At 41.6% G+C, this 144,179-nt stretch overlaps 2 protein-coding genes across 2 annotated transcripts; both read right to left on the reverse strand.

The window, feature by feature from the left end:
* Nucleotides 1-6,161: 6,161 nt before the first annotated feature.
* On the reverse strand, nt 6,162-14,632 carry ADAMTS1 (ADAM metallopeptidase with thrombospondin type 1 motif 1). Its single transcript, XM_054808735.1, has 9 exons — nt 13,512-14,632; nt 12,767-13,113; nt 12,192-12,324; nt 11,601-11,768; nt 11,002-11,288; nt 10,570-10,756; nt 10,292-10,467; nt 9,235-9,410; nt 6,162-8,861 (listed from the first exon to the last, which is right to left on the reverse strand). Exons 1-9 carry the CDS (start codon nt 14,032-14,034, stop codon nt 8,120-8,122), a joined length of 2,739 nt encoding a protein of 912 aa, XP_054664710.1. The 5' UTR covers nt 14,035-14,632; the 3' UTR covers nt 6,162-8,119.
* Nucleotides 14,633-45,412: 30,780 nt separating this feature from the next.
* Nucleotides 45,413-90,370, reverse strand: ADAMTS5 (ADAM metallopeptidase with thrombospondin type 1 motif 5). The gene is made up of 8 exons (XM_054841118.1): nt 88,875-90,370; nt 77,260-77,392; nt 63,160-63,327; nt 56,794-57,077; nt 54,928-55,111; nt 54,312-54,487; nt 53,281-53,456; nt 45,413-49,766 (listed from the first exon to the last, which is right to left on the reverse strand). The coding sequence occupies exons 1-8, from the start codon at nt 89,820-89,822 to the stop codon at nt 49,193-49,195; spliced, it is 2,643 nt and encodes an 880-aa protein (XP_054697093.1). The 5' UTR covers nt 89,823-90,370; the 3' UTR covers nt 45,413-49,192.
* Nucleotides 90,371-144,179: the final 53,809 nt, after the last annotated feature.

Consider the following 144,179-nt stretch of genomic DNA (forward strand, 5'->3'; position numbering starts at 1 on the left):
CTTTCCCCTTTCCTTTCCTTTCCCCTTTCCTTTCCTTTCCTTTCCTTTCCTTTCCTTTCCTTTCCTTTCCTTTCCTTTCCTTTCCTTTCCCCTTTCCTTTCCCCTTTCCTTTCCCCTTTCCTTTCCCCTTTCCTTTCCCTTTTCCTTTCCCCTTTCCTTTCCCCTTTCCTTTCCTTTCCTTTCCTTTCCTTTCCTTTCCTTTCCTTTCCTTTCCTTTCCTTTCCTTTCCTTTCCTTTCCTTTCTTTTCCTTTCCTTTCCCCTTTCCTTTCCTTTCCTTTCCCCTTTCCTTTCCCCTTTCCTTTCCCCTTTCCTTTCCCCTTTCCTTTCCCCTTTCCTTTCCCCTTTCCTTTCCCCTTTCCTTTCCCCTTTCCTTTCCCCTTTCCTTTCCCCTTTCCTTTCCCCTTTCCTTTCCTTTCCTTTCCTTTCCTTTCCTTTCCTTTCCCCTTTCCTTTCCTTTCCTTTCCTTTCCTTTCCTTTCCTTTCCTTTCCTTTCCTTTCCTTTCCTTTCTTCCCTTCCCTTCCCTTCCCTTTCCCTTCCCTTCCCTTCCCTTCCCTTCCCTTCCCTTCCCTTCCCTTCCCTTCCCTTCCCTTCCCTTCCCTTCCCTTTCCCTCACCCCTCACCCCTCACCCCTCACCCCTCACCCCTCACCCCTCACCCCTTTCCTCACCTTTCCCATCCTGTCCTGTCCCATCCTGTTTTATCTCTATGAAAACCTTCTAATCAAAGTTTGGCCTCTGGAGCTAATTCACCGTGTAATTAAGATTCAGATTCAACAACAGAAGGCACGCTTTTCCTTTTGTCTCTCTCAGGTTTAACCGGTGCTGTCCCAAACCATGACGGGTTGAGCGTGCGCTGAAGTGCCCCGTTGAATCAGAGCTGTGCCCACCAGACAGCTTTCTTTTATGAAAGTAGCTACAGACAAGGCCGGTTTTGTGATTCGGTTTAAAGAGTACTTTATGGTTTTGCTGCTTAAGTTAATTATTCAAAGCTCTTGGTAGGCAAGAGTGGATCATATGCTTGAGAAACATAAGAAGTACAGACTTTAGTAGGATGTGGTCAATATCTGTGCAGCTTTGAAATAATTTCTAAAATACCTGATGCCCTGGTGATGTCAGCTTTAGCCACTGCCCATCCGCCAGACATTGCAGAATGACCCACTTTTTTGTGCCTAGCTGTGCCTTCAGCGTGTGTCTTTGAGCATCCCGCTTTCGTGATATCGCAGCATCCATTATTTTTGCCAGTCTGGCTTTCAGAACATTTCAGTAAACAGAATAAGAAAACCAGAAGTGAATTGTTTTAAAGCTTCATAATTTTTGATGGTATTTCTTTTCAACTAGAATAAAAAAATTAGAAAAGATTCCCCATTAACATGTGTTGCTTGACAGAGAAATTTTTAATCCAAATAATTGAATTTCAGTTGTTTTCTTATCCCTAATTTCATCTCCAGTTTTGCACATGAAAATCTTAGGAAGTGGCAGTATAAATTTAAACTGTTTGGGAGAAGACGGGCATATTGTCTTAGTTATACTGAAAAATATATCGGTGCACAATTAAAATGGCCACTGCTTTTAGCTTGCCTGATTATAATCTCTACCATATGACTTCCCTCTTTCCTTAGCTCCAATTGTTCCCACTATCTTGGAACAACCAGCTCCTTTTTGTGCTTGTAGGAAAATATATTATAGTTGAGTGCAACTATAATATATTTTGGAGAAAATACTAATTTTCAAATGGAATATTTGGGACGAATCTTGAACTGGTAGAAACTCAAATTAGTTTTGTAGCATTCTTACACCAAAGTACAGTATATTAAGGATGACAGATTTTGCACTGATTCAACTTAGACTTGGGATCCCTAAATTTAAATATTGTCCAGGCATCTGGGATCTCATTAGCTTATGGTCACAGGCTGCAGTACGACAAAGGACCGTCCTTTATCACATCGAAGCTATCAAGCACACGTGGCCACCTTAGAGGCAAAGGTGTCGTACGACACTGCACTTCTATTGCCCAACATTAAATCTCTTTTGCACGAGACCTTCTTACACTGTCGGGTGCCGTAAACTAGACCTGCGAGTCCAACCAACGCTACTTTCATCTCCAGCAGTAACGAGGCTGCCCCAGGCTTCAGGAGCACAGGCGCTGATTGAAACACCGCGTTCATCGCACAGCTCGTTGTGAACCCGGTAACTGTGGTTTGCCTTCCCTTCTGTCGATATGGGCTGGTTTGTGTTTTGAGGGGGGATATCAAGCACGAATGCATGCTTGTAGCTGCTGTTTTACTAGGACAGCATCAGGGTTTGGCGCTGGCATGGAAGAGCTATCGAGCGGGCACTGCTAGGAGAGGTGGCAATACCCTGGTCTGTTCCTTTTCTGCCTCCACATGTTATAACAGTGCGCTCCGCTTATGCAAAACGGGGCAAAATGCAAATGTTTATGCAAAATGAGGGGTATTGCTGAATGCTTACCTACACTCTTGTTGTAGCCTAGACATGTCCTAGGGATTCGCCTCTGTATTCAAGGGGTGTGAGGGCGAGCAATCGGTTTGCTCTATTTGCTAGGGAAAACTTTTTACCTGATTATACCCTTTTTGCCTTGAGGACTAAGCAGTCGTGACCATATCACACAGGATTTGATCTTCGCGCCAAATGGTGGTTGGTAGGCATGTTTGCAATTGCACGGGATGAAAAGCTTTCCCAGGCGTATGAGGCCCAGAATAACGTTGGGCTGTTGAAGCAAAGATGTGCGAGCAATTTCATAGCCAGCTGATGAGCAGAAGCCAGACATTACGGTGGGAGTGTTTGCCGAAGAGTCTGGGCTATTCTTCTGAAGCTGCCTTTCTGAATTTCTTAAGGAGTATTTTCTTCTCCATTCCCTCACCTAGCTAGTGGGTTGAGATATTTTGTGTAAAATTTCCCCCCCACACCCAGACCGTATCACCTATTTGTCCTACAGCATTCAACAAATCACATCATTAGTTTGTGATGTGGCAATGATAAAAGCAGACGTCTCGGTTGTTTTTCTGTACAAAGTGTGCCAGACTTCTACTGAAACACATACAGTGCTCGGAGTCGTTGATTTGAATGAAAGCTGCTGTGGAACTACAAACGAAGGCATCCATTTGCCATATTACGAGATATATGGGAGATGCATTTCAGAAGGTGAAATGCCAGCTTTGCTAGTACCTTGCAAATCAGTGTTGTTCTTATACATAACTCTGGGGCCTTTATTCTCTAACTCAATGTCCTGACATTAAAATTACAGCTCCGAACATACTCAGGCAATTGATGGCTCTGAAATGCAGGTATCAGCTGCTAAAGTGTATAGCAGCTCTAGACAATTTCAGGATTTTTCCATCCCAGATGTATAGAACTATTTCTTTACTCTGAAAGCTCACAGAACCAACTTCTATAATAGCAACCAACCTTTCTCTGCTCTGAAACCACATGTATTACAATCAGTGGCAAAATAGTTATTCGGGCAACACCAACATATCTTGTTTTTACAACAACAATTGGACTAAAGAGAGGGGAATGCAGCAGCTTAAGAACCCTATCAAATACTGTAGTTTGGGGGTTTTTTTTCCCCCTATTTACTGTTAATACAATTTCAAGCAGTAAATCATATTATTTATGATTTTACCAGTGCCACAGAAAAACAGCTACTCCAAATTTCCTAGTGCCACCATTTGCAGTGCTTACCCAGCATAGATGCCGCAACTGTACCTCTAATCAGCCTAAAAGGTAGCTCTCCAGCATAACTATTTTCCTCTTCGAACTCCCAGTTATTTTCTAACTTAGACGGTGAAGTTTGAAGACTGGGTTCTGGAGATCTACCCCTCAGACTGGACTTCTGTCGCAGGGCCAGTCTCTTTAAGGCCACTGAAAGGCTGGAAAGAGTTTTTCCTCAGTCTCCTAATGCCTGAAATGGCAAAGAATGACTCACTATGTTGCTTTCATTTGCCCCACTCTGCCAACAGAGAGAATTTTTAGCCTTACCAGGAACTGGAAGATCACTCAGCCTTGAAAGCAATGAAACCAAGGCTGATTAAGGAAGACATATTTCATTCATTTAGACACCTGCCTCTCCTCACACCTCTGAAAGCCCACGCCACTCAGCCAAACCTATTTATCTTATAACACCAAAATGTTAAAAAAAAAACAAAAAAGAGAGGCTACTATAGCATCTGGCTTCTCTCAACCTGGGAGGAAGCTGGATAAATTTGGCTCCAAACTGGAGTGAGGTTGTCCTCAGCTGAAATGCTGGGCACTGGAAACCTCCCACCCAACCTGTCAACCTGGACAGCTGAGACAACCTGGCTGAAAACAACAATCTTCGTCTAGGGTCTGAGGCCCCTTTGGGTGTCAGTGGAACCGGTGGCCCTGGCCCAAGGAGAGGGTGCCTGGGCTGGCAGAAAGCGATAGCTCTTGCACTCACCCCAACACGAGCTCCCGAGAGCGCGCCTTATGAGTCAGTGTGTTGCGTTTCCTGCTCACGGTACAAATGTGCACACAAAAAGCACTTAGCTATCCAGCCCTTTGTAATAAAAGCTATAAATTGCCAGGCTCCTGGTGCAGGGAATGTGTGTAATTGTGATCTTGATTGCTACACCGCTAAACTGTGCTCCACTGGTTTTGTTTGATTTCCCCTTGCTGGGTCACCCCGAGCAGCAGCCTTTCTTGTAACTAAAGGGCGCTTTGGGAGGGAGCAGTTCTTTGATTGCCTTGCTTAATTAATACATTATTTGGAGCACAGTCTTTATCGCCCAGCCCTATTCAAAATAGGATATAACTTCATGAACCATATTACTGTATAACAGATGCGACTGCTGAGAATTCATGATCTAGTCAAAGAAAAATATGTAGTCAGTAAACTATGACTTGGAAATGCAGTCGTGGTCAACTGCGCTACAAATATGGGTAACGTGTTGACCTCCTGCTGCTATGTTTATGCTCTAAAGAAATTAATGCCGCCATAGAAAATAGGCTGCCATTATATCATAACTTTTTATTAGTTCATCACTCATTTTATTATGCAGTCATTTGCAAGAGTGTAAAAAAAAAAAGTTGTTATTGCCATTTCTTGTAAAATACCAAATGTGTTTGATTTCCCTCACCACCCCCCGACTCCTCGCATAGCTCTAGTTAACCACGGGGCTGAATGATCTAATCTAGGTAACACAGGCTGAAGCATTTTGGAAATGCAGAACACTTCAGCACCTTTTGCTAAAAAAGGGGGAAATTCGCTGCATTCGATTGGATCCAAACTCCCTTCAGCATGAAAGGTGGTGCCTGTGAAACATCATTTTTCTCTCCCAGGAGCCTCCTTAAGCTCTACTGCAAGAAGTGAGAGTGTGTCAGCACCTTGAGCTTGCTTTAATTGATACGGGTAGGTCTGGGAGAAGTTGTTTCTTCCGCAGGGCTTTCTTTGCCTTGCCTTGAATATTTCTTCCAGGCTGATGAGAGCAAATTTGGGCAACCACCATCACCCAGAAGTCAGGGGATCTCACCAGTTCTGTAGATATGGCAGGGCTTTGCAGTTTCAGGACTGTAGCTCCTTGGGCCCTTAAACGGAGAGCGTTTCAGGCAACACCAACCGACAGCTACGTGTTAGGATATGAAGTCTACAAGGAGAAGGAGCAACAGCAGAAAATGAAAATAAAAATGGACTTTTTTCTCTGGAAAATGTGTATCTTCCTCATTTTAACCTGCTGTAGTAAAATATACATGTGTATATATACACATATACACAATTAAATAAAGTATTATTTGTTGTATTTATAAATACTTTCAAGTATTTATAAAACCAGAAAGTGATTGGCTCCCTTCTAAATGGTGCTAGAAGTAAAATGTTCCCCAGTATTTTTGCATGTCAAAGACAAAGTAATGCTCAATGAAGTGTGACGTGATGAGAATTTTTCTATGTGCTTTAGAGGGGCCAGGATTTTATCCGTGGAATAAAGTAGGAACTATTTCTGCAAGACAGAGTCCAAACATTGGCAAAGGAAGTTTTAATAGATTTTTACATGACACAAAGCCAAAAGTATTCACAAATGACTGATGTCTCAAATTCCATGGCAAAAATCCTACCGAGTTCAACAGAAGATTTTCCCTCGACTGCAGTGGTCATGAGATCAGAAATGAGGGAGTAAAAAATCCGTTTCTTGATGCTTAGTATGTATTTTAATATTAAAAAACGTGTTACCAACAGCATTAGAACAGCTCATTCATACAGCACTTCTAATTAGAAAAGCATGATCAGGAGGCCCTCCAGAAATTTGTGAGGAAAACCTCTGACTACCAGTTAATGGTTTTGAATTTTGACTGCTTCTTTCCCAGTAGGGCAAGGTTAAGTGGAGCAGGTAAAACTGCTACTTTTGTACATATTTTGTTGGTTATAAACACCACTGACAGCAATACTCCCTCTATAAGCAGTTATTAAAACCAGTGGCATCAGTCTAGTTGCACTCCATTTTTTTAAAAAGATGAAACAACAGTACTGAGCACCCTGTTAGTGGTTAAGTAATAAAATACAAAATTACCCCTTTTAACGTGGTATATGACATTGTGGGTAGAGTTTTCCAACCCCCTTCACTAACACAGTCAATTAGTAGCCTAAGCTACCAGTCATTTTGAAAAATGTTGTTCAGCTTTTTTTTAACATTGCCTTAGATTCCAAGCTCTTTCCGCTCAATGGACTAGTTTTACTCCAGTGAAATAAAGACGCTCCATTTCCAAAATTTATAGGGTTCATTTATTACCTCTAGTTACATATTATACTGTATAAATACTCTATTCTTGTTATATGTCCTTTTAAAAAAGTGATAACTTAGAAGATCACATTAGACAAGAAGTATAAAAATAAATACGCTCATTATATGCATTTATTACAAATTATAACCCTTCCCAGAAGGCAAAGAAATATAAAATACTTATAAAGTATATAAAATCTATAGCAATATATTTTACTATATACATATGGAAAGCCATATTCTCTCATTGTCTATGGACTGGCACAAACTTTAATTATGTGAATGTTGGCGTATTGCTGTGGATGGACCAGCTATCCTTCAGCTTTGTCTTCCCGCCTTACCAGTGATTTGAGCACAACAAACCCATCAGAGGCCACACAGGAGAGGTTCCCATTCATAGCGGGATTTCTTTGATTTTTTTTTTTTTTTAACCCAAATGCAAATAATTTCCATCAGCTGGGATAAGGTAAAAGATCTGAATGTGAAAGCATGACTCAAATGCTCACAAATGCCATCAGTCTGGCTGACAGGATGGTAAGACCAAGCTCGAATGAGAAAAGCCCGTGGAAGGTATGCAGAAGGCACAAAGAGCAACTACTCAGAGACGCTACCTGCTCCATGAAGATTTCCACTTCTTCTAGCCTCTGGATTACGTATGTCACCACAATGGCATTGGAGTGGATGAGAGAAACGGACAGGCACATTGGGATGACATAAAGGTACTTTAAAAGAATTACATTCTAGTTATTTGTGGAGTTGACTGACTGTTCTTGATATTTCTTACTCTTTACAGGTAGAGAATATGGCTTTATTTTTATATAAAACTATTCTCTGAAACAATAGCAGCCATGAATGAAATAGTTAAAGCTCCTTTTCCAATCCTTTTTTTTTGCCTTTCGTGAGGTAGGTAAGCCCTGACCAATTATGTTAAGCTATCTTTTCCACTCCCCTTTCCCTCCCCTTCCTACACATGGGGACTTGATCAGTACCAGAATAGAATCCAGAAGAAGGGAGAAATAACCGAACCCCAAAACATTTGCTTAAATGTGTTTTGGCCACTACTCATGTTTTGTTTAATTTGTAACAGACTTTAAAAAGGCAATTATAATGCCCTCAGGCCTTATCTGCTGAAGACGAGTGAGTGACATGGGTCTGCTATCCTACCAAATTTTCAGTTGGCGGGGTATTTTTAAGATGCAACACCGACTAAAGCTATTTGCACTGTCCCACCTCAATGGATCCTCACTATGAATTTTGTATGCAAAAACACATGCGCTGCCTCTAGCCCTTTTTTTTTTTTCAGTGCATTGTTCTGAAGGAAAAAAATAAAATAATAAAAAAAAATAGCTTTCCCAACTTATACTATTTAACTGCAGTCCATGACATTGCAGAAGTCTATTAAGTGTTTCGGCTTCTTGGAAGGCTCACAGCTTTCTTGTGGCAGCACGCTGCCGTCGTAAGAAATACATTTCAACAATCTCTTCTTGAAACCTTTCCCACACGTCTTAGAGCAGGGTGACCAGTCCCCCAGCTGCCACTGCGGGCAGGGCACGTCGGCGCAGGGACGGACGTCGCTGGGCTTCAGCTCCCGGGCACAGTCGGCAGCCGGCCGCCCCTGGGGGTCCCGGCACTCCACTGCCCGCCGCTGCCAGCCCGAGCCGCACGACTTGGAGCACTCGCCCCACTCCTCTATGACCCACTCGGAGGAGATGATCTCCCTGATGGCATTGAAAGACTCTTTCTTTCTACTGGGCACCTTCTCCGACCCAGGCTGAGCAGGCTTCTTCACGAAATAGGTGAACTTGATCTTGGGCTGCGGCAGGTCCCCCACCGTGAGGACCTGGATGGTCAGAGGCTCCTTCAGAGGGCTGAAACTGCGGATCCTCTCTAGGGCGGCAGAGGAGCCGCTGTACCTCAGCACGCTGCCCTTGTAGGTGATGTCCTGCTCCAGCGTCGACAGGGTGTAATCGCCGTTGAGGACGTAGGTGCCATCTGCAGCTTTGATGGCGAGGAAGCTCCCGTCGTGTCTCGCGCCTCTGTGGTTTCGTTGCTTCACCTCAATGTTCGTCGCCCCGGCTGGAATGGTGACAACATCATGGTAGCCAGGTCTGCCCAAGAGAGAAAAAGAAAGACTGAGTCCTCTGCTCTTTCCTGTGAAAGGGAAGAAGGTGCCTGGCACAAGATTGAAATTGATCTGAAGCCAAAGAGTTAAGCTCATGAGCTGCCGACCTAATCAAATTAATGGATTAAGGGATTTGCAGTCACATCCCACATTATTGCTACAGCAGAAGTGTGCCCATGTGCAAGGTGCTTTCTTTTGCTGGGATCTCACTGTAAGTTATCTTCAGTCAGATGACTCGGACAGATCAAATCTCAGTTCCAACGATAAACTGGGGCAACATCTCACCAACTTGGAAACCCAAAGCTTACACCCACAAAACATTCACCAAAACAAAATAACAACAGCAGTCATATACTCACTTTGCTCTAACAAGTGTGCCAGACACTTTCTTGCAGGTGGATCCATTGCCACCGCAGATACCACATTTGTCAAACTTCTTACTGGATCCTATCATACGGTCGCAGCCAGCCTTTACGCACTGTCCCTGGACACAGACGGAGGTGGAATCGGGGCTACACGGGGTACCATCCACAACCTTCGCAGGAAACAAGCAGTAGGTGTTTGATTAGAAGATGCACATTGCTTTGTAATTGCATAATACAGACATATATAAAATGCAAAATATGGACAGGTGGAAGACCTGCAGCACCCGTATTTTCAGGGCTTTTGAAACTAAAAACCAAAGCAGCCCATAGATAGTTGAAGTATGTAGTGCTACTTCATGTCACTTGCAAAAACGATGCCATAGTGACAGGAGAAAACAGCCAATTTCAGTTTTTATTAACACCCCCTCTGCCCCCAAAAAAACCCTATTTTACTGATTTCATATAAAGAAAGAACATTGTTTTCTAACGTCACTAGAAAGTAGTCATGTCCTTGAAGTACAGGACCAAAATTGCTTTTAATGGTGTCCAATGTATCCTTTATTTCTATGAGTACTGCTCTACAAACAACATTTGTGTCATTGCCCTGGTAGTTACTGGCTCTCAACATCTTACGACAGTGAGTTCAAGTAGCTATGCAAGATGAACATTTCTCTTTTTGTTTATTTTAAGCTGTCAGCGTATTAGTAACCAGTATGAGAAAGCACCAATGTTTTGGCAAAGAATACCCCCAGTTTTCCAAACATGTCTCAGTGTAATCAAATTGGTGGAAAGAGAGGAAAGGAAACTAGGGTGGAGTGGGTAGAAGAGGCGTTACATGTGAAATAACTGGAAGGACTGTGCCAGAATATTTAAAGTATGCTTGCACTAATCAAGCTGTACGTGTAGGAAGAGGAGAAGTAAGAATCTAGCTTCAATACAAGAAAGATAGTTTCAGATTTCTACGCTCCTTGACTCTTGAACTTCACAGAAAGAGTTAGAGCAAATACAAATCCTATTCATGATTAGATGAAGAGGTATAGTTTTGAAATACCTTTGGCTGTAGAACAAAGAAGTATCCTGTTCCTTTTGCTCGGCAGACCAGCTTACATCTGTCTTTTGGAGAAACACCGGCAAACTTGGGTGTCCACTCCACTGCAGGTCCACTTCCAAAGGGAGACTTGGAAAACTCATTGTGCTTTTCACATTGTTCCTCCCTAAAGGTTTTGCCTGCAGGCAAAGGACAGACAGATGGACATTAGATCACCTTCTGTACATGCTCTTCCTCCACAGGATACCCTTCCTCTGCCTTAAAAATGAGGAAAAGATTACCATCATTGTCTGGACAGTCCTCGATGTTACACGATCTGTATTGCACCCGCTTCCCTTCACAGTATTTCCCCCCGTTCCTGGGGACAGGGTTGTCGCACTCCCTGAAGGAGTACTGCACTCCACCGCCGCAGGTCCGGGAGCACTCTCCCCATGCCCCCCAGGACCCCCAGCTCCCATGCACTGGCGTCTGGAATGAGAAGCAAAAGTAGAACGAAAAAGTTAATACAGTAAAAGCGAAACCAAACCAAACCACAAAACCCACAGTCGTGCTCATTTTTACCTAAGCCACTTGTAAAAAAAAAAAAAAAGCTCTAAGCTTTATTAGCTGCTTCCATTTATTCATACCCTTTTAACTGATTACTCCCACTGAAGTGATCTGTGCTACTCTGCAACCCAAGATATATTCTGATTTTTTTTTTTTTTAATACTTACATCATAATGCTTCTTCTCAGTTTTATTCACACACTTGCCATTCATGCACCACTTCCCTTCCCCGCAACTGGTGCCGTCTGCCCAAGGGAAGTGTTTGGTTTGGCACACGAGCAGTCCTCCAGAAGTGCCAGTACACCACAGCGTCGTACACGTACTGGCTGCATCGGGGCAGTGTTTGGACTCATCTCCGAATGTAAACTGGCACTGTCTGTTGGCATCGTACAACGTGCCAGGCAAGTCAGAAGGAAGCTGGATTGGTTTGTGGGGCTTGTCCAACAAACACTCACCTGAAAAGGAAATAAAAAGGGGAAAGAAAAAAAAAAAAGCAGACGGTGCTGTCAGTGAGTTTGATTTCAACAGGGAAAAACATATTTCCATCTATGGAACTGCATTTCTTTTGTAACCTAAGTCTTTGTGCCACCATTTTTGTAAAAATAAGGGTCTCCTAAATTCACTGGCAGCACGTAAAAGGTTAACGCTGTACTGTAGCAGAAAGCACTCCGTTAAGAAAAAGGAAAAAGAAAGAAAGAAAAAAAAAAGCGAAGCAGTAAAGCACAAGAGCTTAAATGCCACATGAATGGAAAGCTTAATACTCTTACCATGACCGTTATCCAAAAATGTTGTAATCATGTAGGCACTACATGGAGACCACGGCTGGCTGCGGTCCAGATTGGAAAGCATAGATGCCATCATGTGGAAGTCCCGGCTTACTCCATTAATACCAGCACACTGCTTTGCATCGTCATGAGGCATGTTAAACACGTGGCCTTAGAAAAAAAAAAAAAAAGAAAAGGAAAGTCTGTGATTTTAGGAAGTCTGTCCTATGCATTACCAATACTATTTTAAAAACTACTATAGAGCTGCTCCCAGCCTGGCCTTTATATAATAATCTGAATACTGCCAAATTTTAAGCAGATGACACTGTATCTTCACTCCCCTCGCATGCTTTTTTTCTCCGATCAGTCAAATACAGAGCTCTTACAGACAATGCTGTGCAGACTGGATTTGCTTTCCACGGTTCAACCCTGCTACAAGGCAAAGCTTTGCCTCCTCCCGACTGTGTCGGGGAGCGCAGGGTGCTCCGTGCCCTGCGGGGCGAGCCTGCACTGCGGGCTGGGCAGCTCTTTGCTTTACGGCATGGAGCTGGCTTCAATTAATCACGTGAAATTGCCTTTCAAAGTTTCAAGTACCTAGTTCGTGGGCTGTTGTAAAGGCAGCCTGTAAACCGTCGTCTTCTATGATAGAGCAACTGCGGTTTAGATCACAAACCGTTCCCACATCAGCCATCCCAAGAGTATCACATGTCTTGGCACCGCAGAGGTCCTGTAAAAAAAGGCAGTTTCATTATTAATCAGATCAGAGACTTAACCTTGGCAAGAAACATCCAGCCCTGGCAGTTTGCCTTTACTTATGGAAAGAGCATAAATATTCAGCACTTCACTGGGTATGATGGCAAAAATCTGTCTTTGGAACATACACAAAGGTTACACGTAGAAATAAAATGCATAATTTCCATACTAAATCTGCTAAAAATATACGAGGCAGAAATACGTTGCACGTACTGTGAGTTTCACCTGAGATGGCGCAAACAGTAAAATAAACGACTAAATAAAAAGCGGTTCCTTTCATTTTTAGCCTACTTTGCTGAAGCTGTGATGACACAAGACTGCCTCTGAACGCTTTTTCGGAGATCTCCTGGCAGAGGAGGCCTCCGGGGGTAGGAAGCAATGGGTGTGGGGATGGATTTGACCTCAGTGTACCTCACCTGCCTGGTGAAGAGGATTGCCGTGTCGTAGTGCTCCGCGTGTCGGTCACTGGGCGGGTTGTGCTGCTTCTGCCAGCTGCAGAAGTTTCTCAAAGTCAGGGCTGCGTTGGAAGAGATATCGGGTCCCTTCCGCTCCTCGTAAATGACCATGATTTTCACCACCACGAGGCTGATGGAGTTGCGGATGCTGGGGTGCTTGTACAGCTTGGCCGCCACGGAGAGCAGCGTCAGGAGATAGTGCTTCAGCCCGCTGCCATGGAACTCAGCCATGGACTGGTCAGCTACCAGCATGGTCTCCACGTAGCGGGGGCTAGACACAAACCTTTTCTTCCTTCTGCTTCTCATTTCTGCATTAAAAAAAAAAAGAGAGGGAGGGAAAGTGCAGGTGAGCACAAGAGAAATGCCGCTGGAAGAGACCACCGCAAGGAACTCAAAACCCACGGACACTCAACGTTTGCACCTAATGGATGTACCCCACGGCCCCGCGCCCAGCTCCCGCCCCCAAAACTTTGGCAGCCGCGTCTGAATAACCACGCTAGACAGCCGCCGGGCGGAGGGCTGATACCCGCACCCAGGTGGGAGCACCCCCCACCGCCCCTCGGGGTGGGGATGAGGGGGAAGCACCGGCAGGGCACCGCCTTCAGCCCCGTCGGGGCGGGGGCGCAGGCGGGCGCAGGGCGAGGCAGATCACCCCTCTCCTCCCCTCCCCGTCCCCGCGGAGGGCGGCGCGGCGCCCCCACGGTACCTGCGTGCCCGGTGGGCTCGGGCTCTGGCCCCGCCGCCTCCGCCCCCGCCTCGGCCACGGCGCAGCGGGCAGCGGGGGCGGCCCGGTGGGTCCCGCGGAGGCGGAGAAGGTGGGCGCCGCGGCTGTGCGCGGTGCCGGGGGCCGGCTGAATGAGATACTGGCGGCCCCGGAGGGAGAAGGCGCCGCGCATCCCCGCGCAGAGGCTGAGGGCGGCGGCGGAGCTGGGGTCCCGGTTGACGGTGCCGGAGTAGAAGCAGCGGGAGAGGTCGTCCTCCGGCAGCGGCGGCGGCCCGCCCAGGTACTGCAGGGTGAAGTCCGGGGCCAGGAAGCTGCTGTCGGGCTCCAGCTCCAGCGTCAGGCGCTCCCCGAAGGCCTCCAGGCGGAAGCGCTCCCGGCCGCCAGCAGCGCCCAGGCGCCGCGGCACCACCAGCGCCTGCCGCTCGGCGGGGCGCTCGGCGCTGCACAGCCCCAGCAGCGCCGCCAGCACCAGCACCGGCACCGGCAGGCGCCCCCCGGTCCTCATCGCGGCCGCCGAACTCGGGGCGGGGGAGGCTTGCTGCTGCGGCCGCTGGCTTGACGGAGCCCTTTTTATTTATTTGCTTTTTTATATATATATATATATATGATTTTTTTGCTTTCAAGTATTGGGGGTCTTTTAGTTTCTTTCTGCTGGCGGAGGGGTAGGAAGGGCCGGGCGGGTGCCGGGTCCCGCGGTCACTGCAGAAACGGCGTCGGTTTCCCCATGGCCGGGGCGCGGCGGCAGGGAGCGAGGGTTTGCGAGGGGAGCAGCCGTTCCCCCCGTCTGTCTCTCCGTCCGTCTGTCCTCTTTCTCTCGCTGCCGTTTCTCCTTCCCGCCGCCTCCTCAGCTCTCCCCAGCAGCAGCGGTCGGGGAGGAAGCTCCGGCGACTCTTCGCTCACCCCTCCGGCAGCCCCGGGACGGTCCCGCCTGCACTTCCACGGCTCCGCGGAGCGGCGGGAGGCGAGCGCGGAGAAGCCTCCCGTCCCTGCAGAGCAGAAAACAGTGAACGCCACCCCCAGCCCTCCGCGCCGGGCTGGCCGGGCCCCCTTTGCTGTGGTCTGGGCGCCTCCGCCGTGCGGAGTGAGTGCGGCAGCCGGGCCGGCCGCTGCCGCCCTTTATGGGGTTTGCCCGGGCCGCCCCCACCCCCGGCGCGGCCCGCCGCCCCCCGCCGCGCCGCCCCTCGGCCGCAGGCCGTTGAGCTCACTGCGTGCGTAACGCTGCCACGGGCGGCCCCCCGCCCCCCCCCCCCCACCGCCCCCGACGGGGCGGGACGGGGCGCGGCGCGGCGGGCAGAGCCCGGGGTCGGCCCTTGGCTGCCGGGCGGGGGGCGGGCTGCGTCCTGCCGCGGCGCGGCCCCTTCCCCCGCCCCCGCAGCTCCCCCTCCCTGGGGCCCGCCCAACGGCAGGGGTGTCCTTCCCCCCTGCCTCGGCCCCCGGGAGCAGCCGGGCTCGACCCAGGGTCTGTGCGGGGCGGGGGGGAGGTGCGCCGCCGCCCCCGCCGTCACCCCGCGCTCAGTTCCCCTCCGCTCCGCTTCCCGGGGGCGCACGTCGCTCCTTGAAGCGCCCGGACGGGCTGCGGGGCGGCCGCCGGCCCCCACCCCGCCGCCCGGGGGCTTGGGTCTCCGCCCGGGGGATGGGGAGCGGCAGGTGGACGGCCCGGAGCTCCTTGGGCGTAGGGAGGCAGATCCCTGCTCGCGTTCGTGGCTTTTCCTTTCTTTTATTTCTTTTATTTTTTTTTTTTTTTTAAAGGCAATTCTTGCCCTTTCAAGGCCCTAATAGCTACAGTGAGCTGTGCACCTGTACCTCTGGGAAGTGGTTCCTTTTAAATCACTCAAGCAGAGACATTTACGTAGGTGCAGCCAGTATTTTCCTTTGAAGCCATAACCAACGACAGTGGTACGGCTAATCCACTTAATTCTTTATATGCAACACGCGTGCGATCTGCGCAGCCCGAGTAACGTTGCTTTGTCCTTGCTGAGACCTTTTTGGAGGATGAGGGCAAAGAAGTGGTGAGCAAATGTGCAAATGAAAACAGAAGCAGTGTACCTGTTGGTGATAACTCCTGGGCTTCCAAATTAAACAAAGATGCTTCGGTGTCAGTCAACACTGCATTTTACACAAGCGTAAAAGTCAGAGACTGAAAACACAAGTAGCAGAATATATCAACCTTGTGATGACGCCGTTGTGACAAAGCAAACATTACTAAAATTTTATGTAGCCATTGTTCTCTTAGGATGGAGTGTCCCATTTACACCACTAAATCTAAACCAAAGGATTTTCTTCCTAATTTAAACCATGTCAGATAAACTTGGAGCCACGCTTCTGTGTCAATCGCACAGTCTGATTGCCTGCTAAGTTCCAATAGTGCATTTATTTCCCATAGTGTTCTATAAATCATACAAGTTTAGAAATGCACATTTTTTTTAAATTGTGCAGAAAACATCTGAAAAGATGAACTCAATTTTCCAGTTACTTCCACAAAAGTGCTGTTGTCCCACGTAGTGATGAGCAAAATCAGAACTGGGCCTCAGATGAGGGATTTTCCTTGGGATACAGCAGGAAACGCTGAACTTTTTGAGCAGAGTCTTGGCTTTGAGAGGCTGCGACTGCCGCCCATTAATGCGTCAGGAGCGGAAATATCCATTCAGTTACAACAGAGGCCTAATTTTTCACTCCGAGTCGGATGATGTGTGCCAATCTCTACCCTTATCTTTGAGATCTGGCAATGTGTACCCAACTCTGTCATGCTTTTCCTAGGACCGAAAATTCACAACAAAGGTCCAGTTCATTCATGCTGTTAATTTTGAGTATGATACATATCTAGCAGTTGTATGTATTTTGAATATTTAGGGTATTACAAGTCTAAAAGTCTAGGAATATGGCGTATAAAACACAGAAGTGAAAGGAAAGTATTTTTATAATTTATTTTTGAACTTAATGTTAATTCAAAATAGTTATGCTTGCAAAGATAGTAATTAAAAATACGAAAACCTCCTAGCCTGTCAGTGTAATCAGCGTAATGCGTAGATCAGGAGGGACCAGAGCTAAGCCACTTTGGTGTCCACCAAGGACATCCACCCAGACGCCTGATGCACCTTTGTGGTAGTATTTTGCTGTTATTTTTTGCTGTTAAAAAAAAAAAAAAAAATCTCTGATTTGAAAAGGTCCTGACGACCTTAAGACAGTTTTTTCGGTCTGAAAAGCCTTCCCGATGTTCCACCAGGTGGCACTCGCCCATAAAAAATTTTTCTCGAAGTATTTCATGATTCATCTCCCAGGTTTCAAACTGTGCTCTGGTGTAAGGGCTTATATTTTAGTACTGTTCTTAACAAGTCCGTGATTAAGACGAAAGTTTTCCTGGCCTTTACATAATATCGAAGAAAGTGTTTTAGTAAAGAACTCATCAATTGCCTTGCTTTCCCCTCATTGCTAGCTGTGCTGTAGGCACTTAAATGCTTTGCACGCTGTGAACACGAATGAGGTTGTGGAGGACTATTTACAAAAGGTTTGCTTCCAAACAAATGTGCGGTGCTGCCACACGCCACGTGTATAGTCTTACAAGTGCTTAAATCTGTTTCTGTGAATAACCCCGTTATTCAATACTGGAAGGCATGTGCATGCGTACTTGCAGCCCGTATCCCATCTGCTCCATATGAACTCCAAGCATATTTTGTGTAAATCAAGATTTAGAAAGCTAAACATACTGAACTTCTGCAGAATTTCACTTAGTGGGATTAAAAAAAACCCTAGACAAGGCATAAAACTTGTCTTTATAATACATGTTTAGTGCTGCTTGAGAAAAAAAAAAAGAGATACAAAGAAATTGTTAGCCACCAGATGGAGCTAATAGATCATCGTATTTTAGTACAGTGCAAGAATAGGTTTTTATGGTTTAGACCCAAGTGTTATTAGTATCTGAGCAGAATTAACAATGGTGAAGCTTTAATTTCTTTGCCAATGTCTGTGTAAATTTCTGTTTCCAAAATTAAAAAAAACCCCAAACCCACACTAGTTCAGCCTATTTGTTTCAATGCTGCAGAATGATAGCTTTCTTCAAAACCTGTTATAATTTAGAATTAAAACAGCAGATGGCACATTATGCCCACTGAATAAAGGATTAAAGACCTAATGCTGCTAAAAAAAAAAAATCCTCAGAAGAACACTTCCAATAACCTTAAGCCTTTTTTTTTGGTAAGAAATTCATCTGATTTTGTAGAACACTTTTCCCATTGCTGCTTGTGACTATGGAAAGGTTTGCCCGTAACCAACACATCTATTGTAAGCACTCTCTTATGAGTTGTTGAGCAGCTTGAGTGGTTTGGCTTAGTGCAGAGGAAGGGAATCTGTTGTCATTCAGGGTGAACGACTGTACCCAACAAGATTGATTATGGAGATTTTTCCTCTATGACATCTTTTGTGATATGCATGATTAGCTGATTATTTTTTCCATTTATGTATTGATTTTGATGTCATTAACAGTTGGTTTTTGTTAAGTGGGATAACAGGGGTAAGAGAGAAAACCCAATTTTGCCTGTTTTGATAATCAGTAGTAATGGGAAAAAGCAAAACAATATCCATCATCACTTTAAAGAGAAGTCTACTTTTTTTTTTTGAGGACAATCATGTGATATAACGTGATTATCTGTTTCACTGTAATTTCTGCTTTTACATGAGCTAATTATCAAAGTTGCTGAAAAAAAAAAAGTGCAAAAAATTTCAGACCCACCAAATTTTATCCCTAGGTAGCCTATATTGGCCTGTAGGCACTCAAAATGAAGCACTACCAATTCTTTGTGCTTTCTATTAGTAAACTTTTACCAAAATTGGATTCAATGGGAACTTGGCCTACCTCTGGCTGCGTGAGTCAGACATTTTACTATTCAATGCATTGGACTTTGAGGTTCAGGATTTAGATTAGTTCAAGTTATAAAGGTAAGGGCAGCCAGGAAGCTTGATTTAGTTTAAAGTCAACATTTGTAGAAACAAGAATCCATTTATTTGGTGCCGGTCCTTATTTAGATCACAAGGACATTTTCTGTAGATATTTTGTACTGACTAACGTAACACTACTCCTATCATTTTAATACAATTACAGGCATTATAATTGACAGTATAATTTCTCTCTTTATCTTTTTTTTTATTGGGCACAGGTAGGAGCATATGTAATCCAGGTCACCTTACGTGTTTCCTAAAGACCGTGTTATCAGCTGTCAAACTATCTTTCACCTGAATTTTTCTTGTGGCTTCTTCATAGAAGTTTTTACATCTGGTTTATCTGTTTGCTCCTGAAATAAGCATGGTGAAAAATATGTTGAGTTTTGTCCATGATAAAATGTTTTCAGCCATTTTATCATTGGGCAGGAGTGGAGGGAAATGAAAAACAGGGAGGGCAAAAGTCAGTTACAGAGCGTAGGGACTGCAGCGGTGGGTCTTAACATTTCCTTACTGTTCGTCAGGCAGCTGTAAGATCCCCCTAGTCACCTGTGGCGCTCGGTGTCCTCCTTGTATTATAGCCATGAGTCATAGTCTTCTCCTGACACTAATAGCAGGTCAGATCCAGCAATGAAGATGGTGATGTGGGTCATGCTGGGACTGGTGAGAAGCACCTTTCCTTCCGTAGCTGCGTGTGTCCAAAGGAGGAGGCAGTGCATGAACTGGATCAGCTCTGTGGGGAACAGCAGGGCTTGGTCTTGACCAGGAGTTGGCCACCTTTGTAACCACGTGTATAACTGTCTACTGTAGTATCTCTATCTGATCCAAGACATCAAAGGCTGTTAGCACCTCCTGGCTCTTTGTTGATTGATGTGCTTGTTGGAACCTGTGAGCTAATACATTTGAAATTATATGTTCTAAAAGCAGTGGAGGCAAAGCTGTGCATATATTTAACACTAGTATTTTCTGGCTAGATCAACACCTGGGGATGGCCTAGCATTTAGTTCTATGTTAACCTCTCCGCCCAGCTATTATCACAGCAAAAGTCTGTTATCACAGCACAGTAAGTCTGAAGAGGGAGGTTTGCATAAGAGTGTGAATTCAGACCTGATGTATCACACGTAAATCCACAGCCAAGTGGTTTGAAAGACTATTGAGGTCTGACATGTGTATCTCACTTTCTGATGGTAGAAGTATTCCTACTGAAGAATTTGTGTCACCATCTAAATTGCTTGTGAACAGCTGACCTAAATCCAAATTTTCATGGTCAAAACAACTGCTAGTGTCAAATGTACAAAAAATCTCCCTGGAAAGAAGGGATCAAATAAAAGCAATCAAGCAACACAAAACGTTGCATTATAGTATGTCTGCAAAAGTGTTTCAGAAGTTAAATATAACTGTAATGTTGGCTGCAAAGTCCCTCGGCAACTGGCAAGGAGCACATTCATGCATATCCTGAGCTCCATGACATTTTGATATTTTTATCACACCACGATTTCAACAGATACCACATATTCTCCGTGTACTTTGGACAGAGGATTTCACAAGTATTGAAAGAAGTGTTACAGTTTCCATGAAAGTCTTCATAATGAAAACTCATCACTCTACCTATTAATAATTTTTTACCTTTGAGACATCTGTGTAATGTAGGAGAGAATTACCATCACTTAGCAGATGTGGGCATCGGCCATACTGATTCCAAAAAGATTTCTATCTTGCTAGATAGTGCTCTGTTTCTTGCTCTCCTGATCTACCTGGACATGTGCTGGTCCTTCTTTGTGACCAGAGCCTATATAATGCTGATATTCCTTATAAAAAGCGTCAAGAAATTTGAACATAAACAACAAACATTTTCTTTAGAGTTAAATTTCAAGCTGGGCGGTTCCCTCACCCTACTTCTAGCACAACCACTCAAACAATGGTGTCAGCTCGGCAGAGGATGTGATGTGTCGCAGCAAGTGGTGGGAACAGGCAGATCAGCTTGGCAAGCAGGGGAAGGGCAGGAAACCCTCTGAGCAGATTTTGCTGTCCTGCCATTACTGGGTCTATTAGCTTGTTGCAATACTGCTTCCAGACTGAAACTGCCACATACACATCATATTGTACTGAACTCAACCTCCATGAGGACGTACTAATATGAGGATCCAGTTTACTAACCTTTTCTTCTTCACATTCTCCCTGTATCATTTTAACAGCCTAATTTACATGCTTTACCTTATCCATATTTTTGTTTCATCCCCTCTTACCCCACCCTTCCTCCCTGTTATGTTGGATAATCAAGAGTTGGCAGTAAGTGTATTTAACAAATGGCAAACAACATTAAGGAAAGTGATTAACCACTCTCCACTCCCCAAACAATTTATATACGTGTTTAGACTCATCTAATCCCTGCTTTGCTAAAAGCTGGATTAATGGGGTTTCCTCTTCATTTGCAGGGATGGGGCTGGCCCTCTTGATCTGCAGTTCTTGGGGCTCCTTTGGGTCTCAGATTGTTGACTTGTTCTGAGACGGTTCCTCCTTTCCTTCCTCTCTCTTTCCAAAAAGCCTCACATTTCCTATGTGTGTCTGAAGATGGCTGCTGCTGGATAAATGGCCTTTGCTGTAGCATTCGTGTGAAGACTTTTTGCCTGGCATAGTTTTTTCCCCTCTTGAATAACCATGACACCTAGGGAAGAAAGTTAGACTCTGTCTAACTGTGGTTATAAATTCGTGTATGGGGGGGTTGGTGTGTTGTCTGCTCTCTATTATAGTCCAACACACCACTTGAGATTACCTAAAAACACAGTTTAAAGTACAGGCTTGTATTCATTATCAGGTTCTTGAACACCTATGATAGAGATATTACACTAATCACAATAATCAAGGCAGTGTTCAAAACAATTTTTCCCCTTTTTCTTTAGACATGGGTCTTGCCTTTCTACACCTTGTGAAATGTTTTTCTGCACTTACTATAATGAAAGGGAATTCCCCAGACAGCAGTCCCAGGGGTATTTGGTATCCTTTATAAAAGTTAGATATCTTGCATTTTAACATCCAAATATCTTAGATCACTACCACCTGTGCTGATACTAAATAATGCCCAACTTGTGTCACATTGGTGTCTGACAGATAGTTAAAGTGCTGTTCGGTACAGCCAAGGGTAGATTTTGCTATATGAGCAGGCCAGAAGCCCTCTGCCACCTTTTACAAAGAGTGAAAAAAGAAGAAGAATTTTAGTTGTTTCAAATATGTGAACCACCCCTGTGGTCTTCAGTATGCTGAGGACATGGTCCTTGAATTAATTGAGGCACTGACCATGCTTTCTTTGCCTTCCGATAAGTCCTGTCTCTGTGGTCTGACATCTGGATTGCTAAAACCAGAATATCTGTAGACTGTGTGGGACCAGAAGATGCTACTCTTTCTCTCAGTGCTGGCACAGAGATGGATGTTATGGGAAGTCTTAACCTTTTTTACATGTATTTTAGTACCTACTCCTACATGTTTTCCATCTTAAATTCTGTTTTGATTTTACGTAAGAGCCTATATTGGTTGAGCAGCCACTAACTTCCATGAGACTTGCATCACAAATGGAAAATGACATGGATAGTCTCCTCAGCTTACTGTCAGGGTTCTCTTTCTGAAGTCTGAGGCTTCAAACCAACATGCAACAGTAGCCATTTGAGAAGTAAATGGGGAAATGCCTTTATTACTCAAAAAATAGAGTGAAACCTTGGGGAACAAAGGGTACAGACTCGAGCAACAGTTACCCATTTCTGCATCCAGCAGTTGAATAACATGCCTCAACAGCTCTGAGCTTCCCTCTTATAAAGAGAGGGCTTTTGATATGTCAATGCAACTTTTTTAAGGCCAAAAGAGTTGATAGTTCCAGTGTTTTAACTGAGCTCGGCACTACCTTCAAGCAGTTGTAATGGAGATCGTCTGTTAGCTTCTATCTTGCTGCCAAGCTGGACTTGTATCACAAGTGGAGAAAGTGCTAGCCAGCCAAGTGTGAAATACTCTTGCCTGCATCTCTTTTATTCAGAACTGAGGGAAATAACATGTAAGCGAGTAAAAAATCTCAGCAATACATACCTTAAGAGAGAGAACCTTAAAAGGCAGCTTCACTTAACAGCAAATTTGGGGATTTGCATCAGGATCTTTATTTAGATGCTTTAATCCAGGCATTCATCAATTTATCCCGTGAGCTGAGCAACTATTTCAGAAATGCTGCAAGAGATTATAATGCAAAGTCATGGTTTTAAGTGCAGTTGTATTTGTTTTTCTTTAATACTTTTGTATACCAAAATAGGGTAAGATGTCTCTGTGGCTTTTGGGAGACCTAGCTGGCTACGTGCTCCTTTTCAGATGAGGAACAAATCATCTAAGCTTAAGTCCAACAAAAGCCACAAATACATAAAAATCAGTTACTGAATCCAGTAGCTGGGTCAACTCTATTTTTTAAAAGCTTGTTGGCTTTCAGGAGCCCTCATTAATTACATCCTAAGCATTGTATTTTTGACTCCCTCATTATGCTTACATGGCTCTCAGATGAGCAATTCACAGTCATTAAGGAGTCCTCAAAAGCCTCTAGCAAGTCTTATTGTTATTTGACAGGTAGAAAACTGAGGTACAAAGAGATTCAACAATTTATTAGCAATAGGACAAAATACCTTTGTTACATCAGTGCAATTCATAGACATTTGCAGAGCTTCTAGCTCTGCCGTAACTTGTTTCAGCTATTTTGGGACAGAGCTCATGATGTTGCTTAATCTGTTCCTGATTTTTGACATTTTTATCCATATTTTGAACAGGACATGGGATGGCTACCTCTTATTTTTTTCTGCTTTAAATCCCCCTTGTTTTCTAATATTAGACTGGAACTTCAGGTTGCTGCTTTGCGCTTCTTCAATGTAAGGGAAAAAGTAAATGAGAGTTTGCTCTCAGGTACAAGGGTACGTAAGTCAGTAAGACTTGTTTAGGTGTCTTGGGATAGAACAGACACCTAAAAGGTCTCCCGCAGTTCTGGATATATAGAATCATAGAATCACAGAATGGTTTGGGTTGGAAGGTACCTTAAAGATCATCTAGTTGCAACCCCCCTGCCATGGGCAGGGATACCCTCCACTAGACCAGGTTGCCCAAAGCCCCATCCAACCTGGCCTTGAACGCTTCCAGGGAGGGGGCAGCCACAACCTCTCTGGGCAACCTGTTCCAGTGCCTCACCACCCTCACAGTGAAGAATTTCTTCTTTATACCTAATCTAAATCTACCCTCCTTCAGATTAAAGCCATTACCCCTTGTCCTGTCACTCCATGCCCTTGTAACCAGTCCCTCTCCAGCTTTCCTGTAGACCCGCTTCAGGTACTGGAAGGCTGCTATAAGGTGTCCCCGGAGCCTTCTTTTCTCCAGGCTGAGTAATCCCAACTCTCTCAGCCTGTCTTCATAGGAGAGGTGCTCCAGCCCTCTGATCATCTTCATGGCCCTCCTCTGGATTCACTCCAACAGCTCCGTGTCCTTTTTGTACTGGGGCCCCCAGAGCTGGACGCAGTACTCCAGGTGGGGTCTCACAAGAGCGGAGTAGAGGGGCAGAATCACCTCCCTCGACCTGCTGGTCACACCTCTTTTGATGCAGCCCAGGACACGGTTGGCTTTCTGGGATGCAAGTACACATTGCGGGTCATGTTGAACTTCTCGTCCACCAACACCCCCAAGTCCTTCTCTTCAGGGCTGCTCTCAATCCATTCTCCACCTAGCCTATATTTATGTCAATGTTGACACATTGTTTTAATCACAAGGTCAGCTGAGCTGGAGGCAAGGCTTCATCATAGATTTTAGCTGACATATTGCGATGCTTAATATCTCAATTTTATTGATAAAATGAGTAAAATAAAAGCTTGTAAAACTAGTCTTAGGCAAAGAACTACAGGGTATTGTGATGGGTTGACCCTGGCTGGCTGCCAGCTGCCCACCCAGCTGCTCCTTCATTCCTCCTCTGCAGAATAAGATAGAAAAGCTTGTGGATTGAGATAAAGGCAGGGACTTAACAGTTATTGTCATGAACAAACCAGACGACTTGGGAAAAATTAATTTAATTTATTGCCAATTAAAATAGAGTAGGATGATGAGAAACAAAGACAAAATCTAACCCCCTCTTTCCCTGTACTTTTTTCCCCTAGGCTTAACATCACTCTTTAATTCCCGACTCCTCTGCCTCCCTCTCAGGCAGCGCAGGAGGGTTGGGAATGGAGGGTTGTGGTAAATCCATGACAGTTCTTCTTTGCTGCTCCTTCCTCCTCAGGTATTGTCCCTGCTCCAGTGTGGGACCTCTCCATGGGCTGCAGTCCTTCGGAGCAAACCTGCTCCAGCATGGTCTCTCCATGGGCCGAAGGGGTTCCCTGCTGGGCACCTGGAGCACCTCCTCCCTTCCTCCCCCTCTCCCCTCAGGGCTCGCAGGGCTGTTTCTCACACTTTTCCCCTCAGCCCTGGCTGCCGGGCAGTGCTTTGCCCTTTCTTACCCAGGCTTTCCCCGAGGCGCCGCCATGGTGGCTGCGGGGCCCAGCCGTGCCCTGCGGTGGGTGGGTTGGAGCCGGCTGGAACCGGCTGTGTCCGGCACCGGGCAGCCCCGGCCCCTCCTCACAGAGGCCCCTGCAGCCCTGGGCACCTGCATCCAGTACAGGTAGTCAGATTAAAAACTCTGGAGAAAGGCGATATAGAAGGATATCTTGTAGTTTTCACTAACTCATTGTCTTTTTGCCTGACTTCACTGTCACTGTCACCTGCTGCCCTTCCCCTTTGCCTTTTCCCTCTGCCAAGTCCCCTTCTAGCCCGGGGCGCAAGGGAGGGGCAGCAGGAGCAGGGAGAAGGATCACTGCAATGGTGTCACGTTTGCCGCTGTCGCAGAGACTAATATCCTCAGCTTTTCTCGTCTGTCTATTCACAGTGTAAGACTTTCCTGAGCCATGCAAAAATCTAATACCAGGCTCTCTTTTCAGGAATTAAATGCTTGACAAAATAGATCAAACCATTTTCACTAGGCTTGGATTAATGATTTCCCCTTTTTGGCTGTCCCTTGCTGAGCCCTCCTCTGCTCCTCTCTGAGGAGGGCAGGCAGGGTGAGGCGGCCTCTTGCTGCCCCTCTGCTTCCCTCCATGCAGATGCACCAGTGGCTTTCCGCCATCAAGGGGCTGGATCAGACCGGTAGCCATCAGCAGGAAGAGTGTGAGCACAGGGGCAGCGTGGGCCTTCCTTTGCTGCTCCTTCCACTTTTTGGAAGGTTTTCAATGTCTGTCATAGTTCACTGCAGGGCTGTGCTCGCTATCTCCCCAGCTGATCTGGAGCAGCTCATGTGAGCCACTCCTCTGGCATATAACCTTGCTTGCACAACTCCTTATTAAGACTATTAATACACTTTGCCCACGTGAACAACCCTTGTTGCAGCAGTGTAACACGTAGCTCAATCACATAATGTTAACAAAGAGAACTGGAGCAGACACGTAGATCCCAATCCTGGAAAAATTTATAGTTAGGCTTAACTTCTAGCATCTTGCTAACCCATCGAGTGTTCGCAGGATTGAAAACCTAATAAAATGTTGGCTAAAATATACTGTTTACAAATGATATTAAGAGGAAGCATGTGCAGTGGCTTATACAAGAAATAAAGTTTTTAAAACAAAACACCCTTCTATCCATCCTCTGTGTCAGTTTGTATCATAGACACTGTAAGAGAGCGTGGCAAGAACTAAACAGACACTAGTAAACCAATACCCAGATTTGTATTTTCACTCATTATCAGTAGGTCTTTTGGAAAAACATCATTCCTGCTTAAGACCAAACATCAAAAAGCCAGTCAAAAAACCTTTCTTCTTTAACTTCTGTTTAGCATCGCAAATTTTCTCCTCTTGGCTTTAATATGCAAACCCTTATGCAGAGCCTTTGCTGGCGTCGTGTAGATAGGCTTTTTGATTTCCAGTGGGTATAAAGCTAAGCATGTGAACACGTTTACAAGAGAGGCTTGGGACCCATGCTGATGTGCTGCCTTCGCTATGCCACCAACGTTTTTTGCATAGGGTGGCATGAGATATGTTATTGTTTTGAGTGATAACTAAGATTGGGAATGATGGGAGGTTCATGAAACCTTTTCACTCAGTCTTATTTCCGTAAGTGTCATGGGGAAGTCACAGCATATTTGACTGAATGGTTCAGATTGCCAAATGCATGCTTGAAACTTAAAAGCTCTACTTAAGGCAAAAGCAGAGGTTTGGGTATATGATTAAGTTGATCAAGAGAAAAAATCACAGGTTTTGCAATGTCTTGAGTCTTCTAGGAATATGTGGGCCTAAGAAGAGAAGGATGGGGTAAAGTAAGCACAGGGAAAGCTTTTACCATTATTATTGTATCTACCAATTAATCTTAGTATTTCGACTCATTTTCTCATTGTTGAGTTCCACCTTCTGTTTATTTAGAGGATTATAAGTTTTAATTCAAAATGCATTTAAATATGTGATTAAAATATTGCAGACAGAAAAATGCATAACAGTTTCACATGGAATAATTTTTTTTAGCAGAATAATTAATTTTATTACCTGCACAAAATCAGCCATCATTTCTGATCGTAAGCCAGGCATAACTGGAAGGCAGGCATCATACACCCTTACCCGCTGGCAATGCCCTCTTCTGTTGTGAAAGAGACCTGAGTCTGATGCCTAGTTTGGCCGCCGGCTCCCTAGGATCCATGGGGAGTACAGCTGAGGCAACCCCAAATTCTTTGGGTTGCAGTCGCCTCTGCCTGCCTCAGCTGCACGCTGAAGCCTGGGCGGAGGGACATCTGTATGTCCCTTGCAAAATGCAAGTGGGTGAAGAGGCGCGAGAGTGTCTTCCAGCTGCTTGTGGCCGATCCAGGCTGTTTTGGGCTTGGTAGAGCTGCTGGCCTAAGTCATGTGGCCACCGATGGGCTGCTCTTCAGTGGTGTGTTGGCAAGAGCGGGGTGGCGCTGGGCTGGTCCAGGGCAGCCCAGGATAATCCCCTGGGAGTTAATGAGGGACATGGACCGGAGGACACTTTCTGGGCTACAGAGGCTAACATCCCAAGGGGAAGCATGGCCTGGTTGCATATTACGTAGCTTCAAAGCCATAAATGAAAGCAGTCGGGGAAACCCCTTCCCTGAGACCTCCAAGGTCCCGTAGGAGGGCTCCTCTGAGCCTGCGCTTGGTCTTACACTTACAAAGTAGAACAGCACAATTCCTAATCAGCTGAAAAGAAGAAAATCAGTGCTATTCTGTGCTGCTTCTCTTAACATTTTCTTTCTTGAATATTTAAAAATCTCACAGGTTGTTGCTCAATAACATTTATGAACTGGGCGTAGTATAAAAACCCAGGCTACAGTGCAAATATGCACAGTGGTCACATGTAACACACCTTTTTAAAACCAAAGCATCATCAGGTGTTTAGCAAACAGAAAGGTAAAAAAATTCTCCTTTATAAAACCATACATTCGTATAATTCTGGTGATGCCAACTGAGCTGTCATTGCTTTATATGGTAAATACATGAGCTAAAATAGGTTCTGCAAAGAAATTGCTAGTAAGACAAAAAAGTGAAACCAAATTTAACTGTGAGAGCCCTGCCAGCTTTATTAATGTGGATTTCAAAGCTCTCCAAGAAAAATGTTCTCTTTTTACCTTTTCAAAAGAATTCAAACTCAAACATAGTTCGGAAACAAGCTGAAAAACTATAAACACTCAAGCTATGACATAAGATACTAAAAGCTCAGAACCTGTAAAGAAGTGACAACATTAACTTGTGCTGTTTGTTTCAGGGAGGGCAGAAAAGCGAAAGTCAATTAAGGTGAGGACATCCGATGCTAAAACTGCCAGCATTTGTTGTTTTATGTTAATCTCTGTAGCCCAAATCCCACAGTATTTTTCACATATCGGCAGACAGCTGCGCTTGAACAGAGGCCTATTCACTTCATGTCATTTGAGCATCTCTTTTGCATTTGAGGGCTTTGATCTGCGTGGCTGGAAGTCTCTTCTTAGCTTCTGTCTACAGCAGCGTCCTGGCACACACCCATCGCTTTCTTAGCACAGTGCAATTCTCCTTGACTACTGCAACTCTACAAAGAACTATGGAAATATGTTGTGTGTTATTTTAACTCCCATTAGGTCATTTGATTGTACAGTTATGATGTGAGAAGTACCAAAAACTTTAGCTGTGAGCAATACATGTGGTGGTTGTCTACAAGCCAGACATTTAATTATTAGTGCCAATGAAAAGAGACCAGTTTATTGATGTTGGAGACCGCAGCGTCCATAGCCTATGTGGCCTCTCACGGGCACGGTTTCATGATAAGGCCTGCTGTAGATGCACGTGGGTAGACCTGCTTTCCAACAGGAGTGATGGAGACACAGGACACAACGGCTGTAAAACTGAACTTGATGAATTTCTGAACTGACTTACACATATCTATCTCCTACCACAGCAGAGGAAGGGATACACCGATGAAGTACGTACCTTCCAGACTCATGTCCCTAAAATGCTACAAACCATACATGCATAAACTCCCAGCTTGGGCTTGTTTCAACATCCAAACAAGTTTGCGAGCAGTGTTTGATTATCCAAGAGCAAGGGAATGCAAACCTTCTGACACCTCCAAAAAGCCTCCAACAAGCATTTGGACTAGGAAACGGTGCCTGGGGAACATTTCCACACAGAGATAAGTTTAATTGCAGACATCAGCATTTTGTTGGGGAGGCTGCCTTGTCCAAAATTTTGCTGTGTGTGCGTGTATGTCATTTCAACCCTAACAGCTAGCAAAAAAGGATCAGCTGGTGCTCTAGACTCCAAGGCCAAATGCTGTAAATATCTACAATAAATGCCGTTCCACACATGAGTAATTCCTTTGGCTCTGTCTGTGCTGTCTCTAGGACAATGAGTCAGGGTGCACGGTACAAACCTTGACCTGCTCTTTGTGGGCTTACATTGCTGGCAAGGGGATATCTACAGCCCAGCTACCTCCAAGCCCGGTACGCACCCTATCGCACGTGAAATTAAGCTTTGCTGTGGGAAGTAGCTTGCTTGTCCTGGGGCAGAATGCGATAAGGGGTAGAAAGACCTGCTATCTCATTAACGGAAAAGGAAACCTTGCTGAAAGCATAACCTACTTCACTACACTGAATTTGTTCTTGCCTAGGATGAAACCAGTTGACCGCCGACCTTTTCAAAGGGGCATTGTCAGCTAATCCTATTTTAGACCATCTGTGGAAAAGGCAGGGGTTTATGGCTAGATTTTGTTGTTAGTTACCATGTACCAGGTACCATGGGTGCAGTATTTCTTGTACACTTTTAATTCCGTAGCATCAATCTAGGTGTTAAGTTGGATTTTTGGATGCTTGGGGTTTTTTTGTTTTTGACATACGATCTGTTTTTAGACCTAGCAAGGAATACGGAATGAAGAGAGAATATAAACAATTAATTTAAAGCGTTTACTGTTGGTCTTATGTTAGGAGTCAGAAGAAAGAAATTTGGTGATATAGGGTGTGACTGGGATACATAGATAATTATCTTATAAAATAGCATGAGCATTGGCCAAAGTTGGAAAAAACCCAGTGTTTCTAAATAGGAAAATATTTTGCTGCTGGGGATTTGGGGATTTGTGAGCTAAGAAAGGGCTGGGGGGTTTCTTTATGCAGCATGGAAACACTCCCAGCAATTCATCCTCACACTGAGTTTGTCATCTGACTACTGCCACTCAGCTGTGTACGGTCTTCACTTAACTGTGGCGATGGGGACGGCTGGAAGCATTTTGATGCTGGGAGAAAGATGCATACTTTTTTAAAAAAAATCCCCTGAAAAATAATAATAAAAAAAAGCAGCAGACACGAGCTGTTACATAGGTGTCTGCTGCCTATCAAGGTAATTTGCAGTTATCGTGAACTGAACAGCGTAAGCAAAGGGTGAAATTTGATTTATGTTACGAGGGTGCACGTACACACCTGCACCATAGGAGTGCCCTAAAGGAGCTTGTAGAAACTGCAGTATCTGTCCTGTTTCAAAGAGCTGCTGTGGGCAAGGCTCCTACGACCCATTTTCCCTTCAATTCCAAAAGTTGGTACAAGATCGAGACAGGCACTTTCCACCCCCAGCAGCTCCATGACAGCCTCGTGCCAAGCAGGAGAGGCCTACGTGTGCATTTTCTCACCCAGCTGTCGAGGATCAGTCTGCCCCTGGGGTGTAATTACACCTGCTGTCACCGGTTGTACCACCTTGTCTTCCTTTCACGGATTCTGCCAGGTTGGTCCCACAGTGGCAAATAGTGTCCCCGCTCCCGCACCCCGACTAGCACATCCTGAAGCCAGCGCAGCCCCCTCCATCTCTGCCCATTTGTTCTTTAGAGAGCTCATACACATTAGAAAGCAAAATCTTACACAGAGCTGTAACCTAGGATAAACCCCCCAAATTCTCTAGAAACAAGTTTAGAGAACGAGTAACACATGGCTTCCTAGCCACATGAATGACGGCAAATGTGTAATGGATTTGATTAAGCTGCTCTGTAGTATTAGGACCACCCAAAAGATGGCACTAAACAACCTTAAGTCACACACATATACACACACACACACACTTGAAATTTACTATAATAGTCAAAGATACAGTTCACTAGCTTAATTCTGTAGTTTTGTGTGCAAAAGTAACAGTTACCTTAGAGAATTCTATGTCAGACCAACAGGAAAATTGAGGACAGACGCTTTTATAGAAGCAGATAAACTTTGTACTGTAAATATTACTTTTCTAGACCCACATGAAAGCATGCATATTTTTGTAAACATGACAATGTGACATTTGGTGAGCAGCGCAAATGTGTTAAAATTACTCGGAAGTTACGCGCTGCACTTAAAATATCTATTTCTTCAGGAGCTACTGATGCCATTGCCGTATATTGACCTTTGTAAATCTGTGGTTATTGGGCCAGAAGTGCTTTTATTTATGTGACTGCAATGTGGCGTCATTCCACCAATGCCCACAGAGCTGCCTGGAATGACAAGTGTTAGCAAGGGGAAGCTCTGGCCTGTAGTGACTACCTTTTTTAATAAGTAGGGGTGTTTATTTTTAAATTTGCTTAGTTGGTCTGTGATGGGAAGAATAAAACATGTTCTTACTAGTCACCTTCCATTTTATGATGGGCTAGTTGAAGGGGGAAAAAAATCCCCTTTGTATTTATAACCTGTGAAAACTCAGTCATGGGATCTAATTTAGAATAAACCCTAAAGATGAGAGCATGCAGAAAAAGTGCTGGAGGAGGAATCCTCACATCCTGTAGGAGTAATTTTTTACTATGACTTGAGTTTCATGATTTTAATCAAATCCCACATGTTAATAATAAACAACACAAATGAAAGAACACCACCTTTGCTTAGCGCAGAAATCATTTGGGTACCAGAAGGACGTGAGACACCTGATGCTTTCCACAAATATTTGATTCCCCTGTATTATGAGGCTTCTCTTTTGAATGTGGTTGCCTGTTAATCTACAGTTAAAGTAGAAGGATAAAAAGAAACTTCCTAGGAACTGGGCGAGATGTAGTGGGAATCGAGCAGTGTAAAGTCTGCCTGGATACAAAAACTTCCTTCAGCACGTTGTCCAAAACTTGTCCCTTCGAGGAGTCAGGTACTTTGCTCACTTCTGCCTTTCCTACTGCCGCAGCCAGCATGGGTGCATATGGGGTGCTGAGCTCTCTCTAGCTCTAGGCACTCATGAAATTAAAGGCGTTTAAATCAACTGTATCGGCTCAGAGAAGGGAGTCAAGGTTTTACATTTGGGGAGTTGTTTTTATTTGTTTATTTTTTTTTGGCAGCTCAGGTAAGGCATTTGGCTCATATAATAACTTGGTTATAATATGGCTATATTGTAACCACTATCTGGTTATAATTGAAAAAAGAAACTTGGATGTCGATGTTTTCTTCGGGGAATGAGCTGGAGCATATTCAAGAGAATTTAGCGGCACCTGTGGAAAAAACTGTGCGCAGACATGGAAGCACCAGCTGGCTTGATTACATTTATTCACCATGGATAAAGAAGCCAAAAAAGAAGAGACAACGGAAGTACACACACAATGAATGGGCGAGGAGCTGGGTTCTCTTTATGCTTGTAGCACAGCAGCGAGATCTACTCACTGAGAGATTCAGCACGAAGCATAGCATTCAAAGCACCATATATTTCACATTTACATTTTGGATCTCATTGTCACAGCTTGTTGAAGTTAAAGGCTTACCAATATTAGATGTGTAACAGGGATACTATATTGTAATAGTCAGTACTAATATACAATTCAATAATTAACTTTAAAAGCTCTGTAGTAATATACAATTTTAATACTGTATATCAAGGCTAAGTGAAACAAATACTTTCACATCTCTCCAAGGCCTTCATAATTTGATTTTAAACAACTTCATATTAGTAAAAAATTCTGCAAATAAGTCTTAGCAGAAAAATTAGATCACTCCACAGGAATATATTTGGGGTGGTGGGAGGGGAGCAAAGCATTTTTATGACAATCATTGCAATATGTATAACCTTCGCATTCTGAGGGTTTTGAATTCACTGCAATTATTTTCTGTACAAAGGGGATGTGTAGTTTCTTACACAAGCTTAAAGATAACTTTGCAATGAAGTATAAGAGCTGGAGGATGTAAGGGGAGGGATGATAGGGAGGGAGAGAGTCTGAACTGGAACATTACTAATTTTCACAATGGTAGCTCAGTGAAAAAAAATGCTGCAGAACAAACCTGCCTTCATCCAGTCAATTTTTGGAAAGAATTATAGCCATTTGGAACTGAGTTTTTACTTGAAAATTCTTTGGAAACAGGATACTGCTCCCAAGCACTTTCAGCCCTTTTGAGACCTGGAATGAGATTCATCTCACTCAGCTTCAGACATCTGCACTGTAGCTGTCTACATCTGAACCCCGTGTCCCTTTGTCACTGGAAAGAAATACACATTTGTAATGTGCGATTCATCTAAGCTATTATGGACGTCTTCTGTAGGGTGAAATGAATCGCATGTGTGAAGTGCCCATTTTCTCTCTGTTGAATCTCAAAGGCACCTATAAAGGCTGTTTCAGATACAGATTTGAAAGCCCATGAGAGGAAACCCCTCCCCAGTGTCAAAACTTACTTTTAAAAAAATTTTTGAAAGACTATGAAACAGTTACTACAGTTTTATGTGTTTAGACTTAAAAAAAAAAATAATAAGAGGAAGAGTGTAATGCACTCTTGGCAGACAACATGCCACTGGAATAATTTATGACAACAGTGTTTGTCTTCATGGACCAACTTACATAGAAGTCAACCACTGTACCATAAAGCAGTCTGTAGAGCTGTCTGAGGCCAGGGGTGGATCTGGTCAAAGGGGGAAGCCATCTCCACATCTAATAACCTCCATGCTCTCTAACCCCTTTCTAGTCAATGGAGAGAAACAAGAGCCTGTGGGGCACGGCTCATCTTAAGGTCAGTGGCCAAAAATGGTACAAGTCTTGTACCTTTCAAGTGCCTACTTTTCTCTATCAATTAGCAAAGGTGCCTGGGGTGACTAATTAAGGGCACTTCAAGAGTTCCTGTAGGCAGGACCAGAGCTCCTGTCTGCAGTGGGGAACTGCTTCCATGGATGCAGCTGCAAGAGGGGACTTGAATGAAAAAAATAACTGAGAACGTCAACCTGATGCTGAAAGCAGCTGTAAAAAATCCTGGTAAAAGAGGAACAGTTGTTTTATATCGCTATTTTGGAGCCTAGAAGCCCACAGTACGTTCCTGGCTGTGCTTCTGCTCACTGTGTGACTTAAAACAGGATAATTATGACTTTTATGTCTTCCAGTTGCTTCAGCTGGGAAACAGGGGTAAGGATATCTTCTAGTGCCTCTTTGTTTGTCACCACTTCATTTGACCTGTGTAAGCATAGGCAAATTTTGAAATCTTGCAGCTCGACTTCACTGTTAGGGGAAACTTGGGGATATTTGATTAGGATTGTGTTTCAAATGGCGACACTTTCTTTTAGCTAGCTTAGTCCTGGATCAAGCCAACATAACTTGTTTGGGAGAAAATCCAAGCAATGAATTAATCAGTGAATCCTTGGAGATACAAACTTCATTTTGTTTTGCGCATCATATGTATACACTTTGCCTTTTCTTCTCATTTCTTTTCATTCTCCTGTTGCTGCAGTGCATGCTGGCTCAAGTTTGGGAACTGGAGACAAAAGCAGGGAGCAGACATCCCTGTTGACGTACAGCCTTCCTCCTTTTTTGGAACTACTCCCCAGAGAAGGCTCGTGTAACTCCACCATTAGCCACACAACTCACTTGCACACTAAGAACTTGCGTAAGGAGGCCACTTGATGACTCCTGCCATTAAGCTAACCAGGGGGAAGGGATTTTTAACTACTCTGAAGTCCTATTGCAATGGTTCTCTATGTTTATTGTGTAAAAGAAGCTAAAATGCCTAACAGCTACATAATACGTCACTTGCACAGAGGCAGTGAAATCATTTTAAAGGCAAAAATCTCAGTAAGGTAGGTACTTTGTTGGGAGAAAAAGGGGCTTAATCAGTGAGAACTGCATTAACACAGACTACTAGGCAATACGGTCCCATTGCTGAGCTTGGAAGCAAAACCATAGTAATATCGACATCACAATTTTGGATTTGGCCTGTGTCTCTGCTGTTACTTTTCCCTCCCCTCTATTTTTCATAATTCCAGGCTTGTGTACTGTATGTGCTTTTGGGTGCTTACACTGTCCACACCATGTTTCTGCAATTTGTTTGCAAAATATCTTGTAGGCTGAAGCTACTGTGGTGGAAATTATTAATGATCACAATGTGCGCAGTGCCTAATTGCTACTGGAACTCGAGCCTTATCTTCTCACACGCAGCCAAAAATCTCAAAGTGACTCGTATCACGATGGTTGTGTTGCATTTTAATAAAACTTCCAAATTCACTCTATAAGAACATTTTTTTCATCTCATCGTTATCACGATTCTTGATTCATTCCATTTTTTGACATTCTTGTACCTTTGTATTCATTCACTATACAGGGACTTGAAAGAACAGCACAATTAAACTGTTTGCTCAAGTGGTCTGTTACAATGTTTTCTCATAATAAGAGAGAATGAAATCATCCAACTATCTGCTGGAAAATGTACTAATTATTTTCTGAGTGGGTAAAAGGTCACAGCCAACAGGGCAAGGGAAAGACAAGCAAGCTCCACATAACTGTGCATTGGAATTTTGCCTAGGGAGGGAAAATAATATTTATAAATACAGTCCATAAAAATAATTGTAAAGCTTTTCTGAAAGCTTTACCATGTTGTCGAACAGGAAATTTAAGAATTATTTTGTGTCAAGACCAGAAGGGCCTGCTCATAGAAGCAGAGTTTTGGTACTAGCAAAGAATTGGAACATTTTATTTGCAAATTCATAACGCAAACTTTGATCATCATGCCGGAAATACACCAGACTTAAGAAATCTTGCCACTGACCTCTATGGTAGAATAAAACCAAGAGAGAAGGGGAAATAACTCACCAATTCTTTAATTACTATTATGCCAAGACTTTAAGAGAGTTTGAATCCCAAATGTGCATTCTAAGAAAAGAAAACATTTTCTTTCTTTGAACAGTCCGGGGGGGTGGCTGGCTTTTTCTCCTTGCCCCTCCCCAAGATTTTTTTTTCCCTTGCATGTACGTGTAAAAATACAAAGTAATTTGTAAGAAGTTCACTTAATTCCTCACTCTCGGCTCACATTTGTTACAGATTTGTTTGGCTTCCCGTTTGCCAGAAGGGAAGGGAAGAGTGTGCTCCAGCCAGGGAATGCTGCTGTCCACTGAAAAATGTGTTTGGATGGAGGAGCTCTTTTTCATGGACGGATTGTGGCTTTTGGCAGCAGAGGTGGCAGGAAGAAGTTGCCATAACTACTATACCATTAAAAAAAAAAAAGGCTTTAAGTAAAGAGACATTTTTAAAATTATACTTTTATTAACGATCCTGGTAGAATCAATCAGTTCAATATGATGGGTGACAGGATACTGAATGTGGTCTCTTGGGTGTACGCTAAGGATATGCTTTTAGGGCTATATTCAGGCATTGGCTTGTAAGGTACATAGGGGAGGAAAATACGTAGACAGCCAGAGACCCGAACATAATCTGCCTTGCGTGGGATTGCAGGGCTTGGCTAGAAACACACTATGGTGTTAAATAGCAGACTAAAAAAATAATAATGTATGTTTTTCAAAAACTTTAAGGATGGGATTTACAAATTCACTGAAATGATTTAGAAACATGAGTTACCTTTTAAGTCAACACTAAGGACTCTGCCTTAAGTGTAGACATAATTTAATATTTATCTATATTCAAGTGACAGATACTACTCAGATAGAAAGCCCAGATATAGTTGTTTAACACTGAATATTACTGGAGTAGACCCAGGGATGGTTTATACTGGGTGAAATCCAGCCGAAGGTTTTTCATCCTCAACATTACACCACACATTATTGTCACTGGCAAATTGCTTTGGCACTTTTTTTGTGTGCTGTTGGAATCAGAAAACATTTCATACTGCTGAAATAACCTCTGTCTGTTGCTGTATGGATACCAACGTAGTTTTTGTGGTCCTCTAGCTACTTTCCTGCCGTGCTTTGAGACATGTCCCAAATGACCAAGCTATTTATTTACTCACGGGACCTTTACTGAAGTAGTCGGGTAAATTGGACTCATAACCCTGCTTAAACACTGGTTTCCAGGCAGGCTTTATCCCTTCATTCTTCCAAATTTCTGGGGTCAGCACCTACGAGACTGTCCCTCCACAAACCTTTGCAACCCATGGTCATGGTGCACCTTCAGCTGGGACCCTTACTCTGGTCCCACGGAGAGGAGAAGTGCTCCCACGTTCCCGTTTTCTTCAGCCAGCGCCTTTCTCTTGTGTCACGACACCAAGAGCCCCTGTGGTATTTGTTACACAAGCTTAAGTCTAAATCCCTTGTCTGCAAGGTGCATTTCCTATGGTACACCTTACTGGCCTGAGCACGTATGTCAAAGAAACTGTCTAGTCTACCGACTAACCCTTTGCTTTAAAAGCAAGTGTTACATTAGGAACTGCATTAGGAATGATTGATTCACTTCCACCCCTTTGTGAGTTGTAATGTATATCACAGCTACAATTGCTTCCATGCACAAGTAGGAACCTCCTGGCATATCTAATTAAATAAATCAACTAAGACTTTATTTCAAGCTTTAAAAAGGCTTAAAATGATAAGCCCATCTGGGCTGCAGTTTTCAGGATTTTTAGTAACAATACCCACAATATTCACAATTCTCAATATCCAATATCCACATAAATAATTGGGATATGAAGTCTTCAGCTACTACTTCTAATGGAAATCCCTATTTATCCTTACGGAATCAAAAATTTTTGCTCCATACATTTATTTGATAAGTTTAATCTTGTATGAAATTATCCTAAAGTCTCCAAGCTCCCGTCTTAATTACTTCTTGTCCCTCACTGTATCTAAATGAAAAGTAAAGCATTTTTTCGTCGATTGCTACTCCATTCTCTTATTTTAGCTGTTCTGCTTTATATGTTTAAGTGTACCCCGATATATGGATTTCTACAAGGTCTAAATTAACTCCCCAAGTTTTCCAAAGTTTTTGGGTGCTGCCTGGTTATGGCTTACATCCAAATTCAACACAGAAGAGCTACTGCTCATAGATACTATTCCTTCTTGGAGCTTCCCCCCCCCCCTTTTTTTTTTTGGTAGTTGTAAATGAGATAAGAGACATAACTACATCCCCTAATCTTTTTTGCCAATGTATTCCCCCCCCCCCCCAATCTACTAGGTCTTTAACATCCTTTTTGACATATTTCTGGAAAGCTGACTAGCTCTGAAAACAAACCAGGTGATGATTTAAATCAACATTACGAATGTGGCCAAGGGAGATGGCTCCTGGGGTAGAAGGTGGAGGCTCTGGGGAAGAGGAGATCCTGGAAAGGCCTTCAGCAGGCTGAGGCAGGCAGAGACCTTTGGGAGGCAAAGTTGTTCCACAGTTCCCTCACAAATTGTCTTAGGTTCTGGCTCTGGCTCTTAAGAAACTATTTTGGGGGAAAAAAAAAGCCAAAAATATGCAATGAACTCACCCCAAAATAATAATTATTCTGATGGAGAGGGAAACAAAACATCCTTTGGTTCTTTCTCCTCTCCTCTGAAGGAAAAGTTCTTCATATATAATACCTATCCAATCCTTCAGTTCACCATTTCGTTTCAACCCGAGGAAGGGCTGGCATTCTGATGGCGATTTCCTGCCTACATGAAGAGGCCGAGGTTTGCACAGCGAAGCCCCGCGACTTCCCTTCTCCCTTTGAAGTGGAGCTGAAGAGCATTACGGCGTGCCTGAACGGCCAAGAGCCTGACTGTGTCTTTTGGCATTCGAATGCCAGACTGGTTGGTAATTTCCCCTTAAATCCTTTCATAGCTCAAATTCCTGTCGAAAGAACCTCTATCTCTGTAGCTGCTGGTTTACCGTACGGAGCCTGTCTCCGCCATCTGCGGCCGCTCTGCCATTCGGTTTGCCCCTCAGAAGCAATGCCATTTCACGTGCTTTCATTCAGTCGTGCGCAGCATATACTTACGATGAAATATTATATTTAAAATGAAATATTGGCCAAAACCCCTCTGGATGGCTGTCAGATCTTAGCATGCCACATAAATATCAGTGTGAAAACATTCCTCCCAGGCCACACAGAATGCATCTAACGCTGTTTTTTCTGGACAAAACCAGCCCTAGTACAGCGAGGTCCTTCAGCAAAGGACCACTTCCAGTGGGCAGGGCCCTGTCTTAAACTGACCACTTTAAAGTGCTCTGAAAGTTTCCAGTATAATTTTCGTTACCCTTTAGTTACAGACCACCTTTACTAGGTAACTAAGCTTGTTTGCCAACCCGTTGGGTAGCTGCCATCTAAGCAATTGCCTTGGTGGCCTGCTGCCAGCTTTCAACTATTTCAAGATGTGGGTTATCTGATGCTCTCAGGCACCACAGGACAGTAGCGATGCTCACTGCGCCGCTGCCGTCCTGCTTACCAAGCAGATGTTTCTCAGTGGTACCTTCATGGCTCTATGGCTGCATGGGCTCGGTTTCCAGCGGGCCTCTCTGCTGGAGTGCCAGTCGAGGGCAATTTGAGCATTTTTTTCTGCAAGGTCTCAGTGCCTCCAGAGCAAAAAAATGTAAAATCCATTTTGAATGCACTCTCTCAAAATAACACCACAAATGTGCAAGGGAAGGGGAAAAGGCAACTAGCAGAGCTGGTGCTATAAAAAGAATTAATTTCTGATGCACACCTGTGCGAAGCACTCAGATGAGCTAGAGATAGGCATGTCCTTACACATACGCAGGATCTGAAAGTTCAGCTGGCTTCACCCCTTGAGACAGTCTGAGAGTCAATGACTCTCATGCCGGGCTCGCCCCCCGGCCCTCCTCTTCTCCTGGCAGCAGTCACGACTCACCGGGAAGCATTGCTACAAACATGAGTCTAGCAGAAGTCAGGCTTATGCAGTTCGAGACGTGCAGGAGGTTTTGGCTTTAATTCTACAGATTCGGGTCCTTTAGGTAAAGTCTTACAGAAGCAGAGCAATAGATGGAAGAAATAAAATAAAGACCCACCAGTGAACCAAATTACAGGTAGGCAAAAAAAATGCTTACAAGCTTCCTGTGGCAAAATGCATTAAAACTGATAAAGATTACAGAATGCAACACATCTGCAATTACATCTGCAACAACATTGCCTTCTGAAGCACCCCTCTCTCCCCCATACCTAAATGCACATGCATTCTCCAGAATTTCATCCGACTATCCTGTCTTACTTACTTGTTTAGTGACACTCAGAGCAGTGAGACTATGGTGGCAATGGCCACAATGGCCGTTTGAATAAGCTCATCCTTGGGTTGCACATGATTGCTACACCAAAGCATTCTTGAGCAGCCGCTTGTCCATGCCCTTTCACTTAGACATACTTTCCCAGAATAATCAAGGAAAAACAAAGAGATCGCCCCCCTGGTCCTGCAAGCATGGAAAATAATATTTTTTCCTTGGCTTTTGTTAAATTATTTTTCCCACACACTTTCTCTTCAACCCTCTCTTTGGGTCAGCTTAGAATGCTGAGTGGTCTAAGTATGATGAATTTATTACTTTAGACTTCGCAGAGCACAGCATAAGGAAAGTGAGGTAACGGTCTAAGCAATGTGGAAAGACGTGAACATTTTCTAGTTTAATTATTGGATATATTCTGAGCTTTCCAAAACTTTGTGGGTTTTTTTTAAAGGATCAATTTGGCTAGAGGATTGAAATTGAATCGCATCCATCTTGCATCCCCACCTAAAAATGAGATTTGGGTCTACAAGTTCAGAGTCTTGAGAATAGAAGTCTCTCTCCTCACATGTAATTATGTATAGTTTCTGAAGAGGTGAAATGTCACATTATGAAGAGATGGAAAATACATTAAGAGAGAATGAGTTCATCTTCCTGATACAGAACAGTCCCTGCACAGTAATGGGATTATGACAGCGTTGGACATTTGAGAAAGTCTATACTGCTGTCTCTGCTCTATCTGATTTGTGTATGAATGGATTTCCGTTCCCAGTAACGGCGCTCTCTGAGCTACTGCAAACTTTAAAATGGGAAATAAAAATGGAATTTTGTGAAGATAGGACCTGCCATAATCACTCAGTGACACTGCAGCTTGCTATGCAGACAAAAAAATACAGAGGAGGTACTGAAGTGTCTCTGAGGTGGTCACACCTCTGGAGTTCTCTAAGAGACACAAGATACCTACAAGTAGAGGACAAAGCTGTAGCATAGTTTGCATGTCTGCTAGTTCTACCTGCAGGTGGGCAGGAGGAGACAAGGGGCGAGTGGAGGTTTTGCTCTGCCCCAGCATCCTGGCTGAGGACAGATGCAGGGAGGGATGAAAACCCGTTAGTCAATTTTTACTGACGGGCGTAGCAGATGACTCATCTCCCTAAACCCTTTAGGCAGGTAAATGGTCAAGCTGCCTTCTAGCACAGGTTTTGCACTGCACCCTTCACTCATGTTGACCACTGTATTCTTTCTGCTGGGCAGCGACCAGCCTTATAACCATCTAGTGTAAAAGTATAAGCAAGATTTTCTGAAACATCTTTATATAGACTATGTAATAGTAATATTACAAATATGCAATATTGTGCATATTTATATACAGACATATACCGTACCAAGCAGTGGCAAGACAGCTCACTTGTAATGTGGCTCAAGGAGATTTATATGTAGTGTAATAGACTATTAGATAAATTTTCTGAAGACTTTGGGCTTCTCTTTAGGTACTGGCAGCTCTGTAAAGCTTCTCTGCCATTGTTTGAACAACCTAGGAAGAAAAGCAATTCCTAGGCATATATAAATTGTTTCTGTAAATAAGAATAATTTTCATTTACAATTTGTAAAACAAAATGGAGGAAAACCTCCACATTAAGAAAAAAGGTAAAATCTAAAATTCATAAAAATGCCAGCAATCAATAGATTAGACATGCACACGGGGTAAGATTCAGACAGGATGAATTTGCTTTCACTTTTGGAAAGAAAGCATTGTTTTCGGGAACAATAAAAACTCCAGCTTAGTGTTGTGGAATGAGAAAGGATAAGCAAGAAATCAGCATGAAAATTGAATTATAATGCATAATAATACGGTTCTATTAGAAAAGTAAATCTTGGTAATACCGCATCTGAAGAGCCAGACTTGAACGGGAGCAGTATACAACTCTGTCTAACCAGCCTGATCCTCTATAATTACTGCTCTTATCTTTCCTTTGACACACGCTGTACCACCACTTCTGTGCACACCGTACGCTGCCGTTGCCCCTTCTGGCAGGCTTTTACGACTCTTAAGATTTGTTTATATTGCTAATTATGAATCTCACTCTGAATATCTTAATCCACTAATTCTTCAGGACATTACTTTTGGACAGGTCCCATGGATTTCATGGGGGCTTTGGGGAGCTCAGGAGATCGCTGGTATACACCACCTCTCCGAGCTGCAGCAAATAGGAACTTTGGGGCTCTGGAAGGGCACCAAAAGCCCCTTTCTGCGCTGCCCGGTTACATTTCATGACTCACAAAGCCACTTTGACACAACTCCACCCCACCACAACTAAAGTGATTTACACATAGAAAGAATATTTATGCCTTACTGTAGGGATCAGCTCGATCTCCTTCTGCTTGTCTGTCTCTAGTGGGGCACAAATGGCAAACAGCAGCCCACAAATATACCATATAGAACAAATATTTTGGACCTATGATACAGTTTATATTTATTACTTTTACTGAAATCACAGAATCAAATGTTTTTAGATTACAACTGGTAAATTATACATATGTAATAGTTTACAAAACAAAATATTGGCCTTCAATGTGTCATAGTACAGTGTAGACCTTGTACAATTCAGTTCAAATGAATTTATAATTTGCATAACATATTATTTATGATGTAAACTGGCTGACATAGTAGTGCTCTAAAAATGTTAACTCTCTTTGATTAGACACATACTAGGATGAAAAAAAAGTTTTGCGACACATCTCGGTTTTTCAAGGGGTACTGGTATTTCAGCCAAGTTATCTGCAATGCACAAAGAATATGCTGACAACCATGGAGTGTATAAAGAGGCACATGAAATAAACTAAGCAAAACCAAACGTTGTGCTTTCCCTTTAGTCTTCCCCACAGTACCTCTCTTGTTTTATCTTATCTGATGTTAGGCAGATGACCTGGCAATAGAAATTAAATGGATTTATTGCTATACAGGAGTATACACTGTCTCCAACTTACTTGAATTCAGTACATTATTTCCTGTATCCAATGGTATTTTAACAATGCATATATGCTTGACTGTCAGTGAGTGTGTTTCATATGATAAAGTATCTGAAAGTTTCACAGTTCATATGATAAATTGTGTAAACCAGTTCCTATAAAAGACAAATTATGCTGTCACTTAAAGTGGTATAAGTCTGAAGCAGCTCCTGCAAAGCCAAATGATGTAATGAAGTTACTCTGAATTTACACAGATAGAACTAAAACCAGTGTAGCTATTTTGCCCTCTGAGTGGGAGTAATGGAGACCCAAATACTCATTTGTGTACATACATATGTGTTTATATATACACAAGTATACACATACACGCACAAAACCCATGCATTTGCATTTAGCCACGGTTAAGTTCTACATGTGCCCACGTATGTGTTTCAACACGGCCTATGCAACGCTGATGTATGTGGAAATGATTTTAGTGTCCTTACAGTGACCGTGAATCTCTAGAGACAACTTTCAGGGCAAACCACACCATGAGTTTTGTTTTCGACAGTGTGCGGAGCAGCAAGACAGTATCAAGAAGTTTGGTATGGTGCATCTGGGGAGAAGTTCTTACACCACTCACCTGGAAGACTTGGGGCGTTTCAAATTTTGTACGCTATCACTGAAAACTTGCACTTGTAATAACATCTTCTAAACCCCGAAGCTACATTTTGTGGTGCCAGCTGAGGACCTAATAATTTCTCTTATGTTAAGTGTCATTACCGGTACACACAATAAACCAGAAAGATCTGCATTTGCAACGTTATTCAAAACAAGAATATTGAACTAGCTTTACTATACAAGCTAGTATCAGTGTACCCACAGTAAAAAACCCTCTTCAAAATGTTACCAATGACAAGTATGAATGCAATGATGCGCTCTGGCAACTCTATAAATTACTTTATTAAAAAAAAAAAAAAAAAGAAACAAACCTCTCCAAACGGGCAACTTTTTTTCTGAAAATTGCAACCCATGCTCACAGAATCTAATTTTGGCTCTTGCCATAGGCTCCGTCTTCCTCAGTGACAAAGAGCAGCACAGCGTCCATTAGCACGAGGAGGAATTCACCTAAATGTGTTGCTGAAAACCTGCAATTACTGGGGTTTCACCCTTACAAATCCCATTTAAAGCCTGCCCTAAAGACCACCAAAGTCAAGGCTCATAGTCATTCCCTGGCATTTTGGAGTGGGTCTTAAGCGAGGAAGCATCGCCCACTGGCCATCACAAATTAATCTAAAGCCCGGTGGCTGGCTCTGGGTCCTCGGGAGCGCCCGGATGGCAGCAGACACCGGGCAGACAGGCCGAGCTGGAATTTAACCTGCGTGAATGTGGGCACCGGTAAGCAAGGTAACTGTCAACAGTTTGAAATAGGTTATTTGCAGTCTGTAGTACTGCCCTTACGGTGAAGTGGCTACAGAAGTCATCTGTGCTGTCAAAGAAACTGACTGTAGAAAAGCTGTAGGTTTGTTTGCATTTTTTCCCTTACGCCGGACCCAATACAAGTTCCCTTGAGTTCAGCAGTAGTTGGACTGGATGAAAAGTGGAAGCACACAGATACTGTTATTTTCAGGGAAACACTGGGAATGCATGCTTTGCTGGCTTTTTTGCCTCTAACTTTGCCTGATGTGGTGCAAAGAGCTAGAACACAATGAAGTAAAACATTGCAAAGCCTTCCAAATAGGACTTTTGATTTTTTATAGCCATATATACATACTAATATATGTATATAAATGGTAGAAAGACTGAAAAAGTAGTTTTAATGGTTCAGTCTTCATAAACTGAGTCATACATTTTCAGCTATATTTTCAAAGAGGCACACGAGCTTCTCTGTAGTGTTTTCACTTAAACATAAGAAGCTGCAGGAGAGAAGACTCACTTGCCACCCTGACAACCCAGAGAAACTTCATTCACATGCAGAGGACTCTCACTCGCTACAAGCCTGAACTTGCTCCCATTGAAGCAAAGGGCAAGACTCCTACCAGCCTCGGTGGTAAATCACTGAGGCACGCAGCGTGCATTGCACGCGCCTGTGCAAAGCAAGTCTGTTGTCCGACTTCTTTAGGAGCTGGCAGGGCTTTTTATTTTTTTGGTCCACAGACCTTTGTGACTTGCTAGTCGAGAGATTTTAGAAGTGAAGTGTAACAAGGAGCTTTGAGCATGAGGTGTCACAAAATTAAAGGTCGACAACTTCTCTAAGAAAAAGATGGTAGCAGAAAAAGAATATACATCTATACAGTGTGCACACATGTATACACATATACTCCTGTTTCATGCAGAAAGCTTTCTAAATAAAAACATACAAAAAAATAACCAGTGCCATACATTATGTAAACTCACAAGGCGTACTTTCAAAACAAATTTGAAGCATAAATTAAAAGAGAGCGAGAAAGAGAGAGACAGAGACGATAGCAAAACATATTAAATATAGAATTTGCACAATTGGTATTTCTGTTAAATAAGAATAAATAAATTCATTACATCCATTCACATACCAGTTGTAAAAACAATAAATTATTTTATTTTTTTCAGTGCTGTGTTGCTTTTTTTTTTTTTACAATTGTGATTAATCCACAAGACTATTCCCTCTCCCCCTTGCGATAAAACTGTTTCCACAGGAAGGCAGCTAAATTTAATTTCTTGTATACAGTCAGACCAAAGATGATAGGCTTCTTCCTAGTGAGAATGTCTTATTTGAGAAGCAGATGCTCTAAAACCCACCGATGCTGAGGGGTCCAACTCCACCTAAGGGCACTGGAGATGTGTCCCAAATAGTCAGCAGTGAATTTAACACTGAGGATTGTTTCTGTCTATGCAAAGAGCAATACTCAGGGTTTCTATCCCCTAGATGCATTTTATGTTTGGCAACACTCGGTAGTAATGTAAACAATGACACGACAGTGTGAGTGGCAAGGCATTTAGTTGAGAACAGAAGTTGAAATGACAAAGTCACATACCTTGCACCAATGTTTCATCCACCAGTTACATGAAATAGCTACGACTGACAAAAGCAAGGTTTGGAATTGGAGTCTGTTTACAAAGAACAGCTAAAAAGCAAGTGTTAACTAGAGCAGGCTGACCTAGTTTATCTTACACTTTTAGGGTTGCATCCTTGGTCTGTCCCCTTTGCCCTCTCACCAGACAAAGGCAGCTGCTTTTTGCTCATGCTAATTTGCTTCATTACTACGCCGGTGAAAAGGGAAAAAATCACTATAGTGGTTTGTTCTCATATTTCTTTCTTTTTTTATAAATAAACTTTTTCATGAAAAAAGATACTCTTGATCTAAGGAAGCTTTAAATTTTTACCCGCGTATGGTATTACTCTTCTGGAGCCTGAATAGCATCCAAAAGCTGTACTCATCCTGTTGTACATATAATAAATTATCACTATGATGCAAACACAAATACTTGCACATTCTGTCTCTGTTATGATAAAACACAGGAAAAACAAATGCCACTTAATACAGCAGCTGTATGCTGAGACAAATGTTAAGTCTACACTGAGACACATTAAATCTCCTTAGTTTTCCTCTCATGATGGTTTCTATTTGTTATGAACTTTTTTGAGAGGTTCTAGAAGATGTGTAATACATATATAAGTATAAAAATTAGATTACTTGAAAGGAAAATAAGACACTTCAAAGCGATCTTATGTTAATAGGTACAGAAGGCATAAATCTTAATTTTCCAGAACTCTGCAAATATTCAGAGCCTTGATCTTGGTTCTTAGGGTGGGATCAGAGATTAAGTGGGGAATTTTCCTCAAGATCCACAGTTTTGCATGGGACTACTCCTAATGAGGTGGCCACACCATTCTTGAAAGCGGAGGATGACTAGTAACATTCTTTGGTAATTCACTTTGACAGAGGAGGAGGCCCTGCCCCTATTACTGTTTATTTAGAACCGGGTACAAAAATAGATCCTTTTCCAGGTTTCATACTTGTAGATGTAGCAATTCTATGCTGTTTTGAAATCATCACATGCTTTCTTAGAGTTCATACAAACATGCCACGGTTGCAAAAACATGTTTGTGTCAGCCTGGAGCAAGACCTGCCGTTCTTGCTACACATAACAACAAGTTTTCTCAACTGATTTCATGATTGGGATTTTCAGAAGAGCCCGGGGTATTTTGGTGCTCGGGTACCACTGACTTACAGCTGTGAGGCTTGTCTGAAAATCCTCCTGCAGCCTTGTACTCTCCTGTGTGGATGAATGAAGGAATAAAAGGCAGATGGGATTCTATTTTCATGAGCATATTATAACCATTTCTTTCGGTACCTGTTTTTCTAGGGCTTAATTCAAAGCCTGCTGATATAAAAGGAAGCCATTTTAATGGGGTTACTGTCAGGCCTCCACCCGTTACCTGCAGAAGGTGAAATGCCCATCCCCGGTCACAGAACTTCTACCAGACAATAAGGGGATTCAGAAGTTGCTGCCAATGAAAATTATTACCAGCTACTGCCTGTACTGTGGAAACAGTCTTATTGATATTGGGCAAGTCCTCCACATCCTGATGTGGATTGACTTGCTAGTGACCCCTCTTCCTCCCAAACGTGGTAGATATACAAAACGTGAATGCCTTCTATAGCTTTAAAAAAACCCAAACACACACACACAAAACAATCGAAAAAGACAAATAGTTACAAACTTTTGCTGGTAAGATGAATACCAGAGTTAGACATGATGGACAAAACAGTGATAAAATATTAACTGCTTGCTGTGTTTTTTGACCTTTATAGCCTCTTCAAAAGGTGTAGGTATATTACACATTGTTAGATTCAAGGTGGAAGCCATAGAGAAAACAACAGAGAAAGCAGTTGAACACAGCCTCAGAATATCTGAGTTAGAAGACACTTGATTATCTTACCTGTAATTTTTGGTTCTCTAACGACTTTCTACAAAATACAGTATGCCTTTGTTTTATGGAAGGAAGAAGCTAGCAGCTATTGTTCATCGACAACAAGGACCCCAAGCTGTGACACAGCTGGAACTAGTGGAAGGTTTACAAGGAAAGTGTACACAAATTCCTTCTAGCAGCCAAATCCTCCTTCTGTGCGTGTCTGACATACACATGGTGAGGACTCGCTAATGGTGCTGGTATTGAGCAATGCACATGTGGGGATCCCTGCTCTGCAAGCTGCTGCAATGCTCCTGAGAATTTCTGGGTGGAAACACAGTATTTGTCATAGAATAATGATCTGCTGTCAGGAAATTCCTAGCGTGAAAACGTTTCCTTTTGTCAAAACCAAAAGATATTACTTTTTAAAACCAGCAGCAAGCTCGTCATTTTCCAGTAAAACATCTGCAGCCCTTTCTGAAGAACGGACCGAGTCCACAAGGGCTGCAGATATACTTTGGTCAATCACTTTGCTTATGCAGTTTGTCTTTTGATTTTTTAATAGAACCAAGTGATATAAAGTGACGTACCAAATGAAAGATATTTACAAAACAGTATAAAATAAGCTACTGTGGTATCATGGGTACACGTGATGTTTTCTAAGGACATACTGTATTAGAGGTAGGTGAAAAAGGGGAGATGATTCTGTAACCTTCAAATATCCCAGGATCCTCCATTCACTAGTTTTTCTTCTTTTGCATTATTTTATTTTATATTTTTGCAGACACAGAGGGCTTATAACAACTTTAATGCTTTGTTTTTTTGACATATTATGATCACCCTACTATTATTTAAAGCAGTGCACATCTTCATTTGGTCCAAATAGGCAGATTCTGCCCATAATTTGAGACTGTATGCAAGTACATTGAAGCCTTTGCTTCTCTCTGTCTGGGCAGACCTAATACCAGTATGTCAACAATGGCTTAATCAAACCTCTTTTAAAGAAGATCGCAACCACAGGTTAACACTTTTTCAACAAGCACTGTTTAAATGCTGACGGTCTCTGAGAGAGAAGACATCCCTTAGCTAATTTTCCATGCCCGTCTTTGCACTGGACAGTCCTGGTGTGCCACCCTGTGTCGCATGTTCGAGAACAAGAAAGCCACGGCCCCGTAACCCAGCGGGGTTGTGTGAGCTGTGGAGTTACTTTGCTGCTGCCGCCGCCACTGCTGGTGACAGAGTTAGTCATTTGCCCTTGCTTCTTTGGCACGAAGAAACTATAGCGGACGTCCACTGGTTGAGTTGGATCAGTCGCAAGGATCTGTACAATAAGAACCTCTTTTGTGGCAGAGTGTCCCATTGCGTGCAAGAAATCATCTTTGTGACTCCAGCCGCTGTAGTTCATGACAGTCCCGTTGATGTCAATGATTGTTTCTGAAGTGGAGATCATATATTTTCCATTGACAAGGTACTCACCGTTTTTCTTTTTCAGGGCTAGGTAGGCAGTGAATCTGCTCTGGTCCTTAGGCTTGAACTGCCGAACTTTGATGTGGGTCGCCCCTTCTGGGATTTTCACTACATCGGTGTAGCCCTTGCTGAATGAAGGCAAAAAAAAGAGCATTCAGTAGCTAGCCCGAAATAAGCCTCAAGTCTTGCTGCAACAGTGCCTAATGAAGTCACTGGCATGACACATCTTGCTTCATTTTAGTTCAGGCCCTGAATCCATCTGGCATGAGGCTCATCTAAGATTAATTTAAGCAGGTTCCACTGTTTGTCTATTGTATTGTTCTTTATATGCTTGAAGAAATTTCTACTGCGCTTATTTCAAATTGCTTAATCTTTAGCTTTAGTAACGATTTTACGTGAGTCAGATACAAGAGGAATGAACAATAACAGATAGCTTATATATTTCAGCAAAGGGTGGGAGATATGAAATACAATGCACGCTTTGCCTGCCAAGGAAAGATAATGAGATATGCATTGGTTACAGCTGTTTCTTGCTGTCTTTGCTATAATGATGATTAAGGAAAGCATGAGCAGAGTAACAGCTGGGTAGAGGTACCTTGGGAACATTTAAAAATACTCTTGATCACTGAGAAAAAATTTGTTTACTTTGAAATTCATAAAGCCGAAGATTAATCGTCAAGTGTCTAATATGAGGTGTGCCCAAATGTTTAATTTGTACCATCACAGAGTTCTGTCTGTTGCTACTTACGAAGTATCTTGACTCAGATTTAGAAAAAGATATTTAACTCTTCTACCAAAAGTGCCAAGCGTTCAAAACCTGCAATTGTGCTGGAACTTATCCCTATCTCAAGTATGTTATTTATTTTAACTTTACTGATACATAGAAAAAAATCTAAAGACTATACATAGCTATAAGCTACCAGCTGGACTTTGGAGACGTGTATTTTGATTTCTAAACCTGTGACAAAACCATTATGCAAGTACCTCATATCTGAAAAATTTAGTGCTGAAACTTCCAGAAAAAAAGGAATGAAAAAATATATTAAAAATATATAAAAGCGAAAGGGTCTCCTTTGGGATTGTTTAAAGAGCAGACTGCTAATTTCAAGAATTTTTGGCTGCATGAGCAGAGACTGCACAGACTACAGATTAAACACTTGTACTATTCCACTGCTATTTCCAGCAGTTACGAGACAACGACTAAAACTCTATTGATTTAGCACCTCCGTAAAGCTGAAGGAATATGGTGCAAAAAACAGGTTGGGGGAGACTCTGCTCTACAGCACTGCATAAATATTTTTACATAACGGTTGCCAAAATAACTCTGTTAAAACATGTTATTAAAGTTACAAAATCATTTGTTCAAAAACTAAAAGCAATGCTGCAGAATTCAAGTTGTTTGCACAAAGAACTGTAACACTCCACGTGCACAAAGAAATCACATGCAGCCTTAATCCTCCTCTTTCCTAACTTCTGACAACTTGGCTTTACAGCCTTTTAAAAATTTCTTAGGAACCATGTTTTCCAGAAGATTATGTTTTGACTACTTTAAAAGAAAAAAGTACAAACAAATGTTGTTATGGCAATTGTCTGCAATGGGAAGTACTAGTTTCTCCTTGTACGTTTAATAGCTTCCCTGTATGTTTAATGTACAGTTTGGTTTATAATGGACAGCAACACAGGAGCTGCTATTTTTCAGTGGAGAAAAGATAATTTTACTACAGCCACCGCCCTTTCACATGTAAAACCAGACAATTAAGATTTCACTATTTTAATGAGAGGTTTATTTTAAAGTCAATTACTCGCATAAAGGAATTGTGTCAAACAGTATTTCCACTAAAAAAAAATCCTTGTCACTCCAAAATTCAATCAAAATCAAGTTGGAACATACTTGTTACTTACAAGTTGACTATTTCTTTCTAAATGGCGCAACTTTTTGAATGCATGGAGGTTGAATTAATATTTTACTCTCTGACCAGTCTCATTTCAGTTAAAGGCATGATTTGAGGAGTAAGATGGTAACTTCATAGGAATAATTATAATAGAATCTCTCCATTTTCAAGCGTATCTATGCTACAAATCTGGCCTCACTGAAATTCATGGAGTCCCTTTAACATTTTTGCTGGAGCCTGGATTCCAGCACAAGGATCATCACTGAATCATATGAAGTATATCTCACGCTGTCTTCTTCATTCAGACATCCCAGACATTTCAATATTTACAAACTGGAAAAGATTTGGTTTCTATAATTACTAATTTGGATGGAAAGTAATTCTTTTTGGCAGAGGTGTTTTGGCCTCTTTAGGTAAATAATCATTGGTTTACCAGGAAGAAGATTAGTTATGTTTATTTTTAGGTTAAATTCACTCTTAAAGTCATTTTTGACTGCTATTAATCAGTATATTGAAAATGTATAGAAATAAAAGGTCATTTCAGGAGTCAGATTTCAACTTCTGGTAGCTTTCAATATGCTATGTAAGAATTTGGAAGATATAAAACAAAATCAAGTTTATGTGCATTTTAAAGATGGTACACTAATGCGGTCACAGACACTGAGCAGAAATTGTAAACTGAAAGTTTCTAAGAGTAGATCACTACAGCAGTCCTTTAAGACGTTGGAATCTATATAAATGATAATTAAAAATCCTCATTTTTTTATGAATCTTAAGAATTGAAGAGGGAGGAAAACAAGAGTTCAGAGAGAAGGCAGACTTACTTGACGTTGGTATCTCAGTACAAAGCTTACTGCTGCCCTCAACACGGTCAGGGAAAACCATGGGGCAGTTCCTTTTATTTTACTTGTATTAAGTTTTGTTACAGTTAAAAGCTGAACTCTGACAGAAAAATGTCTTATGGATAACTGCTATAAATATTTTGACTTTAAAATAATCCATCTGGAGATCGATATTATGCCAATGGACATGAAGGGATATAGCAAATGCCATGTTTAAGCCCACGTTTACTTCTGACATCTCATCTAGTCATCTAAGCTGCACGTATAGTCAGCAGCGTGAAAAGGTATTTTTAGGGTATAATCCCCCTCAGCTATTAAGGAAGACTTTTACAGATGTGCTCTAATGCTGTCTGCTTCTCTCCACCAACTACACAAGGAATCCGTGTCACTAAATCAGGTGGGATGTCCTCATTGTCATTCAAAGGCAGCTGAGATGAAACACGTTCTCAGCGTCTACTTGCTAACCCAGCATCCTCTGGGAAACACAGTTTCGGATACATCCAGGTTATTGTGACCCCAACAACTTTCTGATTCACTCCTCTCTTACCTTTTCTCTCTCCTCTAGAAACCACAAGCCGTCTGACCAGCAAGAGTAGCAGATAGAGCAAGATGCTACGCCTTATTCTTGGCAAACTTCCTATTACTGGGTGCTCACCTGTATCACCGGCACTTTGTATCAGAAACGGACTGGGTACAGTGTTTTGCCAGTTCATTATTTGCCAGTTTCAGGGTATTGTTAAGAGGCCAGCTGTAACCATCTGGAAAGTGCCATAAAGGGCAGGCAATGTACTTTTTTCCTCAGTCTTCATATGAAAGTAAATTGTGTTTAGAGACAGAAAGCAAGCAAGCAGATAGCAGAGTTACTATTTGCAGAACAAGATACATTTACTAATACTGAAGATCAATACCTCTTTTTGGTAAAGGTTCCCATGACTTTTGTGCAGCTGGAATTGTCTCCTCCACACACCCCACATTTGTCATACTGGAGCTTTGAACCGATGATCCCATCACAACCAGTTCGGATGCATTTTCCCCTGACGCAGACTGAATTACTGTACGGTCGACATTCAGTACCATCAGTTACCTAGGCAATCAAATGACTGTTAGTTAAAACTACCATGTAAAAAAGATTTGCTTTTGTGAATCTGACTGGCAAAACCCAGCTACTTATTTATGTCACCCACACAGAACAGAGTGCCTACCCTGACAGCCCAGACTGAGTTTCTCTGACGTTCCCAGCACAAAAGCAGATGAAGTTTAGCAAAGGGCTGAAAGCAATGACAGATAACTCCACCATAAGACACTAGAATGACCCTGGCTTTAAGGAGGATCTCACAGCTTACTATTAATAACAATAACAGTACTTGTAGATAACCTTGCATTTGAGCTATCTGCATCTAATTGTTACCTTCATAACATTTAGAGGCAGAAAACTGCAAGTGTAAGCATAGGAGACATTTCCGTTCGAATTGCATCTGATCTAACGACCTGACTGCAAGTCACATCTATACTAATTGGCTAATTATTCTATATTAATTGGCTCCATAACAGTTACTCTGGACCCCCTTAATATAATTCAGGGTAAAACACATTCTTTTACTCACAGTACTCTTTCTCCTCCAGAAAACCCCAGAATGACACATGACTCTCCAGGAAGAAAGCCCTTTATCCACTACCGAAAAGAAACTAGTACGGAGCGCACTAAGAGGCCCATACTTGTCATGAATGCACGTACTGAGATGTGGAAAAACTTAACTCATTTTTAGAGGCCAATTCTGGTCCTAGTGTATAACCAGTAGATCAAACCACTAAATTGAATTACACAATTAAATCTTTTAATCGTACGATTAACTTCTTTTCCCTTGCTGTAGGGAAAGATTTCTAAGATACAGGACATTTCTAAACTGGAGCATGAAATCATGACTGGAGATGCCATTACCTTCTGAGAAAATACCACGTAATAGCCTGTTCCTTTGGCTCGGCAGGTGAGCTTGCAAACGTCTCCGGGAAGTACTCCAGCATACTTGGGTACCCATTCAACAAATGTCTTGACACCCTTTGCATCAGACTGATAGCCATTTCTTGCTTCACACTGCTCTTGTCGAAAAGATTTAGCTGTAGAATTATTCACATTATTAGTGACTATTTCAGACCATGCTACCATGCTGTAAATATCATTATGCCCATCTATTATTCCAATTTCTTTCTAACATAATTTTAAAGATACACCATTTCACATCTTTACTTAGAACTGGCTTTCAAATCCTTCAACTGTTTTAGCTTGGAAATCTTCCCATGACATAAAAAGCATTAAAGCACTACATTTTGCATTGTGGTTCATTTTCCAGGACTGAAATTTCTTTTCACTCAAGCGTCCTTTCTGTATGTGGTCAGGGTAGGGGAAGAATTACGCTATTGTATTAATAATGATGAATGTCTTGCCTTGGTAAATACATTTTGGAGGAACCACAATGGACCTTTGTTGTTTCCTTTCACACTAGATGTTCAATATTTGCTATCTATGAACACAGAGGCTGGAGCATGAAGGCACTTACCATTTGCTGGGCAGGGTGCGACGTTGCAGGAGCGGTAGATGGCCCTCTTGCCGGTGCAGTACCGGCCGTTGTTTCTAGGAGCTGGGTTATTGCAATGACGATAAGCAAACTGAACTCCACCGCCACAGGTACGAGAGCACTGTCCCCAAGGTCCCCAGGACCCCCAGTTACCATGGCTTGAAGCCTGAAATATGTGGAATAGTGGGAGGTAAGGACATCATCCACATGTGAATAAAGGTGCTATATCTCAAAGACACTGCTAATGTTTTCCTCAATTGAAGGTGATTTCTTGGTCATTTTAATCAGGGATAAAAGGCCTTAGCAGCCTCTTCATAGAATGACAGAATCACAGAATGGTTTGGGTTGGAACCCAAGGGACTTCAAAGATCATCTAGTTCCAACCCCCCTGCCATGGGCAGGGACACCCTCCACTAGACCAGGTTGCCCAAAGCCCCATCCAACCTGGCCTTGAACACATCCACAGCTTCTCTGGGTAACCTGTTCCAGTGCCTCATCACCCTCACAGTAAAGAATTTCTTCCTAATATCTAATCTAAATCTGCCCTCCTTCAGCTTAAAGCCATTACCCCTTGTTCTATCACTCCATGCCCTTGTAACCAGTCCCTCTCCAGCTTTCCTTTAGTTCGCCAGTTCCAGGCACTGGAAGGCTGTAAGCTCTCCCCAGAGCCTTCTCTCCTCCAGGCTGAACAAGCTCAACCCTCTCAGCCTGTCTCTCATGAGACCCCACCTGGACTACTGCATCCAGCTCTTAACAAGTCCCTCTACTGGGGACTTTCTCCCAGCAGAGTTAATTTCTGTCTTTTATCTGCACATTGATGACATCTCATTTGGCACTGTGCATGCAAAGGCAATACTAGGCCTTGCTCTGTGCGACCAGCTTCAGCCTGTTTCATGGAAGACACACATGCACCAGAAATAGTGTCCATAGTCTCATGTGCTGCTCATTTTTTTTTACTATTCTCACCAATAGGCTACCTTATTCTAGCTCCAGGGGATTCAGCTGCCAGGATACATTCATAAGGCTAATCTATGATTAATTAAATGCAATTATTGTGATTCTTAATTAGTGACAAGTGATGTCAGCAACTCTCCTAATTTGGCTCCCTAAGAAGAGTATTGCGACAACTTACCAGTGTTGCATGAAGAACTATATAATTCTATGAAAAAGGGTGTTACAAGGGCTGTAGCTTTATTTGAATGACTCTTATAGTTTGTAAATATCTTCACAAAGCTCTACAAGTCCGTGCCTCTCCTGTGGCTATAAGAGAAGGGGTGGTGCTACTGTTTACCCAGTAAATTTAGAAGTATCTGAACTGTGCAGTTGACAGCTCTCAAGAGCGCAGGGACTCTTCAGATGTATAAAGCTGACAGAGGAGAAACTGTCACTGGAGGTATGAACTTTTTGGCTCCAGACATTATGTTCTGGATGAACTTCATTGATCTTTCTCTTCACTAGAGTTAGGGTCCTGGGACCTTTTGGATAAGGGCTGTAAAATCAATTTACAGATTTATCTTGCAGTCCATTGCCAAGAAGTCAGGAAGCTATGAATGGGTCCTTGACAATCTGTCCATACGTCCTGAGATCTGACTTACTAAATGGGCACATCTGAAGGGATGCTCCCAGTTTTTCAGGAATGAAGGCTTTCATATTTCAAGAAGAAAACATGCTTCCTGAAGCTCAGCAGCATTTTTACTATATCCCTCACCAGTAACACTCCAATTACATGCTAAAACATAAGGCAGCTTTCAATTTGACTTCCATAAAGTCCCTTTCTCTCCCACACAAATCAGCGCCTTTGAGGATCACGCCTTCTGGAATTCCCTAGAGTCACAGCTGGTAACTTACTGAGTAGTATTTCTTCTTGGTTTTGTCAACACATTTTCCCTGGAGGCAGATCCTCCCTTTTCCACATGGTGTTCCCTCCACAGCAGGAAGCTTCTTAGTCAGACAAACCATCTGACCTTGGCGCACAACTGCACACCAGAGGCGAGAGCACACATCCATACCGGGGCACACTGTGTATTCGGGCCCAAACGCCAGTTTGCACTGACGAATGGCATCGTAGGTTTGTCCCGGTAGCTCCTCAGGGCCCATGATCTGCTTTCTCGGTTGGTCCAGTAAACAGTTACCTAAAAGAGCACACCAATCTGTTACTACTCATTTCCTCGTTTTCTCTGCAGTGCTGCAAACCTGTCAGTCAAGTTAGGCAGACCGATAATGACAGTGAATCTCATTCAAAGGATGCTGACATGAACAGAAAGGCTCTCTGAGGTGTCATCAGCTTTTGAACAAGGTCATACTACTGTAACTGTGTTCTCACTGAGCAGCACACCAGGTGTTGAGCTGTCTGTTTCCAGTCTGAGGGTGTAAATGAGTTTTACTCAGGTCCCTTTAACCTTTCGTCCTGGTTTCCTTCATTTGAATTCACTCTGAACACATTCCACTCTATTTATCAATTTGTGTTTTAAGGAATGATCAAGACTCATGGCAAAGTATGCAAAGTTGTCATTTGAATTTTGAGATAGAATCTTAGAAATGGCAAAGCCTCTAAAGGGATGCCAGAAAAATCACAAAAACCAGACTTATAGCCAATGAGGCACTTAAAAGAAAAAAAAAAAACCCACAACCCAAAAAAACTCCCCAACAGATCAAAGGAAATGTATAAGCTGCATATCAAAACTAATGTTGGCGATAAATCTGGACTGGGCTTTCCTTGTAAGGAATGATACTTGGCTGCTGCTGCTTCTGGAATTAGTTTGAAGAGGGCTATCCATTTTATACAAAAATACATAAATAACAGAAAGAATAGAAAAAAATAGCATAAAGAATTGAATACATGTTTTGAGATATATTACAGAGGTCAAGATTTCTCTGGCACACTCTAAAAATGAGAATTCACATTTAGGTCCTAGAAGATCTACTGATAGCTTTTTTTCTACTATCGAAAAACTTACTCGTTGACATGCAGAACTATTTATTCAGTGTAACCTCTTTTACACTTCATGAAAGGGATATGTGGTCTGGGCAAGCTTCATTTATCCTTGGCCAAAATAACTCACCACAATTTACCTCACTTTGGAACCTACACCAGTGTTCTTCAGTTGGATCATGGGTGAAAAAAGGCTATCTATAAAATCCTCACTATTTACACAAAAATGGGATAGAATGTCAAGCGATGGCAATGAATTTAAACAAACCAAATACCTCATCTTGCAATGGCTTGTGTTTTCCCTCTAGAACACACAGTTACTGCAACTGTTCTTTTCCTCCTCTAAAGACTAAGGCCAATTAGCGAAATCAGCCAAGAATTCTTTCTGCATCACCACTTACTACCCAAAAACTCTCTGTCTTGTGAAACTTGTTCCATCTGTCCTTTGCTGACCCTGATTTACCCTAGCCTTATCTTTAATCTGGATTACGCTGACTTTTTTAATGAAGACAAGGTGTGCCAATGCTAACCGATGAACTGAGTGCCATAAGATAAAGATAATTAAAAGTACTCTAGCATTCAAAGCCTGTTGTGGTGTAAAATATTAAAGTCATGGTGAAGAGTGAGGAAGCACAGATTTTTTTTTTCTGGGGTTTCTGAAAAGGATATAATTGGCAAAAGTTGCTGTCAAAAATACACTCTGTAAAAGCAAAGAATAGCAGAAGTCCTACTTCATATACCTTGTGATGAGGCAGGAAGCTAGTACAGTGTTAGGGCAGTGATGGGAAGGCACTAGCATGTCAACATTTAGTGGTATACACTACTATTATATATATACCGCAGTGTTTATCCAACTCCCAAGTGCAACCGTTATTCAGTATTTTAAAACATTGCAATAACACATAATTTTGCCATGACAGACACTGCTGCACATCACTGAGTTCTACCATGACTGACATGAGAAAAAAGAAAAAAAAAAGTCACATCCTTGCATACACGTGATTTGTCAATCACTTTAGCTAACACCAGTTTGACTATCTTTCACATGTGAATAACAAACAGGTTCCACAAGCTTACATGGCAAATATGGCTTTTTTTCCCCTTCAGAATACAGAGGAATGAGATCCAAAGTTCTCCTCAACTGATATTGCTCTGAGGAAACATGTATAATGTCTATAAATCCAGGTGTGACAGCTGTCTCACACAATAAATTCAGCACTGAAGATAGGAAAGGTCCCTAAGGCTTCCCCACAGGAAAAAAATTAAATCTCTACATTTATAGATGTTGAGCTGGGTTGCAATGAAGTGTGGGTGTTTTCACCACAAGCTGGTCCAACCTCCTACTTGTAATGGTTGGAAAAGACCGAGTTAAGAAGTTGGACAATGGTTTGCCCTGGTTCCCCTGGTTGAGAGGGCAGAGAGGGCTTCAATACACTACATTACATTGCAATATATAGAGCATGTATATACTGCTATTCCCATTTTTGTCCTGAGTACCAAAGGACATTTGTGTGCCCTGGCATAAAGTACCATTGTTGTCTGAAGACAGTGTTAACTGAGCCATCTCATTATCTCTCCTCAATGTTATGTGCAATATATCTTGGGAAAAAAAAGCAGAATAAGATCTCTGCAGGAAGCAGATAACCAGGATATAAATTAATTAAAGTAGAAATAGTCCTTCTTTCAGGTTGCACAGAGCACGGAGCACTCTGACTAAACATAATAAATGGCACGCAATCATGCCACAGCCTAGTGGTTGGCATGACAATAAAGGCAATTAGTACCTTAGGAAAGGGTTGGCTAAAAGCAGATGGAAACAAATGGCACTGTCTTCTGGACACTTACTGAGCCTTTTCTTCCTAAATGTCAAACTGCTGTCTGGGGTCATCTCATGAGTGTAAAACAAATGGTGATATGATGACGATGATGTTTATAGTTCTCAGAGTGGGCCTCAGGAGACAGGGAATCAGCACCTTGATCCTCCCCAGACCTCCTGGTTGACCTTGGACAAGACATTTATATTGGGATTTATTTAGCTGACTTTATCTGTATGTAATGCTGGTGTCTGCAATTCAGTCAGCTGTCAGATGTTTCACTACTCAGGCAAACGAGTTTATGGTGTAATTCAGCACCACTAATGCAACTCATGAGATCAGTCAAACCATTGATGCCATTGATTACACTCCTCTGCGCTACGATGGGAACTTAAATACTCAGTTTAGGAGTAGCTACCTACATAGTAAATACCCACATTTTATAAGATGAGTTCGCTCCCCAACATCGCTTTCCAAATTTAGAAAATAGGAACACCAGTACTTGATAAAGTGATGTTAAGGAATTACAGACTCAAGACTCTGATGCTTGTGGTTACAGCAGTACAGAGTGAACATTAAATCTATATGGGAAACTTACTTAAAGCTTTAATAAGACATTGACTGTTCTTTTGTAGTAGAATACTGTTCACAGATCCAAACTTCTGGACTTCATTCACATTTCATTATGCTGAGCCGTAAGGAGCAGCAGATGAAGTGCTTTATTTATTTCCCCACACCAATGCTGCCATGCCCTGTTTTTCACAAAGCACAATTCATAAGCTCATGCCCGTTCAGAACAAAAGTCTAGTGCAAACTGCTTATGCTGCCTATCAGAGAATGGAAGAGTCTCCTCTTGTTCAGTGTTTCCCCACATAAGCGTCCTGTGACTCTGCAAAATCTCGTCACAAACATCCTAAAAGAAAGCCTGGCATATGAATATTTTTATTCTTTCATTCCAGCTGCTATCTTCTGCTTTCCTCATCTACATTTCCTGCAGCACTGCTCAAATTTACACCTGAATGGTTACGGTTTTTCTCCTCTGCCTAGCAGCACTTGAGAGAGAGAATTCTTGAGAGAGAGAGGATTTTCTTTTTTCTATGGAAAGACTGCAGAGGAGCACCTTCTTGAAAACAAAAAGGGAGGGAAAACACTGCAACTACATAACAGTACATCTGCCCCAGCTAAGGAAAAAAAATGAGCAACCCAAAAGGCAGACACATGCTTTTTCTGAAGGAAGCACGGAAATATGGCACGTTTGTACTGTTTTATTATCAGCCCAAAGCAGTGTCATGCTCTACTATGACCCTGTGGTTTCTGGTGCACTCACTGTACATTACAAATGGGAATTAGGGAGTTATTGATTTATTCACTGGCTAGAAGAAACTAAAACCAGAAGAAGTTCCCTTCCTAAAATAATGCATGTCCTTTCAGTACAATAATTTGAAGAAACTGCAATTTAAATCATTGACTTTCATTTTTACTTCATAGATAGTGTTTATGTTATGACAAATCTTTGATTTAAAAGAAATAACTGAAAAGTGATAAACTTCAACAGAAAAGGAAGACTGTTACACAGAAAAGGTCTCTGAAGGCCTGATCTGTCAAGAAAAGGGATTCCCTAAACATGGTGTATTTGAAATCACACCAATAGCATCAGTAATAAAAATAATTCCCAGAGGACTGTGGACCACTATGACAAGAGGTTCAAATTTTCTGTGAATTATTTCATCACATCGATAACTCTTTGAGACTACATGCCTGAGTGGTAACTGCTCATGAGCATTAGAAAGCGCAACGTACCCTAACCCATGCATTAACAGACTGACAGATCCTAAGCCCCTTACATGCAGCAAAGAATACATGACTTTGTGAAAAGTGTGAGCAGTTGAGGACTGCTAAACTTCGTGGACAGGAAAACAGCACTCATGCTGAACAAGGAGACCATAATGAAGCTCTGAAGGGTCTGAAGCTCCTACCTACTTTTACTGAAGAAAACTGGCAGAGTTATATTCTTAGATCTGTAGACTGATTGTTACAGCCCCTCCTTACTTCCATATTGAGACTGGGTCCAGCTCATGGATAAGGGTCCAAATTTCAAGAATCCCCCAGGTGCAAACAAGCTCAAAGTGAGGTGGGTGGAAGAAATGCTCTCTTCGCTTTCTTTATTGCTGGAGAAAGTAGTTAGCTGGATGCATTGTAAAGAGAAGAAGTGAGGTCACCAAAAAAGGGAAAAAATGAGAACAACATTTCTACTCGCCTGCAGCAGGAGAGGAACAGAAGAGGCAACGTAGTTCAGAGTTCCTTGCGCTCTCTAAGAGGTCCTTCATGGATGGCAAGGGAGGTCCCTTTATTTTACCCCAGTGAACTGTACTGTACCTCAGTAACTAAACTCAAAAAAGCAAAGCTTTCTTCGTATGTGGAAACTAACTTGGTAATATTAGGTCAGTGCCAGAGCAATATGGACCTTAGACAGGACAGTACAGATTAATGGATCTAATAAAATTGAGAGAAAAAATGAAGTCATTCTCCAATAGTGGAAAACAGGAGAAAATATTACAGAGAGCACTGAAATTAGCCGACAAAATATTTAAAAGCAAAAAAACCTTTACGTTCAGCAGACATACCATACTTTTTATCCATAAGCATTTCAGTTACCATAACAACTTGATCCATTCACTCAATTATGTCATTTTTATCTCAGCATTTTGGAATTTGAATGGTTTAAGAACTGCAGTTGCTTTGGGAGCACAATGAAGACTTTAAAATTCATTAAGAGTGAAGACTATGCTGTTTTATTACTACTTTTGGAAAATGAAAGTTTTGCACTTATTCTCCAAAGGGTAAATGACATATTTAACAAATATTAGGTACATGACTTGGAAGGTAAGCTCCTGGGGCAGAAGTAATCTTTTATCATATATAGCACAGAAGAGTCTTAGTTCTTGCTTACAGCCCCTCTACATAAACTTAATAAATACAATAGCATTATAAACATAATAAATATGACATAATAAACATAATAACTGTCATTAATCGTAACAAGAACACATACACACTGCTCATATCTGTAGTCTAATGTTAAGTAGACCATACCACCTATTTTAATTTCTGTGAGGAAAGTGCCATTTCCTTCTGTCCTCTGCTTAAAGTACTCTCTGAGCTCATATCTGTGGCATTTGGGAAGACAAGACTAATTTCATGCTTTTAAAAAAACCTCTCCATGTTCCAAACCAAATTATTGCCAACACACACTCCATCAACTCTTTCTTTTCCCTTGCATTTGAATCATGCAAAGGGAGGGTGAGACTCTGCCAGCCTTTTAGACCTTTGCCTTGCTTTGCAAGCACTTCCAAGATAGTCCTGAAGATGAGCAAGGAATGAACAAGCAGGTATAAAATGTTCTTATTAAAAAAAATAGATCACAGTAAAAACTAATATGTAGCTGACACAAGGTGTGATAATACATACCATGACCATCATCAAAAAATTCTGTTATAGTTGCCGAAGTGCATTTGGACCAGGGTTTTGAAGCATCGATGCTAGTCAGAATGGAGGACATGAGGCGCTTATCCTCCATGGAGCCAAAGTTCTCCTCACAAAATTTGGAGTCGTCATGGGAAAGCCCAAGCAAGTGCCCTATAGAAATTAAACAAATAAATAAAATGTTATGACTATCCATAATGGAGTTTACCAGCTGGAGCTCACAGTCAAGGTAAAATGAATTGTATAATTCGTTCTCAAATTTTGAACAGCAGTCCAAAGCAGGGCACTTGAAATGTGGTATCTCTGCTTGAAGACAAAAAAGCTGTGACAGTTTACACCATTCAATATAGCAAGGAACTAATGCCATCAGCTGACATGTCATCGAACTGTGCTAACTGAAACCTGATGAAGACTAAAGTGAATCGTACTCATTTATATTAGTCAACAATTTAGCTCTTACTGTTTTTCCAAATCATCTTCAGCAAGGAAGACTTAATACTTCACTCTGTAAAGATGTTCTGCAACTGTCTAGAAAGGTGTTACAGTATCTTTCTAAATGGACAAAAATCTTAGTATTTATGGAGCAACTAAACAAACTGTATGTAAATTCTTAAAGCGTACTCCTTGTTGAAGGATCAAACAATCTGAATACTGTTTTCAAATAGTCTCTTCCATGTAGAGAGTTTTGTTTTGTGGGAGGGTGCTTTTCAGTATTGTTTTGGTTAGGGTTTTAGTTTTGCTGGGTTTTATTTTTGAATGTATATGGTATTGTATATTTATACTCCAAAACACAAAACAATGTGCACACAAAACAGCACATGATGGAACTTGCAAAAATCATTAATGTCCAGGGGAGTTCAGTCCAGTGCTAGGTGAGTTCTTGTAAGTGCGACAGAAACCTTTTCTGTAGTTCAGTGATCCCCATCTTCTCTAGTCTCTGGACAACAATAGATTGCAGGCAACACACTTTGTTCCCTCTGTAAACATCAAGTTTAACTTCAATTTCCGTGCCCACACTGGATTATTTCATGGCCAACTTGCTATCCAAGAGGTAGAAAACTGAATGGGAAGCAAAGCAGCAGGAAACTCAAGCCTGAACGTAACATTCAGTCTTCAGCATAGGCCAGGAGATGATTAATCAAGACATCCAGGGCTAAACCAAGAGTGCTCCAATGATAAGGGCAAAGACCACCCCATCAAAGCCACTGCAGAGAAATAAACGTGATGCCCTCAAATAGCAGCCAAAGAGACAGGTTGTATTAATCTGCAACAACTAAAAGCCTTCTATGTACCATCGGCTTCATGTTTTGGTATAACTGCTGTAGACTAGCTGTAAGGTGACACAAGTAGGGACACTGATAGCAGGGTATGATATTCTGATATCCATAGTACGTATGACAATAGTAGTAACAATAATAATACCTAAAATACAGGCTGGAAAAGAAGAAAATGAGCAAATTTTGCCTATTTGCCTGATATAAACTTGCTGTTACATCGTTTTCATCTGCTTTGGGGGAGAAGTCAAGAGGAAAGAGATGGAGGCAGCACTCACTGTTGAGCTGTATCTGCGACCAGGAAAGTAGCTATCTGACCAGAAGTCTGTGTTAGGGCTGCAGGAGATCAGAAATCAGGGTTTCTGTCCTGTGAGAGAGGCCAAGGTATCATCTGGCAGCCTTACTCCCAGTGATGCTGGGGTCCTGACCTAAGGATGGAGCTACAGGAAAAGTGACAAGAGGAACTTATCTGTCACTTCTAGTCATACCAGTGATGACTGAGAACAGCCAGGCTGTCTTCTGCAGCTACTGGATCCCCACTGGAGGGGAGGTGAATGGAGAAGGCATTTCTCTTTTTTCCTCTCTTCCACTGATGTACACACATTTACCAACATCATTCAAATACAGCTACTGTTTGAATAAAAGGCCCTGTAGTATTATAAATTATTATAAATTTATTTGAGGAACCTGGGTTAACCCTGATGAGAGTTAATACTGCTTTCTTGGTTACTACTGTTGCTAATTGCTACTGCAATGCTGTATCACAAGTACATTGCTGCAAAAACATAATGAATCAAACTTTCATATGGAAGGCATGTCTAATTACTGGTGTGTTTTATATGCAAGATTTGGGCTTATTTTCTTCTGATAGGTAAAATCACTTTCCTTTGGCAATACCTATTATATATGGGCCAAAGTCCTAGACACTGACAATGAGCGTCTTCAGGAAACGCAAAGATGATGTTATTCTTGGCTGCCGTTCTATAGAATGTTATCGCTATGCTTGTATTCGTGCTAATGCACTGAATGGCACCAGGTCACACCTCATGTCTGAGAACTACGAGCAGAGCTGACAGGTTAATGAACCTCAACACATGCCTAGTAGTAATATAACTAGAACCATTTTCTGCTGACATTAAATAACTCCTTGTAGCATGTTTCACCAGTGTTCTGCTAGCTTAAGCAAACATTTACTAGAGAGGGCTTTAGCCCCATCCCCTAGCTTCTGTTGGCATACCCCTAAATGTGCGGCACAGCTCCCCATTTAAATCAAGACCGCACACACACTGCTCTGCAGAGCTGTTCAGGAGTGTCAGCCAGTTTCTTGTGCTTGACTTGAATCTGTGCACTTGAATATGCATGTATTACCAACATTACCAACCAATACAGCAATATTTGTAAAAAATTAGCACATCAAGCATGAAAGCACCGTACTGGTTGACCTACGTCTCACTATAGCAACCTTCTCTGAGACAACTTGTATGCTTAAAGGTTGCAGGAAGAATGATTTTCTATTTTACGTCCCAAGACTGCTCCCAGTTGTAACCCTGCAAGAAATTACTTCACTGCAGCATGCTTGTGAAATAAGGTAATGAGGTTCTGTCAGTGGAAAAGGAGTTTCATTTCTAAGGTACTAAATAGTTCTGGGTGAATCACAAAAGCTGGACGATTGTTCAAAAAGTTTGGCTGAATAACATCACATGGCTCACAATGCATGTTCGCTGTAGGATGTGAATAATAGTTGGGTGCAAGCTAGCAATTTGAGAACTTAATTTTTCAGAGTGCTCAACATTTTATAGCACCATTTGGAACCACCCAAAACTCTGTGATGTGAAGGATTCAGTCTTGTAGGGCTGAATTCAAGTTTCTGAACTTTAACACCCTCTGATACCGCTCTGCAACACTCCACCCATTTAAGATACAACTTTGCTCTCTATACGAATCCCTTCCTTGCATAACCGCACTTCATCTTTCATAACTTTGTTCATCTTACGTGGCAGACATCCCACACGAGCACATAATAAATGACTTCATACAGTGCAGATACGCACAGGCCCTGTTAACACTGGTGCTTCTGAACGTGCAACTTGGGCATCTCTGAGTTTCTCTGCTGCCTATGGCATTCTTTTAACACAGTTTTTGCGTGTGTGAGTTCCTCCTGGCACCAATTTAATCAGTCCTGGCTTTGGAAAGACCTTTTTGTCTTTCCTATGTGCGGTTTTCAGCCCCAGCTCCTCCTGCAGTGTGATTTGTAAGCAAGCTCAGCTTAGACTACCTACTGTCAGAGCAATGCGGTCACACCCCATTAAACTATGGGAATCCTACAGCCGAGCACTGCCTGGAGCAGGCCAGGGAGTATATTGTGCTTTAGCTTGCTCCTGGCTTCCCTGCCTAAAGATGGTGTCGTTTCCTTTCCTCTGAGGGACCCTCTGACTCTGCAGAGAATGTAACCGCTGAGCTGTGGATTGCAGTTGTTGTTCTTCCTTTCTTTTTTCCTCCTCCATATAGACAAAAAAAAGAATATTCTTTAGATAAGAGAAAAGTTGCAGCCAAATCTCAAGCTCTTCACTTTGTGCAGAAAGACTGCAAATTTTTCCATAAAACAATCGCAAATTAGTCTCCCACTCAGAAATGGCTGGACAGTCTCTGTGGCGAAGTTCAGAGTAAATAAGTAAAAAGAAATGCTTCTCAGGTGACTATTCAGCACAGAACATTTCATACTGAATACTTTGGCAAAAGCACAGGAAAGTGAAACAGGGTCATCTTCTGGAAAGTGTCAAGCTACTGGCTTCACCTTTAATTAGAGTGCAGCATAACTTCTATACTTTACAATGATAAATGGGGTGAACTGAGGACATACCTCATTAACAGCGTCTATTTTGTCATATTAAATCAGGCCATTGTTCTAATGCATGACGAGAACTAAGTCACTTACTTGGCAGACTTCAGCTTTTTGAGGAGAAGCTTCCCAAAGTATTTGTGAATCTCTTGTTATTTTAATTTTTTTTCAAAAATAATTTAAGAAAATCATGACAAGGTAAGAAGCAGTAAGTAGCAAATAATTTCCAAAATATATAATTCCAATTGTCAGTATTTCAGCTTCTAAATTAACCACCAGTGACATTAGTGAGGGTAATATCTGTTCTTGGCATTAAATATACGGATTCTTTGTTCATACTGATTTTCCTTTTAATTTCGTATGTATGCTTACAATCACTGTGAATGCAACTTTCAAAAAATTTTATGGAACTAAAACTCCTAATTCCTATCACAACCTAAATCTTTCTCTGTCCTAGCTTTGGCTTTTAAGGCATTCTGACCAGGCTTAAACCAGATTAAAATATATTACAAACTTACGATGACTCTTACAACTGTTTTTGCCTTTCATTAAAAATAATTAAAATTCAAAATATCACAATGATCTGCAATCTCTAAAGACTGTCTAGCTAATGTATGCTCTTTTTAGCACAGAAGTGGGAACAACAAAACACTTCTAACCCTGCGCCTTTTGTCCCTTTGTATCCAAGAACTAAAGAAGGGACGCTTCCCTTCCTATCTGAAAAGTCTTCCCCCCACCACCCCTCACATGCATGAACATGCTGGTATTGCCACACAGAGCTCAGGACATTAGGGTGGTTTCTGGCATTTACTGCTAAGGTGCTTCCTCTCATAAGAACCAATGTGAAAAAGTGACAGGTGATCCTTCAAGTGATCCTGCATGTAAGCATAACGCCAGCAAAAGTTTTGGGCAAAAGCAAAGACTTAATGAACACAAATCTTACAATGAAGGCTTCAAAAACGATGCCAATTTTAGCACCACAACATTTTGTACTACTATGCACTTTGAACCAGGCTATTGAAGAACGGGGGAGAAAAAAGGCTCCCGGCAGCTGTGTAAGATGATGACTGAGATTGGGTTAGTAGATCATCTGATGTTTTCTACTTAATGAAGCATCTTACTGGTGTTGACAGTTCCCACTGAGTGAAAATGACATAATATAATTTTACCAGCAGGATGGTGTTTAGTTAAGTTATGCTGTAGGAATGCACAAAATGGTAAAAGAAACAGATGGCAAGGCAGCAGTGTTTACCCTCGTGCAAGTGAAGAGGAGCTAGCCTTCTTGTAAATTAGTTCCTTCCCAAACAGCAAAAAGAACAACCACCTAAATGGACTGACAGCCCTTCCTCACAGCCCTCCTTCTCCCCTTGAGGAGAGAGAAGGTGTGACTACATCAGTAAACTGTTGAAAGCAGCGTGAAAGCAACTTGCAGACTTTGACCTCTAATGTATTTTGGAACGTCACCTGCAAAGGCCTCTTGACACAGCTCTGTTTGTTTAGATCCTGAAGCAAGAAACGAAGGACTCAACAGCGGTCATCAGCCCCTGGATCCCAGCTCACCTGCACTGTCTGCATTCCTGACAGTGGACCTTGCACTGCACAAGCTTCCCTACCCCAACAGCTACTGAAGGCCAACACCCGTTACAGCCCAACAAGGAAATGACACCCCCAAAGAGCTCAGCAGGTAAATTCAGAGTGTATCAGAGCTACGTTGGATGTGTGGTGAGGCACATTGCACTGCAGCTGTTTTCTTCCCAGCAGCCCTGGGAAGCTAAACAGAAATTTGGATATTTCTTCTTTGGAATTTGCTTAAAATATCTCACTAGACTATCTGTAGAGGTTCTCCACATCATCAGCATGCAAAAATTACTCTAATCTCATTTATTTTCCAGTAGTATCTCAAGCATAGGAATAAAGAAAACAAGGAGCAACCCTAATGTACCGCAAGTAAAACTCAGCTTTTGCTAAAACACAAATTGTGGCGGCTCTTCCTCCTGGAAAAAAAAACCCCAATGTTGTTTATGGAAATACACAGATCTCTAGCGCTTCAACTGAACAGCATGTCAAACAACAGCTCTTGCACTGAATTTGACCACAGGACACATGCAAAGTGACACAGCATGCTAAAAAATGCTACAGGCATTGTAATTTGTTTTCTTAGAAAAGCTCAGCCCTGATGAAGCATGTGTTTTTCAGTGAGGTCATGCCTTTCACCTAATTTTCAGTGGGGATGACTGGGGTACAAAAGAAGGTCAAGTGATTTGCCCAAGGTTACCCAGTGAGTCACTGGCTCCCATGGGATCAGGATTCAGGAAGCTCCTGGCTCAACATTCCTTGTTCCAATCACCAGCCCATACCTTCTGCACGAGCCTCTCGCTCTCTCCCTTGCTAAAAAAAGACTGCATGTGGTAACTCTGTTAAAATAAAACCATTTCTTTCTGCATGTACTGTTTTTCTAACTTGTGCGAGTATTTGGCTCCTTGTTAAGAACTGCATACTGATATCACTCAGAAATCCTCTTGAAGTCACGGGAATTTTGCATAAAAAATGATGGACCTAAGCAATAAAGTTTAATAAAGTTGTTTTTTATATAAAACAGAAGTGTTATGAATTACACAAGCTTACAAAAACATGTATAGAATGTAAAACTGGTTATTACTCTTTCTTCATTCTTGAACTTTCCTTCCAATTTTCTTTTCTTTGACTGCTATCCATCATTTATGAAAGAAAAAAGAAAAAACCAAAAAACACTCTCTCTTTTAAATCTCCAGCCCAGAGGCAGTTTTTAATATTTCTGGCTTAAAAGAGTTCTTCAGACTGAATGAAACAATAGTCTGAAGTGCAGCTTCTTTTCAGAAGCAGACATTAAAAAAAAGCCACAATCAGACATTCATACACCAGTCCTGCAGACTTTACACAAAACAAACTTCTACTGAAACAGCTTGTTATAACAGACTTCTGTGGGAGATCACAGATGCATCACCCCCGTCAGACAGACAATTTGCAGGCAAGATTCTGTCCAGGCAATGAGGACTATGCAATCAGAAACCTATGTGTCCACATAGACTCAAAGAATTATTAAAAAGATGTGGTCTTGGAGGTCCATGCTACATCTGCTGTCCTAATTAATGGAGCATGTGGAAGATAAGTATTAATTTTAATGAAAAAGTGGGACATGCTGACACCCATTTCACATCTGTCCAACCCTGAGTAACTCACAAAGAATATAATTCATTCATGGTAAATGAACGAACCCTGGGAGAGTAGATAGTGCAAGAATGTATAAATTACATCGCCTGCTGCCTGTTTCTTGGGTAATTCCGCCTTTTCTCTCTATACTTGAAGTACTTTCTGCACAAAAACTACATGATCATGTCAGTAGTATTTGCCTGCCAAGGAGGAACGCAATCCCTACTTTCCCCTGCAATATGGAAGAACAGGGGTTCAGGCACAGACAGCCAATGTGAACTTCTTTTGATAATTATTATTTTGAAACATCAGGCAAAACTCATGTTCATTCTCAATTCCCTGATGGTTGCAGAGATACTGATACTTCGCTCTACGTATTTGGCTTTAAGTTACGATGCTTCAGAATTCAGAGAAGCTTTTCAAAGCATAGCACTTATTTAATCTAATTCTTCATGAGGTTACGCGTACACAGCACAACTCCAGAAAACCTCTGAAAACTCGAGCAATATTAGTGCTGGGTCTGAGTCACTTCCTGAAGTCCCTGGTTGAGAACCTGGCCATCCACCTCCTCACTTCTCTATCAGAATTGCTTCACAGCTGATAAGAAGGTAAAGATCCCTAATCTACTCAGACTTAAAAGTACATGGTAGAAAAAGAAAAGCTCAAGCATATTCGGAACAGGAGGATTCAATTTTTCTACATCGTATCAATTTCCCCCTTCCATCTCTCCACTTTTCCATACAAACTGGCTCAGCTTTACTAAAAAAAAGTCTGTTTTAAGCACCATGTGTCCTGCAGGTGGAACGATTATGTATTACATATAACATTATAAATTAATCAAAATATTGTTGGGCAAGCCAAGACTTTTTAGCCAAAATTTTAACCAGCAACCTTTTGCACAGCTGATGTTTGTGTTTTGAAACATCAATAAAAGTTTTTGCCCACTCTTCACCTCTCGGGAGGGCTTAGTCTGACTGCCCATCTTTTCTCGTAACCAAAGGGTATGTGTTCATAGGGGCTTAATTCAAGGGCTTTTGCAAGCTAAATTTTAGATAGAACCTTGGAAAAGGTTCAAAGAGAAGTAATCAAGTAATTTTTCTCATGCATGTCATCAGAGAAGATTTGGATGAGTGCACTCTCTCTCTTTCACTTTATTTTTTTTTTGTTGGTTTTAAGAAAGCAAGTCTGCCTAATTATGATTACCTGGACATTTGCCTAAACTTTGTCTGTCATGAAGGAACGATAATATGAAATTCAGACAACCTTCACCATTTTTTCATGTGCCTGTGGGACTGTGCGCCCTTGGCAATGCATCGCCCTTAATATGAGAGGCTACAAAAGATTTGTACCTGTCAAGTCTGAAGCTTGTTGTTATCTGCTTTATCTTGACAGCCTTGAAATCAAAGGGCTACATGTTCAGCAGTGGAAAAGAAAAGATGGCTGTGTATTTAATTACTTTGAGTGTATACAAAATGAGCACATGTAGTAAAATATGGAATTGCAGTATTTTTTGACTCTTCTATGTACATCAAAAGCAAGAATACCACTTAAATATCATACATGTTGTTCTTGGTTTCAGTTTCTTCTGGAGAAGGGTCAGAGTCACGCCATTTGCTGTAAAGGTTACATAGGTTGGACACAGTAGACATGTCCCTCTTTCTACAGAGGCCTACAACTCAAATTCAGGCTCAGGCTCTGAATAAATACTTTCAATCCACTCAAAATTCAGCAAAGTGGTATACTGATGTATTTCAGTGAACTGCTCGAGTAAGGACTCCAGGAGTAATACCTCACCTCTAAAATGGCTTTACATAAAATTATGCTCTTTAATAAAGCACTACACTTTGCTGGCAGCACTTGCGACACTTTTGTCCTCAGTGATGGCAGGTACTGCAGAATGACAGAGTGCTGAAAAAGATTGCGTATTAAACACGTTACTCTCTAGTTTTAGTTTCTGTACAGTTCCTTGATTTTAGGTGTTCAGCTAGGCAGTATAGCTGGGGAGGAAGTCGTGATAACACCACATAACCGTAGAAAATCAGGCTGGGAGGGGACCTTGAAAAGTCACCTTGTGCATCCCTCCACCCGAGGGCAGGATCAGTGTCCCCTAAGCCATAGCAGTTTCAGCCAGCCGGCCCCCGCAAACCTCCAGCGAGGGAGATCTCACAGCCTCCCCGAGCAATTCATTCCTGCCCTTAACTATCCTTCTGGTTAGATGATTTTGGCTAATGCTTAAAGTAAATCTCCCTTGCTGCAATTTAAGGCCATTACCCCTTGTGCTGTCCCAGGTGGACATGGAGAATGATTTATTACGCAAATTTTCGCAACGATTTTGAAGATTGCTTTTATGCCCCCCTTTGGCCTTCCCTTCTCTAAAGTCACATGTAAAAGATAAAAGAAAACTAATGAACAGAGGTTTAATTAATTCCATGTAGCAATTTTTAAGCTATATTCTAAAAATAAAATACTTGGAAAGAACATCAGTAAACCATATTACTCAGGAGGATAGAAGGAGTAATAGCATGCCAGTGTGGTTGCATAACAGAGAAATAGGAACTTTGCAAAAGGTCAAATGAACATTACCACTGAGCAAAAAGGCAGCGCTTTCTCTGTATCGCCTCTTAAAAAAAAAAAAAAAGAAAAAAGTTCTTCAAGATTGATGGGAAGAATAAAGATACATATAATTAAAGTTATTAGACCCATAACTCTCACTGAACTGGAACTTTGCCTGCTTAAAGACTGCAGGAAGGATGCTTTTGTATTTAAGGACTATCTCGAAACTCAAGAGACAAGTTTAATCCTTGGCTTTCCTTGAGACTTCCTTAGCGATTTTGCGAAATTACCTATTGATAAAACGAGCAGTGGCTCCACTTATTTTCTCTGGAACTATTCTCATTTTGGTTTTGTAGATGACAAACCCTTTAGGATGGCGGGCTGTCTGTACCGAGACGTGCAGGACTCCAGCATAGGAGGAGCCAAAGTCAGCAGAAACTTCTGACCGTGACGGCATCACAAAATGCAACACCAGGCTACTAAACAAGGAATTGTCATGTATTGGATAAATCCCATTGCAAAAGATGTTAAAGGTTACTTCAAATTGATTAACTGTGTCTGTTGGTGATTTAGATCATGCTTATCTTCACGGGATCCACAGGCTGGTTTATAATTCAACACTGTAAAAGCAACAGAATCTCCAATCCCAAAGTCCAGAGTATTACAGTGAGAATCTAGTTATTTTTGTTTCCTGGTAGTTATTTTATATACATGGGATACATGGAGAAGTAATATGCTAGTGCCAACCTATGAAAAACATTGAATAAATGTTGAGATTATGAGGGATCGTGGATTCTTTAATGCTTTTCTCCAGATGTCCCTGTGAAGCAGGGAAGTGCATGAAATAAAGAAACATCTTTTTTTATAGACAATAGGTTGACGATAACAAAGACTTGGAGAATGTCTACATACTGTGCTTAAGCCAGCTCAGATATCCCTGCAAAGCTATGGAGGCAGAGTTGAAGGAGTTGCTTAAAGTCAAAAAAGACATCCATATGCCACAACATGGAGCTGAGCTGATGATTTCAGGCATGAATCCAGAAGACAATTTTTGTGACAGCAAAGCTACCACTGTCCAAACTGATAGCAGCATGTCCCTGGCTAGAAAATAACCATATATGGATTTACCATTAGTGGCTGGATGTCTTGACAGGCTATGATTTAAAAATAACATTTATGCTATTAGCACTGCTTCCCTTTATTTTGAGGAGAAACTAGATTATCCCGTTCAAAGTTACAAGGTCTCCTCCTATTTTTTCCTGCATTATCCTTGTTTTCTACATTTGACACTGGTGACAAATTATTCCTGATTTTCCTACATACAAGTAGGACAAGATTCAGGTCCTACCTCGTCAATCTTTACACACGGATCTCCATCTCTTATTGTCAGCTAATCAGTTGTACTAAGAATTTTGTTGCATATATTTCTTTCTACGCTATTGTTTATAGTCCTTTGGAGATTTTTCCTGTTATTGCTGCTTATTCATACTCTCCCCCTCAAAAACCACTGGTCAAAATCCATCTATTTTATCTGAAAGAAATAAAATAAACATCTAACACATAACGTGGTAGAAACCCTGGCAACAGAAGCATCAGACTTTATTCTGTAGCGGGCTGCTTTTTGGCTTCCTATGCACGTATCCAACCTGAGCCCCTGGGCTGTGCATCGTCCTGTTTGGTTGGAGCTGCAGTTCCATTTACTTTGGTTGCCTTCCAGAGGAAGAATATGATCCTCGAAAATGCTCTTGGTTCCTTCAGAGAGGAAACAAGAGTACTCAGATCCCCTTGAAGTCAAAGTGGGGGGACACAGCCATTCTCCAGATCAAGTCCATGTTAATGATGCCACATCTGCTACACATGCACATGCAGCAGGGTTATTTAAAAAACTGCAGACGGTGACTCTGATTGACTTAGCGGCTCACCTTGCTTTTCCTACTGACAGAAAGGAGCATCCTAGGCTTAGAGCCCTTAGTATCCCCTTTGTCTTGCAGGGCATCTCCTATGCTGCCAGGTGAACTCCACCGAATAACTAAGCTGCTGTAAAATTAAAGGTACACCCTACCCACAGGACAGGGGGAACTTTTAAGACTTCCGAATTATAGGAAGAAATCTGGTCTCCAAATAAAATAAAGCAAGCTTTTCCCCAAAGTGCTTAACTAAAGGGTATCCATGCCACACTTTTATTTTTCATCCTTTTTTGACCTTTAATTTAATGCAAGTACTCAAGCAATTTTAGCTGTGTTTTCTTCTCAACTTCTCCTGCTTTAGGCCACACACACAAAGCTCATTCTGTGACTTGACACCCCTCCTTTCTTAAAATCTTATGGTGAGGAGAAAAAAAAAAGGATGTTATTTTAAACAACCTCAAACTAGAGTTTTCTTGTCCATTAGGGTACTTATTTATTCATTTCAATTCATGCCTTTTTTACATTGAAAATTATAGCTTTTACAGATTCCTGTAAATGTTTAGGTATGAAAATGGCTCTTTTTCAAAAATGTGCTTCTAGATCACTAAAAATAATTCACTTGTGTTCACATTTTCTTTGTGTGGAATTCAAGGTAATAATATGTATATTTACTGCTCATCCCTATCTTTATTGATCTATGTTCTTTCCTTTTTAATCTATCTAAATATGTATTTATTGCTGATAAAATGGTAGTTGAGACGCATTAGTCACCTCTTCACACACCAGATATATCAACACTGGTATCACAAGAAGTTCCCTCATCCAACCTCACCATTGCCCACTAACCTTCAGCAGTAAGCATCACGTCTGGATGCAAGAAGATACAAGCAGTCCCTCTAGCAGACTGGCTACATTTGCCAATCTACTTGTCCCAGTTCTAGACCAGGCTCGTGATGGGCCATTAGCTTCACACCATCCAGGTTTGATGCCACTAAACTCATCTGATGTGAAGATGCATTTGATGTATTGCTGTACTTTTCTCCAAATGCTCTGAACTAGTGTTTTCAGATGGCTTTTTCTTTTATAATTATATTGTTTATTAAAATAAAATTTCTAGTTTGAGGACTCATCCTGCCACAGCATTTTATGCTTTCATGCAACACATGATCCCTCTCCAACCACTACTGATTTCATTTCTTTGTGGCACCGTAAGAGCAGTAGGGTTAGGTTCATTAATTGTTGAAGGGTCAGGTCATTGACATGCCAGCTGCTTTTTCATACTTGGTGACCACTGGTTGCTGAGCCAGGTATATGCAAGGCACACATCTCTTGGGCTCTACCTGCTAGCTACTTGAAAACTGAACTACTGCAATGATACTCCCAAAGTAAACTTTACTTTGGTTTGGCACGAGGTACAAGGCAATTCAGAAATTGGCGCTCTCTGAAAGTTCTCCTTTCCTTGTTATTTCCTTCCAAGAATGTTAAAAAAAAATGTTCTCCACTTTTAAATTGCTGTTCACTCACCAGTGAATAGCCCTCATATCGAATGTATTTCCAGTGAACACAGCTCGCAAAATATTAGTAAATTAAAAATAATCAAGAAGGCAGCAGTCTTGCTGAAGGAATTTATCATGACAGAGGTAATACCCCAGAATATGAACTTTCTTCTGTCACCAATTCTATCTTAAATCCCTTTGGAAGGTACATGAAAAACCCCTACATTAAATTGCTGTCCACTGGGGTGGAAACTAAAATTAAGTTTTTTGACCAAACCTTTATCACCTAAATACTATTTCACTTATTTCAGGATTCACATCAGGACCGTATTTTACCATAAAGGTGGAATTTCCATGCACTTAGAAAACTATTTGAATTCTGTTTTTTTCCACAAAAGCCTTCCTTTGCAGGTAATACATTGTCCCAAGAAAAAATTTCGTAACAGTAGAGCATGCAAGTCGTTCAAAAAGGTGAGTTATTTTCCACTGTGTATGCACTAAATGCATGTGAATTACAATAGATGGGCCAAATGCTTTCTCAGGAGGGACACGTATTGACATCTTTGGACAGTAGCAGCAGCCTTTGAATTTTCACTTCAACTACCGCTTAGAAATGACACTGTCAGAAAGGAAACACCTACCGTGCGCCTTCACTTGCCTTCTGATCCCTTATTAGTTAACCCCCAAGTGCATATGTATACAGCCTTAATCCCCAAGTGAGTATCTGGACCAGGGGAAATCTGGAATTAATTGCGAAGTATTTTGGTTACTAATGCAGCTGTTACAAGTGTTTGATTTGGCAAGAGAACAGAAAAGGCACTGCATACCAATTTCGTGAGCCACTGTAAAAGCTGCATGGAGGCCGTCATCTTCAATCACTGCACAGCTGCGCTCAGGAGAGCATATGGTCCCAACGTCTGCCATTCCCAGAGTATCACATGAATGATGCCCACATAAATCCTGCCCAGGAAGGAAAGAAAAAAAAAAATCATTAAAATGAATTTTTACACCCTTAGGTAACAACAGGTTAAAGTCACCAGCCCTTTGCAAACAGCAGAACCTGGATAAAAACATCAATATATGCTTCAATCTAAAGATGTCAATGCAGTTTAAAAGCATGATAACCCAATCCTATCCCAGGTAAAGTAAATGGGAATATTTTCATTGACTTTAACAGGATTTGGAAACATTCTATAATTAATTATTGTTAGTCTGTATTTCTGCAATGCATACAGAAGCTCAAACTTTCATTAAGTTAGGTACTCAAAATACACGTCATAAAAGAATTTCTTCATTGACAATAAAACCAGTATATTCTCTTTATTTACAGGAGGTGAACCAAGGCATAGAGAGAAAGGTTCAGATTCCTGATCAGTCCTTGAATCAGAGATCACTTTTCAAAAGGCAAGTCTCATATTTGCACTTAAAGAAATGAGATTGTTATATATTAAGTCTCATGTCATATCTGTCAAGTAGTACAATGATTAATAATGTATTACGCAATATACCAAGTATTTAAGCAATTCTCAAAGGTTGTTTAAAGAGTCAGGCATATGACAGAGAGTAAAATCCCCTGATTCCCAGTCTTACTAGTGCAAAAACTTGATCACATGCTTCCTACTTGTAGATATGGGGTGTCTCCAAAAACTATGCAGGTAGCATTAGGTTTTTTTCTTTCCATTCCAGGATGATAACGATCATGACCATTGATAATAATGATGAAGGTAGCTTTGGTCAGACAGTGTTTTAATCATCGACAATAACTTTTTGGTGCTTCTACTGAAGCAAAGGAAGGAGAACTAGCCTGAATCTACATATATATGCTTTTTTGGTTGAGAAGGAAAAACAGGTACCATGCATTTGGAACACTCCTAGACATTTCATTGTGGTTGAATGAAAATGTCATTTCCAAGGCGTGACAGTATTATCAAATGTTATTATCCAAATGATCAAAGAGTACCTTTTTCCCCTTCGTTTTTAAGACTCCTTCCCTTGAGATCTCCTTTTATAATGACTGACTTTCATGAAGCCTTTCATAACTAATACATCTGAATAACTGATATCCTGTATGAGGTTCCAGGTCAACAATGTTCACTGATTATGACAGTTTCAAATTTAGGCAAACTTGAAAATGCACAGGATTCAAATCCCACTGAAGTCAAAGAAAAAGACAATGAATTCACAGATACTGTGAAAGAGCATCTCTTCATCAGAAAAAAAAAAGTAATTTTTTTTCCCAAGATGAAATAAAGACATTTTCAAGATAAAATTACATAGCAATATTACATATATAGAGCAAGAATTTTGAGATCAGTTCTTCTGGCTTCCAGGTGTCAGGGAACTCTTTGGTAAGTGCACTCTTGGTGCTACTTAATGTCAAGATTTAAATGCCACAGTACCAATGAACAAAACAGCCTCACAAGAAGAGAAGGAATAAAGTTCAAAAGTATTTCAATTCCCGAATTTTCACAGGTATAATCCATGTTTTAAGAAAAACTTCTATTCTGTAGCAATGCAGATAACATGCAGGGAATTTTCTCTCTAACCCCACTGGCTCCCACCCTTGACATCCAATTAGCTCCCCAGGCTTTGCTTCTGGCTCTGCATGGGTTATTGGAAAGTACATAATAAGGGTGCCCATTTTCAAGTACTTTTTTCCAGTTTTCTGGAAAAAAAATAAACTTCATATCATTTTCAGCATCTCTGGACCAATGCTGGAAGAGGTCCTAAGTGAGGTCATGTTATATTAGTGTCAAACATCTGGGGCATATTAAACAAGGAAGATACAATCCTTAAACTCCTATTACTTTTGCTTGGGTTCATATCCATTTAGCCCTTTATGTATCACTTCTGAATCTCACCCTTTCAGTTTAAGGGTACATTTTACATAGAGTAAACTCTATGTAAATGTAAGTGGTTTACCTACAGCAGCATGCATAACAAAATTCAGAAAAAATGCATGTGCATAGTACCAATAAAAATACCTTTTCATGGTGATATAATTGGTCTAAATAAATGAGTGTAAGCTGTATAGGAAGTAAGATACTTTTATACTAGTGCCATTTGAACTGAATCCACACAAGCAGTTGAATAGAAATTCTTACACAAGTACTGAAAAGCACATGCATTAGACAGAAAGCAGCTTACTGGAGGAGGTCTAAATTACTCTCAGGTTGATAGTGCCAAGGATAGTGTAAAATACATTCATTCAGACCCTGGTCTTTTCTTGTATTTGGGTGTCATTATTACATAGTTATTTACATAAGTACTACTCCCAGTATCGGCACAATTATATCAGCACACAGATGTCTTATGCCAGTGCATGGTTTATTTCCATTTGCATACAAGAAACTATGCCAGTGATATAGCTATGAAGCTATACCAGCAGACAAAACCAGACCTCACAATGACTCTACAGACTTCATGACACAAGTACAATTAAAAGAACACAATTGTTTAAGCAGGTAATCTCATAAACTTCCTTAGAGTTACTTCTGATGGGATGTGTGGAGTATGGATAATTACGACAGGGATGTGAGCCGTAAGCAGATCTTCTAACTCCTGGCTGGTTAGTAATCCTAACCTCAAAATTTCCAAAGCTATGCAAAAGATTGTGTTATGCCACCTTCATAAGGCATCAGAAAAATAGCTATGTACATAGACAAGCACTAAAGGACAGAGCAATGTTTGGTTACTTTTCATATGTTATGTGTCACTGACATTTTACCATACTGCATGTCCAAGTTTTCCTCAGAACTCATCACTTCATCAAACAACTGTTCCTCTATTTCCATCATTTCCACGAATATGACACATATCCACACATCTCAACATCCCACTAGCAACTTTCAAGGCAGTGCTCATCTGCGTAACAGTTATCTAGACAAAACAAAGCAAGCTTTACACTTTCTTTATGAAATACATCAATTTGGGGTCAGATAAAATGCATTTCTTGAAGGGCTGTATTAGTTAAAGGTTGCTCCTAGGAAATCCCACAGACGATAAGTGACTCTACAAATTGCTTATCCGTAAAATTACCTAGCTCCTCCAACACCCCACAAACAGCTGGAAAACAGCTGTCCTCAGATGGTGCAAGACCAACGATCCCTGTAAGGGAGAAGGGAGGAGAGTGACCACACTGTGCTCAGAAAGCGGTGGACGGTGATACAGTAAATCCTCACTCCCTTCAGCCAGCTCCGTGACCACATCCGTGCTGCCTCGCCAGCCATCTGAGCAAGGCGGCGTGGGGAGTCCTGCAGCCGCCTACCGAATCCCAGCTGGGCAGCGGTGGAGGAGGCTTGTAAAGGATATTGGAAACAGGGACAGGAAATATTTTCTGGCGTTAGCTTCTTTGTACGAAGCTGTTATCGGAGGGATGTCTACGGGTTGCCCATCTGCTGCTAGAGCAGGGCACGCGTTGGCTATGCTTTGAACAGAGAGCAGGCGCTGAGCCTTCTGGTTTTTGTTGCAGACTTCAGTCCTCAGCGACTGCATGAAGATGCATTTTTTAAGCTAATGTTGACATTGTCAACAATGCCTTTTTTAAGCTAATGCTCACCTTGTCAACAATCACTTAGGCAGATTACTGAAGACTCAGCTCCATTATGTTCTCAACTCACAGTCTTATTTATTCCTTATTTCTCTTGCCTCTGCATGATTTGAACTTTAATATATTTCTATTCATAGCATCACATAGTATATATATACATAATTGAAGCCAATGAAGTGACACCTCTGAGACAAATATTCTGAAAATTTTGCTATCAGGTCAACTCACCATTCCCTATCTACACGGTCTTTCCCAACAGCATGATTTCAAGCGACGTTATTGAAAATCACACCTGTTTATGCTTCCACTGATTTAAATATTTATGGCAAAATTTCTTTTGACTTACAGCTCCTGTAGCTGTACCTGCCATAGATTATTTGTTACCAGCATCAATAGCCACATTTTTAGTTCTCCTGGGCAGTCTTGGAAAGCAGTCTCAGACTTTTATGAAGTAAAGTTTCTGGGAGTACATTAAAAGTTTTTATTTCCCTTGAAAACAATATTGTTGCTAAAAACAGGCCCGGATGTATTGATGCAATCTAAAAAATCTGTGTGGGTCTCCTCAACTTTTCATACTTCAGCTAAAGCACTACAAAAGCAAGGACTCACATGATACTTAAAATCAGTTTCCAATGATTATTTCGCTATGGTGTGTGGCTTCTATTTAAAAAGTTAATTGCTTACTTAGATCTGTATATTCATTTAATTGTCTCCAAACAGCGGCAGAAGCTTCGAAGAATAAGTATTTCTTGATATTTCTAAAGAAGGCCCTTGATCTTTGTTGCAGTGGTTTCAAAATAGAAGAATTACTAGGAAATGCATTTGCTACACAGGAGGAAAGAGATGTTAAGACTTAAGCTTTGGCAAAGGAATGACTTAGGAAAACTGAGCTGTACATCATAAGACTAGTAGTTAATTAGACAGCTTATTAAAGGCCAAGTTTTCTTGGCATTCATAAGTACATCAAGAGCAGCTGGCTGTTTGCCATGTATACGTGGCATTGTTGTGAATGAAGATAACTGTCGTGGCTCCCTGCTGGAGCAGTTAATTTATTTTACCTGAAATTCTTTGATTTGTGCAGTAGGCTTAAAACCAGGAATAAACTGTTTAGCGAAATCTGATATTAGGCCAGAGCCTGTGGACTGGATCCAAAACAGGACTTAAGCGCCAACGGGGACGGTTTGGTGGAATGTAAGGGCAGAAGAACAAAATTGGCTCACATGTCCTCTGGTCTTTGAGTTATATACCCTTCACAGGGCCTGCAGTTTGCGACCTTATCGGCCCCAAAGTGCCACAGTTTTACAGTCCTGAGCAGCTTAGCACTTAGCTTACACTACAGTTTGATTGGGGTTGACACGCTTAATGTTTCTCAATCTTTGCACCTGAGGGAACCCAGCCTACAGACCTTCTCAGATCAGATGTATGAGAAACCAACAGGATCAGGCTTTCTATTGGGCACAGCTGCACATCATCTTCTTCTAAAGCATAGCCAACAGCTTTTAGATCTCTGTGTGTTTGCTTGCTTGCTTTTAAGGTTTCTTTACAATGGCTCATCAGTTAAAGCCTTTGCCCAACCAGAAGGTGATCCAGCTTCAAGTTACTTTGAGGGATGAGGATACTTAGAAGCACGTTTCTTAGGAGAGCACCCTACGGTCTATGGTCTACAACAGACTACGGTCTACAGTGAAGGTCTGCAGGTGTCCGTACACGCAGGGAGCTGTGGCTTCTTCTGTTGCAGCCCATGTGCCAAAGGTTTCCCTAGCCCTGACCGCAGTTAGTGCTTAGGGCGCTTGGTGAAGGGACCTCATTTTTGGTCCCTATTCCTCATCCTGCTTCTGTATTTTACACTGAACAGTCCTTGGGTAAATTACAGAAACAGTCTTCTCTCCGTGCTTTGGGAACACAGGCCACCTTGCTCTAAGCGGTGCGCGCCAGTCAGCGGCTTCAGGTCACGATTTCTCTCCTTCTCACCATATGAATCTTGAATTACTTGCTAAACAGTGACATAGCTATGGTCAGAGGAGTGGAAAGTTTCCTTAACACCTGGAACAGCTTACAACCTACCGGTTAAGGGCCTCTCCTGGGAGGTGGGCGATACAGACCTAAAATCCCTCAAGCAGAGGAAGGAATTAAATACGACTTTCCAACTTCCTGCAGCAGCGTTCCCACCACAGGCCTGTAAAGGGAGGGTGGGGCCAGGCAGTATTCGGGACTCACACGTCCACCCTCCCGCGCGCCCCTCTGCAAAGTGGGTCAAAGTTTATTAATGTCACAGCAATGTGGAACGGCACGTGTGGAGGAAAGTAAGCTTCACCCAAACAGAGAGTATTACGGGTATCACCCAAGGAGCACATGATGCCTGGAAGGCAAAAGGAGCACGAGACGAAAGATGACAGATTGCAAAAGGAATACTGGAAATAAGGGCTAACTGGTGAACAAACTAATTAGGGAATGGTCTATTTTATCCCTCGACCGATACTATTACACTTAAAAGGAGAGGCTTTACAAGCCAAAAGGGTGGAACACTGCTGCCCTGGAGGAAGTCCTCTTCCTGAGACACTGGTGGGTCTCACTCAGGGCGATGTCCAGGTTAGGGCACCAGGGAGAGGGCCTGGCCATCACTGCGAAGCGAGGAAGGACTCCTGTCAGACTCACTGCCGTACTGCTTTATCCGCCCATGGCCATACTTTGAGAGGGGAGACCAAAGCCCAGTTACCTTTTGAAGACAACAGGAGTGGTGATAACCTGCCATACTGACCAAAACCAAAGTCACATATTTTCCTCCAATAGTTTAACTTAAAAATTGAGGTCATCTTCATTCCAGGTTAATATGATAAGTACAGGTCTGAGTTTTGGGCATCTGAATCTCAAATGTACAGAGCTGTCTTTCTGAATTCTAAGGTGAAATTCAAGAAGACCCAAGGTATGGGTGATGTCCCGTTGGGCTAAGTTTAGCGCATGCATGCTATGCTTGCTAGCTTCAGAAACTACCTCCTCACCACACTGGGTATTTTGACATGTTCTTACTCTGCCCTTGCATGGTATGGGGACCCTAGGTACAACGTATCCAAGGATGCTCTGCAACCAAGTATTAGAAATAGAGCCTAAACTGGATTAAGTTTTTAAGATCTGAGTGTACAGATTAACAAAACTTCTTTTTTTTTCCCCCTAAAGCATATACAGAAAATGCAGCAGTATTATGCAAACCACAGATTATTTAAAAATATTGACCAAATGCACAGGAAGCATTTGGACTTTGCATGGGGAGGGGAAGGGCAAACAAAGTTTCAGTTATGAAACTGGTGTCTGGTGAACAAGGGCAAATGTGCAATTTAACTTGCCTAACCCATAGTTCCTCTGTGGGGAAACCCCACACCATCCCTGTAGATTAGTGTGTATCACGGTACTTCTCCTGCACAAGTTATGTCCCACTTTATTTTCCCCAGGGACATTATCTAAATGTATTAGATTCGCAACAAAATTGGTGAAAATGCTATGAAACTGGTAGACACATCACCTTATAATTTCTTCAGAGTAATAATAATAAACATGAGTGAAATATATCCTATTTACCATTGGTACAGTGATCTGTTTTACTAATATGGGATAATAATTGTGGGAAGATGATAATAAAGAAAATAAAAAAAGAAGAAAGAACTAAAGCCAAAGAAAGCATGTGCTCCATGCAATGAAATTATCATCCATAGAGCTGAGATAATTCAAAGCTTGCTGTTAAATTTCAACAGCACTGTCAGACTGACAGTTAAACTAAATCACACACACAAGACCCATATAATTACTGTGTAGAAAAAGGCAGGACAGTGGCCTTTGGCTCTAGCATGAACTTTTTGTTAGAGCCAGGCATGATGGTACTATCATGGATAATGCTAACAAGCACTTAGGAAAGTATTTTTTCTTTCTCTTGTTGCCTGTACCTACTGTGAGAAATATCTACTTTAATTTTCACATGATTCAGAATTGGGGGGAAAGGAAAGGAAGAGAACTGGATTTTGTCCAAATGCATTTAACTAAGGGTCACTAATAAAAGAGATTGGATGAATATTAGAGGATAATTGCAGAGCAGGATAGGCCTCAGAAAAAAAACCAGTTTGAGTTCAAGTGCAGTTTGCAAATCACATCTAATACGCTTTTCTACTGTGACAAATAATCTGGCAAGTATTTTGTTGCATCGGTAAAAACCTGAAGACTGAAGATAACCTGTTTCCAGCTTCTGAGAACTGTTCACAATAAAAAAGCCTGAAATGGACTAAATTCTAAATTTGCTGTTGACTTCACCACCACTGAGAACAAAGCGAGCTAATCTCCAGGGAAGAGGGCTTTACGAGCTCTTCCTCCTTCCCACCACACAGCTGCTCTTCTACCACCAGGCGGGGCGGAGGACTCACCTGGCTACCAGATGATCAGATCCTCGCATCACCATATTCCGCAGAAGATGCGCTGAGGATGCACGTAGCCCAAAAATTTACAGCTGCTGTCAAAGACTCAACCACAAAGTAGTTGAACAGCAGGGGACCCATGTATTTTCTTTAAGGTTGTTAAGGCAAAACTGCCTTAATGAAAGGTCTCACAGGACTTATTAGAAAATTATCACCTTTTGGTACTGACAAATCAGACCTCTGTCAGGCTCGAGACTGGCCATCATGGGTCAAAACAACAAATTGAGACCACTGGGAAAACATACTTCTCCTTACTAGATATTGGGAATTTAAATCATCACTGTGCAACCCAACTATGTTTCTGCAATATTTAGTGATAGATCATTTCAATCTCCTACACAGGTGATAATAATGACCAGACACATTACTGTAGTTTTCCTTGCAGTTACAGGATAAATGGATTCACTGCAGCTAATGGACAGATAAGTTACATGGTTCTTACCACCACTCATAAGCAATGTAGAGCCTGAAATAGTTTTAACATCAGTTGTCTGAAAACTGAACCCATGTTCATATTTTTTACTATTTACTATTTACTATGCTCTGCAGCATGATTGCTTTAAAGCCCTTATCAAAGTAAATGTGGATTATGACCAAAAGTGAGCGAATATTTTAATTCAGAACCAGTAAATCTCCTTCTAAAAATCTTTGTGCATGGGAAGTACTTCCTAATATGAATGATGATGATAATAATTTGAACTGCCAGTACTAATTTTATAATAAAGGAGAGCTGCCAGCACACTCTTAGTCTATGAACGGTTATTAATTTATCTTTAAACAAGTAATGACAAGACAAGAGGAGGAAGCAATGGTGCTGAATTCTGATGGGATTCTTCTTTTATAAGGAACTCAAGTAAAGCTACTACCTTTTCAGAGAACGTCTTTCGGTGTCAAAAATAACATCCAAGTAAATGCCGCTCCAGAACGAAGATAATTATTATATTAGAGACTTGTATGGCAACAGGGACGCATAATTTAAATTCTAACTATGCATAAACAGTTACATACAGCTGAGGACATGCGTTCAGCTGACAAATGATTTGCAAATATTATTCTGTTGACACAGAGGCACAAAGTTCAAGGTGGCCTCCGTTAGTAAACAAAGACGGAAAATGTACCTCACACATTTACCCCATGCCGAAAACCCAAGCCATTTAGAAGAAGACATCTGGATGTTCAAAAATTAGCATGACGGTATTCAGAGCCCATCAAAACATGCAGCCATCGCTTGGCGTCTAGTAGCTAAGCAACGTACTTCATACATTCAAAACATAGTTGTAAAAGTTGGATCCTCCTGCCAATTGCTGCCACTCTCATTGAAAAGCTAAACTGGAAAAAATCTCTTTTTAGTTCAAAGTGGAGCTGTTTTCTCCAGGAAACATCTCTGCTGCTTTTTCATCCTTTAACCCTTTTTGTGTTTACATTCCAAGAGGAGCAAACAGATTCATGTTGACATTTTGAGTGTAAGCATATAAAAATCGTGTGGACTCACACATACTCCCTGCAAAGAACATCATGAACACATGTAGCAAGAAACTACAGTCTTGTTCTTATTGAGTCAAATACTGGAATGTAATGCCAAACAATGTGCGTGTGCACACAGTGAATCATTAAAGCAGATTAAGTTACACTGAGTTGCACTGAGGAGCTAATCCCATAGTTAAACGTGTTAAAATGTAAACCAAGAAAACAGAAGCCTGTGCTTTTTCCTTGCAAAGCATTTACATCCCTAAGTAACAGTGCAAGCAATATTTGCATCTTAAGAGTGGAAGGAGACCACAGGAACTGTGACATTCTCTTTAGTTTAGGTACTACTTACATCCAAAAGAAGTAATTCATGCCTTGCTCAGGAGTCTTTGAAAGTGGATTACTGATTAGCAGCACACTCTTACTCTGGCAGGAGGGCATCCATGCAAAGAATTACAGATAAGCATCTGTAATGCAAGTGCACTTTAAATTCACATCCTACCTCAGTCCAAATTAACTTAATAATTGATGTTAAGATTCACAGTCTGCCACCCTAGGAGTTTCTGAATTGTAATAAATCCCAGGGAAATAAATGGGAATACTGGCAGAGAAAAACACTCCTTAGTGAAAAGTGATGGATTCTGGCCCAGGCTTAATTAATAAACCATTAGAAAGGATGTTTATAGAAAAAAGCAAAAGCATTCTGACCCAGCCTAGGTAGCCTGCTTTCATTCACATTATAATGATAAAAAAATGAAAGCTTGCAAATTGGATCGATGGGCTTTAAACTGCTAAAAAAAGCTCCTGTTGTACAAGTGATGCCTGACTGACACAGAACCTAATGTTTCAACTATTTACAGCTATAAAAGCAAGCCAGGCGCTTTTTCCCCCCTTCTGGAGCAACTCCTTCCACAAACCATCCAAAGCATCCTTTTTGGCAGGCTCCTATGATGTAGAAAAGCAGGAGAACTCAAACGAACGGAAAGTCATGCAGCTATTTTTTTCATACTTGGGGAAAGGAAAAAAAGAAAACACCAAACCCAAACCACTGAAGGGATATTCTTACAGAAGAACTTCATTGCATAAACTCAGCCACATGTCTACTAGACCAATGTCCCTTAACGACCTCTGGCAATACAATTAATTACCAACCGGGTAGGGAGCAAGGCACAGCTCTGCACGGGTAAGGTCCGATCCATAGTTGATCAGGACACACGTTTTTCACTCGGGGAATGAGGAAGAGACTGCACCCCCTTACCACCAGCCCAACTCACCCAACTTCTGCAGCTCTGTTTACCTGCGGTTTGCATTTACGTCCTACCCTTGAACCACAAGCGCTGCCAGCTTCCAGTGCGGCAGAGCTATTCTTGCTGGAAATAGCATCTCAACGCACTCAACAAGGAAGTCGCGTGTACTTTTAAGGTGTTCTCCACCATTTTCCCTAGCAGGTTTGTTTGGGGACTAATTTAGGCTAGGGAGCACTATCAGCCCTTTGCCTGGACCACCTCCCCAGAGAGAGAGGAGCTGTGTGTGAAACATCTCACTGGGAAAGATGGAACAACGTCATCTCTCAAGCAGAGATTAAATTAAGCGGCCTCAGCCCAGTCCCCGAATCAGGCAAATTACCACGTCTCCACCCTGGCAGGAGTCCCAGCACTGCACTGGCATGAATGACTGCATACCCGCAGTGGGGATGACCTCGCAGGGGAGGGGGCACACACCGATGCATACACAATTTGTTGGGTTTTCAGCCCCTCTTCCGTCCCCGGCAGCTGTGCATGTGGCTGCCGGTCCCTGAGATGGAGTGCAACCCGATGGAAAGGCTGAAGGCGTAAGTGGGGAGGCAACCACCGTGCAAAGCCGGGCAGCGTGGCTGATGGGCTGCCAGGGCGGCCTCACTGCAGCCCAGTCACCCCACGACACATCGCTCGAGGGACGCCAAGTCACCATCAGTCAGGGTGATGCCTACCTCGCGAGTGAAGAGGATGGCGGCATCGTAGTGCTCGTCATGGTCGTCGTCGAGGCGGTTGTGCTGGTGTTGCCACTTGCAGAAGTTCTTGAGGGTGGTGGCGGCGTTCCTGTTGACCTCCAGCCCCTTCTCCTTCTCGCCCAGGGCCACCACCTTCACCACGGCCAACCGGACATGGTTCTCCAGGCTGGCGTGGGCATAGAGCCGGGAGGCGATGGAGGACAAGGTGAGCAGGTAGTGCTGCAGCCCCTTCCCATACTTGCGGACCATGGAGGCGTCGGCCACCAGCAGCAGCTCCACCTGCCGGGCCCGGGAGACGGAGCGACGCCGCCGCCGCCGCCGCCGGCCATCCCCCGCCGCAGCGACCGCTGCGGCCGGGTCGCGGGTCTCGCAGCTGGTGCGGGCCGGCACCGTCTCGAAGCTGAAGCTGTCCCTGCGGAAAAGGTGCGGGATGCGGGCCGGGCCCTCCCCGTAGATCCGCGGGCCGGCCGCCTCCCCGCCGCGTCGCGCCGGCCTGACGGTGTAGCGGGAGCGGCCCACGGCGAAGAAGCCGTCGAGGCCGCCGCAGAGGTTGAAGACGGCCAGGGAGCGCGGGCTGCCGTCCACCGTGCCGCGGTAGTAGCAGCGCGGCGGCCCGCCGGCCCGCGGCGCCCGCGCCCCCACCGCCTCGTCGCGCTCCAGGTCGAGGAGGAAGCGCTGGCCCCCGGCGTAGAGGACGTAGCCCGCCTTGCCGCCCCCCGCGTAGGTCGGGTCGAGGCGCCGCACGACGCCGCTGGCCCCGCGGGGCGGCGGGGGGCGGTGGGGCGGCCCGAGCGGAGGGCCGGGCCGGGGCGGCGGCGAGGCGGCGGCGGGGGGCGGCGGCGCGCCGTTGTCGGCAGGTGCCGGCGGCTGGGCAAGAGCGAGGTGCAGCTCGGCGGCCAGCAGCAGGGAGACCAGCTTCAGGAGCATGCTTGCCTCGCCGTCAGGAGCGGCCAACAGTGGTGGTGATAATTAATAGCAGTAATAATAATAATAAGAGTTGGGTAGGGGGGTGGAAAGAGCCGGTCGGCGGAGTGCAGCAACGTAGGTAAGGGAAGGAGAGAGGGGGAAGGAGGGGGAAAAAAAAAAAGGGAAAGAAAAAAAAAAGAAAAAGAAAGTTCTCCCTCTCGAACTCGAGTCAAGTGTGAGTGGGAGAGAAAAAAATGTCAACAAAAGCCGCTCGCGTGTGAACTTTGTGTTTCTCTGCAGGGAAGAGCCGGGAGCACATGGAAGGAAAGAGAGAGGCAAAAAATCCCAAATCACTGCTACTGGGGAGGCAATAGAGGGGGGGGGGGGAGTAGAGAAAAAGGAGGAGAGGAGGCTCGGACCCGGCAAGTAGAGAAGTTTGAGCACTTCCCACTCCTCTTCCACTTCTCTGCTGTAGTCACCGGATCATCACCAGCAGCAGCAGCAGGGGCAAGGGGCAGGTCTGCTGCGACTCGGCACTTTTTCGGGCTCCGGTGGGCTCCCTTTCCTTCTTTTGCCCCTTTTTGTTTTGAAGAGAAGGAGGAGAAAGAGAGAGAAGAAATTCAGGCACCAAAACCCGCCTCGATCGTCTCCGGTGAGATGGTTAAAAAGGAAAAAAAAAAAAAGCAAAAAAAAAAGCCCAAGAAGCGGAAAACGTCCCGGATTTTTGTAAAAGCCCCCTCCCTGTATCTTTTCTGTTGTTGTTGTTGTTATCCCCAGTCTGTCGATGTGAACAAGAGGAGAAGGGAGAGAAATGTGAAGATGAGAGGAGGTGGAACAATGAATTTATAGCGGAATGCCATCCTGCAATGGCAATTTCAACAATTCGTCACTGCAGGCTGCCTCTTAAAGGGAGAGCTTCAAAACCACCACTCCCACACTTCTCATTTAATCAGAGGGAGAAACTTGAGGGGAGGGGGAAAGGGGGGGGGCGCTGCGGGGGAGGAGAAAAGGAGGGCGAGGGAGCGGGAGAGAGGGAGGCAGGAGAGGGGAAGAGAGGGAGGAAGCCGGGGAGGGGAGAGAGACCGGGAAAAAAATGTTTGTGTATGAAAAACGCAAGATTTCCGTGGAATCGCTTAAAGCCACAGAGTCACCCGGGGTTTGGGATGTCACCGCTGGCCGGGGACGGTGAAGCTGCGCTTACCTCACGTCCTGCCCGCTTCCCCCTCTCTCCTGCCTGGCGCTGCCGTTCATTTTGCAATGTTCAGTGGAGGAGGCAGGTTTACTCCTGGCTCTCGGAGGGGAGGGAAGCGGCCGGGGCTTTTACGAGAGCGCCGGTGATGCGGAGCGCCCGTGCGGCGGCCGGGGGGAGCGGAGCGGCTGCGCCGGGCGGGGGGTGCGCCCTCGCCGCTGCCCCCCGTGTCCCGGCTCGTCCCCTGCCCCTGCACCTTTCTCGGGTCGGCGGCAGCACCAAACTTCCTCCCTTTGTCTGGGCCGCCGCGGCTCGTCTGCACCCAGCCTGTCATTAAGTCCCGGCAAGCTGTCATCTAGTTTGGGCGGACTGTGATTTCCCCCGAGCCCCCGGGGAGGAGGGAGGGCGGGGAAGAGTTAATGCTTGCTTTGACCTTTTGAATGACTTCAGATACTTAGATCATCCCCCCGCTGACTGACACACACATCCACTCACCCTATCCCCTCGTCTTCCTTCCCCCGCTTCGTGCTCCGGCAGGGACACCACAAAGGGCAGATGTCTGCATTTACTTTTTCATCTGCCCTTTCCACCTTAACACGGCCCGGAGAGTGAGAGGAGATTGGCAAACAGCTCACTCGCTGCCGAGGAGGGAGAGATCAAGGGCTGGAAGGCAGCCTGGGCTCCGGGAAGGCGAGAGGAGCGGGACCCCAGAGGAGTCCGACTCCGCTGGCTTCCCTCCCGCTGAGGTACGCGACCCAGCGTCACCAGGTGCCTGCTCTTGCACCGAGTCAAACGCAGACACGAGGGCAACAGACGTGCTTATTATCTCGTGTGGCCACGTCCCAAGACGGGTGCCAGGAACAGGTGCTCTTTAGCTGCAGAACTCCAAAGGGGATGCAGCTCTCCAGTCTCGTCCCAGCCTGTAAAGAGCACCTCAGCCCCACCGCTCTATCTGCAGGGGGATGACGTGCACATCTGTATTACTTCGCAGGATCAGGACCGTGGTGGTGGGATGCGCAGAGAATGGCAGACCAGCACCCGCCTCTGTCGCTTCCAGAGGCTGCTTTGAGAGTCTAGCACTTCTGTAAAGAACAGGTTAACTAATGCCACTAATGTTTAAAAAAGTAATATTCCCATGTAAATGATTACATTAACATAACCCTGAGGTTATGCTTATGAAATATTTAACGCACCAAAGTTTTGCAGGTGTTCTCTTTTTTTCCGCCCATTTTTCTGGAAATGGTGATACCTGCGAACAAAAGTTCATTTCTCAACCTCCTGGTATTTCTGTTTCTGCATTTCAGTATTTTATCATCACCAAAAATTCCTGACTGGAGTCAGTAAGTTCCAGAATTAAGAGTTATATATCAGGAAGGTCACACGACATTTTTTGGGCATTGGTCCAGGGCTATTCAACATTTTAAAATTTAAACATTTTCTCAGTTACTTTAAACTAGTTATAAAGTTAAGACAGTTGAAAAAAATTAAAGGGAGGGAGAGAGAAGATGAAACCATATTTTGATTAAAAAAAGAACCTGTAATTTGTCTCCCACTTTTTCTTGGATGGCTTTTACTTTTCATTTGAGCCTAGTAGATATCTGTTCAGCACCAACAATATTTTTATTGACTTCACTGGGACCTGATCAAGCCCTGGATTCGCATATATGTCTGGGTCCAAACTCTCAGATACCTCTGGGAGAGGTGTTAAAGATGAGATCTGGGATAAGGAATGTAGTTTGGATAACCTCAGAAATTCTCATTAAAAAAGTGTTAGTTTGTCAATGAAAAGGCATATGGTGCACAAGAGGCCAGTGTAATGTTCTCCCATGCTACAGCATAATTCCAACTGACCCGCCATATAGCCTAGGAAAAACAGGAATGCTTAGAAGGGTTAGCAGTAATTAAATGGTGCATCTCACTACTCGTCTCTTGGGTTGTCTTTGGTTTCCCAAATGACAGGAAAAGTTGGTAAAGCTTCCACAAAGCCCTGTTTAACTGAGCAAGGATCTAGGCTTTCCAAGAAGGTACAAATTAGCCCGTGCAGATTAGCCCATAGATTATGAAGTCTTTCCTATTTACATTTCAAAACTGTAATAACTCAGCAGTGCAATAATGGAAAGATAGGTCAGTCATGCCTCACGCAACAAGAGGAGCCCTCTTCTAGTCTGAGAGCCTTGAAGTGTGAGGATAAATCACTTAAACGAATCATCTTCTTTTTCCTCCCAGTTTTGCCCTCTTACCCTCTTTTTACATTTATAGCATTGCCTTTAAACAAGAAAGGCTGTTAGCATGTCCCAAGTTGTGGATGACACTAAATCCTTGCCAAACAGCTCCGACCTGGAAATCTCAAAGCTGACCTTTCCCCACTGAGAGATAGCCACAAATCCTCAATTAGCTTTAAGGCACAACACAAATTTTGTACACTGTGGACCAAATTCAATCCTGATGTAAAAAGACGCACTCCTCTTGGGTCTCTGGGAGCTGTAAGCTGCTTTCATTAAGGTTGTATTTCACCCCCTGGGTTTGTCCATGAAACCCTTTAGGATCCTTCAAGTAATAGCCTCAGTAGCTGGGAATTCCTAATTATATAGTATTTTAGCCACATAAGAAATATTGCTCTAAGCATATATTCATATGAACGAATAGTTTGAGACATGGAAATACCGACAAAGTTGCTAATAATTTTATCCACATGTCCTTCAAACCATCTTATGGAAGGGTCCCATTTTACATCACCTCTTTTTCAGTTCTCAGTCACATTACAAGGGGTAGAAAACCATGAAACCAAGGTGTCGACAAATTAGTCCTGTGTCTGCCTACAGACCTCAGACAGTAATCAAGGCCTAGCAGACATGTCCTACCTAACACCATCTGTCTTTCACCATTTACTTAACTCTTCTTCCTTGGAAATTTAAAAAAAAAAAAATTCTGTTCAGCTTTTACTGTTCTAGTGTTAGAAGCACCTGACATTTCTATGTAATCGCACATGGGAGATAGCAATTACTGTGGGAGATATTAGCTTTTTCTATAAATTATAGGAAGATCCAATCAAACCCAAGAAAATTGCCTGCTCAACATGTTCTAAAGTAATATCAACCAACAACATTTGATAGACTTGTGATCAACACAGGTCTATGGCTGGGAACTGGACCCAGGTTTGGGTAAGTTCCTACCCAAGAATCTACTTGAAGCAACACACTTAACAAGGCACAGCTTTGTCCCTCCTGATAACTGAAAGCCTCTGTTAACTTTATTGGACATTTTTAATATGCATATCAGCAAGATCAAGCTTGCCTGCAACAGGATGCTGTTGGAATCTTTATCCCCCAAGAAATCTATCAGTGATACTTTGCTGCCTCTCAAATCCACCATGGTTTATTAGTCTTGTCAGCAGTTTTAACAATACAAACATTATGATTATAATGTTCAAGTCTATTAGTTTTAAGGCTTTCCTATGGTGATGCATTAAAACGACTGAAGACATTTATTTCTCAAGTGCTCATTATTAAATAAAATAGTCATTATAAGTATTTTATATAAGATAATATATATTTTTCTATAAGTATTAAGTATACTTTTATATAAGTATTTTATGTAAGATAATAAGTAATTTTGCAAAGAACTCTTAAAGATGAATATTTTTGGTTAGCGTTCTGGAAAGGACTAGATATACCGGCATTTAGAATAAGTTATACAGCCTTTGACCCCCACCCTAGGACAGCGGCATAGTCAACATTGTCCCTTATTTGGACTATGTGTCTTTATGTGGCTTGAATGGTATGAAAATCCATTCAGATGGTGACCTCCTAGCAGTTGTTTTGACTGACTTTAACTTGCTTGTTGATACTGAAATAGGTTTGTGGTTGATAAATAAGCCAGCTTCACCGTTATTGGTGTATTCTTCCTGCCAGTCTTACCAGATGCGTTTGGAACTGAGTGCTTCTGGAGACTGAGCTAACTTCTTCATCCTTCTCATACTGCATGTGACAAAGGCAGTAGCGGGAAGCTTGCACGTTCTCTCATTTCCACGGCTGGCATTTCCTCCACACACAGCTGGCATTTCTAAGGAGTCCAGTCCAAAGTTTTTGTAGGCCCTAAATTATTTATCTAAAGGTCAAGTAACGTTCTACCTCAGAAAAACAATTAAAAGGTATTTTCACAATGAAGGCACAGGCTGGTGTTCCTTAGAGTGCAAGTTCCTGGATGGCATTAGGTTGTACCTTCGTGCCCCTCACAAGCCATTGCTGCATATGACCATTACCCGTAGCTATTGTAATTGGCCAGGTTTAGAATAAAAATATCTTCAGTTACAATAAAATCATGAACTTAAAGCAGTTGTATTTGGTAAGAAATGTTAAGACTTTTTGGTGTGAAGCACTGTAGCTTTAAGGCAAAACGTTTTACTTGCTTCTTTATGGTCAATGACATCTTCTTCAACTACAGCCATGTGGGAGCGAAGGAGACGCCTTTGGCTTGGGGTTCATGTTTTTATAAGTGGCATGTGTAAGTAATGTATCGAGTATATAACAGTTCCAGCAGGCTGAAAATTTTACATTTGACATCAGCTTCATTTTTCTATAAGAGCTAAGGAGACAGCCGTAAGGGGTATAGCATTAAAGCTGGGTTGGCCACCATTTAAATAGCTGTATTGTTTTAGTGTAACAACACAAGAATATTGTGAATTTGTGGCTACCATATCAAATTAAAATAGGAAACAGTCTGAGGCCTGGCTAGAAATCAAATTGTTAGGGTATCCACTTATGGAGGAGGAGAAGAGATTTCTGCAAGATTAATCATGTATAAAAATATATCACATGATAAAAGTATACCTCTTGCCTGCATAGCAGGATCCAGAGGAGGGGTGAGTTTACTGATCAAAAGAAGCTATGACATTGTCCAGTCAGGAGGAAAAGGAGGCACAAATGACAAATTATATTTCCTAGGTATTGACCTAGAGAATAGACCGGAATGGGGTCCTCACCTTCCTACAACTGTTGCAAGAAATGAACTCACATAAACCATAACATAAGTGAATAATTGTGACCATTGAACCTACTATGAATTTTGTTTAAAAACACATGTTGGGTGGAGGCAGTGCTCTGCAGGAAGTATCAGATGTTAGTATAGTAAGTATCAGACCCTTATCCTTTTTTTTTCCTGAACAGCAGCAAGATAATCAGAGGAAGGGTAAGATGTTAAACTTTCCTTATAAAAAATGACACTTGTTATAAAAATACATTTTAAGAGTGCAAGATATGCACATGATGTATTCTACAGCTGTTCCTTCAGAAGGCTGGAAGGCCTGAAAAACTCTGGAGTCTAGTTTGTATGAGGAGCAGCAGACATTTAATTAATCTCAGTCCTAGAATTTTACAGCCAATATGTGGTCTCTGAACATCTCTGCTCTAGTTAGCAGAACATCTGTAGTAGAAAAACAGAACTTGAATAAATCCAAGTATTCTTATACTCCTTCAAACCTTACCGCTTTTTATCATTATTTCTTTAAATATTTTTCCAAAGATTTGTATGTTCAGCTTCTCCCTGTCCTCCCAGCACCATTCGTGAATCTAGCCTTTCAGCCAGCTATGTGCCTTAAAATTTTTAATGAGCCACGTCTAAACAAAAACTAATTCCATACTGATTTAGCAGGCAAATAGCCTCCCCTCACTTCTACCCAAATCTTGTTTGTGCTTTTTTGCACATAGGCTGGATATATGTTCTTGCATATATTCTGAAATAGCTGGATCTGAAATACTGGGGTAATTATAATAAGAGAAATGCCTCACATGTTCTTTTTTTTTTTTTTTTCAGTCAAGTTCTCAGTTGATGCATATTGGGATAGTTCCATGTGGGCAAACTGTTAGAGGCATAGCTTTATGAATTTACACATCTATAAATGATATTCCAGTACTGTAGGTGGAATATCTTTTTCCATGTCATTTGAGGCATAAACCAGAAAATGTACTTCCCTAGACTTCAAAGTTAAAACTGTAAGAGTGATTAAAGAGAAATTTAAAACAAACATTCACTTGCCAGATCTCACCTGGCATTAATACACACGCTGCACCACTTAAGATATCAAGTTCTGGTTGCCGTGTGCACAGATTTTTCCATCTGAATCCCAGTTGCCCTGAAACTAAGGGAGAGAGAACTTTGCAGGTCCTCTGAGGCAGGAGCCGGGGAGGGACGCTGTCAGGTGGCACCACTGCCTGGCACAAAGTTTCAGCTGGCTTCTCCTCACTGAAATAGGAATCTCTGCCATGAAGGGGAAACGTGGAGACCTTGCAACTTGCTCTCCCCACAGATTAATGTTCTGTAACATTAATCCACAAGTAGGATCATTTTGTGAGCACTTCTTTGTCTTGTACGTTGTCTAAGAAGGCAGGTAGGTGCGCACAGGGTGCATCTAGGGCAGAATCATGAATGTGCTTTTGGAGTGACTCTCCCTATCATCTCCACTTTCTGTGCTTTGATTTGCACCAAGTAGGGGTCATGGAGCACACAAACCGGATTCCTTTGGGATGAAACTAAATCAGAAGATATGTTCCCACGGGCATACAAAGCACAGGACTAGACTAGAGCTAGACCAAATAAACACACCTAAAGGCATACTGAGTGGATGTCACGTCCTTAGCACCAACTGTTCTGCTGTCCAGATCTCCTCCTATCCAGCTGCACTACTTCCTAGAGCGGACAGTCCTGCTATGACTGTTGAGGAACATCAGAAGGACACAAACAGGCTGCAGTGTCAGCTGAAGGCTACATGATATTCCGTTTCAGATGCAAATGTTTTAGACACTTTTGCAGGCTAGGATACTGTAGGAAGAAATTATAAGAGAATGCATATGTAAGACGGGGAGGTAGTTTTCTGAATATATTTTACTGTCTTTAACAGTGGAAAGCATACATTTTAATGATTAGCACATATCTTGTAATGCACGTGCTTCTGTCCAAAGGGCCAGGAGGTCCATGTAACATTTAAATGCTATGTTAGTCTTATTTTAAGGGCTTAAATGGGTCTCAGATGGTGCATAAGGCTTATGCTGGCCTTGGGCATAAGGGCACAATTGACCCTGAAAGAAGAGACCAAACATAAGTCTCATCACAGCTGCAATATTCATTTCTGGAATGCACCCAGCAGGTCTTATCCAAGCCACTACAGACAGGCAGTTTGAGTTTTTCCAGTTCCTAATGATTACACAGTATCCTGGATTCAGTTGGACAATTTCCACCGAGAGTGAAACTCTTTGTATTTAATATCCCCCTAAAATAAAAGTGGTATAAGAGAAGGGCCTCAGTCTTTTTCTTCTTTTATTGCTGTTGTTGAAAAGGTTTAGCCCACAGGGATTGGAGCACTGGGCAAAACTACAAAATATGCAGTACATCCTGTTACACCAAAGTAGGCAGATCCTCTCCTGTAACAACCAGACTGGTACAATGGAAGACTTTGTCTAGTTTTCCTGACCATACAGTACTATAGCGTGCATGGTATTTCATTATGGTTTCCATTTCAGGAAGTTAAGTGGTGGAAATCACTACATATCATGACTCCATTTTCACCATTGTTCCGGGAGGGGGTGTGTTTAAAAGGAATGGGTAAATTTCCCTGGAGCTCTATTACATGATACTGCAATGTACCACAGGAAATTATTTCCCTCTTTACTGGACACCCAGAATATTGTCAAATATGAGTCCTGAAAATCTTCAGCAGTCATGTTGCAAAGAAATTTGCAAAGAAATAAATGAAGTAACTAGCAGTTATATTGTATGGACAGAGAAGAGAATAGCTTGATCAGTCAATCTGAACAACTGGTCCTTTCAAAATCCATCTATCACGATATTCAGCAGTAGAAAAACCAGAGCAGGTCCACCAGATGACAACACTACCTACAAAATGCTATTCCTATCTCTTGTGACCTGGAATAGATTTAAAAAGCAGTATACAAAACACGTGCACCCATGGAGGCAGCCTACCTTTCAAGGCGTTAGGAGAACAGGGCAAGAAACCTCTAAATTCACCCAAACTTTTGCTCTCCTATGTAGTCTGAGTTACAGAGATTTCATCATAGCCTCCAGGCTGTTTCCCAAATTACCTACCCTCTCTCAGAACCCTTCTGCTTCTCTGCTCCCTTGTCTGTAATATTTTCAGATATTTTTTTCTCCCAAGAGGACATTTTGAAATGTGCATGTCATGGTCCAGATCATAACCACACCAGGCAACCTTCTTTCCTCCCTGACGTTTACTGGGTTTTATATTCTCCAGTATGAACTGAAAAATGTGTGTACTCAAGCCCTCGCCAACGAACAGCATGACTTTCCACGGTTCATAAAAACTCACCCATCCCCTGTGTAGGAAAACCATTCTCCTTTGCACAGAGCAGGAGTTCACTACTTCAAAACACGGAAACCATATGGTGACATGTTTTAAAAGAAAACATAACAAAACAATGTCCCACCCATGTCTCTTCCCAAGAAAAACCCACCCTTTTCATCCTGGAAAGCCGACCAGTGCAATCACCTGGTCTACCACAAGGTTCCAGCTGCTGTTGTGTGAGGAAGGATGAGTGTTAGCACCATGTTTGTGTTAGGCAGCTGTAAGTCACCCCATTGTCAGCCTTGCCATCTTCTCCTTTGGTCACTGACTTATGCCCAAGGCAGGGGGAAGACAGAGGACGTTAAGGGGTAGTTTGTGCTTGAGCCTCTTCCCCCGCTGCGGCTGGGAATCTCTCAAATCTGAGCCTCCAGGTGTATGTGGAGGAGCGTGCACATAAAGTTTGGAGTCAATGTATGTTTGGACTCGAGAAGGGCCATGTGTTCACACCCAAAATACTCAGCTTGACCCATTTGACTGATTAAGACTAAGATTTTGATATTTCCAGGGAAGAAATGACAGCCTTTGGTAAGGTGTTCCAGTGCTTATTAACCTTAGCTGTTAAAAAGTTGCATCTGACTTCGAATTTGAATTCATTTAGCCACAGTGCCCAGCCATCACACCTTGTTAAACTTTTGCCTGCTAGTCTGAAGAATCTGCTACTTCTTTTTCCTAGTTTGTAAAATTATAGATAATAGCCACGTCACTCATTTTCTTTGAGAGGCTAAAACACATTAAGGACCTTGTGCCTATGCAAAGATCTCTTTTTCACTGTTTCAGTCATTCTCATGGTCCTTGTCTTAGCCTCCTTCAATTTATCAAAAGTGTCTCTAGGCTGTGGATATTGCAGCTGGACAAAGCAGTGCTGCTCATGCCAGTGAAAATACACATACAACTTGACTTGCCATAGCTCTGTGGGGCAGAGCACCACACCAGGAACTCACATTAGCTGATTAACAGCCACAGCGTCTGCCTTTGCTTTTGCAGAGTCCCTGCTTCTCTGAAGAAAATGTTGCTCTTCTCAGGTCATGGCTTACAGTCTTTGTTTCCAGATGTACTGCTCTGCTCAATACTTATTCTTCAGGATCCTAAATTCTTCATGTCAGTGTCCATTTTAAAGCTTAGACTGCCTCCCAAACTTATTTTATGATTTTATGTCTATTTCCAGGTCACTGATAAAAATATTAAATTGCGTTGTGCCAAGAATTGTGTTCTGTGGTATGCAGCAGAAAAGTCTTGCTTGATAATAAGCGCTTCTTTACAATCACATGTTGAGGTCTATCAGTTTCCAATACAGTCAACATTTGCTGCATATTTTCTATGCCTAGGGAAATCCACATGAACCACACTGAGCAACTACACTGTAATAAGTCTGAATAATAGCCCTCTGCCATATAGTCACTTCCTCCTTCTTATCCTTTGTCTGCTGGAGCGTTTGTCATCCAGGCCCAGGGCTGCCATCTAGAACATCACTGTTGGGGTCCCACAGAATGAAGTCAGGCTTCCTGAGCGGCACTGACAAAGACATGACCTCACTCCAGCTCTGTTTTGTCTGCTCGTACACATTTCTACATACAGGGCTTAGATAGGACCTCCCTCCTGTACTTCACAGAGACATAAAACCCCCTGCCCTTTCCCATTTGTATCTTCTGAAGAACTCTTCTTGGTAAATGCTCATTGCAGGTTTTTTTGGCCTTACTTGGAACATGTCTACACTTTTGTGTGATCTTTAACTCAACATTCTGTTCATTGGTCCAGTTCAGACCAGTTTTTAGTGAAAAGCAATATAGCAGTCTCACTTACTGTTGGGTTTTAACTATTAAGGAGAAAACATTTAGTGGGTGAAGAAAATCTGCATATCCTTGACAAAAAGCCTTTAATGCATATCATTGTGCATAAGCTGCACTTTTCCTTGGAAGTAAAGGCTGAGTGAGGCCCTATAGTCTGTTGTGGGGTTTTTTTTTTTTAATCTGTATGTTCATTTACAGTGATATGGAGTGGTCCCCATTATAACTAGCCAAGGAATTAAGATGCAGCAGAGTCTTGCCCCCAGTTTGTGCATGTGGAAATTAATGACTGCACAAAATGCAAGGCAGTGGCATATCAGACTGTCTGTTTTCTGCAGTATAACTCCCGTGGACCTTTCTCCTCTCTCATTTGGCTAAACCTGTTTTAACAAGCACCTGGAATGGTTCAGCTCAGATGCTCCTGCTGTTCCTGCTCTGTAAACCCAGGGTGATTCCTTTACATAGTTCTCTTGAAGCAGCGACTTGCATGGGGCAGAGGCAAAATTCCAAAACAAAGCAAACAGACGCTGTGGGTCCGTGAAAGCCACATGAAGTTGGAGCTCTGATGGCTTTCATTATGTTGTGGTGTGAGTACCCTGCGTTCACATGGCATGATGAATTTTAGCAAGCTCTGCCATTATTTTGAGCTTCAGACTCTTTCTGCAGATTTGAAGGCGCTCTGTGTGCATGTATATTTGCCTGCACGAGGTGGGGATTTTATTTTATTTTTTAATGTTGGAAAGCAAACCACTCTCATTCTCCAGCCTCTTTACTTACACTTTGCTGGGCTACCAGGGAAACACTAGGAGAGTTATTGGTCAATAGCTCTTATAGTAAAAGTTAGTAATGTTTCCCAGTAGTAAATGCTGTGGGAAAGACATGAATTCCTTTCAAGTTCTGAATCAGATTCTTTTTTTTCCTTCAACCCATTCCTTAGATCTGGGGAATTCCAAAAAGAAGAGTTTTCATACTGAAACCAAACCCATCTATATTGTTAATGGCACTGTCAAACTGCTGTTTTTACAATGTGTGATTCAGAGAACTCAGCCACCCACACACTAACAGTAACCACAAGAGGCAACACTTCAGAGCATCCTATCTGAGAACCCATCTATACGGACATTGCAGACAGACCTGAGGCTCCTTTGCTTATGCTTCGAACTGCCTGGACGTGAGCCAGCTCTAATTTAGAAGTCCTGCAGACATGTTACCTCAGTTCTGTGTTTGAGCTAATATCAAAGCCCTTGCAATCATCTGGGTTGAATGATGCCTTGTAGGTAAACCTCAGTCCTCAGGTGATTCAGAGCTGTGTTGCCTCCGTGGATGTCAGAGGAATTTTGCCTCAGAAGAAAAACATGTGAGGGAGTACGTGTTTTTCTGTTTTCTGTTACACATGTGGCATAACTATTGCCCTTGCCCAACAGATTTTTATGCAGAACTGACGCTTAGTCTAGAGCTAGTTTCAGGGAGCCTCCTTGCACCCAGCAGCCTCCCCTGCGAACATGAAGCAGCTCACTAACAACCCACACTCCCGGCCCGTCTTTCTCTCCCTTCCTTTCTACCCACTCAGGCCTGGCCAAAATCCAGCCCTCAGCCAAAGTCTGTAGGACTCCTTTCCTAGCGCACATACTTTACAGATAAAAAGAGTAAGACTTGCATCAGAAGAAAAACAACCAGAAACCCCCTGCCCGCAGTCACGTGTCACACCCAGAAGCAATGTCAAGGGCTCTTGGCTCTCCGTCTCGGCAGACAACAAGTTTGCACCTGAATCATTTGGAAGCAAAATCTTTTCAGGAAAAAGGCATCCGGTCCAAAATATAGTATCAATTCCTTTGTTTAGTTTAGCTGAATCCCATGGTTTTGCATTTTCATCCCTCAATCCTCCCTACCAGAGAAATAAATCTCCTGTAATTTGAACACATGTATGCTCTTCACTAACTCCCAACACTGGTAACTTGTTCCATATTCTCAGTACCATTTGCATTAAGTAGTTCTGCCATGTTTCCTCCTTGCTCCAAATGCAGAGAAACAGATGGGTAAACAAAGCAAAGAACAGCTATGTCTCACTGCACTTGATTTTTTGTTTGAAATCTGTGCAAACTTTGGGACTAATTAGGTCATTTTAAAATAAGGGAAATTCCTCTAAAACTTTTTTTTACTTCTTCAAACAAAATGGAAACATTTTGGATTACAGCATGTAAACTGATGTGGAGATAAGATAGGCTTTGTTTTGTTTGAGACTCACAAAGATACTTTAGGTAAAGTTCCTTGTTGTTGTCAGCCTACTTACCTTACTGAAATGCAATTTAAAATTATCCATTAGCACGTTTTTTCACAATGCTTTTACAGAAGTAGGAGGAAAGTGCTAGTGGGGAGTCTTTCTATGGTAGGTTTGCTGAATGATTATGAAAATTTTGTTACTCTTAAAAACCACTGCGAAATAATCGTTCTACTGTTTTTTTTCTGAAAAATCAGACCCATGGATGACTGTGTCTTTCACATTATGTTGATACTGTCTATACCTTTGAAAAACACACCCAAAAAGTAAAACAGAAGTGATGAAACCTCTCTTTTGTAAAAGGGTGTACTCCAAAAGGTTGTCAGGTAGTGTTTTGGTCTGGGGCTGAGACAACTGGTATTTACTGGCTCGGGAGACAGTGCTTAATGATTGTTAACAGTATCTAGTGACCGTGAATGTTCAACTTGTATTTGCTTTGCTTTCTGTTTTGCCTCTGTCTGTCTCCACTAAAGAAAGCAAGAAAGCCCTTCTGAAAGGCTGGAAATCTTGTTGCAAAGGTTTTGCAAAAAGGCTGAGAGATCTTTGTGACCTTTCAGTGTGTTCATTACACTCTGCTCCTTCCAGCTCTCCTACCTCCAGCTGGCAGCCATTTTCTTAAAATGTCACTAACAGGTGCTGCCCCTGGATTCTCTTTTCTCTCCATCACAGTCATATAGTGTCCTCTGCTTGGGCAGCACACGTGATGTGGCCTCCTGCTGTCCTGGCTCTGTGGGTCTGACAGTTCTTTCCACCTCTTTCTGATGCACAAGAGGCTGTTTGCTTCCAGCAGCATCTCTTAGGGAAGCATGCGTCTGACTTGTTGCTGTACCTGGAAGCCCTTCACTGCCACAGAGCTGTGGAGGGAGCTGGGATGAGATGGGACCTACTTGTTGTTTGAAAGCAGGAAACCAATTGCTGAAAAATAACTTCACAAAATAAAGAAGTTGCCTTCAGCTTAACAGCTACAGGTTATTTGTTTTTTTTGAAGAGCTGGGACATTTTCTTGTTGTTTAGCGTGACAACAATAAAAGATCCTCAGTTAAAAATAAATACAGATTTGGTACCTGGAAAGGCTAATTTCTGCTTCCATAGATTTAAGAGGCTGCAACTCTTGAGCAGAGGTTTTCTGGATACCAGACAGCTCTCCAAGTTGAAGGCCTACAATGAAGTGGTCTTGAAATATCCAGTGCCTCTTGTATATACATAAAAATCTGTAGACATTCTGGTTTTAGCACTGTGCTTGGTAAATACGCATTTTCAAAAGCTAGCTTTTTATACCCTGCCACTGCTATGCTTTTTTATTGCAAATTTTTCTACTGCCTTTCTGGTCACCAAGTAGTCACAGCAGGAACACATGCAGATTCGGGAGACAAACATGAAATCAAGCTACTAACAGGTGAAATTCTTCATAACGGGACTTAAGCGAGGCAAAGAGCCTGGATGGCATCTATTTCTCCAAGGTCCTCTGTATCAGAGGATTTGAGACTCTCTCAGTCATTTGCTGCATGGCACTGCAGCACAGGGAAGTTCATCTTACTCTTCTTTCCAAGCCAAGCAGCTGAGAAAAGCTGATGTAACATCAGGCGGTGCGGCCAGAGTCACGCGGAGAGCCTGGGCTGGAGCAACAAACCCCTGGAGCACAGGCGAGCCCTGTAACAAAGCTGTTTTAATTTCAACAGCAACAGAAAGTCACCTCCATGAGTAGCCAAGGATGGATATACCAGACTGACCTGGGAACACAGTGACCCCAAATGATAATAAATTGTTTCCTCTGAGACCTACTGACAGCCTGTAAAACAGCAGAAGACTGGGCTGCGGTCCTGGACCATCAGCAGGAAAGGGGCCAACATTGATGCCTCTAAGGATCTTCTGGCCCCCTCATTAACCACTGATTGAATCCTCCCGTTACTTCATCCTGCTCAGGGCCTTATCCTCTTGTACTGTGTTTGGAGTCAGGTTTTCAGCCCTTTGGCTTGCAGATTCGCAGGTGATCAAAGCACACACAAAGAAGTGAGCAGGCAGGTTGGTGTCCGTGTCAGCTGGACATCCTGGCTGAACTGTGGTACGCCGAGGAGCCTCAAAACAGAGAAAAATGAAATCCTTCAGAACTCAGATTTTCTTTCATTTTGTTTTAGATCTTGGGTTTATTCAGGGTTGAATATGGCAGACACTCATGTAAATTCCATAAGCATCCAAACTTGCAATGAGCTGGAGTTGGAGTACCTACAAACTATGTATATGAGAGGTTTTGGGAAATGGCAGCAAAACCTTCTCTGTGGGTTCTCACACTCATATTCCAGATACGTGCCTGAGGCCTTTCTGGAAATCATAAATGCCATTGAAAGTCACTAGAAATGGCTATGGAGTTTTCTAAAACCCCACATAATTTAGGAATACATTTAGTAATCCCTCGGAATGGTATGCTTTGAAAATCCCAGCAATGGGGATTTATCATTCCAAATCAGAGATGATTGTGGAAAAACTGTGAAAAGGCGAGTCTTTTTAGTTGTCTGGAAAGACCTCAGCTGACATGTTTTATCTTCTTCTCCTGCATCTCTACCTCAATTTGTTCGCAAATCTTGGAACAAAAGAACTCTTTGGTACCCAACCAATGCATGTACCTCTCGAATCTATTAATATTATTGCTATGATACTGGAAAGATTCTGGTGCATGCATTTGATATTAGGACTATGCTGACAGATCTACAGCTTTGCCTAATAACAGTACTTGAAAAAGTAAGATTTCACTAAGCATTAATTTTACAGGAAACAATTTTATTTTTATCATTCTGTTTGCCTAAACAAAAGCAAACTTGCCTTGCATAATTTTTCCTTTACTGATGTTGGTTGTACAAATATTTACTGACTCACCGAAGCCAGGGTTTCAACTGAAACAGTTTTTATCCGGCTAAATAAGGTAATTTAAACGTCATATACCATTAAAAAGAAGAATTTTCACATACTTCAAAACATAAGTTTTACTTCTGGTGAAAGGGAGGGTAATTTGCTACATTAAGTCTTGAACTATGCTTTATTTTATAATGCAGTAAATAAATTCATTTTGCTACCTATCAACTCAAACCCAATTAAAATGGCATTGCTATATGATCAGCCTGTTCAGAATCTCGTTCTCCTGTTTTTGTTCAGAGTAAAAGGATGAGTAAAATGTTTCAAAAGGGTGTTTTATCCAGGCTGACATTGCAAAATGAGCGTTGTGGGGTTTTTTTATTTTTATTTTCATTTGTTTGTTTCTTTTGCTGGAGGTGTGGACTTGTATCCAGGTTCCCAAATAATGCAAAAATACAATCTCATCAGTGAAAAGATGCACAGCGTACAGCAGTCTTTGTTTTAACAACAAGCAACCAGGGAAACTGGAGGAGATCCATCCTACAGAAGGAAGGGGTAAGGGAGGCACCCATTGTGCAGGCTGGCTGAGAGGCCATGAGCATAATGTAAGCTCTATTTGTAAGGATTTTTTTTTCTCCTGTTCCCTCATTTTAGCTTTGGTTTAAAAAAATAAAAAGGTATAATGCCATTAGTCACAGCTTTGTTAGAAGGAAGCCAGCACTAAATCTTTCTTCCTCCTAGGCCCTGCTTTATATTTTGGTGATGTGAAAAATGGGACCTGAATGCAAATGGGTCCATTGCTTATTCTGACCTTCTTTTCTATTTTTCTCTAAATTTTTAGTTTAAATGTAGCACTGATTGTCTGTTTCTAAGGCCATGATTAATGAGAACAGCCCATGTCCTTAGCAAAACCAGGAATGCCTCCTTGATATTTTCCAAGTCTGCTGCACCAGGTACAATATTCCCTGAACTGCAGAGGAGTCATCCAGCTGACCTCAGTGGTTTGGAGCTCAGACCCAAGGTGTGTGGTGGAATGTGCAGAAGAGAGGATCTGGATCAAATTCCTCTTTAGTGTCTGCTTTATAGAGGAAGGAACTGGTTAGCGGGCCTTTCCATCTCTGGTCTCAGTTCTCAACCATTTCATCATCCAAGAAACGGAGGAAAGTTGTGAAGTGTCTCTAACTGCTGTTTTCAAAAGAAATGCCTTTCTAATGCCTCTGCACTAGAAGCATCTGTTCTTATTTATGAGGTTTTCCATATACAAGAGGATATCACACATTTTCGTTCTGGAGAGCTTGTTCCTGATTTAAAAAAAAAAACAAACCAAACAACAGAACGCAACACATGGCTCCTTGGCGAGGCAGTGTCACCCAGGCTGGCCCCGGTTCAGCAAAGCACTCAAGTGCATCCATGAGGCCCGTTCACTCCAGTGGGCCACGAAGCCTGGATTTTCATTGGACTTTCTGTAACGGCTGCTGAAAAAACTCATAGTACAGCCTCCCCCACAATGATGTGGGGAGAAACCTGATTAAAGCTGATGTAAGAGACTACTAGGGAAAGCCAAGTGCTCTGTACAACAAGTTTTATTGATCTCATAAAACTCAGGAACTCTTCCGTTAGCCAGCCACCTATTTTTGACTGCCATATACAAACAACTAATCTACTATTCACGTATCTGAAGACATAGAACACTCTTGCAGTAAGTCTCAGCATTTAAAGTACTCCATAAAAGAAACATCAGGACTCTCCCCACTTGCGCAGCCACGTAAACCTTGTCTCTCATTTGGATATATCTAAGAGCATTTAGGTTGCCAAAGGTTACTCTGGCTGCTGATTGCCTGGTGCTGTTGCACCATGCAGCAGAGGTAGCAAGGTTGGAGAACCTCTGCAAGTGGTTACAGTGCTCACAGCAGCCCTGAACCACCATGAAAAACTCTCCTCTCTCCATAGCCACTGACCACTCTTACGTAGCTTCCTAACAGTTGAGCAGGGAATGAACCACTGCAGGCTTTAAAGTTGTGCTGCTTTTTGGACAGTATTCAGGCACGTGAGGTTTCCAAGTTGGCAGTATGCAGAAAAACAGGGCTGTAGTAGAAAGTGACCTAGGATGGTGGAGAGAAAAAGGATGAAGTAGGGAAGACCCACTTCGGTATGTCACCCATTTAATCCACTATTATTATCTGTATATTTATATTTATTCATTTACAGAGTAACTCAAATTTGTTTCATTGCTCTTGACCTGGTTATGCAGGGGGCTAGCTAGTTCCTTGCACTGACAGGTTTCAACTTCAGCTGAAATCAGATACTAGAGGAAATGAATTGGATTTATGTGTGTGTAGAAGAGTTGCTCAGGCAGGATCTATGTTTATTAAAGCACTGTCTGGCAATTCTCATAGGGTATCTTTATAACTTGTAAACCTTTAATACAAAAGGAGATTCAAAATACAATCAAGAATACAACGGGGTTTACAGGTTCATGCAGTTATCCATCTCCAATCCTATAATCCATCCTTATGTGGTGACTTGCATGATCCTGGCCTGATTCTACAACCCTATTCATATGGCAATACATATGTTCATATGAATAATTGTTTAAAATCAATGCTATTTTATTACATGGTTTATACATTTCAGAATCAGACCTTCTGAGAAAAAGACAGTATTGTTTGCAGACAAAATAGTCAAGACAGCAAAGTATTACTAAAGCTCAAATGACTGCATGGGAGACTATGTATGAATTTCTTTCATATGGGGAAAACAGTGCAAATATAATATTTCTGAGGTGAGGGGAGAATATTTTAAAAAAATTGTTTGCTTGAACTTAAAGGCATAAAAATAAGCCTTGGAGAGGTTTGAAGTGGTCATCTAGTCCATGTCTCTGTTGAGGACTGGCTTGTAATGAGAAAGAATGAAAGGAAAATTAACTTTGGTGTTAATTAAGTTTATTAACATAAAATACACTTTTACTAGTTGGTGATTAGTTCTCACATTCTTAGAAGAAAAAGACAGCTCTGTTAATATACGGCCAATAAGAGATGTCATCAGCATGTGATTTCTTTGAATACTTGGGTTTTTTCAATGTATACAATGCCTTCCCGTTTTTGAACCAAAGATAATTTTTGTTGACTGGGTATCCTAGTATGGAAAACTTACAGTGGGCAGGTAATTATATTTTCATTTGTGTTTAATTGCTACTACTTATTCTACTAAAAAAGATATTCTTTGAAAATATTAGACTCCCTCGCTCAGCAATGTTATCAGTTATTCAGAGCAGATAATTTATGAGCAAACACAGATTACATTTGGGATGAAAAAACTATAAATCTGTAGCATCTAATACCATGGCTTTGTTGAAGAAAAAGTAATTTGGAATTAGTAACCTTAAATACAAATTTGTCTCTGGTACCAATAAAACCTTTTCCCTAGCAAGGGCTTATTTTATGGCAATCAGCATCTCTTCTGAGCCTGGAAAGAAAAACAATTTCTCACTCCCACTAAACTGAATTCCAAAACACAGAATTTTCACCTTCCCACCACTGCTGATCCAGTCTCTGGAATAAATTAAACCATAGAAGCTTTAACTAGGGAGGGCTCACAATGCCTGAGTCTGCTTAGTGAATTGCTTGAAACAACAGATTCTTGGCACCAAAAATTATTTGAGATGCTTTTTCCATTGTAAAAAGGATTAATAATAACCAAATATCGCTAGTTAATTTCTCCAGAGTCCTTAAAGGCTGGAAACAGTGTGTAGATGAGGTAGAACCCTTCACTACTCTCAGTATTCAAGACCCTGCTGGGTACTCATAGTCTTTGAAATGTCTGCTTTTAATTATGCACACTGCCTTTCTGCCAGATAGCAGGTGGAATAGCTTTCAATTCAAGTGGGAGCTAATATAAACTCCTCTCAGCAAAGTCTCTTCAAGAGGATTCTCTTTCAAGGCTGCCTGTATCAAGCTGAGACTCTAGGCGCACGTGAGAGAATATTCTCCTTTCAGTTAATTGCACAAGAAGTAAGTGCCTACGTACTGATAAAATTCAGTAACACCTGAACTTCCCCTGCTCCTCTGTTATCTGTCTACTAGCCAGCTATGTGGCTGCGCTGTACTTTGGTGAAATAACACTATCTCTTTGTATCCAGCATGGCATAACTAATATAGACCTGCCGCTTGTTCTCATTCATTCTCACCTTAAATTGAATCTGTCAGGGAAACTTTTACCCCCTTTATGCCAAATTTTTCCAGGTTTTCCCTGCATTGTCTACGGACAGAATGAACACAGCTGCGTGCGCAGGCATGGCTGCATTCAAACTCCCTATTTCATTACAAGTTCGCATGTGCCAAACGGCTTTTGTGCACAAGCTACTTGTTGACAGACATAAGGAGGTAGAGGTTTGAAAATTCCTGGAGATATTATTACACTATACCAAGAATATCTGTCAAGAATCAAGAGAAGTTCTACAGACCCAGGGTCTGATCATCCAAAATGACTTGCAGCACTTTGTTGAAGTTTAGTTAAAGAAGACACAGCTGATTACAGACTAAAAGAACATTACATTTTTAAAGCCCTGATTCAAGAAAAAGCAGGCCCTAAGTATGTGTCTAATTGCTTTGCTGGATAAGTGTAAATTGAAATAAAAACCTAGCCAAATGAAAAAAACCCTAATATGTCTCTCATCCCCTTGGTTTCATCTACAACTGGTTCCTCTGGTGTGGATGGGAGAGGAGAGCTTGTGAGAAGACGGCATGTGCTTAGCACAGCTACAGCTTTAAAAAGTGTTAATATTTGTCTTGAAAATGAGAAATATAGGATACTGCTACTCAGTAACTGGATTTTACTATGAAAACTATGATCACAATCCTACTAGTGTCATGTTGACTCTGTTGTCAAGTACAGCACAGGGGTTTTTCCAGTTCAAGGCCTTGGTTTTGCAAGCACAGCAGGAATAGCTCTCAAGAGTAGGTCTATAAAAGCAGAAGATACTCCACGCCACAGACTCATTTTTTATTCGAGAAGAAGCTTTCCCCAGAAAAGATGAGTCTTCTGGTGTTATGAGGTGGTAATTAGGAAGAATGCAGTCAGGAACTTAGTGTCTCTGGAAGGGGTCTGTGATACAAGTAGGAGAACAGCAAATGTAGGTGGAGCGGGGACTAGCAAAATTAAGGGAAGGACACTATCTGCATTTTGTTCAACAAGGCTGCTTTGAAAAAAACTGTAATAACAACAGTTCTTAATTTCAGTGTCCCAGAGGTTATTACATGTCTTTCCCAAACTCTTAAAAAGTCAATTTCTTATACAGGTATTAGCATTTCTCAGATCAAGTGACGAGCTCCCCAGCTAATGTACAGAGACATCACTGCCAATTTTCACTAGTTGGAGATGTAGGCAAAAAAATCAAAGTAGGGCTTAAGTGGGGTTTGAGATGGGTATGAGCTCTTTGCAAAGCCTGAGGAACAGCTGGCATGCAATATAAGCATTGTTCAACCAGTATATCACAGTGCTGTGTCTGCTCCCCTTACATGAACACCCTCCTGAAGAGCCTGTTAATAATCCCCGCTGTGACACTGAGCACCATAAACAGCATGAGCACCATAAACAGGGTAACTGAAGCATGCACAGGACTATGAAAATACTTACATGTGGTAGTGAAACCTAGCAAACTGTAGAAAAACCCACCCCAAAACATGTGAAATAGAACAGCAGGAGTGATCCCACTGCTCTTAAAGGCCCTCTCTATCTTCAGCACTGGGATGAAATTTCTTATGACTGTAGGGCTCCTCCAAAGGCAGGCTTTACTCTTTAATAAATTTTGTGCACAAGACATTTCATATAGACACTGTGTTCATTTAGGTAGTTACTAAAACTATGGAACTGTTGAAGCAAAATATCAGTTAAATCTATGAAAAGAAAATGAGAGCAGGTGTATGTTGCAGTTATGATGGCAGTCAGTATTCCTTGAGCACAGTTGTTTACTGCCATTTCACAAATGATCTATTACTACAGTACCTGAGCACTCAATATAGGATACTGATGTAAACAATTAAGGAAGACTATTATATGCCCAGATTGTTCCAAAGTATGTTCCAGTGCAGGGGTTTTTCACATGTATCCATCTAGTACTTTTAATAATAAGAGGAAATAGATTCTTTGATGTGCAAAACCCAGTTGAAAGTAACTCACAAATTTAAAGGAATTATTTACACTTGAAAAAACCTCCAACTGACCCCATGAATTGCTCCCGTCTCTCAGCTTCTTGTACTGAAATTGTGGTGTGTTAAGAGCCATGACATGGTCTACGAAAAGTCAGGCCCCATATAGTAGTGAAATATCTGCTGCTTTCCCTAAATACTATTCTAGTCTTACCAAAGTGAAGCAGAGATAAAGTTTTAATGTAATAAGCTTAAAATATCTTTTCGTCTGTCTTGGTTTAAGTCAAAACTTTAATGGTATTTGAGCTTTTTTCAAAGACATGTAATTGCCCAGATGATAAAGCTGGACACTGTGGCAAAAGGCATAATGGAAGGAATGTGCTTCACTTCTCACCTGTCTTTCCCAAAATGTGCTGGCAGCCAAGTATGATATTTGAGACAGTTTCAAAAGAATGCTTTTCTTTTCAAATAAAAGGAAGCTTTATTCAGATACTCTTTTTAATTCCAAAGTCCAAAAGAGGCCACACACTTAACATCCTCAGAAGCTGGGCTGGATTGAAATGGAAATACTGGAGCCAGCACATGTGCTGCTACTTCTTTTGCCTCTATAATTAAAAATAAAAATAATAATAAAAAAATCATTATTCAGTCTGCTAAAGGGTTCAGTTTGGCATGGTCCTCAGTGACCTGAAACTCCAGGAAGGCAATAAAGTTGAGAGTGCTCAGCCTCTTCTGGGAATCTCCATATGGTACCTGACAAGCACACGGCTTCCTGACATCTGCTGAAGCAGCAGTACCTGTGAAGCTGTGACACTGCTTGAAGTACTGGGAGAGCACTGGTATCCAACTTTTTAAAGATGAACATCACAAATATCCCAATATATCAAGTCATTCCTGACATCTGCAGACAGGAGAACCGCTTAGCATCACAGTACTTGGTTAGAACAAGCACAGAAATACATCGTTAAATTTAAATGGAAACAGACACAAGCATGTATCTTGCTCAGATTTACCCTCCAAATTTCCAGTCATTGCAGTGGGTTGCAAACAAATCTGTTGCCCTTGCAGGAGGCTGTTCAAGACCAAAGAATAAGCCCCCATTATTTAATCTGACTCAAAAATTACTTCCCTAAGCTTTTTTTTGGGGGGGGAAATGTAGCAAAAGCATCTAATGTAGTCAAAAAACTGTATAAGATAACATTTACATAGGTGACTGAGAAATTTCTCAAGATTTACCAGCACATCTTTTTAGGTTTTTTTTGTTTCCCACACCTGCATCCCTTCAGAAAGTTGGGGGATTTTACAGAACGCACCCAGACACTGTGAACATGTGCTTTCCTTTTAAAAAAGGATCACAAAAAATGTCTCTGAAAAAAACAAAGACTTTCAGCTGAGAACTAATTTTTTTTTCATTGTTTTGACAGATTTTGACTGTTGACCTTTTTTTTTACGGCTGCCAGCATCTTGTTTTTATTTCCTTTTCAAAGCTTGAATTTGATTTTATAATGAAAAGTTAACATTTTCAATCAAAATCTTTCGTGTGAACATCAGTAGTTTTCAGCAGAGAAAGAAAGTTTTCTCTCCTGCCCTGCTCATATCTGTTCCATATTTATTGTTCTCTCTCCCAGTGGGAAGAGGAAGGGAGAAGTAAGGATAAATACATGAGAACCAGAACCAGTCTAGCAAGAATGGCTTTGCCACATCCCAGCTTCTCACCCAGACCCTCTAACAAAGAGTCTGTCACCTCATGGCTTTCTCCTCTGTTGGTTCACCATCCATCACACCTTTATTTCCACAGCAGGCTCCATGGCTTGTTTGTACCCATAACCAGTGGAAGACCAGAGCTCCATGCAGTCCTGCCCATCTCACGAGTCAACAAGACACAAGCATTTTCCTGAGCACCTCATGCTATTAAACTATTCCAAATTGTCATCAACTTGCATGGTTCTTTCCCCAGATGTTTTGTAATCGAAACTGGATCACACTCAGACTTTAAGATAATTAGCAAAGAGTTTTCTACAGCTCCGTTTTGGTTCAGAGCAGTAATACAGCTTTGAAGCAAACCCCCCTGCTTGTCCCCACTTGTTGCACTTCGTTTCTGTTCTCGGGGTGGTTTCAGTACCTGCGAACAGGTTTCATTTCAGAGGCACCTCAGGCAGATGGTCTGTTCCAGTTGCACTCCAAATGCGTTCCAACTCCTAGTGGAGAAAACAACCCAGGGCAACAATGTGCCCTTTTGGCACATTCAGACGCGATGCGAGGGGGTCTGTCCAGCAGCCCAGACTAAATCTAGTCCAAGGTAAAACCACTGTGTTGCATACAACATACACGTAAGGGACTGAGCACCATCTCTCCTTACAGTGTCAAACTAATGTAAAGCATCCAGAAAGTGCTAAACATGTATTTGCAGAATTGGCCAAAGAATTTGTTCTCTGCTGGGGAGTTTAAGCTTTCAATTTAAAACATGCTAAACCTTTTAATAACAATGACATGATTACTATTATTAAACCTCCATTATTTTTATTTTAAGTTTGCTACTGAACAGTTATTACCTTGTAAAGCACTTTCACAGTCATAACTAAAGTACTTGTCAACAGGTGCATTTTACTATGTATTAACCTTGTCTCCTTTCACTGCGTTTAATTCATTAGCACATTTTCTCGACGCAGTTGTGCGGCACCAGGCATCTGACGACTAAGAGGAAAGCTTTTCTCTGCTTTATGCCTTCCAGAGCAACCTAAGGATTCTCTGGCTTTACCTCTCTATCTTTTGGAAACCTTTTGTCTCACCACCCCTTCCAGCTCCAAATGTTCTTTTCTTGTTATTCATTGTCTTTTCCTTCTTTTTCTCCTGTGGATTTCTATGCAATTACAAGCTCCACCAGTGAAGTAAAAAGTCTATAATGTCATTGTAGACCTCCTTGTTATGGACAGTGGCCAACATTAGCCACTGTCCCAGTGAGGTTTACTGGCTCAGTGAAACAAGGTCATACAGAACTCCTCCTTCCAAGCTTTCTTTTCCCACAGAAATAGCTGGTCCCCAGAAGAACCATGTAAACCTGGAGAATATAACATCTGGAAGCTATATGCACACTGCTGTTTTAATTCACACACCAATTAATGACATTCAAAATTAAAAAACCCTCTAGGAGTACCTGCCTCAATTCCTGAGTATGTGCAGTCACTCTGCAAGGACTGTGTTTCTGTGCTTTCCGAGAGAAGTTAATGAAAAGCTTTCAGAAATATCAATAAAATGGTGCTGTTTTTCTCTTTCAAGACAGATCATCTGTGTTTTTCTGACTTTTATTTAAGGATGGGGAGTCAAGTCTCTTAAACAGCTTCCTTCCTCACATTTGCATGCTTTTTCCTCATACAGACTTTTGTAAATAAAGATGTATGCAGCATATATCACACTTTTAAAACCTTTTGTTGGCTTGCACGCTTCTTCACTTTTAAGATCTTTAATTAATTCTTTTCACTATTCAAGGTCACTGAGACCTTTTTAACTTGTAGCTGAACAGGCAGGTGATCTGCATAAAGAAAACCTCAAGGCTCAAAAAGTAGAAAAGCTAAAAGCAACCCCACTCTTGCTTGCTGATTACAACAGCCACTCAGAAGGTTTGGACCACTGTGCAGGGGCAGTCCAAACCAGCAGGATTCTGTCACCTAAGCACAAACACGCTGTGTCACCAGAAATGCCGTGGAGTAGCTGTGACAGCCATACAGGGTTGGCAGCACTAGCAAAGGTCCTATGGGAAACTTGTGTCCTTCTGGATCAGCAGTGAGAGGCCAGGTGGGATCCCTAGGGCATCTTGAATGTCCCTAAACACCTGTGTTTTGGCAACTGAATCAGTACTGAAATGCAGCACTCCCATTCCAGGAGGCATGATTCTGATTAAATTTACGCCGATGCCACTCCTGATAGAGTTAATGAGATAAGGACCAGTTTTTCAGCTGTACAGGCTGAAAAGAATTACTCTGAAAAGTGAGTAGCTAAACCATGTTGATGTCTCACCAGATTTTGAAATATATAAATCAACTTCTTCTTTGAAATCATTATACTGTACAAAAAGCATTTCGCAATCTTGTTCTAATTTCTTGGTTTTTGTTGCTAATGTATTAAGACACTCTTCCTGTGTTTTTCAGCTTCCCTCTATAATTATAAAGACTTGGAAACTTTTTTTTTCACTGTTGATTTTCTAGGCCATACTCGATTTTAGGAGCTACAAGTTTAAAAAAGAAAAATTGCAAAACTTACAATATGAAACATTAAAAAACCCTCACAAGTCTTTGTGACACTGGAGCTACTAGTGCCATACTGATTAAACAAGACTTTGTGTAACTTAAGACAGAAGAACTGGATGTGTTAGAATATGGTTTTCTGGAAATCTTGCATGTTTTATGGAAGTTTTAGCAAAAACTTTATGGTCTTTATACATTCCAGGTTTTATTGCCTATTAGTAAAGTGCAAATTAGTGACTCTAGTGGAATGTAAGTAAGTCTAATTAAGCATCATTTCTGATTGTGATTTGATTATTTCAAGAAGGTAACAAAATAATTTGGAGAAGTCTTGGGTTGGTAGCATCCACTTCTGGCTTTGAATTTACTAACTCTGTGACAGAAGTACAATGATTATTTATGAAGCTGGTAAGTCAGAAAAACATAAACTTTCATTCTAAAAAGCTGAAAGAGTATTTGTTTTTCAATAAGGAAAAATTTAAAAAGTTAATAATTGTTGTTGGTTACTAAAACCTTCATTGTTTGCTCTACTTTCTTGTCTCATTTCAATTAACTGAAAGAGATGGAGTAAATGCACAGGCATTAACTTGTGTACCTTTGTGGCAAGAAAAGGTATTTTCTAGATGCAGCTAATCTAGGTCTCAAATGGAGTCATTTTGTGTTTTAAGCTTGAGAATCCCTGTGGTTTGATTAGATCTTGGATTAGTGCCTTCTGGAGGACAGTGAGAGCAATCAGAATTAGTAACACTGAAAACCTGGATGATTTACAGGCTTTATGGAAACTGCAGAGGGTTAGGCAATGAGGCCCAGTAACTCCTTCGCTTTATAACTTCTGCCATGCTACCAGTGCTTGTAGCAATAAACCATTCTTCAGGCAGGTGGCTCTGACAAAGAAAGGTCACAGAATGGTAATTTAATCTCTGAAAGAGTGTTTTCAGTTGCAGGGATTAAAAAAACCTCTCAGTGAGAAAATTAAATAGGGACCAAAAAAATCTATTAAAAACTAATCATAAGACAAACTAAATAATGAGCAGAATCTATCTTCTGTTAAAATGCCATGCGAAACTGCACTGGAAACAGTGATAACATAGTTTAAAATATAACTTTCATTAAAATTAATTTCTTATGTTGCCAACCTGCCTTATTAGATACTGCCTACCTCCAAGAAGAGATAAAGTTATCAGAGTTGCCTTCCTTTTCAGTGTACTGCTCTCAGTTTTTCTACTGCAGAATATATTTTTCCTTTTGATCATGCTGCTTTCCATGGATGGCTTGGGAACACTGGCAAAGAGGAATCTTACTTGGTGTAGAGCAGGGGATTTCACAAACACAGTGTGTTGGGAAAGCTAGTAGTGTTACCATATTATTGCTCTTGCCATCACTGGATCAAATTTCTGACCACCATAAAAAAGTTAAATCATCATATCGGCATGGTCTTCCTCACTCTTCACACATGGTTCACTTGCCTTCAGCATAGACAGAGGCTTAGGAGTATGGCTCTAAAGATAACATCTAAGAAAAGGTTAAAGGTAGAGGAGACCCTACTTAGCATGCTGTTTTAAAGTTCCATTACTCACATTTTTGCAGGGTATTATGTCACCATGCTGTTACATGTCTGAGTTATTTTACACACACTTCATGTAACATGGTACAGCACAGTTGTAAGAGGAGAAAAAATGTTACTGACTATGACTGGCTATAGCAGACAAGCCTAACTGGCACCATATAATTGTGAAAACAGTGATACTCTGTTGGCTGGAAGAGGAGTAGGTTCAGTGTTGATGTATGCCTTCTCCCTGATTTTCATTTAGTTCTGATTGGAATTGATATTTTGTTTCAGTCAGGTACAAACTTCATGTGTTTCTCAAAGTTGAAGCTTTAGGCTTTCCACATGTAATTAACAATAAAGTCTTTAACTGACTAAGGCACATAATTAAAGCAGAAATCTGGGAGAGTGGTAGTTGGTAGGGCAGTCAGCTCAGTTAAAGTGGAAAGCCTGGAAATGTCTGGAAGCATGCTTTAGTTGTCCTGATTTTTTTCTTTTCCCTGCAAATATCATTTTTTTAAAGCTGCTTTCATTCAAAATTCAAGTTAAGGTATCCAACCAACACCATGGTGCAGAGTTAAGCCAGTCCAGCAGCTCTAGTCAGCCATCACAGCTCCCTTGTCTGCAGAACAACAATCTGGGTTCCAGCTGCAAGGTAACTGCATCAAAATTTTCTAAGAAAGGTCTCATTTCCTTCCTGGCTTTTCTTGAGACAATACTCAACTTCTTGGTCAGGAACAGCACTGTCATCTTCTGAGGAAAAAAATCCTGTGGGACAGTGTAGTTCATTCCCCGCCAACTGCAAACGACTACTATTCTTTATGGAAATATACATATTTTTTATATTTGGTGATTTTCTGGCACTGTGCAGGTGCTTTCCAAGAAAATTCAGGTACTTCACGTGAGTTATTACGCATTTAAGGGCATAGATCCCTCTCACAGTGACTCCCTGGACCTTTTATGAAACATACAAAACACTGTTAAATGGTTCAGCAGGATGTTCCTTGAAGGATTGCCTGGACTCTTTACCCTCTTGTCTCTTGAGGTTTATGTGATTTAATTTGGGCTGACAGCCCCATGCTGCCTAACGTGCCACAGCTCCTGCCGTGCCGACGGTGCATCACTGCGTAGGTGCCTCAGCTTGGGAAGGTGGAAATTCAACATGCGGCAAGAGGATATTTGGGTCCCTTACAAAGGGGAAATGACAGCCAGGGAGCAGTAAGAGCAGGGCTGCTCCTCACGGGAGGGCAGATGGGAATGACCTCGGGGCCGGCAGGGCCTGTCCCTCCTGAGTGAGGGAACAGGACAGACCTGGAGGTGATGACTACATCCAACCGGGAGTCCAGACCATAAGGCAATATCATGGTGATGAGGCACGTCTGGGGTCAAGCTGGGAAGTCAATCCAGACATCAGGGCCAGGATCAGGTCCAGAGACTGATGGGCGAGGCCCTGGGGATGGGCTGGGATGTGGGCCTGTGTGTGGGCACAGCTGGGCCCATAGCTGGGCAAGGGCAGGGCTGTGGGGAGCTGGAGAGTGGCCCTGCTGTGGTGTTGCTGAGGCAGGGGCTGAGATGGGGTCTGGGAGAGCCCCAGAGGGCTGGGCCCTGCTGTGGTGTTGCTGGGGCAGGGGCTGAGATGGGGTCCCGGGCCCTGGGCGGGTGGGGGTAGGCCCAGAGGGCTGGGCAGGGGCAGCCAGGGCTAGCAGTCCCCTCAGGACCTGGATAGTTACAGGCCTTTTGCATTTTTACCCAGTGTATGGAATGCATTTTTAAAGTATTTTCCTTTTTCTTTTTCATGAATGTCTCATGGAAACAAAAATGGGAAAACTTTGAAATTGTAGACCTGTCCTACAAACTCTTTCCTTTATAATTCTACTCTTACTATGGAACCTACAAAATATGTAACTCTTAAGAATCTATCCTTTGTTTTTAAAATAATGCTTTCTCTTTAAATAAAATTACCTTCTTGTATGTTCAGAAAATTCAAGATCATTTACATCCTGTTTTACATCATCTTTTAATGCTGTAAGATGAGAAGAAAATAGTGTCTGGCATCACTGCTACACAGAGGTCTATCTAAAAGCCTCTGCATTTGTTCTCATACAATAGTAATTGTAAAAGGATATCTCTGCCCATGGCTGGGAAGTTCTGAAAGATTAAGCAGTCTTCAGCTAGCAGAATGCAAAGCCCAATTTTCCTCCTTTTCAAGGCCTCCTGCACTGTACACCTACTACAAAATCCAACTTGCAGTGATGTTGCTTTGTAAAAGTATAATGAAAGGATTCGGAATAGCCCTTTTAAGTCAATTGCTTTGCATGATTTACTGTAGTTTGTTGGAAGGCACTTCTCATTATACTGTGTTTTATCACAGCTATTAACATTATCAGTCGGTATTTGATATAAAGATTACTCTTGTATAATGAGCATGATGAAAGACCTGTTTGTGTCTCTCCTATCAAGCACACTGGAGATTTCTTGCAAACTAATTACCTTTATGAGAGCAGCTTGCAAATACAAAGCACTCTAAAAACCTAAGCTCATCTTTCTCGCTTTGTATGGAAATACACTCAAACCTTAGCCTTAAATGAACTATGCTTTAATTTACACCTAAATAAATACCAAGAATAACTTCTCCAGCTCCATTGCAACTTTGTACAATCCTAGGGATCTTCCCAAACAGATGTAATTGAAAGGTTGAGGGCTTTGTTTGTTAACTCAGCAATGTCAACATACTAGTGAGTCATCTGGTGACTGTTATAGTTCTAAAATTACACATAACTAGGGCTACTTTTGTTCCTCATCCTGATCCCATACTACTATGATCTGATGGATTCTAATTTAAAGGAAGAGCAGTTTTAGACCAGAAATGTCATGATGGCACTTAGCCAAGACCCTTCTTATGTGAGGCAAAATATACAATGAACAGCTGACATTATTTGTTCTCTGAAGTAATTCCAAAGCAATTTAACACAAGGCTGTAAGCATAAATTATGATAAAGTAACATCATTGTCCGTGTTTAAAAATCCTTGTATCAAATCAAAGCTTGTAGTCTTTCAGGGATTTTGGATTTACAAAATAAACTGCAAAGGAAATAAATCAATATCTGGCCTAAAGTCAATTAACTGATGGTAAGTTTGCATTCCGAGCTATGCTCACTCTAAGAGCTGTGGCTTCTTTTCTCAGGAATTGCATCTGTGTTCTTTATCTCAAGCTACCTGTAGCAGATACTGCAGAGCAATAACTGCAACAATAAAATAACACAAAAAGATTTTAAAGATCATGATGCCAAACACGTAGCAACAGCAGAAAGGAGGACTGGAAAAGGCACATGAGTGAAGTAATGGTGTTAATGAGAATTAGTAGCCTGACTGTTTAAATTATGTGATGGCACTTGCTTAAAAAGTAGTGTACTCTTCAAACCGTAGTAAATTATTCCATCAATAGACCAGATACTGGCAGTATTCATCAAGGTATTATTTAATCCCTTTAGGGGAGGACAAGAACATGGCTTTTGTACAGTAGTACAAAAACACTATTCCTTGTGTAGGAGCGTAGCATTAATGGCAACAGGTGAGCTGGTACAAGAGGTAGCTAAAAGGGCAGTTCATATGGCTGTTAAGGGGAGAATCTGTGGGAGCAGGCAGGAGGGCAGAGCTGGGAGGCCTTACTGGCTTTTAGTAAGTTCTTGAGCAGATTAGGTAGTGAAGGGGAAGGCAATGAAGGGCCTGAGGAGGCAAGTTTGACAGGCAGAATGAACAGCTATGAAGATGATTTTGGCAGAAAGTGCATGTGCACTCGTGCGTTCAAGAAAAAGAGAGAGGGCTGTGATGGGGAGAGGTGAGGGAAGAGAGAAAAGCAGTTTGGGCAGTGGAACAAGGTCTTGGAAGTAGCTCGAGAGGAGAGTGGAGAAGAGCTGGATGTGTGGGGTGATGGAGAAAGCAGTCACAGATTATAGATTTTTTTCTAATTCAGTAGGATAGAAGAGCAGTAATATTTCTAGCAGTGATAGAAAGGTGGGAATGCAAAGTGGGCTAGGATCTTGGCCACGATATATTTAGGATAAACTCTTCAGGAGAAAGTGTCAGAAATACAGTGATGTAGGAAATGATGAAGGGAGGAAGCCTGAGTTAAAAAAATTTTCAGGGCTAAGGCTGACCTTGTCTGTTCTTGCATCTGTGTTTGCTTTAATTCCAAGCAGGTAAGCAAGTAATGCATTTTTCCATATTAGATCACAAAATCACTGTCTTCTCCCTCATTAGCTTCAGGAAGGAGGAGAGAGACACAGAATGAGCAGTTTTGTGACAAAGGCACTTACGCTGTTACCCTTCAATCAATAGGTTTAGTATACCTGTCCAGTGTGTCCTGCACAGCACATTTTCACATTTTATGTTCGGTCAGGCAGGATTTTATTCTCATTTTCACATTTTGGGCCATGCTTCAGGTCTGCACAGATGCACAACATGCTCCAGCATAAGAATTTTCTTCTTACCATCAACTAACAGCACATATGGCAGTTCACATAGCTTGTGTCAAAGCAAGTCAGAACTCATTACAAATTAAAGGATAGCTATCTACTGTTTTCTTTAGGCACTCAATTAAAGGCAGGTGTCTGGCCCCTCATCAGTTGTAGGTGGTCTTTTCCTCTTGGGTTGTTTTTCTTTTCTTGGTGGTGACTCAAGCGCTTTCTTCACTTTCGAAATCTGTAAAACAACCCACGATCATTTTGTAATATTCTCTCTAGTTACATGTGCAAAAGTTTCCAAGTAACAGTCAGGACTTGGTAAGTAATTTTTCGTATTTCTCCTACATACACATTTATCCTAGATTCCTAATGGTGGTTAGTGATCTCAAAAGAAATGGAATAACAGATGCGCAAGTGTAGATGGCAGACATGCCAATTTTCCATTGATGAGTTCAGAGGACACTGTAAATTATGCCTGCTGCCAGAAGACCCCAGAAATGGAACAGTCAATCAGAGGATTCCTGCTTTGTTTATCCCATAATTTTGGGACTTGAAATTTAACCCCCGTCTCTTCTCTCTTCCTCTCAACAGAAAAGCTGAGAAGGTACCACATGTTTGGATTTAGCTGTTTTTGGATGTAATTGCACAAAACTCACATTGACTGTGGGATCTTTGCCAGGGTACATGCTGACAGAAGACAGCGTAGACCTTGGTTTGATAATGAACCTTTCTTCAGTCATCAATATTTTACATTAAATAGTATAATCATGGAGTAACACTGTTAGCCTGAGGGTCAAGAACTGCACAGATCCAAGCTTGGCCTTTGCTTAGTGCAAAAAGATCAGAAAATGCTCACAAGACTACGTGACTAGGATCATTTGCTGTAAGGACAAATTCATTTAAAATGGAGCATTTGCCCATACCAGTTTACTAGAGATAAGCTCCATCCCTCCTTTGGAAAAACACTATTCTTCAAGAAACAGCCATTCACTTACAGTGGAGCCACATCACACCTTAAATAGAACTCCCAAACACCTGCTCTAGCAGCCTACTGCTTATTTTAAGTGGTGGTGCAGAAGTAAGTTTCATCCAGTCTTTATACAGCTGTGCCTTGCAGGAAACGGTGCATGGAGCTGTTTCCCTAAGTTTGCCCGCTGCCCGTGCGTGCCTAGATCACGGGCCCTTCATGCTCTGGAATTAAAGAGCTCACCCCTCCAAAGCTTCCTTGGTGCACAGCTAACCAAAAGAAGGTGGGCAGGGAGGAGTAGGGGTGTAGGGAAAAGAGGGTGAAGAGTCTGGCTGTGTGTCAGGGTGTTTCCAGATGGCAGGCAGGCCAGCTGGGGCAATAGCTGCAACCAGGCTGCCTGACACCTAGAAGTCCAGGACAAATGGCTGCTGCATGTGCACAGTACGCCCAGAATACATTAGATTTGTCATGCATGTGCAGGCCATCTGTGAAGCAAATGCTCAGTAGTCCCAGTGAGCTGAGATAGAAATATGAGGGCCCCTGCAGAGCACAACTGTCACTGGAAAGCAGCTCCCTCCTGAACTGGGTGAGGAAGGACTCCATCCCTCTTTGGTGGCCATACTGTGTTTCAGCATCAGAACTGCCAGCAATAAAGGTTTTTTCAGTGACAGCATGACCATGAGAATATTACACGCAGCCGTGGAGTGAGATGGATGTTAAATTGTGCCCACAAAATACATCTCTCTTAAAAAGTGGGCAACTGCGTATGCCAACAACTCATTTGGGCAAACTAAAGTAACCATTCACTTTTGCCCTTCTTTATACAGTGCCAGCTGCTGGCAGTGAAATATTAACCTTTCTTGCCCTTCCTTCATTATGTGGCACTGTTGGAGCATAAGGAAAGCACACTCAGTAGTCTGTTTTAAACTTTTAAGTGATGATTTTTTTGGGGGATAATATCTGTATAGTCTGAGCAAACCACTGCACTACCATCTCTTTTTTTTCTCTCTTTGCATGGCATTGCACAGATATATTACTACTTTCCCTTTTTTACCTTGGGTTTACAGACAGGAAAACAGGACATTTTTTTAGGTAGAATTTTTCCTACCTCACAAGGATATAATGAGTATAAATGTAAAAATTGGTCTATGCATACCTCAGATAAAAATGTGTCTTAGCAAAAGAATTTGTGCATTCTTTTAGAATTATAGTACCTTTCCAGAATCCAGTCAGGAAAATGTTTGAAGGGACAAAATGATCACTGAAATATACTGGAAATTATACAACTATTAGCTGTTTGTCTCTGAAAATCTTTCCCTAGTTAAGATCCTCTTTGAATTGTTCTGAATCCATCATTGGTGGCAGAGTGGCATCTGAACCTTTCTATAATTCTTATAAAAATTTGCTACCTCTTTAATTCAAATTAGCCTCCTCAGTTGTGTTTTAGGTTTCACGACATGTCAATGCTGCATCATGATGCAAAGAGGCATGATACAAAGGTCTTGTCCTTTCTACTCAGCTTGTTACATCAGTATAATATGACCGTATCTTGACATCAGAAATGCAAAGATGGAAATGATTCTGTAGTTGTGATAACACAGTTTTATCCTGTTAAACAATTGCAAAAAATGCCTTGCAGCTTGCCTTAAGGAAACACTTGTTTTTCTTCCCATGTATAGAACCTAAATGCGTATAACATATATATGGAAAATGCAGATCCCAAGGAGATTCTCACAATTGCCCTCTGGTAGTACATTCCTGTGGTTTCTCTCTGCTTGAAATACCCCACTACCACTTACTTTGTCTTTTCATGAATTTCTACAATTTAATTATTTTCTATTTTTTTTTCCTAAAAGAATCTTCAAGCATATGCCTGACTTGCTAAATGTAAAGATATGTGCTATAGGCGATCTGTAATAAATAGTCTCTCAGACAAAAATGTATCAGAGTTCTTTCTGTCTCTCTTATGTATTCATGACAAATATCCCATCTCATCTTAAAAAGGTAGCAATGAGGGAATCACTCACAGAACACCACCACAAGATGAGACAAAAGTGACTCTTTTTATGTGGTCTTTCATTAGTAATCTTTGTAACACAGGTGAGATACCCACAATGAAATGCAGACATCCCTCAGGTTACTGAAAATGTTTTAAGTAGGAACAAAAGTAGGAACCAGGTAAACAGAGACTATTGATACTCTGTTGGAGACAAGTAATAAGGGTGTAATGGACAGCTATAGACAGGCAATGATATAGTGACTAATTAAAAGAAATAGGAAAAAGCAGCTGGAAAATTTTCTTCATTATGCGTTCTATGAAAAATAAGTAGGGAAAACACCATGCTAACTGGAAAAAATGCAAATCTTGAAAGTGTCTGATATCCTTCCTGTTATGTTAAAAGAAATGGGGATCTGGAAGCAAGCAAGAAGGAAAAAAAAAACCAACCCAAAACAAATAATCAAGTTGTTTACGAGGAAGATCACAGCAGCTGGATGAGCACCAGGAATGGAATGGGATGGGACAGGACAGTCTGGCCCAAGCCCGCACTCCACACACACATAGCCTCCTCGCAGGAGTGACAGTATCCCCAGCCAATAACCTCTTAGACAAAAATATAACTTCAGCACTCCTCCCACAGACTGGTGAGTAATGCTGAGCACGGGGCCACGCAGCTTCTGAGACTGGATTAACTGTCTTGTGGGTTTCCTCTTCTGCTTTCCCTTTTGTTTTCAGTTTTCCTACTTCTGATGGTGTAGTTAGATCCTTCCTATGCAATCCTCTACTTGCTGGTTCCTAAATCAGCTGCCATTGAGGCAGATGTCCCAGCACAAGGGCACATCTAACCTGTGACCACAGCTGGGACTGCACCTCCTGGAGGGGTATCGGAGCCCGCAAGGGTGCTGCTCAGAGCATTGTTGCAACAGCCTTGTGAGCAGCCTGAAAATCTTTCAGGCCTTTTGTCTACTCCAAAGAAAAGATGCAGAGTAATTTCTTTCACTCACTTTGTATCCATTTCCCCTTGATTTTTTCTCTCTCATTTTCCTATATTATATCTCTTTTTCCTTTTCCCTTTCTCTTCCCAGTAACTCTTTGCTTGTTCTGTGCTCACTGTAGTGCTGCTAGCCCTCTTTGTGCTTTCCTCTCTCCCCCTCACTGTACTGTTTCCCACTTTCTCTTTTTACCTCCCATTTGCTTTATTCACTCACCTCTGCTGCAATTCCTCCTGTTCTCTCTCTTCAGTTATCCTCACCTTGTTCCTGCCAGGTGCTTCTTCCCTTTTTTCACAAAGTTACCCTGTAATAGCTCCATTTGTTTTCAAATTCACCTTTCCTGGATACACACAGCAAAATACCAGCAAAACCACTTGTATGCTACATAAAGAGTCAGAGGATTTCAACCAGCTGAAACTCTGTTCTTCCTGAGAAGGCCCTGGCTCACATCAGCCCTGCGATAACTACTGATGAGACAAAAATGATGGACAGTTGGGCACAGTGGCCTCCATCACTGCAGTCCAATCTGCCCTGCCGTGTACATTATCCTTCTCTGCTGCTGGCTGTGATGGGGTGCTGAGGTGCTCAAAGCCCACGAACAGTGAATTCAGCTGGCAGAGTGAGCGTGGCAAAGCCACGTGTGGCACCTGGCTAGTTTAGTGCTCGGATACTCAGCAGCTGCGTCAGGGAGGCAAAAGTTCAAAGAAGGGCAGCATCTGCAATCAGAAACATGTTTTGGGCCTGAGGACTAGAGGAGTTAAAAATAGGAACATGTGGGCCTAATTATAGAACAAAGGAAAAAGGGGCTAGAAAAAGGAACAATTTGGGGAAATTAAGAACAGTTGATCAACCAGAGTATTGCAAACAACGTCAGATACTACTTGTGCTTTCCTTACAGAAGAGATCTGAATCATGTAACAGATGACCCACACTCTGCATGGGAATAAAATGCATGGGGCGGTAAAAGCATGAGACGTGCACTTGACAAGATGAACCTTGCATAGAAAGAATAGGAGTTAATTTTGTCATTGTGGAAGCTGTGCAGGCATAAAGGCTGTAATAGCCTTCAAAGCCCACAAATACAAAACCTGCTGGCAGAGACCTGCCTGAACTTTGAGCAAGCTAGTTCCTGCCTTCTTTCTCAGGTCCTCACAATCTTGCTCCCTGTAAGCTGTAAAGTGTAGAATTGGATGGATTCTCCTTAATGGTTTAATGAAATATGTCTTTGAGCAATAATAAGACTTTAAAGAGTGTCAGTTTCAACTGTATTGGCTCTTTTGGAATATGACGGTGTATCTGGTATATCTGTACATATACAACTGTTTCTAGACATTAAACCTCTAATCGATAGAATAAAAAATTGGTGGCAGTTGTACTACAATTTGAAAATGCAGTTGCCTCACGGTGGCAGACTGCAGCCAAACTTCCTTTTGACTTGGGCCTAAATCCTGCATTAGGGCTTAAATTTCTTGACCCAGTTATATTTGCCCATTCTGAATGGCTTCATGCTTGTACAGATGGTAGAAGATTGTCTCAGCTGTAAGGCCTATCAGAGTAAAGTAGTGGCCAAACCAAACATGGACATTACTGGATCAGTGTATTAGACTGCTACTTTTCTTTCTTCTTGCTCTGATTCCAGCAGGGTACGTTTAAATGTCCATCTCTCTCTCTGCACTACTCCAGTGCTCCAGCTGGACTTTTGATTTCACATTTGCCAGTACCACCTAACAGTAAGTGCACAGACTTCCTGGTTATGTCTTACTTTACAGTGATGAAACACCATTATAAAACATTGTCTTTTTGTTCCAGTATTTATAGTACAAGCTTTTGTATACTGAATCTAGATTAAGACAAGGATCTTATGCAGATACTGTTTCTTTCCATTAAAGTCTTCCCAGAAGAAATCAGAGACATGCTATGATATTAACATGGTAAAGTCAGAGTCATCATGAGTCTTCAGAGAGCACAGGAAGCCTTCATGGCAGAAATCTAACTGTATCATGTAACTGACACAGAAGCAGTAAAAATTTGGGTGATCAGTTTTGGTGATCGACATTGGTGATTAAATAGGAAAAAGTAGCTTATTTCCTCTCCCAGCCCATTTTATTAGCATAAGTACTCTCCCCTCAGAACAAGAAGAAATGTCAGCCAACCTTGAGAACTTGCATACCTAATCAAACTCTGTCCCATACAGAAGAAATACAGAAATTAATGCAGCACTACACTTATTACCTGCCCATGCAACATCTTGTATTTTTTTCCTCATAATTGTTCTTGGACACAGAGATACTCTAATTGAATGCTGATAATTGAATAGTCATTTTATCATTGAAGCCTTCTGCTGTGCTTTTCTATGCCCCTAGAGCTGTTCAGATACAGCAGAAATCAGTACTTTGAAGTAATCTGAAGAGATCTATTTTGGATCACTTTTTCTTGGAAGACACAGCAAAGGAAAAATGTCAAATTTTTAAAAAGCACTCTGACTCACAAATCACAGAAATTGTAAAAGTGACTGAAACCTATCGCAGAAAACTGCAATGATTTTTTTTTTTTTTAATTCACTAACATTTCTCATTTTTGTTTATGTCTGGCCAGTTTCATTTGGACAGGGTATGTTTGGATGACACATCTGACTGTATATGTTTACAAGTCTGTGAATTACTAATGGACAAGAAAGCCTTGGGCTCCATTCACTTTCCTACACATGGGTACCTAGTACCAGAGGGTGTCCTTCACGGCATCCTGTTGTGCTTGGGGACAGAGGTCTCCTGCAAACCCTGAATGGCATCTGCCTACCCAGTGCTGATCGATGCTGTACAGCATCTCAAATGGCACTGGGTGACTGAATCAAGCCCCTGAAGTAAATATACTAGATAGCTAAAAATAAATTTGTTTTCAACAAATAACTTCCATTTTGGGATGGTTCAGGTACTGGATATATGCTTGTATCAATTTTCCAAATAGCAGTGCACTTACAGTCTGAGTTTGAGATAAATCTTATTATGTGAAATTATAAATTATAAATCTGAAACCATTTTTTTTTTGGGGGGGGGGGGGGGAATCCTCCAAGAAGAGAAATGTATTACAGTTTCTGTATTTTTACTTTTTATTTCATTCCTGGATGCCTCCAGCAAAATAACAGTATTCCATGATAAATACCAGGATAATTCTAAATATACAGTGTCTAAACCTATGCAGCATTTTTCTGAGAGTTTATACCTTACCTGAATTATTACACTGTGTCATCTGTATGGTATTCTTGACATCTAGAAAGGGTGGAAGATAAATTAAAAATATATATTTGAACTAATTGCACTATGATCAGCTTTCCTCTAAACACAGACGTTCCTTATTTGCTCCAAATAATAAACAAGGATATGAGAAAACATTCTTTTGGGTCCAGATAATCTCCATGGCCAGTCTGGCTTCCTTTTACACCCATCTGTATCTCGTATGGGCAATGCCACCCATACCTTTAAGAAAGTGGCCATCTCCACCAAAAGGAATCCATGGAGAACTCTAGCATCTTTATGCTACAGAAATTATTTCTAGTTACCAAAAAAAGGCAAAACAGTTTTTTAGTACAGCATATAAATTGTGTCTTATGGATATTAGAGAATGGTAAGGAACAGGTTGAAAATAGCATTTGCTAATTTCCAAAGGAATATTTGAAATAAACTTTCCTCTGCCTCCCTGACGTATTACCAAAATGACAATTTCTTTCCATTTTAAAGCAAAGAAAGTTTGCAAAAATATTTTCTCGCTTAACCCCAATATGCTGTTAAGACATAAAGTTTAAACACTTCTTTTCTGCAGCTTCTAGAGTTTTATTTCTCCTTATTTATGTAGGGCTGTTTTGCAAAGCTTGATCTCCAGTGCCTAAATGTGGAAAGGCTGATAATTTACACTGGAAGTAGCATTTGGGGGACTTGTATATCTGGAGAGCTGGTTTGAAAAGAAATTGTAAAAATGCACTAAAGAGGAAAATTAACTGCCAAAATTAGACTGGCACACTTAAGGACTTTAAACGCCAAGCTTACTGCATAATGGACTGATTAGCTACGTCTAAATTCATTACTGAAATGCAGTTAATGCTGGTGTCTTCAAAACTATGCAAAGATAAAAAAAACATTTGAATGCATAGACTAAAGCTTTAGGGGTTTCTTTTAAAATATATACTGTGTTCAGTATTATAAAGTACTGGACATGTTCAGACAACACTGTTCTAGGAGGGTGGCTGAATATTCTTTTCAGTGTGACCTCAGGGCACTGTTCTTGGTTTAAGCTTACCTCTTCCCCAGCGGCTGTGGAGCTTAACTTTGCTTCAATGGGAACATATTCACTAGCAAGCTGGGAATTTTCTTTCCTTGTTCCTCTAACAGATTTTTGAATTTCAGTTCAATCCTTGATAACAAGGTTTCCAAGTACCACAAGGAAGTTTGATGTCCAAACACTTCAGCCAAAATGCTGCTTCAGTTACTGCCTTGGTAGGCTGGATGGGAACTTACAGTGAAGGAACAAAACCTCAAGACCCCAGCCCGAATTCAGCAATTCAAAGAGCTGTAGGAGATTAAAGACCTTCTGCTTCCCCAAATATCTACCTATCACCTCTATCTGAAAACCCACCTTTACCACTGCCGAAAACAAATATCCTAGACTGTGACCTGGGCATGTGCAGATATGTGCAGATAAGAGTACAGTCACATATTTCTTCTCTGCTGACTCTGCAACAGTAAAGGATCCATGTGAGGAGTCCATGGGCAGCTGAGATCAGAGTGGCTGTCCCTATCAGCAGGGCAGCACTGTGTGCCCCAGTCTTGCAGTGAGGATTCCCAGATTCTTCCTGGACGGTTCCCACACTGTCAGCTCTTACAGGCAGTACTTCAGCCATGGAGAGAGTTCATAGAATATCCTGAGTTGGAAGGGACCCATAAGGATCATCGAGTCCAACTCCTGGCTCCACACAGGACCAGCCGAATCAGAGCATATGACTGAGAGTGTTATCCAGACGCTTCTTGAACTCGGTCAAGCTCAGTGCTGTGACCACTTCCCTGGGGAGCCTGTTCCAGCGCCCGACCACCCTCTCGGTGAAGAACCTTCTCCTGATATTCAACCTAAACCCCCCCCCATCACAGCTTCGTGCCATTCCCTCGGGTTCTGTCACTGGTCACCAGAGGGAGGAGATCAGTGCCTGCCCCTTCACTCCCCCTCGTGAGGAAGCTGTAGGCCGCAATGAAGTCTCCCCTCAGTCTCCTCTTCTCTAGGCTGAACAAACCAAGGGACTTCAGCCTCTCCTCATACGCCTTCCCCTCTAGACCCTTCACCATCTTTGTTGCCCTCCTTTGGACACTGTCCAATAGTTTTATGTCCTTTTTGTACTGTGGCACCCAAAACTGCACGCAGTACTCGAGGTGAGGCCGCACCAGCACAGTGTAGAGTGGGACGATCACTTCCCTAGGCTGGCTATGTTTTTGTCAAGCTGTATGCTGGACATTTTGTCCAGAAGGATACTGTGAGAGACAGTATCAAAAGCTTTATGTGCACGTGCACGTGCTAAAGGCCAGCTTATCCAGTTTTTACCCAGATTGTCCATTTGGTCTTTAATCACAAAATTTCATGCATAAAACTGCTTATGGGAAAAAAATTAGAACATATGGATTCTACTTTCCCCTGTACTGTGTGTGGGTCCATTCCTGGCTCTGTTGCAAAACAATTCTTTGAGTTAACGGGGGCAGTAACAGAAATTCCATGCTTGCACGTGCTGGAGTTTCATTTCAGTGACATCATTTATCGGTTTGACTTTGCCAAAGGGAAGAAGTTCACGTTATAGGATTCAAAAGCAGCATCTATAATGAAATTGGTTAGAAGGATCTCAGATTTCAAAAGGACGTGTCATACATGGACCCTTACTCTACTCACTTGGGTTCATTACTTGAGATTCATATTTGTAATCAAAACTTTCTTAGTTAATGAATTGCAACCTTGAAAAGCACTTAGAAAATGAAAACACATTCCAGACATTAAAAAAAGAACATGTTAAAAAAGCTCATATTGTTTTTTGGAAAGGCATAAAGAGAATTTAGGGAGATTTCATGCAGATTCAATAGTGAAAAGGCATGCCAGATTAAAAAAAAACCCCAAAACCCAAAAAAACCCCAAACAAACTTAATCATGCTAACTCTCTAGAAGACAAAAGGACAAACACACTTTATCTGTGTCAACTTATAGAAATCCTATAACTCCATAGAAGTGTTCTTGTAACTTAATACATGCTGTAGCCTATTTTTAGTTCCTGGAATATGCTTTCTAATATTCATTTTTGTTTTTCATCTTGCTATGTAAAACCTAAGTAAAAGCTGTAAAAATGACAGTGAATCAAACACACAAACACAGGTGACTAATCTAGCTACGTCTTGGAAAACCCTGCAATTAACTGTGTGAATAATATAGAAAACAGTTGAGCTAATTTAAGAATGAAGTAAAGGGGATATCCAACAGAGGTGAATTCTATTCCTGTTTCAAGCTTTGGCTATAGATACTACAAATGAAAGAGAGAAACAAAAATTGGAGTGTGAGAATCTCTTTTTACCAGCACCTTTTCTTCTGAGCTGATATTACATTTCTCTGATTGTTTCACTTATGGTTTTATACCCTGTTGTGCTCACTTGCACCCACTTAGACAGCTTGCTTATGGGCATTTGACAGCAATAAGAGCAAGTGAGCTGACCGGAGAGTGAAAAGATAAACTGGTCAGAAAGTAGCAGATGGCACATTTCTGCTTGGTGCTGGTATCCCTACAAGGCTCATTTAAGTACCAACCTAGAAACAAGGAATCCCATATGATGTTCAGTTGTCTCTAAATGTTACCAACAAAGTTGTTTATTACTTTAAAGGAACTGTATTAGAAAAATGAACATCATGAAATCAGTCAATTATAAAATGTAGTAGAGGATGGGAAAGGGGTAAATTTGCTTGATTTAGACATTTTCCCCTCACACAAATTTTCACCATTTGGAGAAGTTCTCTTACATAACAATTGCCTTCCTAGATGACAGCAAATCCTTGTGCAAAATTCTTTCTTTTATTCTGATCAATGTTTAGGAAAGAACATAAGAATGAATGTATAGAGATACTTCCCTCCAGGACTCTCTTTCAACCTCTGGCAATTTGTAGCTGAGAGATCGCCTAACACTCCACTGATGTTCTTATGCTTAATGACCTTCAGTGGGCTTTTTATTCTAGGACTTTACTCAGTTGCTTTCTGAACCCATATAAACTCTCAGGATCCGTAAAGATCAGCTCAGCTATGTAATATATGAAGAAATACAGTACTTTTGTTTCGTTCTGGTTTTCTTTTTTGTGTTTGTGTTTGAATCTGCCACCAATTAGTTTAGGTCAATTCTCCTACAACAGGTGCCTAAACTTCAAGCAAACAGAATTTTCCGCTGAAGGCCCTCAAAAGGCAACTCTGTTGATGGTTTAATGAACTTAACTCAGAACCACTGCTTTGCTTCATGCCCAAAACTGAGATACAAACTAGATGCTTATGTCAGGGAGCCAGTGTAACAGCCAGAATAATTTACCACTCGTGTGTAATATTCTGGACCCTGTTAGGGCTGAGAGAGTTGTTCTCATATGCTACGCATTTTCTGTGTGTGACAAAGGAAAAAGAAATGCCTGTGCTGATGATGTACAGTGGCTAAGCAGCCGAGGTCCCATAAAGAGTGGCAGTTTATTGAGGAACGTGTATGCTGAATGCACTGTGTTGTGCTCAGGGAAAGCCAGAATTAATGTAGTTGAAGCATCAGGACTGGTTTTGTGAGGCAACACACATACTGTAATTCCTGGGAGTCTAAGTCACTGTTAAATTTAATCTCTTGTTCCATCTATGGTTTCCTTAAGACTGTCTGGAGGAGGGACTTTCTCAAAGCAAGTGCCTCTTTGCACGTAAGTCAATGGAGAATTTGTATGAACTAGAGCTTATGAGATGATACCCTTTAATAGGATTAATGAGCAGTAACAGAATACATGATAGTCACAGCTAGAGATATTTAGGGAAAGACTTCAGAAAGACATACGTTTTTATTGTCAGTTTGACTTGGGGAGGGCCACGGGGGAGGAAAGAACACAGAAGAGTCATGTCTATTCCTTACCTCTCCTTTTTGTACTTCTTTGAGTTTTTGACAAGTATTCTGGGTTTGGACTCCACACAGAGGAAAGGAGTCTTTTCCATACTGATGAAGACATAGAAGGGAAAATTGATATAGTTCTTCAGGACTGATTGGAAAATTAAGATCAAGCATGTTGTTAAATTATAATATAGACCTAGTAGAAAATAGAGGGTGATGGAAAATACTGTCAGTCTCAATGGCCTTTAATGAAGGATAACATTTTCCATTACAGGAAATGTAAAGCACTGGAAAACATTTTGAAGAACTATCATTTAAAGTTTTGGGTTTAGTGGGAAATATCCTTGCTCAAATTGTATTCATGATACAATCTCATAAATATGGGAACATAAGTTCCCTTTAAAGTTTTGGCCTTTCTTCAGCATATTTTTTAAAAAATCTTTTATACTGTATTAAATTTTTGTTTGCTTTGAAGAGAAAAACACACTCCTTTCTGTGTTTCCATTGCTCTGCCAATTTTCTTCTTTTAATGAGATATGTGACTCAAATATCATCCTCCATTTTACCCTCCTAAATTTTGCTGCTCTCTCTGTTCTTGTTTCTGGCAACATCAGAGTCGGCTTTCTCACTTCATATAGCCAAGTGGCTCTCTTAAACCCAACAGTTCTCAGATCAGCAGCTAAACTGTCATGTCAGTTGCCTTTAAATCTCTTGAGCATTTTTTTTTTCATTTCTATCACCTTAGTTTTCACCACTTCTTTCCTGATTGTACCATTTAATTTAGTCTATTCTTCTGCTGTTTCTCTACATAGATGCAAAGATTATAGTAACCAAATACCATTGAGCAGTTTGTGTCATCGGCCTATTAGTGCTGATAGAATAACTGTTTCTTTAATTCAGCTACTAAATGTAGACATTTTTTGTGAGTATACACCTTGCTAAATAAGATTCTTTGTGATGAAGTTAAACTGTTCTGATGCATTACTTCCAAAATTAAAAGGGAGATTTTGTGTACCATTGAAGATGCCTTTTGAGCTGAATATTAACTAGAAAGAGGACAGGAACCACCCAAATTACAACACTGAGAAATTTGGCAGCAGCAGTTTCCAATTCAAATTCCTTAGTTTCCTGTCAAAGTCAAACTCATGCTAAGAAGAAGATGAGGTGAAGATGAATAAAACAGATTACCAAAGCAACTCCAATTTCTGTGATTGTCAATGAGATTAAATGTACAGATTTCTCACAAAAGGTGACTCAGGTCCTCTTGAGAAGGTGTAATTTACAATTACGTTGTTTAGATCACATTGTTACCATCAAAACAGCTGAAGGCGCTGTTAATGTGGATGTAAGGTTCACACAACACACTACCTATTCTAGTCATGACAAATAAGGAGCATTTTTTTTTCTATAGCTGGAAGCTCTGTGGCTCTACCAGCAAACTAGTTTTTTATTCCCAGCTCTAGCCAGTGATATCTATGAGATTCTGGAAAACTTCTTAGTTCTGTTCTTCTGGAATTTCATTACTTGGAAGAGGGGGAAAAATATTTACTGTATAACTGTTAAATTTAGAGTTATCTACATAGAACAGCAGACAACTGTGCAAAGATCCTTGAGCTAGTGGAAATCTGAGCCAGTAATTCCATGTGATATACTGAATAGCCCTGTGTGACTGGGAGCAGCCTAACCGCAATTAAATGGCAATTTGCCAGAGGCTGGGTCTGGACCCCTAACAATAGCAATGATTATCTTAGACTAAGCCTTTTGGTCATGTAGACGTTGCATTGCCCCAGCATACACAGGCTGTACAAGCCCACCTCTGAAGCTGTGCTGTAAATTCAGTCTTGGTCTATTACAAGCAAACTCCAAAGCTTACACAAAGTCAGTGCATATAGCCTATATATCTGGCCCTCCTCTCCCACCTGCCCCAGCTGAAACATGCTGTGCACTACCCCTATTACTCCTAATCTTGTCATAATTATTATGTCTTTTAAAAGACAAAACTTACACAACCTCAGTGGTACAAAACCTACACAGGCTCAGTGGGACCAAAAGTTCATACTCTCAGCTCAGAATTACTTGTACGTGTTTCACAAGACAAAAAACAAACCTGTGAGATTCCAAGGTATTTCAGGTAAGACTCCAAATTGCCTCCAATTGAGGAATGTTCTCACCCCACTGTGAGCACAGTTATATCTTGACAAAAAGTCATTGATAAAAGCTTAGCAATTACTGCATTTTGTTTGTAAGGAAGGCAGTTTTTGCACAAGCGTAAGCTTCATGATACTTAAAAATTCATTTTAAATGAGAAATAAAATTTTAAATTGACTAAATCAAATGCTGTAAAGAGTACTTGGTTCTTTTCCTTAGCAGTCACAAAAGTGCACAAGTATTTCAAACAGCTTGACATCTGTATTACATAAGCAGACAGCTATTCAGCTGCTTGCAGAATATAAAAAACAACTTTGACCTTACACTGGAGTCATGCTTCAAAAGACTGATTATTCATACGAGGAAAATTGCTCAAAAACAACTACTTGAAAATATTCTCAGAAAGAAAATAGATAGATTGTTCCAAGGCTATAATATAGTTATGATATAACAAAATGGATCTTTTTTATTATTATTCCTAAGGCTTTTTTTTTTCACAGTAAGTGTTTCATCTGCTAGTATTTGAAATATTTTATCTTTCAAAATGTTTCCCTTGTTTGTTCAGTATATTTGTTAGCTTGCTTGAATGTAGTTCTTCAAGAAGATTGAGAGTTGCAAGCCATGGCTCTCTAGCTGCTAATGAAAGAGTTTCAAGCAATGTTGCCTCTTGTTCTGTTAGGTCAGAAACCATGCAACTGTAGGGTTAAAGAAGAGTTCTGTTGGTAGAAAAGAGTGTAAAAGTGTCCATAAAAAAAAAAAAAGTGATTCAATAAATTTTCAAAATATTCTTGATATAATACTAAATGCCATCAATTCTGGATTTATTTTAAAGTAACATTTTCTCTCTGAAGGAGGAGGCCTAGTCATCTGGTTGAGGGGCTGAGTGGAAGTTCAGGAAATCTGGGTTCAATTCACAACAGTGCTACTGATTTCCTCCGTGACGCTGACTAGGTAGCTCAGGCCCCATTCCTGAAATCACTTATGCAAATCCTCAACTTCACTGCTGTGAGCAGTCCTGGGATTTCAACAGGTCGGATTGTAACCTAGTTAAATGTTAAAGACTGAGGCCAGGTCTCCTCAGCTCTCGTCTGTTAACTGTGGATACCAGTTGTTCACTTTGTCCCACCGATTTCCACCTTGCCCCCTCAGCTTGCTAAGTCTGTGGATCCAGGACTGGGCTTGGGCTTCTTTATTTGAGCAAATTAAGCTGTCTTAACCTTAGCAGTGCACCTGAAGCAGCACATCTTCAAATGTGCATTCAGTTGTTATAGCACATAAAAGTGAAGGGGACTCCAGCCTTCTCTCCATTCTCTGAAACAAACTGTGGTGAAAAGCCACATAACCCCAACCGCATGTCTCCAAATACATCTTTTGGGGACTTTCAGTAAGTGTTTGTGCAGCTCCTAGCATGGCAGAACGTGCGCTGTCAGTGTGGATCTCTATGCACTAACGTAAATAAATACGTGTTTTACTGTAATCAGTATATTAATAAAAACAAGTTTCTTTTTTTTTGTGTGTCTGCTGATACAAATACCTTGGCACCAATGTAAATGTGGAAGCAAAAGGTCAGTTATTTCATTTTACTTCCAAGACAGACCTACTGTAACAATTGACATGTATGCACTGAGCTACTTGCATGTTTTGGATTATTTTATGTGTATTTTATTTTATTATGTGTATGTATAAAAATGCTACATATCCTATTCTCTTCAGAGTGCTACTTCAGTTGCAGAATCCAGCTCCATATTTTGAGAGTTGCAAGACCCAAGGACTGTCCATCTCCATGTGGAGGACCCATCAACAGGCAGAATACTTGAGGCCAGGGAATGAATGAACAATAATTATCCATATTTATCCAATATTTGTCCATATTTATCTTAACCGTTCTGGCCTGTGTCAGTGAAGTCCCATAAATCAGTTGAAAATCATTTCTGTGATATTTTCTGATAAAAGGAAACAATAAAACATGTCTATCACCTTGCTGTTCATCTTACTGCCTTTAGTAGCTTTTCTACTTTCACAACTTCTGCACAATTCCTGGTTTTGCTGTTTTGCAAATGCCTGCTGAACTCCTGGGTTACAGAGATGACCATCTTGGTTTTTTAGAGGGTGGTTTCCAGCAACCTGCTGCATCATCAGGCTGAGCTTCAGTCCATAAGCAAATCCTGTAACTTGGGTTTACACCCAAGTATCAGGGTTCAATTTTTCTTCAAATCCTCCTTTATGGTACTATGCAGTGGTCATAATTCCTTCCTAGCAGTATTGTTTTTACATAGCTTATTAACCAAGCCAAACTAAAATGTTGCCTTGTATTCCACATGAGAGGTTTCTGGAGTTTTTACTATTCCTTGTGAAGGAAGCCAGAGATTTCAACTGAAACAGAGTAAAGGAAAAAAAAAAAATCAGATAGCTTTCTCCAAGCTATCTGTAATTCACCTCAGTGAAAGCATTTCAAATAAGAGTTTTCCCTCAGGCTCCAGTGATCTGGTCACATAGCTCTGGACAGTGACACACTATTTTCTCACACATTCAACTGATTTTAAAAGGTAATTCACTTGGTGCTTTTGATGTGTATCCTAATTTTATCGGTACAGAATCACAGTTCAGTGGGCTGCTTCTTGTCAAACTTGAGCTATTCTTTCTCTATCTTACATTTTTCAAATACTTTTTAAACCCAGAGAAGGAATTTCACACCACCAATCAAAATAAGCCAGTCAGCAGAATTGTTTCAATTTCCAGCTCTTAATAAATCACACAGAGTTAAATCAGATTCATGAATTCTGGAGTAGTTATGCATATATGTTCTCAATTTCCATAACAGAAGTTGCAACCCAACGGGAAAATCTGAACTCTCTAATAGTCACCTGCTGAATTTCATTTCAGGCATAACTCATTTGTTTATGTCTGCTAGTCTCTCAGTGGAAAAAAGTTCACCTTAATACAATATTAACACAAGCTTATTCCCTTATTCACTCCCCTTTGTTTTTAGCTAAACAAACAAACCAATTTTAATTTCCCCCCTTCTAAATTTAACACTGATCTCTATTTATTACACAGCATATCTCCCTACTAACAGAGGTCAAGCAAAGACCATAAACCATATCACACCTATTGACTTATGAAAGCAAAGTGTAGGACCGTAAATCTCCTTGAAACTTCTCTCCGTCAAGAGGCACACATAAGATGCGTAGCGTGACCACTTGCTTGTGCCAGTGATCATCTCCCCATTTTCTATTAGCCCTGCTTCTCATTAACTTGATTATTTAACTTATGCATTTTGATGAGCACTGCTCCTCTTCTCCGAAGGCTGACACTGCTTTTCCCCGGAGCCAAAAGGAAGGCTGCTCCAGGAGCTCTTTGCCAGGGATGCTGAAAGTGAAGCAATGGAGTCCCACCCTTCCCCTGTGCTGAGTAGGGGGCTGAGGAATCCAGATTGATTCATTCCACAGCTGAGGTCTCCAAGTTCATGGCATAATGTGCTGCAGTCATGTCCCTAAACTGGCTTCCTATCAGACTTTAAACCAAAACATTATGCTTTTTCTCTTCAGTACTAACTTTGCCAGAAAGGAGTTTTTCTTTTTAGAAACAAAAGTGTGTATGGGGGTAGAAATACTGGAAAAAAATTACATCTGTGACCTGATACCTGTGCGTCAGGAATGATTAGTGTCACTGAGGGTGCCTAAACTTCTGTAGCAATTAATTCAGCTCCTTCCTGCTTACAAGCATCACATTTTATTTTTCTTCTGTTGATTACAAATGTTGCGTGATTACTTTTAATCCAAAAGCAATAAATTTGTACTGACTGCTTAATCTGATCTGTAAACTCAGCTTTTTGGTTTCATCAGTCACTGATTTATTGCATTTTTGAGAGAAAAAAGCCAGTGTTCAATAGTGCTTGGTTTAATGTACTACATCTTTTTCAATTCTTACTTTTTCTATGTTTCTGTTTACTTAAATTCCTTCTGCAGACAAATTAAAACCAGTTATGCTAATCTTTGAAGTTCTGAATCTATTTCTTCAAAATTTCTTTCTTCCTCCCCTCCCCGCCCCCCAGGTTTTCCACTTGGGATGCGTATATAGTACCAAAGACATTTCAGATTGGGCAGCAGGAGTTGAATCTCAGAATGTGTTTAAACCCTCTCTGTGCAATTCTTATATCAGCCAAATTCAACATTCTGCTCTGCCAGAAAATGCCAGGTGGTAAAACAGAATAATTTTAGGTACTTTCTTAACTGTACACCAGATGGTGATAACACAAATGATAATTTCAAACAAGTATTAACTTGTCTCTAACTCCTGCTTCCACATGCTATAGATGCAAAAGGCCATTCATACGAAGTGCTTGCCATGTATTGTGCAGTATAGAATAGACATTCCAGCAAAACCTGGTCCCTGGAGTATGCAGGAAGTACCCTGGTTGAAATTCCCCAATGACAATGGAAAAGGCAAAGGAAAAAATCTATTATTAATTTTTTTGTGGTCTAGTGGAGGGTATCCCTGCCCATGGCAGGGGGGTTGGAACTAGATGATCTTTGAGGTCCCTTCCAACCCTAACCATTCTATGATTCTATGATTTAAAGTGAACCACGTTAAGAACTTCACAGTTTTCTTTTACTCAGTAGCCTTAACAGAGCCTCTGTGTTTTCATGTAGGCTATATTTTCAGCTGGGTTTTGCATTTCCAGATACTAAACCACAATGACCACATTAGATCACGATACTGGGAAATCCCCTCCTTGGCTGATTTACTAGAGTTTGCCATGAAATTGGTGTAAGGATTACTATGGAGAATTGAAAAGGGTGCTGTCAATGTTTTAGTCATGTTTGATGGCTGGTTTCTCATCTAGTGCACACTACATTAGCATCGTTAGTAAATAAAGTTATGTTAGTTTAGATCAGCTCAGCATATAGTCCCGTATCTCACTCCACATATGTCTCCTGTCTAAGGCACCAGTTCTGTGAAGGAAATAAAAGCAGTGAGTGAGCTTGAAAGGGATTGTGCATTACTCTTTCAAATGAATGTGCCACATAATAATTAAATTAAATAATTAAAGGCTGTATCTTTATTTAAGACTTACCTGGCTAGAGGGGTATTTGTAAATTGCTTAGCTGTGAAACATCATAGAAAACCTTTAAAAACAAACCCGTGAAAGCAATTATCTAAAAATAAACAAATCCTTCCTTCCTTCACCTTCCAATAAAAGGAGTGGTTGGAGCTTTCTACTTCCCATGGAAATGGATAAAACATAGGTGTCTTCTGCCTTAATTTCTGGGTGCTGACATTTTCTTTCCTTCAGCAAAATAAGACCTGAAATTGTGGCCTCTCCATGCTGCATTACATGTCTTAAGAAAGAATACCGGAGTACCTCAGAAACTGTATTGGAATAAAGTCGTCCAAATTGCAGTGTCAGAGTGGTTTGCTTATAGTTTGAATATGAGAGTGATCCATTCCAAATGCTCCGGAGAAATATTTTGTTGTTCAGCCCCCTCTTCCTTCCCCCTCAGCTCCTCCTCTAGGCTTCCACAGGTTATTTCCAGTTTGCTTTTAATGGAAATTCCTTCTGACCCCAATCTGGTGCTTGATGAATTCAACCTTTTGCATGTATCAATCATACTAGCCTTTAATCCAGCTTACGGAGGGCTGGCAAGAACAAAAAGAAACAAATGTATGGAGATCAGTAGAGTCACAACAGTGTGATCAAAATCCACCCCCAAATGGGAGTAATTAGACAGTCTTCTGACTCTGGTAACTGAGACGCTTTTTAATATCTTACTGCTTCTTACCTGAGTTTGAGCCAATGTTCAGGATCTTCTAGACTCATCAAATTACGGGTTATAGTTCTGCTTCCAAAGTCTGCCTGGCAGTTTCTCCTCAGTGCTCATGTAGTCAAGGTCTCATAGGTATTAAAGGCCTCTGGCTGATCTCTTCTTGAGTATGCATAGTTTGCATGCCTGACTGCATAAGAAGTCCTCATGTCTGATCTCCATCATAGCCAAATAACGTGTCCAGACAGACAGCCATCAGCACCATCTTGTGGTGCTGCCATCACCAAACCTTTTAGTGCCATCATGGCACAAGAGCTGGAAGATGAGTCCTTGAAAAATCAAACAGGCAACACCTAAAAATCACACTCTGAATTTGAAACTGCCTTTGACCTATAGCCCTATTAATGCTATGTCTCACTGTTTCTTTACATAAAAACTCTGATATATTTCAAAATTATAAAGAGCTAATTATTTATGCCAATTAAAAAATACAGTTGGCATGTTTCCCTCATAGTCATCTGAGCCATTGTTCTATTTATTTCTGCTATCACACATTCATCTTTTATTTTTGCATAATTCTGGTACGCAGTTCAGAAGATGTGTGTGCTACTTGCCATTGGTTTGGCCTCATGTCAGCCTAAGCATGGCATTTGTGAAGTCTTCCATGGGACCAAATATTCTGCAGGATATGTGTCCTCTAAGCTTAACAGTTTTGTCAGTAAACAATATTATGCCATTTATGAGTTTTATTCCAATCTTTCAGATCAGTCTCAGGGCAAGGAATGAAGAAAATGAAGTAGCAAAGAGAAATAATTCACACTGATCATCATAAGAGGTTTTGTGATACCCCTTCCACGGGTCCATACTAATAGCTCCTTTTAGAGGGATTGGAGTTAGTGGAAAAGACATACTGGCACACCACCAGAATCAGACAGCAATTTCAGGAGTGGGATCTAACACAAACATTGTGTCAAAATCTCAATTCAATTTATATTATAAGCTTGTACATAGCAGTTCCACCATTTTCTCACATAAATGGAAAAATATTTAAACTTTGTGCAGAGAGAAAGAAGATGGAGAAGAAACAGAATAAAAATGATGGTGACAAATCTTAATGAAGCCTTCTTCTAGGACAGTGGTTTCTCCCAGCTCAGTGTATTCCTGCAAAATATGATCCAGTAAGGCGTGGTTTTCATCCACATATTGCAGGTGCTAAGGAGGAAACCTGTCTCCTCCAATATCCCAGCAAGATGACATGTGCCAACTACATATAATTATTTCTTTTTTTCCCAGAAAACACATTTAGGAAACTTCCAAGATCCCAACAACTTGGAATTGAACATTGAATCAGTAGAGACTGTGTAGCACCTCTGCTGATTTCATCTGAAATGCAATGTCTTACCAAACACCACATTGTTGCAGGGAGCACAGATCATCATGATCCAGTTCAGGAGAGCTTAAGATACCATGGTCAAACAAAAGAAACTTTTTCATAAGATAATAGGAATCCTTT

The sequence above is a fragment of the Grus americana genome, chromosome 1 (genome assembly GCF_028858705.1).
Source record: "Grus americana isolate bGruAme1 chromosome 1, bGruAme1.mat, whole genome shotgun sequence".
Taxonomy (NCBI): domain Eukaryota; kingdom Metazoa; phylum Chordata; class Aves; order Gruiformes; family Gruidae; genus Grus; species Grus americana.

Excerpts from the sequence above, each read along its gene's own strand:
- ADAMTS1 (XM_054808735.1), bottom strand. The coding sequence starts at position 14,034 with ATGAGGACCGGGGGGCGCCTGCCGGTGCCGGTGCTGGTGCTGGCGGCG. Across the intron at positions 10,468-10,569 it reads GGACTGTCCAGACAATGATG|GCAAAACCTTTAGGGAGGAA; the intron begins GTAATCTTTTCC and ends CTTTGCCTGCAG. Across the intron at positions 8,862-9,234 it reads GGCACACTTGTTAGAGCAAA|ACCTGGCTACCATGATGTTG; the intron begins GTGAGTATATGA and ends TCTCTTGGGCAG.
- ADAMTS5 (XM_054841118.1), bottom strand. The coding sequence starts at position 89,822 with ATGCTCCTGAAGCTGGTCTCCCTGCTGCTGGCCGCCGAGCTGCACCTC. Across the intron at positions 55,112-56,793 it reads CCAAGAAGAAATACTACTCA|GCTTCAAGCCATGGTAACTG; the intron begins GTAAGTTACCAG and ends CACATATTTCAG. Across the intron at positions 54,488-54,927 it reads CGCACCCTGCCCAGCAAATG|CTAAATCTTTTCGACAAGAG; the intron begins GTAAGTGCCTTC and ends ATAATTCTACAG.